The following is a 144179-nucleotide window of genomic DNA, read 5'->3' as shown; positions in this document are numbered from 1 at the left end:
TCATTGATGGTGTCAAGTGCATCAAAACACAATTTACCCCACTCAATTGTGGACAAAATAGTTCATATAGGTATTTAAACCAAGGTAGGTGAAGTCCATATAAGTGTTTGGCTTGTGCTAGTAGAATCACATCACACCTTAATTATATTACTATTTTACCTTGATTACAAGTGCATCATTCTTGTGTCAATGGTGCAGGACCCCATCTCTCAACCTATAAACACCCTTAGTGGGTCTTCCATCAACATAGGACTCACCAAACTTTAAATTGCTTGTTGTGGACACCTTAAACCATGGCCAACAGGGGGATCAATCCACAAAACCTTGAAAACACAGTCGTCAGGACTATTAGTGAGTGCTTAAGTCGTGCCTGGGTAGCACTCCTCAACTTTTGGTACAAATGGGGATTTTTCCGCTGGTAATCGATTACAGGGTCCCTATAATCGATTACTAGTGCATCATTCATGTGTCAATGGTGCAGGACCTAATCTCTCAAACTATAAACACCCTTAGTGGGTCTTCCCTTCACATAGGGGGTGACAGAATTAGACATTTCTTATAACATTCACAAAGGTTGCATCTTAAATAATACTATCAAACAACAAATGGAATGAATATAACAATCACAATTTGAATAACCACTTTCTTTATTAACATTCAAAATAATTGTTGCAATACATATACAGCTATATCTATACTTGAACATCTACCAATACTGCATTATTCACAAATTACATAAATCAGTCATGTTTGGGACTATTCCTACCAATCTTAAGGTTATCATTTAGTTCTAAAAACCATCCAAATTGCGTCTTCGAAATAATGGACTTGTGCTCCTCACTCAAAATTCCATTCAAAGTAGCAACACACTTTGTTTTCAATGAATGACGAACAAACAAATGCAAAAAAAGGTAATATTTCTTGTTACAAATAACCAACAAAGGTCACAACCCAAAAGCAAAAACCAGCAAAATGACCAACAAAGCCCAAAAGCAAAAACCCAACCCCAAAATACAAATACGAAAAAGGGAAAAAGTGCATACCTTGTTCGAAGAACCAATGTCAGCGGACGAACCCATTACACAAAAAAAGCTCAGAACTTCGACACAATCGACACTGAACGAGTTTGATCAGACCAACCATAAGATCGTTGAACGTAAATCGTTGAAATCACGAACTCGAGAGAGAAAGAGAAACTTCGAGGCCAGCGATGACGAAACTTCTTCAACGTCGAGAGAGATTGTTGAACATCCACTTCGAGGCCTTCACCAAATGGAGAGAGAGAAGTTGAAATGAAAACTGAAAACCTAAAATGGAGAGAGGAGAGAGTACTGAACGAAGAAGGGTGGTTTCAGAATTTTCAAATATGGAACTTTGTCCCCTTTTCAAAATCAGATTTCTTTAAAAAGAATTATTTAAAATGACCCAATACAACGGTGACACGCGTCATTGTCAAATTGTTGTCAAAATAGCGTTGTCAACATATCGCGATCCTTGGAGAAATGAGTGGAATAAACATTTATTATTTGGCAGCAGATACAAACACGTGTATTATAAGTCTACATGTATATTGTTTTCCTAAATTAAATTATAAAATACAACCTTATATATGCTTTGTACTTTTGTAGGAAAGTTTGTCTAGATTAGCATGCCATGATCCAGATACATCACTGTCTGTAACTCCATTTAAGAGATTGTGTTCCAATGCTGACAATGATAAGCAATTATCACAAGAATTACAATATGTTCAACTGTCAACTACCAAGATGAAGAAGATTATCACAATGCTTAATGTTATTATGATTTTGTACATCTTGTAGTTCCAGAAAAATATATTTTGTAGAAAAGTATATTATATGTGCTAGTGTCAGAACTCATTAAAAACCCCAACTTAGTGGAGTACATGTGTAAGCTAAAGGGTGTCTGAAATTCAGAAAGTGGAAGACAGGTGTGTGATGCAGATTGGACGATCGGTTTTGATGGTAGAAGTAAAAATCAAACTTTCAAATTTCGTGCCACTTTTCTGCATGCATTCATCTTCTTCAACCTTCTGAACCTGACTTTTCTCCTCCTTCTCTCTAGATCTCCTCCACCTTCTCTCTAAGAAATTCTCATCTTTTCTTCTTCCGATCATCACTTAGGCATCGTTTGAACTCTCCTGGCTTCAAGGTTTTTCATTTAAACCGATCAAGTTGTGGTTCTAAGCCGGTAAGTTACTTTCTCCTTAGAACGTTCGTTTTCTTTCACATGCAAACCCAAATTTCTGGTTGCATGAGTGGATCATCTTATTTTGAGTATTTCTGGTCTTCTATTTGGTTTAGTTTCATAAAGCGTGACCTAGAACTCTAAGATTTCTGATAGTGGTGAGCTATATCTTGCATCATTGAGCGTTCGGCTACATTAGAGGTAAGGGAAGCTTATATAATTTGATTAAGATTCTTATTTTGAATGGTTGCATGTTGATTGATTGTTGAATGAATATGAAGTATGATTGTTACTGCATTGTTGGATGTATGAGTATATGAATCTAAAATATGAGAAACTGGAATGATATTGTGTTTGATGATTTGGTTGATGATGAAATATTGTATGTTGTTTAAAAGTATTGATGATTAATGAAAGTCATGAAATGGGTAGGGATATTGTCTGAGAGTGATTCTGTAATACTCTGCAGAATCATGTAAACTGTAACCGAGAGTCAGTATTGATCGCTCGGTTTCTATAGTGCTCGGTCTCTCGTCTCAGTAATCTATCATTATCGTTTTTAAAATAGGAGCGTTCGGCCAAACTAAATAGCGTTCATTCTTTTCATAGCATCTGGTCAGTTATTAGTATTTGTTGTCAAACAATATCGGTCTCTTTAATGTTAGTCTCATTGAAGCGGATCAATTTGTAAATAGCGCTCGGTCATGTGAGTTTCTAAGGAATGTTATTCCAATCGGACTTGTGCTATGATGAGAAAATGTGGTCTTATTTCAGTTGAATATATTGATGATGAAGTATAAGGGAATTTGAAATGTGATACGAATGAAATAGTTTGGTTATGAAAGAGTATTCCTGGGAGGAATATCTCAGAAAGTTGTTATTGAATGGTAAAGTATGAATGTGGGCAAAGCTTTGCTGGCGTTTATCCTGATATTCCATGATTACTCATTCTCACGTAGAGAGGAGTAAGTCATGTGTGGGAATGGCAGGAGGTCCTAGTCCATAAGGTTAACTTGGACGGAACGGATTAACCTCGGGTGGTAGTTGTTGAGGGTATCCCAGTTACTACATCACCCGGGTGCACGAACGTTGTAGCTACACAGGATTCATACAGTCCAGACAGTCAGAGTCCAGTGGTCGGTCTTTGCATGCCATGATGTATGAATTATGATTTGGTTGTTGTTTGATTTAATCATGAAAATTGTATGTTTTATTGAATTAATTAAATTACATAAGCTTACCATGTTTCCTGTCTTGTCTGTATTGTCGTTTGGTTGTTTGTCCTGTTGCAATGATCATTCGTGTGGATGTGAACAGAATGAGAAGAGTTGTTGGAAGAAGCATTGGAAGAGGTGGAAGTGAAGACTGAACCTTAGGACCGTTCGGTCAGTTGTGGCTTCTTCTTTTGTAGGATCGTTCGGTATAAGTTTATTTTGTAAACCGTTCGGTCCAGTTGTAGCCATTGTACAGTTTTAAATTTCATGCTATTTTGTAAGGTCGTTCGGCCATAATTGTGCTTCCGATCCTTTGTAAGACTGATTATGTAATATTATTAATATGTGATTATTCTCTTATATGGTTTTATACTATATTTTTGGGATGTTACCGTAGAATATTTGTTTCCCATAATATGTTTTCAATATTTGGGTCTATAAGTTTTAATTATATTTACTTTTTAATGATGGATTATATATGTTTTATATATACGGAATGTCTTCATTATAAATTGAAATATTGTGATTATGTATATGACATGATCTAGATATGTATATAAATTTGTATTGTGTACATAAAAACAAAAATAGTACAAACTCTAAGAAACAAAATTTACATAAAAATAATATTAAATATTAAATATTAAATATTAAACTTTACTTATAAAAAAGTTGACTTAGACATCGTTATAAAAGAATTGAGATTTAATTATGATTGTTTTTTTTGCTTTGTTAAAATATGGGATATGTTAGTGTTCTTTATTTTTATGATGTTTACAAAAAGATGAATTTGTAGACAAGGGTTATCTTATAAGTTAAATGTAATACAATTATAACCATCACAAAAATCAATTTTCTAAAAATAAATAAAAATTAAATAACAAAAAAGACAAAACTTAACTAAATAGAAAAAAAAAACGTGGCTCTTTTAATTTTTCAAAATGTAATTTTTTATTTTTTTTCACCACGTGGCTTCATGAAACATAGATACGTGACCAACAAAAATTATAAAAGAGACTTTTATAAATTTTTTATCAAGACTACATTTTCGTCTGTCATCACTTTTATTAACTACAATACACTAATTGTGTAGAAAAAAGTTTTCGCAAGCTCGACAGCTCGCGACCTAGTCAAGGTTTTCACTTTGATCCAAATGTTAATCATAAATACAAACTTAATAGGAGAAACATTGAAACAAGCGTGGTAGGAGTCGAGCAGAAAGTTTGGCAAGAGAAAATCTCGAGAGGAGAAATGTGAAGATAAACTCAATAAGAAACAATCTAAATAAGCTTAGCGAGAAACAAGTGTGGCAAGACAAACATGGAGACAAGCTCAGTTTTCTTTTTTTGCATTTAAGTTTGTTTAAGGTTTACTTATTCTCAAATTTTGACTCTTTCTATGTGAAATTGTAAATGTTTTTCTCATATGTTCATGTCAAATTTTTATTGTTTTCTTTTTTTGTTGACCATGGTATATATCTCTACATGTGATATCTCTTTAGTGCATATATTTACCATTTTTATAACATTTGTGCATGTCAATTGTTATGAAGAAACATTTTGCATTTTTTGCGAAAAATTAATTGAACCTTCTTAATGGGTGCATATTTATGAGCTACATTTCATAAAGTAGTTTTAAAAAAAATCCTTTTTGAAGAAACTACTATGATCGAGACTACATTCTATTATGTGTGCATTGTTTTACAGTTGTATTTTACCATTTTTAGGGATATATATAAAGGTTCAAAAGGGTTTGTATGCATCATTTGCATGTTTGCTTTTGTAATTTTTTTTTTTTGGCAAATTGTTAGGAATTCATAAACCAAATTCAAATTGAAAATCAAAGCACCATGGTTTGTTTGCTGGCTATTATCTATTCTCTTTCCTTATATATACATTTGTGGATATCATTTGTGTTACAAAATTAACGGATTGCATTTACTATTCATTATGTCTATCGTGGAGAAACAATTTCACTCCATAGTCGAACTGAATCTCTTGGAACTAACACAAGTCGACTTCCTTCTACCATTAACACAACCTTACATTCTCCTTTTATCTCCACCATTCTAATTTTTTTACTATTTTATGTAGATATAATTTAAATTTTGACTTATGTTGGAACTGAAAGAGAGATTGATAAGGCTAGTAAGAAGGCAACGATGAATGTCATCTCCACAAAGCTCAATAGAAGAAAATATGGATACAGGCTCAACTCATATACAACATAAAGCCGATGCACCAGAAATTCTACTCTATTTTTTTTTTGTTGACCACAATACCCTCCTAATGGCATTAAAAATTCTAATGGTATAGTTGTCCTCCTAACCAAAATTGAATGAGTTGTACATATTTTTTATTTGTAAATTTTACAAATAGAAGTTAATGATGTGAGGTCAAATGAGGTGACCCTTCTTCATTATATTTCAAATCTTGTAAATTTTAGGGATTTCAGATTAAGGTTTTGAATCAGGGTTGATTTCGTGTTTTGGGGTTCTTTTCTTTGTTTTCGAATTGGGTTTTCTTTTCTTGGGTTAATCTCGCTTTTTGGGTTTTGGTGTTCATGATCTTGCAATTTAGGATTTTTTGTTCTTGCTTTCTCAATTTTTCGAATTTGGGATTTGTGGTTTGCAGGTTGTTGAATTGGAGTTTTAGGGTTCCTACTTTTGAGTTCTTGATTTTTCTGTGTTGGTTTGGTATTGCAATTTGAACTAGGGTTTGAATTAGGATTCTGGATTTTTGATTGGAGGATGATGACTGCGAATTTGGGTTTTGTTTTTTTTTTCTTTTTTATTTCTGTTCTTGGACTAAAGACGTTGATGGTGGTTGTCCGAGTTGCAGCGACGGAGGCACTAGTTAAGGCGGCCATGGGGTGTTGCGGTGACATTGAAAACCCTTTCTTTGGTTGATTTTCCCTTCATTAAAGTTTTACATCTTTGTTGTATTGAGATTTTAGATGGAGATCTTCAACAAACTTTTTAGGCATTGTGAAAGGGGAAAATAATTGAAGAGGCAGAAGGAGAAAATAGGAAGAAGCCAAATTTCCACGTCACTAACTTTTATTTGTAAAATTTACACCTCAATTGATCTCAGCGTGCCACACAATAAAAAAATGCACAGCTCATTCAATTTTGGCCAAAGATAGCTACACAGTTAAAGTTTTTAACGTCGTCTACAAAAAAGACTAACTTGAACCATTTTTACATAATATGAGACAATTTTGAACTTTTTAAAAACGATGAGATGACTTTCAACAAACTTTAAGATTCGAGGAAAAAAAATAGGTATTAAACCTAAAAATAATATTTAACCGTTGAAACTTAATTATAAACTTATAATCCAAGTGTCACCATGGTTAATTGTATTTGATGCAGCAATAATATAAATTACCCATTTATTTTATAATAACTATATTTTGCATACATATGCACAATTACATGTTGTTTACAAATCTAAATTAAATGGAAAACCTTAAAGGTTATTAAGAATTGCATGTTCTCAACTATATAAATAACTATCCATTCAGCTGTGATAAATATATGGATAAAATAAATGACATACAAAGTTAAAATAGCTATTATATAATAAACATCAACATTGTGCTATGTTTAAATTCTATCAAATTATATATATATATATATATATATATATATATATATATATATATATATATATATATATATATATATTACAAAACCCAACTCTTAAATGTATACCCTTTCAATAGACATCTCAAGTTGTAGAAGAGATTCAATTTAATAATTTTTATTACACAATTTTTTCTAATGTTAAAAAAATAAATTAAATTATTCTCGTTTTTAAAACTATTTCAATACAATATCCTTCTTTTATTGTAAAACCATTCCATTACTTATCATTTTTATGTTAGTGTATTTTCATTTTACATAAGGAGTGTATTCTTTTTATTGATAATAAAATTTAAAATGTGTCTTTACCCTGTGGTAACTCATTCATTGAAATCAATAGAAATTTATCAGGAGTTTAATTTTTTTTTTTCTATTGAGTTTTTTTTTTTTGTATTGTCATGTATTGTACCTTCAAAATGCATTAATTTTAATATATTAAAAAGAATTAACATATTTTAAAACATCAAAATCATTATACTTCAAAGTATTTCAAAGACACAACATAACACAAAAGAAATTGAAAAACTAAATTCATTGAAAACTTATTCTCTTTCAGTTCCATAAGTTATCTCTTGAAAGGTGTGAACCTCTTTTTTTTATCTTACCTTGAGTTTCTTATATTAACAATTTCTTTGTACTTATATTAATTCATTCAATTGGCATGTTCTTGTTTTGTTTCCTTAAATGGTCGGGAGTCATAGACAACCCTTCAAATGAGTTTTATATCTATTTATGTGATCTGATCTATTATATTCCTTGATTATGGATTCCTTCATTTTTATGGTTCAACGTTTATCTACATGTGTCAAGATATTGAAACTAAAAACCTATGATATTATTTGACCTGTGAGTTCTTATATAATATTTGATTTCTATGATTCACTTTTTGTATTAAAACATTACTTCAAATATAATTTTTGGTACATTTTATATATAGTTGTTTTCTAATATGATTTATATGATCTAATTGGTTAAAATATTAACTTACATCTTTATAAGTCAACCAATGGAGAGATAGATCAAGTTTACTTGTGTTCAGAATTTGATAAATCCTATACTACTGAAACTCATACCTGGGTATACATTAAATTGACTCACTTTTTTCTTAACCCACGGTAAATCAATTTAGATGAGTTGGTTCAAATAGTAGCGACAATTTTACTAATCAATTCAATAGTAACAATTGTGTCATTTATTTTTCATGTGAAACAACTCAGTCATTTATTCTAAATTGTCTTCCAATCTTACACTAAAGTAACATCTAAATAAGAATATTCTTGAAAATTGACATACTAAGGATAAAGTCGTTTCAGGGTAGATGTGTCTGTGCATTGTTAGTGTAAATGTCTAACCCAATTAAGTAAAATGCGTTTAATCTTGAGTATGTGGTATTGGAATCTCATTTACCAGTAAAGAGCATTTGATAGTAATATCTCATCTACTACTAGTAAAGAATGTCTCATTTACTTTGAAAATCCATCAGGTAAAGAATGCCCATTGTTGTTTTGTGTCTTGTGTTAAGTGTCAAACACATCTTAGACATGATTCACAGAGAGTTGGTTATTTTTGTATTGGATAAATAAACACTTAGGGTAAAACATGATATAAAAACACCTCGGCGAAAGTCCATGACAATTACAAAACGCTACAACTCTTCCATGTGGTCTCTTCCTTCTCTGACAAAATTTGTAAGTTTTACTTACAAATTTTAGTCAAGGGGTATGCAAATTAAACACATTCAGCAAACACTTTGTTTACAAAGCATACGAACACTATAAGCAAGATCGTTCGGTGAAGTTCACACATCTTATTTCTTCGTTGGTTTTTCAAATTTTTATCTTTAATATATGATCTTGTAGGAAATATTCCATTATGAGTAGGTTTCTTCCAGTTTTGACTTCATTAAATTCGAGCAATCAAAGATAAGTATTGCACAAGCAGGTACTCAAATAAGGTATATTATATTTTCTTAACGCGGTGAGAAGTTAACTTACTTTCAGGGGTGCAGGTGCGAGAACTCTAATCACAAAGTCAATCTTCGGAAGAGGATAGAGAAGTACAAAGTAGAGGATATAAGTGCAGCCTGCGTCAACTTATTTATGTAATTCGTCCTTAAGCTATGACAGCGATTCTTAAGAAATGATAGTTGACTCTAGTCATTTCAACTATATACAAGTGTTAAATACCATCCTTCATGACTATATTAGAATTCGTATAGAATCAAAAGATGCTCCATTCCTTAGATGTGTTGAATCTTTAGAACTAACTGTTGAACTTAATAATATAACCTTTTGGTTTTAACCCTCCATAGAGGAGTCCAAAACAAATTCCACACACAAACCCTTTTCCTTATTTGTTTTTAATATTTCGGCCAGAAAAATAAGAAATATGAAACTCACAATAAAGTATGGATAAAATAGACTATACTGGCCATCGATCATTCACCAGCAATAAATAGATTATACAAAATGAAGTAAGGAACTAAATAAATCTATATAGTTATACTAAAGTACGCTCATTTGTTTAATTCTTGTATTTTCTTACGATTATTAGCATCTAATTTTATTGCATTATTTAGTTTTAATGCGTTTAACATACATCTTATCTGAAGAAGAAAATAAAATTGCAAGAGAGAGAAAGAGAGAGGAAAGAGATGGATGGACCTGACAATTAAGTGGAAGTGTTAGAACTGTTGAGTAAAAGCTGAGTGGTCAATTTACACGCCATTAAGCATACAGGGCTTAATCAGCACCCCCAAATATTACCCAATTCCATCCAAGACACATACCTCAAACTTACGATTATACGCAACTGATCAGTGGCTAAAAGAATCAAAAGGGGGCCTCATGAGTTTATGTTCAGTCAAAAAGGCCAATATTCATAATTGTCGACAATATCTCAGCCTCTTCAATCGGTTACAGGCACCAACCACTCCTGCTTTTCCCAAAGGTGCTCCCAGACGTGTCCCAAATCAGAATTGAAAAAGAAAAGAAAAGGGTGGGGCCAGCGTGAAAAAGAAGTGAGGTAAAAAAAAAAGATGCTCTCTAAATCTAGCCAAATTCAATGCCCCCTTTAAGGCAATTGTGGAAAGCAGAGCTCGTAAATAAGCAGCGGCAAGTTTCAATATGTGGAGATGCCATCTAAATCAAGCCAACTTCAATCCCCACATTAGCCAACATTGTCCAAACCGGAACCTGGTAAATAAGCATGGCAAGTTTCGGCATGCAGCAGACTAAGTTCAGTAATAATAACTCAACATTTGCAGCACGTTTAGATGCGTGGAGAAATCTGGCAGCTTGAAATTAAAGATCTTTTGGCCACGTCATTTGGCTTGGTTTGGTTTGGTTTGTTCCAGTATCACCTGCACTCATCGTAATGATGTCTCTATTTTCATTTTGTCATGAAGGGTGACAACCAAGTTATGGGCGTCATCAAGCAGCTTCCAAACATCAAGGTGTCCAGTCATGCCATTGCATTCCTTAATGATCTCGTCCATGCTGCTGTACTTCTCAATGATCAACTTTCTCCTTTGTAGAACTGATGCTGCTATTGCGTAAAGCAATAAATCGTCTGTTGGTGGAGCTCGCTGCCTAATTCTGCTCCATGCAGATTTCCCGATACCTGCTCGGATTGCTGCTTGATCTGCCCACATTACTTCCCAAAGGCAAAGAGTCTGCTCAAATGTCAACTCCCTTCTAAACAATACCACCACCATCCTATACACAAAAAAGCAATCCTCGGCCTGCAGCTTCTGCAAATGCCTAAACAGGTGGCCATCCTTGAACTTAATAATTTTTGCAACTATATCTAGTTGCCTCCTAATACCCACCTCATCAAGCCTGAAATTTTGCCGAGCCTTTCTCATGAATCCAACAAAACACCAGAAAGCCTCGTGATCTTCTGGTATAACACTAACTATAGGAGATAGCAAATCACTCATACCCTGGCAGTAGCCGATTTCAGGGTCGTATAAAGCATATGCTTCAAGAATTGCAACCAGTCGAGCAGCATGAAAGATTCTGCTGGCATCCAGGTGACCATAATCCTTCAATCCAACCGCCTCAGCAGACCGATGTGCCCTACAGTCTGGTACCACAGCTTGAGAAGGGGAGTATGGCATCCATTCCCCATTCGCCCGTACTGCATCAAGTCGGATGATCCGTTGCCAGGTGGCAAAATCTTCATTAGTCCATAGTTTTGAAGGAACTTGCATTACAGAGGGAGAAGAATTATCCTTGGGGGTCTTGGAATTGCTGTCTTCCTGACCATCATCAGAAGGAAATGTCTGAATTATCTCAGGACCTTCTGAGGAGTCTGAATCAGTGGAATCAGTATCCAGTGCAGAGGTATCAGCATTGCTGACGTTTGGAACATCGTCTCCTTCCAACAGGGCACTAGATGGATCATCTGAATATTCAGCATCTGGACTATGTTCCTCACTGGAAAGAGATTCTCTTGCACTTGTTGCATCTTCTGAACTAGGAGAACCATAATCTTGAATAAGACTTCCACCATCCCCTTCATAGCTGATTTCCCCTATTTCATTTAACTTAAAGCTCCCATTATTGTGCTTTAGCAGTTGCCGGCACTGTCTGCGAAATTTCTCATACTCCTTTCTGCATTTAAAGATTTAGAATTAAACTGAAAAGGCAGATGAGGAAAGTACACACAAAATAAAAGTTTCAAATACTGCAAAAACATGGTGGATCCATTATATATACTTTACCTATTTTGAGTTCTTATAGCATCTCTTTCTTCCTTAGTACTGTCCAAGTCATAGCTGTATAACAGAATATGTAATCAGTAACCATAGTAGAGTTCATCTAAATTAATAAATAAGGGAAAAAAACAGGAAAAAAGATGAAAAAGATGTAAATAAAGAAGCCCACAAATATCCTTTCCGATGCATAAGTTGAAGCAAAGAAAAAAGTTTGTACTACTACAGATAAGAGATGATTAAGGTTCTTCACAACCAAGCTGCAACACAGTACTAAATATTTAACCAGGAGCAAGATTTTTCAAATCACATCGTGTAACAGCATGTCCATTTTGTATCTCATGCCAGTGCATAATCCAAATTTCCTAGATCCCAGACACGTAAAAAAGGTAAACAATAAGCATCATTTACAAATTATAAATGAAGCATCAAAGATAGCATGCTTACACTCCGAGTAGGAATGGCCAAACTTCAGCTCTAATACTAGGATCAACACCCTGCATCAGATATATATATACGTAATCAAGTTCAAGGAGAAACAGCCAAACCAAAGAATTTAAAATCTAAACAATCAGATTAGTGAACTCACTCCACTGCGAACTCTTTTCAGGAACTTAATTCCACCATCCCGAATTCTCCCATCTTGGGTAAACAAGCTTTTCCATTGCCGAGGTGAAAGTACATGTTTCCTTTTCCTACGCGACCACGGTGATTTAAGACGACCTCTGAAAATTAAGCCACGAGGACACTCTCATTACAATTGCTTGCATTTGAATTTTAGATTACAGAGAAATAAAGGAAGTCATAAAGTAAGAAATTCAGGTAGTAAAAAGGTACATAAAAATATACTCTTCCAGATTAACAGCAAATCACAGCACTGCAGTATAATAGATAATTTTTTCCAACTCAACTGTGACTTCTTTTCCCAAGGGAAAAAAAAAGTGAGCAGGCGTATACAAGTTTCAGTATTTTAAAATCACAAAACTATGTGCAAGATACATGACGCCAAAACAATAAAATCCATTCAGCATTAAAAGCCGTCAATTTCGAAGTTAACTTTATAATATGTAGCAATAATTTTACACTTGAAAACAAACTTATCAAGTTGGAGAAATCCCGGTCTACTTAAACAAAGGAGTTTCTGTGCAATGTGATGTTCAGTACTGACTTGAATAATATTACATATTTGTCGCTGTGTACAGCTAAATTTACAAAACACAGCCTTGGAAAATTAAAACAGTTGATTCCAAAATCCAATGAGATTACGACATCGAAATTTTCTGTTTAAAATTTTAAATTTAGTAGTGATGAAGTAAGAAAATATGGGCATGCAATTAAGTAAAATGAAGAGTGTCCGGGACATATAAAAGTTGTACTTGAAGACTTTATCACTTCAACATCCCTCTGATATATATCTAGATTAAAACTTCAAAATTGCAAACCTTCTTAGATTTAATTTGGTCATGAAATATACTTTTTCAGTCTCAAATGAACCGCACTCCTTAACATAAAGTAGAACAGATCCTCCTTTATAGCTCAGGAAAAACCATACAAGACAAACGGGGGTTTTGATGTCCGATCAAGATCACCATTTAGTACCGGTTTTTCACCTACAATTGATTTGACACAAGAAAAGGAATAGGAGGATAAACAGTTCGAGGGAAGAAGAAAGAAACTTTATATTAAAGAAATCCAATACACAAACAACAAAAAAGCTCCAGCAAAACCAAAAGAGAGATCTGTCTCCTTCCCACTACCTTGTCCTCCTCAACCCTACTTCCCCTTTCAAAGACAAATCAGGATTTCCTTTTTTAATTATGACAAACATTGTAGCAATTCGAACAAATGAATGATTCAACAAGTAAACACACAATAAGACCGAAATGCGGCTGAACAAAGAGACCCAAAAACAGAAACGCAACACACACAAGCTGATCAGCCTAAGCGGACACTGATAGCAACACTGGGATGCGCAGAAGTGGAGATCTGGCACGAAATAAACACAAAAGTAATAGAAATCTCAGCACTGAATAAAAACAGTTTAAAAAATGAACAGAGAGCAGCACAATGAAGAGAAACTCACCGATCAGAGGACGAACAAGAAGCAGGTGAGGAAGCAGTGACAACGAAAAGAACCGATCGCAAATGGATCCACGACGAGGAGGTCGACGACGATTGCGACGACGACGACGAAGGAGAGGAGTTCGAGGACGACGGTTGCGAATTGAGACTTCGTCTAAGGGGATTCATCTATAAATTCCTTCTATGTACACTTTTTCGTGTTTAGTTTTCCCTAATAGTGCGACTAAATCGGAATCGAAAACAGTATCCTCTAGCTAGGGTTTTTGCGATTGCGACGAGGCTCTATAATTCTTTCATTCGAGTAACCTACTACCACCGCAGAATACGGCGGCGACTAGAGCAAAGCCGGCGAGGGCTGTGAAGAGCACCGCCGGAGTTACCGCCGCCGCGGACATTGACCCCAACCCGGCGGCACCGGTGACGAAGTGAGTGTCGCTGGTGGTGATGAAGTGAGTGGACGTGACCATGGAGAGTGAAAGTACGAGAATACCCTTCCCTTGATGGTTCGCTCCTGAAATTGTTTGAGAATCGAAACTAAAACTAGTTTGAGAGAAAGAAGAGAAGAGAGGAGAGTGTCTCTCACACCACACCAAAGCAAAGGGAGTATCAAGGGAGAGAGAAAGGACTGAAATGGAAATAAATAGAAAAATTGAAAGAAGGAAGACTGGTAGAGTAGGGAAAGAAAAGGAAGCAGAATCTAATCTAATATGCTTTTGGGGGGAGAAGGGTGGAAGTGCCAAAACGCTGCCGTTTCTCTCTATCACATCATTCAAACTTTCGAACTAACTAACTAATCTAATCTCAATCTTCTCCTTTGTTAAAGCTCCCAACTTTCAATTAACTAATTTAATTAATAATTAACAAAACGAGAAATTATGCCAACAACATTATCTCCTTTCCTCCATTTATTAATAAATTAACTTCCAATCTAATCTAATCATGGGTCAATACCTTTATTTCCAGTAAAGCTATTAAATGTTGCAGACCTATACTTCCGTAATATAGGTAATTTCTTTCGCCTTTTCCAAAAGTTGTTATCTCTTTTTTCCTTTGGACTGTTCAATTAAAATTGGTTTCTCAAAATAATGAATTTAATTTTTATCACTGAAAAAAGACTTCATTAAATATAATTGTCAGTGATGTAAACGAAGACAACATATTAGTTATAAAATTTGCCCTCATTTTAATTAGGCGCAAGAAGGAAACGCTTAATTTTCTATCTGAATCCAAGTTTCTGTCTCAAGTCACATGTTCCTGGTTTTTAAAAATTCCACAATATAAAGGATTCTGCTTAAAATATCACCATGGCATGTGCTGTTGAATATTATTTTTGTACAACAGGGTTTTACATAATTGGCAGTTGAAATAAAGTGTTCATATTTGTATTTTAAATTATTGACTTTCAAGAAATTAATGAACAATCTTTTTAATTAAATTTAATTTCTCTAAACTAATAACAATTATTTAAATATGAAATTTATTTAGGAAAAATATTATTAGAAAGTGAATTTAATTCTCGCAGATCAAAATGTAACGTCAAGCTTGAGTTAAGTTTAAGTTTAATGTTTTAATATAATATGCTAACATTCCAAATTTATTCAATTATATATATATAATATCCAATTATTTTAATGAAATTTCAAGATATTTCAAAACAAGTGAATTATAATTAATATAATTATTTAAAATATTAAAATTCTTACTGCCACTCTAATACTTATATAGTGTATATTTTCTATCAAAGTGTCAAATATTAATTTGTTCAAAATCAACTATCATACTTCAATTCAAAAATATTTAAATATTTTAAAGTACTTTCATTCATAATTTTGACGATCTAGACATTATTTTTAGATATTAGTATATTAACTAAATTCACAAGACTTTGCACATGTCATACTTATTACCAAAATCTTCAAACTATAATTATATCTATGAACTTATATTCTCATTAAGTCATGAGATGGTTAACTTTAATCTCTAAGTATCTTTCATATTATATTAGTTGTTTTGTGAAGTGGCTTACAATTTTTACCACCTAGATATCTTCTTTTGTATGAGTTAGATTATAATAGAGTCAATATACTCTCACTCACACACAATCTCTTTCAATAAACTTTGGCTTATGTACACTGATAATAGTTTCTCTTGAAAATAACTACTTGGACTCAAACCTCAAATTATCAAGCAAATTCTAATTCAAAAAAAATTTATATTTCCAAGCCATAATCATTAACACAAAAGCAATAAATCCACTTCCAACACTAAAAATACAAATAGTTATTTGAGTTAATATTGCCCAATATTATATAAGGATTGTCTGACACAACTAAGACAAGGGCTCATTGTCAAAATTTTGCTTAATGTATCCTTGCTACTGCCCAACGCCCATGCCACTACAACTATGGTGCTCAACAACACCTTAGTCACGCCCAAGATAGCAAGTCAATGAATAATTTATTCAATCTAGATTCCAAATGATACACTCTAGTGTCAAATGATATAATCCTGATACTAGATGATATGATTATCTAGGAAAGAGTACGATCGTTCTTAATTTGATTCTTCAAGAGGCACAAACAAAAATGAATCAGAGAAAAATACATAGTAAGACAAAAATGGAATAACACCACAATCTAGCATATTGATAAGTCAATGAAGATTCACCATAAAGATTGTCATCTTTGATAAAGAAAAAAACCAAAGGAGACACCATAATTTATCATATTGATAAGTCAAGAAAGATTTGTCACAAAGAATTCAATCTTTGATAAGAACCATAGTTCTATAACAAGAATCAAAATAATCCTCTTTTAGTGAAAAACCAATTTCATATATTGACCAAGGTGCTTACAAATGTATTTGTTGTATATATACACAAATGTTTAAGCAACATAAGAAAACCCTAAAAGAAAGCCCAAAGATATTGGGTCCAAAATAACTTGAAAATTAATAATATAAACGAATTGTTCGCCAACGAACTTACAAAATTAAAATAAATTACATACACTCTAAATGCTTAAAATTTATTCTATAATTGTGTTCCAAGCCATGACCTTCATGTCTTCATATCCTATGAATTGTAAAGGCTCATCTTCAAGTTCTTTTTGTATTGAATTAGGAAATAGTCATCTATCGTATCTTCCTTCTGTCCTCAAATTCATACTACTTGAAAATTTCTTATCCTTTGTATTGGATCAAGAGATAGTCCTCCAACATATTTTTTTCTTAAATTTCTTTTTATCCTTCCATGAAGTGAATGATTGTTTGTAAGAGGTCCTTGAGTTGTTTCTTTATATTTTATCAATCTTTCATCACTAATCTCATTAAGATTTGCAAAGTGGTGTATAAGGGTCAAACTTTCATGTCCAACCGTGCACATGAAAAATAAGGCAAATTCTCATTCTTTATAAATACAAAAGTCAAATCATAACTCAACCCTCTCAGTACCATTTCCATTGTACTTTGTCACATTACTCAGTAAAAACTAAAATAATAATCATCTCATTCTTTCCACAATCTCACAATTCTAACATTAGTTTTTTTTTTTGTTAAACTCCTTCGGAGGTTCCTATTTACCTGGGGTTTTTCTAGTTAGATCCCCGTCTTTTAAGTTTTGCCAATTTGATCCTTTATATTGAAATATTGACTCAATTGGGCCACTGCCGTTAAATCAACTTAACGGTGTTAAGTTTTTTATGACCTGTGAGGGTGACATAGACATTTTTTGAGACGTGGATTGCACATACTCTTATACGTGGTTTTTATTAATGAAACCCTTCTACGTGGCATTTTCTTAAACAAACATTTTAAAAATTGGAGTTTTTTTTGAAACATTTTAAAATTAGGTTTCATTGAAATTTGAATTGGGATTAAAATTAGGAAGAGAAAATCTGAAGCGGAGTGTATCGCAAGCACACGCGAAGTCCATAGTGGAGAGGAAATTTGCTAAATTAAGGCATTGGAGTGATGGCGGCGAGAGAGAGCCGCGACTACGGCGATCCTAAAATTCCCGGCGGCGGCATAGGAGGTTGAGGAGAAGGAGAAGGTGCTACTCCGCGCCGTGGTCTTTCCGCCGTGAATTTCACTGAACGGTAGTATCTTAATATTTTTTGTGAATACTTAGGGAAAAACTTCTTACTATAAATACTTGTGATTAGTTCTTTGCTGGAAAATGGATGTGTTGGTTGTGTTTTAATGTTTGATATATATTGTTTACTGTGAGCATGTGATGGTGTATGGTGCTGATTGCGTGAATTTGGGGAACCTATATTAAGACCTTGTTTTGAGAAAACAAAAAATGTGGTTGGGGAAAATTTTGCAGGAACCATAGTGCGGAAAATCTGTATGGTTATACAGCAGAGGAAGCTTTAGGGCGGGATAAGATTGAGCTGCTTGTAGACCCTAGGGATTTGGGCATGGCCAATGATAAACCGTGTAATGATGGGAGAGAACTGGACGGGGCAATTTTTGGTCAAGAATAAGATGGGAGAGAAGTTCATAGCTGTAACGACTAATACACCTTTCTATGATGATGATGGAAGCTTAGTTGGGATAATTTGTGTCTCTTGTGATTCACGGCATTTTCTTGAAATGAAAGTTTCGATGTCTAGTGTAAGAAACATTGAGTTAGATTTCGAATCGGGCGGAACTCGGTCTAGAATAGTGATGACACCAATTTTTAAAATGTTTGTTTAAGAAAATGTCATGTACAAGGGTTTCATTAATAAAAAAAAATCACGTATAAGGGTCTATGCAAGCCATGTCTCAAAAAATGTCCATGTCACCCTCACAGGTCATAAAAAACTTAACCTCGTTAAGTTGATTTAACGGCAAGAATCCAATTGAGTCAATTTTTCAATATAAAAGACCAAATTTACAAAACTTAAAAGATGGAGATCTAACTGAGAAAACCCTACATAAATAAGGACCTCCAAAGGGGTTTAACTTTTTTTTTATCAATTCAATCTCCAAATATTTTTACATACTTCAAATCTATCAATTACAATAAATAAATAAATCTTTATCATTTGTTAAATCTATTATGTGATTTGTTATTAGATTATTATTAATTTCTTGTTTCACATATAAATATAAATAAGTTAATATTAAGAAAATTATTGAAAATATCACATATATTAAAGATAAGATTAATATAGTTAATCTAAAAAAATTAAACTTAAATCCATTTTCTATTATATAAATTCAATTAAATTACCTAAGAGATTTTTTATTTAGTCGCGTTTTATATAGGTGTGATTTTCAAATAATGATTTAAAACTATGCTCTTAAATTAATCTGATAGGGTGTTGTTTGTGCTTTAATGAATTATTTAAGCTTAGTTCAGATGAAGTTGATTTTTTCTCCGAAAAAACTCTTTAACAACCATTGAAAATGAAATTCTAAGAAGTTAAAGAGAAAAAAAACTCAGTATAATCAACGCAATATACATTTTGAATACTAATGTCCGTGATCTTCCTTTTTGAACGAGTAACATTTATAATCGAATAATAAACTACATAGACCATCTTGAGAATTGTGAAATTACGTAATTTTCTTAGTGTTTTATTCTCTTAATTATTATTATTATTCACTCATATGCACTACAACATCCTTTATTTGTTTGAAAAATAATACAGTTTATACTTTTTACAAAGGATACTACTGTAAATTTTGACAAAAAATAATATACGTCTAACCTCAAGGAATCTCAAGAATAAACAGTGCCTTTTTTTAACTCGTAGTCTTACATTAAGTTGGAATAAAGAATAGATATTTACATTTTTTTTTCGTATACAATTAAGAGTCTGATCTCTAATTTTCAAAGTTTATGATTATTCAATAATAAAAAATTTCAACTGATAATAATAAATCTATATTTTGTGCTTCAAAATATGATCTTAGTTTGGTGAAGCATTGATTAAGACAACATGTTTATAGTAATTACAGATTAGTAAACTGATATTGACATCTAATATCCGGTCAAAAGCAGGTTGAACTTGTGCGCATAACTCCACCGACTTGTGCGTAACAAAAGCCAAACTTTTGCTCATTTTTCAATCAAAATTTAACTGTTAATATAGTTGATTATCAATTATTAATTTTAAAAAAATTAAAATTTCTAAAGTGAATTACTTATTTTTGAAAAATGGAATTTGTAAGATGGATGTAACTATGAGCAGGCCTGAACTTGTTTGGTAGGGTTCCTTGAACCGAGGATTTTTGTAATTTTTAAATAAATAAATAAATAAAGAGAAAAGTACAAGCATAATTGTCAACTAAGTAACTAACAACTGACGTTGAATATATGGAAAAAAAAATTAGAAATATCAGTCAACAAAATCAGGCGCAGTGATGGCTTATTTTAAAGCATCGAAAAAGAAAAAGGAAAAATAAATAAAGTAATTATATTTAAGTAAATCAATTAGCTTATTTTTTAAACAAAATTCTGATATATTTAATTTAAAATGTCAGACATTAAACACAGATTCTTTTAGAAACCAGAAGTTTTCATTGTTATATAAACCTGAAAATTTTTTCGTGTGATCCTAAATTTTCATTATTAGCATTTGAAATGTGTTGCATTCAACTGCTATAGGCGCATTGCAGACGAGAGACTAAACCTCTGCTAATAGGCATTAATTTCAAAAGGTATATCAATATGACCGGAATTCGAATTTATTTGTTTTTTTTAACAAACATCATATTTGAATAACTTTATATTCTGGAAAATTACTTTTCGTAGAAGCAAATCACTAATTTGAAACGGGAAAAAAATGCATTTGTTGTAATATAAATGTTTAGAAAGCAACAGAAATTCATGTTGAAAATCTCGAGATTTTTTAGTGAGCATTTTCTTTTCTTTTGTTGGAGGCTGAGAGAGTGTGGTACTTGAGATGATATGATACTTGCTATCGATGTGGGCTCCATTGGCTTCCAAGTTTATTGTTTTGCCATCAATTGCTACTTTGAGATCCGACAATGGCCAATATAAAAAGTCTACCAAAATGATATGTGTTGCCTTCCATAATTTATCACACACACTATTTGCAATTCCATTGCTGCTATAGAGGCTTTTGTTTCTTTGGCCACAACAACAGTTCGGCATTGTCATCATGAATAAGCAGCTTTGAAAATAACACGTTTTGCCTTTTAATGCACAGATATTTGGCCGATGTATCCCTTGTTTTCTGCCTTATCAGCACCCAACAGTGTCTGTTAAAAAATGAGAAGTAAAGAAGGGAAGGAAGAAAGAAAGGAACAATCTTCTAAGGCCCATATGTTTTACCTTTTGAATATTTCCTGTTATATAGGTCTTTTTCATCATCTACCACAATGATGAAAGAGATTCCATAAAATAAACAGTGAGTCATATCCAAAGAGAGGTTTGTCTTCTGTGGGATAATGACAACACCAACATGCCAAAGGTGAGTCCTAAGTATTGCACCCTAATTACAACATAGCACTCTCTGTTATCACAAAGTATGGCCTTAATTATGTGAAGTGATTGCAGTCAAAACTGCTAATCATGAAGTGTTTGTATTGGGTTTTAAGCAAGTCTCGTCCTTGATTGTGACTTCTCCGTAGTGGGAAGGTGAAAGGGTATTGATTCTACCCCGAACCATACTACAGAAACAAAAGGTAAAAAAGAAAAGTGGGTTTTCACCTAAGCTTCATTATTGGATGTAAATGGAATATGTGTGACGGAATTAACTTTCACAACCTTCTGGGTACAATTTTACATCATGCTTCTCTTTTATTCACCTTGCTTTTCAACCTGACCAATTTGGCCTGATGTGAAATTAGTAGAACTGTAGATGGTCAAATTGTGTGGCACATGGATAAAGCTGGGATGCATGGTACTCCTATTAACAGAATGTGCTATATATGCAGAGTCTTTTACCAAGCATGCCCTAAAGTGACATTTAATGCAAAAAAGTGTGTGGAGGTTGGGGCCAAAAATGAACTAAAACTGCTACATCAAGCATAAGATTATCTTCTTGAACTAATCATTCAATTTGATAGCAAATTGCAATAAAACTAATATTGTCGTTTTAGAAAATGGATGCAGGATTAGAAACCCAATTATACTTTGCATTGTACGAAAACCAATGCCATATAAAACCACAAAAGAAACATAGAACGTTGTGTGAAAACTTTTAAAGTATGATGGGGGACTGTTTGCATCCCCAAAATTGAATTGCCCATGTGGTTTGAGGACGTTTCTTGCTTATAGTAAGTGCTAAGGCAAATAAGCATAATTCAGTTCCCCCATGGTGGCACGCATTTTAATAGCAGACTTCTTGTAATTGAGATTAATTATAACACAAGAAGATTTTAAATTACTTGTACAAAAATCAAATTTACCTAACTTTAGATCAAATGAACCTTTATTCATCTTACAAGTCTCAAGTTTGAGTAGAATATTCTTGGAGTAACTGTTCATTCTAACAAAGTATGTGTGTGTCCAAGGTTTTCTCCTGATGTCCACGATGACAATTCAAAAATCAAGTATCTACGGTTAAAACGTCCCTTTCAATGGTAAAGTCAAGAGGACAATTTTAGTATTTGTCATGAGTAAATCCTTCCCTTATATAAAACTGAAATAATAAATAAATATTGAAAAATAACACAAATTAAAAAAATAATTATTATTATGAATTGTGAACTGAGTGTATCACTAAAAAGAACCAATAAATTAAATGGGTTGAACTAAAACATAAAAACTAAAGTTCTAAATTCTTGGATAGATTCGAAATCCAAACTAAATAGAGTAGATTCATGGGATTATCATATTTGATGAAATTATCCATTCTCTCTGTTGGGTTACTTAACTCAGCAATCAAACAATATAATGAGGTGTTGATGGGTTTGAGTGGGCCAACACCAAGTGTCCTTTCACCACTGTCTATCTAATGTATGCAAAAGTTGTGGTAGCTGGGCACCTTGTCATGCTTCAGACAACAACTAACGACTAAAAAATAAAAAATGACAAGAGCTAAAAGAACTCAAAGAATCCGATTCAATGGCCCAGACAAGTTCACTCTCTAGAGTGATGGTTGGTGTATTTGCTCACAGGGTAGGGAAGCACCGAGGTTTATTGTGATGCTGACTTCTAGGCTGTCTTATTTTATTTTATGTTTTTTCATCCGGGAAGTTTTGCTTCTGAACATGCGTTTTTCCACATGAAGAAAAGCTTCCGTTAATCAAAGGGCCGTTTGCAGGAATATGCAAATAAAATCGTGTATCAGGTGCTAATTTATCATTAATTAGTTCTTTCTTACCTTCACTTTTCAGCCCAGTAATTCTTTTCATAATTCATATATCCTCACGCCTGTTGCAGCAAGCCGCGTCCTCATAATATGGTAGCTTCTCACATACACAAAATACAACACGCAAGGTAGTAAAAAGCTCCACGTGGAAGCACCAAGAACCGGGTAGGGGTCAACACATGATGGCACTGATTGTGGGAGAGGACAATAATAAAGAGCATTAACGTGAAGTGATTATTTGATTCATTTCAACGACAACGACAGAAAAGTGGCATTTAAATCGAATGAACACGTCCGTTGAGAGGGTGGGGTTGGTGCACATTATTGATTGGAAATTTGTGGAGAAGAAATGAGATATTTTGAAGCAACATAACTTAATATTCCCTTTATTGTCACCAATAACTAACGACCCGTCCAATGCTAACTGTCACTGGGAATAGGAAATCAACACTTCTCTTACACAAACTAAACATTGCAAAGTTCAAAATAACTAGCACAACATATAGATCAACTGGCCTAGCTGCTCCATCTACAGCTTTGAGGCTGCGTCTTTGTCTAAGAACCATTTCAACTCCCCTTCAGGGGAAACCAATGCAACAGGAAGCTTAATAGGATTTTCAGATTTTCCTAACACGGAGTGAATTGCATCTGCTTCCTTCTTGCCAGTCACCACAAGCGCTGCGTAAGCAGAGGCATTAATCACTGGAAATGTGAGAGTTATTCTTTCTGGGGGTGGTTTGGGTGAGTCCTTGATGAAGGTAACCCATCTTTTATTCTCCTGCACAAGAGGATGCCCTGGGAACAAAGAAGCTACGTGGCCATCAGGGCCCATGCCCAGCAGCACCAGATCAAATTTTGGAAATCCACTGCTCGGTGATAAAGTAATCAAATTTTTGTCGACCAATTCTCTGATACGTGTCTCATAGTCATCGGCTGCTTCCTCAGCTGAAAGAGTATCATTGATTGCATACACATTGCCCGGAGGAATTGGTACCTGCCACGAGAACCAAGATGGAAGTACCAACATGTTAGATTGACAAAAAAATTATGCTGATGACGACCATACAATATTCAAAAGTATCAAAGTATGCAGAAAAAATAATTCTCAATCTTGCAAAAATATGAGGAGCAGAAATAATAGAAGATGAACATCAATATTTTTATCGTGGGAAATCCTCTCAATCTGAAAAATAAAAATTCACTGGCAACCGAGTCAATCATGCTCCATTAAGATCAAATGGGTACAAGAGAATCAAACTAAAAGTACAAACAACTGCCTTCAACCACTCATTACATCAAAACAATAATACTCTCAAATATGAATAACAGAAAAAGAAACTTAAAGTAGAACAACCATGCGGAACGATTTCACTAACCAAAGACTTCCAATGAAGGATCCTAACTGTCAAAATAAAAAACCATATGCCACGAATCTTCTGTCAAAATTTCATTATGATCCAAAAGGTAACTATGTGAGAATCATAATTTTTACTGAGATGACTCCGTAAATATGTCAATCATTTTTCTCTCTCCTTTCTCTATTCTAAATACTTTCTCTCGGTCAAGAAGATCCTCTTCACTTAGGTTAAGTGAAACAGAATGACCTTAACTAATTCAAACTTTTTAGATACATAATTAAAAATCCAACCCAACAAAGACTAAGAAGCTAGACAACATAGTCTGGTCACGCAATCATCTTTAAAGAAGACTGGCGAGAACTATTATAGCTCATAACTTGAAACTGAAGGCAGATTTTTTCCCTCTCTTGCGTCATCCCATAGGAATGCGTACGCTCAATAAACGTGTCAAACTAACACCGTACCTAGCAGCATCCAACAAAGGGGATTCATCCACCTGATCATCCACAATTAAGTAATCTCTGTATGAAATGCTTGTAGCCTTGTACTCGTCTACTTAGTTTCACGACTTCGTATATAATTTTAGTTTCCTACGATATTTTCGTAACATTCAGATTTGATATGAATTAGTTTAAAGGACTTGTTTGGTCATAGCTTACACTTATTTAGAAATCAACCTTTGCTGGAAAAAATATATATTTATAAAGACGTATGGAGACTAAAACTTAAGAAATATAATGAAAGAGACCACTTAATGTGTAGCAATATAAGGACAAAAACCTAAGCTTTTCTATCTGACCCATCTGGTTATACATGTTGGGTCTAAACGATTTACACTCTTTTTTGAAAACGCTCTCTTCTTTAAGCTGAAATTGATTCAAAATCCAAAATTTTTGTGACCCATTTCTTACTCAATGAATCTCTCTCATTTTCCCAGATTTCAATATATTTTAAACGATATAGTAAATAGCATGTTAGAAAATGTTTGTTACTAGTTTCCAGCCCTCCTCTTTGGTAGAATAGCAAAATATATGGTTAGGCCTCCTCCTAGTTCTCAATAAATTTTAACCTAGTGTACCGAATATTGCTACATGCTAGCGCTCTACTTTCTTAGAATAGTCAGTGACACGGTTAGGTTCCCCTGTGTCCCAGCCTTCAACAAATTATATAACCAATTGCAAACACTATATAAGAAAGTGCATTACTATTTGCAAGCACTCCCCTTTCTTAGATTAATGAAAGACAATGGATAGACACCCCGACCAAATGGAATCAGACTCCAGGGCATATGGTTGCACCCAAAACTTTGTGTTTGTTTGGGATAGTTTGATTCTTTAGGATTTGTCGGTGGCTTAAGCAAAAATGTGTCCATATTTCATGTTGTGTGCGATTCCAAAATGGGGTTCCTATCCTCAAACATGGACTGTTTTAACAATGGCTCGAATTCAGCTTAAAGAGATACATAACCCTGAACTAACCTCCTTTTTCTTTATCAACATTAACACCACAACACTTATCGAACATAAAACATTTTGATATGATATTGAAGGGTTAATGTAATTTTGAGTTTTTTTTTTTTCGTAATTTTTATTTTTTTCAATTAAATATGAGAAATAATGTTCATATAATAAGAATAAAAAACACTACTAGTAGATATTGTGAATTAATGTGGGCGTTGTGTATAAGAGGATATTACAATACACTTATAATATGATTGATTGAGATATATATGAATTCAAACAAAAACTGACGTGAGAGCAGCTTCTTGGAATTCCGAAGCCAAATTATATGCTTTTCCAAACTGGATATGACAATGGTTCCCCTATTTTGTCATCACAGTCTCCACAATTTGAGAACATGTTCGGCATAAACAAACAGCGCATATTCGAACTAAACAAACCATTTTCCAACATAAACAACACAAGTAAAAATACCTTGCAGAGAAGCCCATCTAAAGCAAGCTTGTAGTTACTATCTTCATGAGTCTTAGGCACGACCCTCTCATCCAGCCAAAACACTTGCCATTTGGACCATTCAATAGAATCAAGATAAGGCGATTCCGGCAATTTCCTGAGACCCAAACACAAAACACATTCGCATCAATCCAATTCAATTCAATCGAAACATTTCGTTCAAAGTGAGAACATTTTTATATGAAAAGTAACCCACCGGAGATACTCGATCATAGAGCCACCAGACAAGCAAACGGTGAAAGCCCCCCTTTCCGAAGTGAATTTATTGGAGAGATCGGCAACGTATTTGGCCAGAGAGACGGCAAGATCCTCTCCTTCGAATACCTCTACGGCAGCCTTGTTGGTTTCTGACATGGACGTGAGATTGACGCTAATTCCTTTGAATGTGAGGAGACGAGAGAAGAAGATGTGCGTTGAAGGTGGATGGAGATTGGTGTTGGGGAAGGAAGAGAATGCGAATCGCAAAGTGTTTGATTAGTATAGAATGGGTACAGAGCATGTCACTCCTCTGTTGGTGGTCTTCTTATAGGCGCGAATCAAATGGAACACACTCCGAGACAAAGCCTCTCTTCCATGCAACGTTTATGTTTTTTGGATAAATAATTACAAAATAAAATAAAAATTCTACCACTTACAATTTAAAATATTAATTATCTTAGAAACCTTAGTTGTTAAATCCATGATGATTTCTATATTATATTTTTAATCATTTTGTTTTTATCCCCTATATTTTAGATAAGACTTTGGTTGATGTTTTCAGTTTTAAAAATATTTAATTGAATCATTTACATTGCATAGGTTTCTCTTGATGTTTAAACGAGATTAAATTAATCTAGATAAAGAATTTATCTCAAATTAAATTATACCTCATTTATATTACGTTATTACATATGTGCTCTTTAAAGAAACTTGTTCTATTAATAAAAAATATTAAAAATATCATGTTTGCATTACATTACATATATTACGTATTTATTTTTAAAAGAAAATCTTTCCAACAGTAAAAGATAAAAAAAATATAAGAGATGAGTATATATTTGTGTGCTTATTTTAGGTTTAATTTTAAAATTTTAATTAATTTTTTTAAAAATATTGATTTAAATAAAATTTGTGATAATTAAACTTATTAAATTGTGGAATAAAATCTCTTAAAAAGATATTTTTAATTATATAAATTATATTTTGAATATTATAATATTTATAATTGAAGTTAAATTTGATTGATTGAAAATGTAAAAATAAATTGTTTCAAGCATCTAATTTTTATATTCTCACCCCTCTACCACTTATAATATCATATCTTTTTTATATTGCCATATGACCATCTTCCACTCATAACAACCCCTAATTTTTTATATTCTCACCCCTCTACCACTCATAAAATTAGATCTTTTTGGATGTTGTCATGTGACAATCTTCCATTTATGAATATGGTCAACAAACTCCATAATTTTTCTATTCCCATCCCTCTCCACTCAAAATCAAATCTTTTAAAATGTTTTTATGTGACAATCTTCTATATTCATAAATCTGATAATCAGAAAGTTCTCATATGATATTTATCCACAACACATAAATTTGACTAAACTAGTCCAACAAGAGGACCTAAAATGTAAATATTAATATTTTTTAGGTTTCTCTACAATTTTGGACTAAATTGAAAATAAAGCAAAATTCAATTATTAATAATTTATTAAATATTTTATAAAAATAATTAATTAAATTATATTTAAAATTATCAATAAAAAATATTTGTCTAATATTTTTTAAAACTTACGGAATATTTGAAATTTAGGTTCTCTTAATCGATTTGAATGGTTTAACCTAATAGGGAATTGTCCAATGAAAGACTCTCACGTGACAATTTCTCTTTCTATCAAAATTAAGGTAGATGAAGATCTAGTGTTGGTTCGTTCCTTGTTCTTATAGTAACTTGTCTGATTTTTCTATAGGTGAGGTTGTGATGTTTGTGTGGTGGCACAAGATGATTGCGTGACAGACACAATTTGGCTTACTTATTAAGTTGTTGGTTTGCGATTTCTAGGTTAGACAACAATGATTGCAATACTATTTTTTTTTTTTGTTTCAGATATGTGATTTGAGGTTTGAGTGGGGAGATCTAGTTGGCTGTGAGTGTTAATTTTCATGGTGGACAAAGGAGTGTTTCTCCCTACACCTCACCTGTTTCGTCCTATACCTCCAACTTTTATTTAATTTTCATCTTTGCTCCTGTTGCAATTCCAACACAGACTGCCGCGTTTTGAACGTTGGTTGAATGTCACTGCATTTCGAATTGCGATTCTGACTATATTGAATTCCTTCCATTTGGCTTGTTGCTTCATGCTTGCAGATGCTTGTTTATGAATTTATGTATAATGCTACATTGAGGGATCACCTTTCTGGTATAAATTATGCTCTTATTTTCTAATATTCTGAATTTATTAAGATTTTGGTTTCATTGCATTATTATGATGAACGAGTAGCCATATATGCTTTGAACATATTACTTGTCTCGAAGCCCAACATACATTGTTGTGTGCCTAATTTCCTTTAAAAGATGTCTCTCTTAAGAGTAAGCCTATGGTTTACAGTTATAGCGAAAGAACCCCTAACTTTTGCCATGAGATTGAAGATTGCACTAGGGATAGCTAAAGAACCGCAATTCGAAAATGCGGTAACATTTAACCGGCATTGAAAATGCAGCAACCGACATTAGAAGTGCGACAAAGACAAAAGTGAAAATTAAATAAAAATTGGAGGTGCAAGACAAAACAGGTGAGGTGCAGAGAGAAACACTCTCGACAAAGATGACATGTTAGTTCGCAACATGTGTGTTTTGAATATTATGGTGCTATACTATCATGATGCGGTGACGATAGTGGTTATGGAGGAACGGTGGTGGTTATGGAAGAACGAAGTTGACATATTGTGGTTGATTGGAGTGTAGTCTAATGGTGGCAGCCAGGAATTTTGTTGGATGGTAAGAGGTTGAAAATGATGGACATGTGGTAGCATCACATTGACTAGATTTATGAGTGAAAGATTGCCCTTTGACAACATATTAAAGGATATGATTTTGAGTGGTAAGAGGGGTGAGAATAGGGAAATAAGAAAGTCTAATAGCAAAAGTTAATTTTGTGACCCAATTTTTATAAAATGGAGTGTATAAGTCAAATAGGAGTGTAGAACAAATTTTTCCAAAATTTGTTAATTTTTTGTCTTATTCATTTCCACATTGATTAGTCCTTTCTTACCTTTAATTTTCAGCCCCGTGATTCTTTCCATAATTTGTATATATGGTAGTGTTTCACATATACAAAATACAACAGGCAAGGTAGCAAAAAGCTCCACGTGAAAGTACCAGTAGAGGTCAACACATGACAGCACTGATTTTGGGAAAGGGTGATAATAAAAACCATTAAGTTCAAGTGATTATTTGATTCATTTCAACTATAAGGATAGAAAAGTGGCCTTTAAATCGAATGAACCCTGTCCAATGCAAAAACTATCACTGACAATAGGAAATTAAGCACTTATCATACGCAAACTCAAAATTGCAAAGGTGAATAACTAGCACAACATATAGATCAACTGGCTTAGCTGCTGCATCTACAGCTTTGAGGCTGCATCTTTGTCTAAGAACCATTTCAACTCCCCTTCAGGGGAAACCAATCCAGCAGGAAGCTTAACAGAATTTTGAGATTTTCCTAACACAGAGTGAACTGCATCTGCTTTACCCTTGCCAGTCACCACAAGCGCTGCGTAAGCAGAGGCATTAATCACTGGAAAGGTGAAAGTTATTCTCTCCGGGGGTGGTTTAGGGGAGTCCTTGATGAAGGTAACCCATCTTTCATTCTCCTGCACAAGAGGATGCCCTGGGAACAAAGAAGCTACGTGGCCATCAGGGCCCATGCCCAGCAGCACCAGATCAAATTTTGGAAATCCACTGCTCGGTGATAAAGTAATCACACTGCTATTGACCAATTCTCTGAGACATGTCTCATAATCATCGGCTGCTCCCTCAGCTGAAAGGGTATCATTGATTGCATGCACATTGCCCGGAGGAATTGGTACCTGCCACGAGAACCAGGATGGAAGTACCAACAGGTTAGATTGACAAAATAGATTGCTGATGGAAGCTAGACAACATAATCTGGTCACGCAGTCATCGTAAAGAACATTACTCAGAAAAAATATAGCTCATAACTTGAAACAGAAGGCCATTTTTTCCCTCTCGTGCATCATTTTATACGAATGAGATATACACTCACTAAGCATTACTATGCAGCATCCAACAAAGGGGATTCATCCACCTGGTCATCCACAATTAAGTAATCTCTCCATGAAATGCTTGTAGCCTTGTACTCACCCATTTACTTTCACAATTTCACATATATTTTTAGCCTCCTTTGATATTTTCATAACATTCAGGTTCCAAATGAATTAGTTTAAAGGAATTGTTTGGTCATAGGTTACACTTATTTAGAAATCAATTGATAAAAAAAAGAAACTTAAGAAATATAATGACAGAGACTAATATGTACTAATATTGTAAGCAATAAAACCTAAGTTTTTTTTCATCTGAGCTATCTGGTGGCACATGTAGGGACTAAATGGTTACTTTAAAACTACTACTTAGAGAGAAATTATAGCCATATACTCCTTTGAAATTGATTCAAAATCCCAACATTTTGTGACCCATTTCTAACTCAGTGAATCTCTCTCGTATTTTCCTAGATTTCAATATATTTTAATCAATTGTAAGTAGTGCGTTAGAGCAAGTTTGTTACTAGTTTCCAGAACCCCTCTTTTGCAGAATAGCAAAATATATGGTTAGGTGTATTCCTAGTTCTCAATAAATTTTAACCAAGTGTACCGAGTATGTTAGAAAAAACGTATGTTGCTACTTGCTAGCACTTTCTTATACATAATTAGGTCCTCCCCCTCCCCTAGTTTCCAAGAAATTTTAAACAATAGTAGACACTGTTGGAAAGTATATTACTACTTGCTAGCACTCCCATTTCTTAGACTAATAAAAGACATGGCTAGACACAGCCAACAAATGGAGTTAAACTCCAGAGCTCCAATCTCAGGCCTCCTCAGGACATAGGTTGCACCCAAAACCTTGTGTCTGTTTGGAAAAGCTTGATTCTTTGGGATTTGTGGGTGGCTTACATGTCATGTTGTATGCGATTCCAAAATGGGGTTCCCATCCACACACATGGACTGTTTTAACATTGGTTTCAATTGAACTCAAGGAGACACATAACCCTGAACTAATCTCCTTTTCCCATTTTTTTTTCCTCAACATTAACCCCAACACTTAAGGAACAAAAAACATTCTCAAAAATTTGAGAAACATGTTCAACCTAAATAAACCATTTTCCAACATAAAAAACACAAGTAAATCTACCTTGCAGAGAAGCCCATCTAAAGCAAGCTTGTAGTTACTATCTTCATGCGTCTTCGGCACGACCCTCTCATCCAGCCAAAACACATGCCATTTGGACCATTCAAGAGAATCATAGTAGGGCGGCTCCAGTAGTTTTCTGAGACCCAAACAGAAAAGACATTCACTTTAATCCAATCCAATTGAATCGAATCACGCTTAGGTTGAAACTGAGAACATTTTCATATGAAAAAGAACCCTCACCCGAGAAACTTGATCAAAGAGCCACCAGACAAGCAAACGGTGAAAGCCCCCCTTTCCGAAGTGAACTTATTGGAGAGATCGGCGACGTATTTGGCCAGAGAGACAGCAAGATCCTCCTGTTCGAAGACCTCGATGACAACGTTGTTGGTCCCCGCCATCGACGCTTTAAGCGGGGCTGGAAAGCTCTTGGGATTGAAGCTAAGCCCTTTGAATGAGAGGGGGCGAGAAAAGAAGATGTGGCTTGAGGGTGGTTGGAGACTGGTGTTGGGGAAGGAAGAGAGTGCGAATCGCAGAGTGTTTGATGAGAGTGTAGAATAGATAGAAGCCATACCTCAGTGGGTAGAGTATTCTTATAAGCTCACTGAAACAAATCAATTGGTACAGTGGCAGTAACAAAGTCTACGTTTCCTTTCTTTTCTTCTCTTCCACCATTTTTCCTTCTTTATTCAGCATGCCATACAATGGTGGGAGTTTATTCCTATGCATTCTTAAGGGTTCTTCGTCATTTTTGTGGGGTTAATAACTTAATTTATATTTTTGTGACTTTTATTGTATTACATTATTTTTTAATATCTCGTGTTAATTTTTTTAGACAATTCTTTTGTATAAAACCCTCACTTTGATAATACTTTTAATACCTCGTCTTTTAAAAGTATTATTTTCGTCATTGATATGTTAGTGAGGTAAATCTAGAATGACATAAAAACATATAATTATATAAATAAATTTTTATTTTTTTAGAAAAAGTATATTATTAAGTAATTGAAATTGTAATTTATTTTTTACTTTTCGATTTAAATTATTATATTAAATTTATTTTTACTATCTTAAATTTTTCATGTAATACCATTTAGTAAAAAAGTTTAATTGCATTAATTTGTAATGTTAAATTTGTTTTTCATAAAGAATTACAAAATAATCTATTAAATATTAAAAAAATACAATAATTTATATAAATATTTAATACATGTAATTAAAATTTAAAAATATATAAAAAGTATATTAAAATGTAAGAGATAATAATAGAAAGAATTAAATAAACTGTACATTATAATTTTAAAAACTAATTGAAATGGTTTATAATTTATGATGCATGTAAGTTAGTCTTCCAACATGTGTTTTTCAATCTTCTTTTTTAGTTTATTGTTAACTAAGGGTGCTAAATGCTTATCTTGATCATAATATTGTGGTTTATAAGTATATCTATAGTAATATGAGATGAGACAGGGGTTGTTTGCGTTTTATAGCGGTTAGAGCTCTCCATCAAGTAAGAGAAGCTAATAATTTCTTTAATTTGTGATAATAAGTATAAATCTGTGTTATAGGTTTGGCATGTTGTGAAATTGAGGTTTGGTTTGATGAATTATTGATGATATGTATTGGTTTGTTGTTGAATGATTTATGAATTTGAACTTTAGTGTTTATATGATGAGATGTTTACTGATGTTAATTTTGATGTTCAATGAAGGATAAATTGTTTTGGAACTTTAGGTAATTGGGTTGATTTAATGGACCGGAGTTACTAATCAAATGAGCCTATTTGTATCAAATATGAAGGATAAACATGTTTTGAAATCAATTATAGTGTCAAAGATACAAATTGAATCATTTGAATAGGTTTTGTGTGCATCTAGATCAAAAATTGAAGTTGCTAAACTTCTGGTTGGTGCTCAGTTGCAGCCAATGATGCTCAAGCGCCAGAAAGTCGAGAGCTTTAGCGCTCAGCGGTACCAAGGTGGTGCTTAGACGCTAGTTTTGCGCAAAAAATGGCGCTCAACGGCAAGGATGTGCCGCTCACACCAAGATTCTTTTCCAATTCTACGTGTTGTCGCAATTCTTCTGATTCTATGGTTTCTTTTAATGTTTTTTTGGTACTTAAGCTTACTAGAAATGATATGAGATACACTTTTAATGTATGTATGTTTAAAATATTATGTAAAGTTAGTGATAAGTTATGCATGTCTTGTGAATGGAAATGATGAAAGTGTATTCAGTTTGAGTATGTGGTGAAAGGAATTCCATGGGAAAGATTTTTATGTTGTGTTATGCTCATGTGTAATGTATTCTTGTAGGAGCTTTGAAATGAGGAGATGTTTCTTACACTCTAATATCCATTTAACCTTAATTAGAGAAGGGTGATTATGTCGTGAAGAGTAACAAGAAATCAGCTTAGGGTCAGTTTAACCATAGGTGTTTGACAAATTAACCTTGTGTGGTAGTTTGGGTGGTATGTTGTTTTACCACACATGCGTAGGTTTCCCAATAGTTCGACTCATGTATCTGGATGGTCAAAGTCTAAAGTCTAGGTATATGTATCTAAATTGGATGATAAAATTGTTATGTTATGAATTTATTGAATTACATATCTTGATTCTTTTATAATTTAGCTTACTTTGTTGCTTGTGTTTTGTTTGTTGGTTTAAATCTTCCTTTTTGACAATAATCACCTAATTGGTGTGAGCAGAGGAAGATATTTCAGTTGAATAGGTGTTGGGTGTTGAGGATGTTGATGTCTAGATAGTTAGAGTAGTATTGGTTTAATTTTAACTATTTTGAATAAACTTTAGTTTATGATTATATAATCTTAGAAAATAGAATGTCTTATATATAAAGTTTGAATTATGGTTATATTTTGGATAAATGTAATCATATTTTATGTTTCCTTCTAGCTTAACTGATCATGTTTATTGAATATGTGATAATTCTATAATAATGTTAAAACTATGAATCTGGGATGTTACAATTCACCTTAAAAGTTTCTATACTTACTTTTAACTTTTAATGTGACTAATTTTTAACAATTTAAAAGTATATTTACTTTTAACAAAGTGGTCCAATCTGAATACTAGGAACGCAATTTTAAATATGAAAGCATAAACAACATCTACTACAATACTTTGTTAAAAAAAAACCAACAATTTTTCACATGTTTCAAAACATCAGCATGTTTAATAAGGAAATTTTTATTTAACACTATGAACATTGGGGTGTCTCATAAAATCTAAAATTATAAGTATCTAATCCATGCATTAAAGAAATGAGATGATGACAAAGTTAAACTAAGGGTTAATTTAAGTAAATGGAGTGGAGCATAAGACTTTAGATGGAGTTAAATACAAAAAAAATTCCAACATTTCTACTTAACTATTATATATATATATATATATATATATATATATATATATATATATATATATATATATATATATATTGGTGGATTTATGTGTATAACAAGGTGTGTAGATACATCGTGTAATTTTATTAAAATTATTACTAAGTATTTAAAAAATATATATTTTGTCTCGCTCACCTTGTTATACACATAAATCCACCAAAATATATATATATATATATATATATATATATATATATATATATATATATATATATATATATATATATATTGTATAAAGTAAGAGGTTTTGTACATGTCATATGACCTCCCATCTCACACTATTGTATCTTAGGAACCAAGTCATCCTTAATGACAAGGTAAATTCCTTCTACCTACAAGACACAATTCCTTTTCACCTCCCAGATTATAGAGGAACCTCCATCAAATCTCATCACTCAATATTTTTCTTTATGTAGGTTTAGTATTAGTAGAATCAGAATAACCTCATTCTTAAAATCCCCATTTAATAAAACTATAGTATTTTTTTCATGAAAATAACTACATCCACATAAATCATATATCAGATTAACAATCCCACAATAGATATAACACTCAAACTCCACTATGTCTGACACATATCAAAAGTAGATATTGGACAACACTCACACCCTACTTGCCCATACACATCCATCGTTGGTTTTGGCTAACACTTTGACTCTGCTTGAGCTCACGCACATATATAGTAAATTTTGGCTAACACATAGACTTTATTTAGCCTCACACATCCACATATTTTTATTTTAAAACGTTAAAATCATTTTTTTAAAATCATTTTTTCGCTTAGTAAGCTACTAGCCTGCCCGATGAGATAAAGCTTTATTTTTCATACTTAGTCTTACCAAACAAACATCCTTGCTCACTCATTGAGACACATTTAAAGGTGTACTCACTCAGTGAACAATTGGCTCACCCGATGACTAATCCCTTTTTAACTCTCTGAAATTTTATATCTCATATTTAACTTAACTTAGTCAACAAGTATTTGAATCTCTCAACTAAATAATGCACATTAGACTATTCTCGCCTAACTATGCAACTACTTAAACTATTTGAATTTTAATAAAATGAATTTCACTCGACGCGCAAAACCTTGAGAGCCTTATTTATAAGGTTTGCCTGGTGAGTAGGGCGACCAAATGATAACGTTAATTCTTACCATTATCTGAGTCTCATTTTCTTGGCAAAATCAACTCTTTTCTAGCGTGAAACTTGTTTAATCCTATTTTTTATCTTGCTTTTATAAATAATTGTATTTTTTGATTGGGGAAGTTAAACCTACCCTTTATATCTTTGCTTTTGATGATGAACAAAAGAATGATTTTGTGGTTTCTTGCACAACAAATGACATAACAATTGTTTTATTTTTATCTTGTTTGTGCTTGATATATGAATTCATTATTGTTAAATGAATCATGCTTAAAACAGATTAATAATCACATTTCTTGTTGAAATAATCGATTAAACATAGTATATAATCTGTTAGATTTCACCAATTCACTTAGTATGCTTAAAAGGGACAAATTGTTCTGTAGTAATCAATTATACATGGTATCTAATCAATTAAAATAGAAAGCATGCCATAATATGCTTCATAAGTGATATAATTTTTTTAAAATGGAAATTGGATAGACAATTTGACTAAGTGTTGTAATAATCGATTACATAAGTTGTGTAATTGATTAAATCAGTTTACTTTGTCTAATCCTTTACATTTATAGCCTGAATTGAATTCATAACTGACTTATGTGATTAAATAATCAATTACATGTTGAAGATAATATGTTAAAACATAAGCAAAAACTTAACAGATTACATAAAAACCTTAATCGATTATATTGCGTCAGGATTAAAAAAATCCTATACATACATATATATATATATATATATATACATATATACATACATATATATATGTATATATATATATATGTATATATATGTATGTATATATGTATATATATATATATATATATACATATATATATGTACATATATATATACATATATATATGTATATATATGTATATATATATATATGTATATATATATATATATATATATATATATATATATATATATATATGCGTCTTGAGACCTGTTTCAAAATAAGAATTTGCTATCAATTTTAAAAACTAACATTTTCATTGAGTTTTGATTACAGGAGCATTCAAGAAGTGATCTTGGAGAATCAAGGCTTCATCGGAAGATTACCCATCAAGATTCTTTCAAGAAAATGTGCTTAAATTGTTATGATTTGATCTACACTAGAGGAGTGTGACTTGGAGATCAAATTCATCATAAACAATATGTGATTGTGTACCTGTGCGGGTTTGCCAGGGGTGAGAGTTGTGATTTTTCTCGGTTGTTGTAAGAGAGTGAGGTTATTCATCTCTTGTATTGCTATATTGATTTTGAGTGTGGAGAGGAGTGCATTGAGATAGGTATCTCTGTATTTCTGTAAACTTAATCAATTATAGTGGATTCCCTTCAACTAAGGTTGTTGAAGGAGGACTGGATGTAGACTTATGATTAGCCGAACCAGTATAGATTATTTGTATTGATCTTTCTTTACTCTTTCTCTTTTGTTGTTGATTCGTCACTTTTTGTTTATTGATTTCAAGAAAGCCAAAGAACTTAAAGATTTTGAAAATATCATTTTAAAAAGGGCTAATCCAATTCACTCCACTTCTTGGCTTGAGATATAAGGCATTTATTTTCTTACAGTATTCATGGCTACACTTATTAAATATCACCATTAATCCCCTTGTTTTGTAGGCTAATTTTTTGCTTTGGAAGAACCTCCACAAAATCAAGACACTAACACCTAGGAAAAGCATAAAGAACATCAAAAGCAAGAACCTAAGAAGTGTAGAGTGGCGCCCAGGTGCCCATCCCTTGGCACTGAGCGGCAAATGCTTTGTAGAGCTCGTGCTTGGGCACACCTCTCTGAGCGCCGAGTGCCAAATGCTTTGCAAGGCTCACGCCTGGGCACCCTTCTCTAGGCGTTGAGCGTCAAATGTTGGGCATCTCTTGTGCTTGGGTGCCTCTCCATGGGCGTTAAGCGCCACTTTTGCTGATGTGGCATACTTGACCTATTTAGCTCTAAAACGCATGGGAAGTTGTATCTTTTGGTGGATGGACACGAAAATACTCTCTCAGAGAGCTTCAAGGCTAGCTTGGGTGTGTGGGAACATTCCTTTCTTCTTCATTGGGTCTCCACCTTCTTCTATTTCTTCCATTTATAAGCTTGAGCTCTCCATGATAATGAAGAGCTAACTTCATTCTTGTTGGGGATAAATGTAGCCACTGAACTCTTATGTAATATGAAGATGTTTTGAATATATTTATTGCCTCTTTCATTAAATGCTAATAGTTTTTTTCCTTCACTTAATGCTTGTTATGGTTTGGCTACTCATAGCTTGATATTTGGTTTGTTTTACATTGGAAAATATCTTGTGAACCTGGACTAGGAATAAGCTACCTAAAGGAAATTGTATATAGGAATAAAACTTGGACCTTTAGTTGCCTTAAATCTTAATTCTTAAAGTGGAGCTGCTTATTATGGTTTTTAAGAGATTGAAGTCTAATAAGGAAGAATAGGCTCTTTCTACCGAGGAATGAGTTTTGAGTAAACGAAGTAGATTGGTGTTAGCATCTTAATGAAGATGACGTGTTTTTACATGTATAAGAGTGAAGTAGGTAAAATCTTACCCAACAATACCAATTCATATAATTTATAATCTAATTTATAATTTATAATCTAATGCCATTTAAAATCTTACTATTTATACATCATATTTATTTTAATTGCACCCAAAAACTCATTTAATGAAATTATTCTTTAGTCTTTATTAGTTAAGCAATTATACGATTGTTTGGTGTTACATGAGTCTCTTGGGAAACAATATCCAGTCTTACAGGTTTATTACTTAAACGATTTGGTACGCTTGCCAAAGAGTTAACACCTAATAAGCTATCTGAGTTTTTAAATCCTTATCCCAAATAATCTCATAAACATAAAACAAACTATATGAACTCAAATAAAAATCATATTACACTATTCTTACAATCAATTTATTCAAACTAAAAATACTAGTAAACCACAAATTAACTTCCCTGACAGATTAAGCCTATTGGTTTTATTTAAGTTCTAAACATCTTCATTTACATTTAATAAACAAATTAGCTTCCCTGACATAAATTAAGCCTATTGGTTTTATTTAGGTTTAATAGCCTATTTTGTCCCTAGTTTTGCTCCATTATGTCAATTAGGTCCCTACTTTAACAAAAAGTGTCTAGTTAGTCCTTACTTAGTAATTTTTGTGTCAACATCGTTCCTTCCGTTAAAAAGAAAATAACGGAGTTAATAGTATGATGATATGGCAGTTCCATATCAAATCTTTTTTTTAATTTTTGGGCCACCTAATCCCTCTTGCCATGTCAGATTTGCCTTCCCCAAATAGTAGAAACCCTAATTCCTCCACTGTGAACCAAACCCTATCCGCCACCTCCACCTTGTCGTGCCGCAACAGTGGAGTCCAAAGCTTATCCAACTAAGTCGTCGCCACCCACACCGTCAATGCCGCAAAGCCGCAACGAACTGTTAGCCGCTGTGATACAACCTTCCGCCATCAACATTGTAAGACTCGTATAAATAAAATGATTTCTTTTTAAATATTTTATTTTATGGTATTAAATAATAAATCGTGATGTGAAACAATGTTGAGAAATATTTAAGGAAGAGAAGAAAATTAAATTAATATTGGTGTTATATTAATTTTCGAAAAAGGTTGAAAGAGTATTTAAGTATAATTGTTTGCACTATTATATTTGTGGATGGAGCCTGGTCTAGTGGTTGTTGTGAGTGTGCTTGAAAGGGGTTTGTGCCTGGTCTCAAGACCAAGCCCTCCTAAGACCAAAAAGGCTCCTAGCTCTTTTTAAGTTCCACCTTAGCATGTGGGTCCCACATTGAGGTAAGAAAGAGGGAATTAAATGTTGTTGGCCATGAATAATTGGCATGCAACAACGTGAATGGCTTTCCAAAGCCTTATTTCTTTTAGTTTTCTTACTTTTACGAGGAAAGAGAAAGTGTATGTGGGGTATTAATATTTTATTACTTTGGAAAGAGAAAAATTGAATTTTTGGGGTTTTAGTTACACGGTAGTATTCCTACCTTCTTGGTTCTTTTGCTTTGCTTTACTTTATTTTATTAGATGTGAATTTGGATGGTTGGAGAGAGAAAAGCTAGGGAAATGGTGATGCCTTTATGTTGTTTACGTGAAAGGTTATAGGGTAGTGTATTTTCTACTTTGCATAGGTGTTAGGCACACTTTCTCTTAACTTTGGAAAGATTATAAGTGACCTTTGAATTCCTTGGGAGGTTACCCATTTAATAAGAGTTGTAGGCTACCTAAATTAATATTATGGAGGCACTTTAACACTACTACTTATCACCATTAATGTGAGGTTATTGGGATAACGAAGAGTTAGGAATGAGAATTTGAAGTTAGTGGTGTAGGGTGTCCTTGAGAGTAACCTTTAGTGGTTAGTGAAGGGAGATTTAGAGTTAGTTTCTACTTAAGTGAGTAAGTCACTAGTAAAAAAAAGGGATTAGAAAGCGCAATATACGCTTCGGTTTAAGCGAAACCGAAGCGTATAAAAGTACGGTGGCAGATTCGTAATAATAGCTTAAGTATATGCTTCGGTTGTCCCATGAATGGTGCCTAAAACGTGCTACTAACTCGGTTCTATGTAAAACCGAGGCATAAACCGATGTCCAAATCTGCTCCACTTTACAGCTAATGGGACTGATAAGAGCTACTAACTCGGTTGCCTAGCAACCGATGCCTAAAGGGCACTACTAACTCGGTTTTGATGAAAACTGAGGCATGTGCTCCTACTAACTCTCCATTTCTCTGATATTTTTCACTTCCACCGCCCAACATCTTCTTCTTCCCTCCCTCGTGCTCTCACTTCTCCCAACATCTTTCGTGCTTTCTCTGCCGTGCTCTCCCACTCTTCCCTCCGTTCTCTCCCATTCTACTATAGCCTCCGCCACTACTGCCTCCGTCGCTGCTGCCTCCGTCGCTGCTGCCTCCGTCGCTGCTGCCTCCGCCGCTCCAGATCGCCAAGCTGCTCCAGATCGGCGAGCGCTCCGCCATTGCTGCCTCCGAAAACGAGATCCCTTCGGCTGTTCGTGAAAACCCTACTGCCGGGAGCCACCACCTGGTCGTGCGACGCTTGCGAAGCTTCCACCTCGTCTGAGTGCGTCGCCTCTAGAAGAGCAAGCAGTGGCCGTTAGGGTTTGATATTGATGGTTGTGGATTCGCGGCGGCGTCAGAGGTCTGATTCGCGGCGGCCATGGAGGTTGAACAGGTTGCGATTGGGGTTTTTTTAATGTTGATGGTGGTGGTGCGAGTTAGGGTTTGATGACGATGGAGGAGGAGGAGAAGCGGCAGAGGCAAATGCGGAGGGCACGGCGGCTCTGCGGCGGATAATGTCTCGGTCTGAGAAGGTGAGATTTGGGTCTGGGATTTTTGTTTGATCTGTGTTTGGATTTCTTTGGGATTTTTGCTTGATCTATGTTTTGGGCGCGGCGGCTCTACAGCGGGGAAGTATGGAAAACTGGACGAACAGCAGGGCATAGGGCAGTACGTGGACAAAGCTGCCGATTATCTGCACCAGTATGAGGACAAGGCTGCTGCACCTTCTCAACCTGCAGATTCCAAACCTGAAGAGGGTGGTGGTTTGGGTGGTCTTGCAAAACTTTAGTGTTGTTGTTCTTCTTCTATGTAATATTGAATAAATATGATATGATCTCGTGTTTGTAGAAGAAAGATCTTTTCTTAGTTCCACAAACATTAAACATTGAATGGATTTGCCTGCAAGGTGCACTATCAGATTTTGTTTTTGTTTGTGTTCAATGCTTTTTGCTTTCAACATTGCATTATCAGATTTTGTTTGTGTTCAATGCTTTTTGCTTTTTGCTTTCAACACAATGCTTCCTGCTTTCACTGTACTGCCTCGGTTCAGGTCCCAACCGAGGCAGGAGAATATGAGATATTGACTCGGCTGACAACCGAGGCAAAAAGAGATAGAGTTTTTACCTCGTGTGGATATGCACCGGTTACAGAACCGGTGTTTATAAATGTAAGCAACCGAGGCCATATCCCTCGAATGTACTAATGAGTTTAAGTTAATAGGGTTGAAAAACAAACACTTGGAGAGTGGAAAAGAGAGAGAGAACCGTGAGTTGGAGAGGCACTTTTGGAGAGCAACTAAGTTGGTGAGAGAGAAGAAAAGAGTCACCCTAGTTTGGAGCTTGGAACGTAACTTGAAGAGAAACCTAGAGAAGAGAAGGGCTTGAAGTCTAGTGAAGGGAGGAAACCTAAGGACTTTGGAAGCTTGCTTGAAACTAGAGGTAAGGGGTTTAACTTGGGATATAATATGGTATATGATGGGTAGAAGGTTATGTTAAAATAATTTGCATGCATTCTTCTTTTGTGCCAAGTTCACGTGTGGTTGGTATGAAGAATGGCTATCCATGTTCATGGTTGGAATATGTCAGTGTTGCATGAGTATATTTTGGGGTATACATGTGTATTTACGAAATTGTGAAAGGGTATACATGCTTTGGGGTACATTGGAATGTGTATATTTATGAATATCTATTATGGGTACACTTAAACCATGTTGTATTGTATGATGTATTGCATTCCTTTTTACTTTGCATGATTGAAAAATATTGGGGAACACTTATCTACACTCTTTGATCAAGAGTGTGGGTAGGAGGGAAGTGAAAGTCCTCTTCCATTGTTGGGAGAGAAAGGTTGGACCTATTGAGTGTTGGTGAGTGGTGTATGTGTGGTTGGGCTTCATTCAAGGAGTGAAGGTTGTTGGTTTGAGTGAGAAAGAAGGAGAAGAGAGGACTTAGAGAGAGTTCTTCAAAGTAGGTTTAGGGCGATGGTTTAGTTTTGTGGTAAAAAGAGAAGGGAAGGAAGGAAGGTGGTAAGGAGGTCACGGTTTTGGATGAAAATAGTGAGGGGAATGGAAGTTTGGGGACTTGGGGGAAGAAGAACATGAAAAGAGAAGAATGGAAGTAGAAGGTGGAGATGGGCACATTACAAATCACCAAGGAGAAGTAGGAGAAGTAACTAGAGTCTTGGGGTGGGAGTTGAGAAAGAAAGGACTGGAGTAGATTCTTGGAGTTGACTTGGAATGTTATAAAAAATTCAGCGTTGCTTATGGATCAGGCACTCGCAGTGGCAGTGGTAGTCAAAACACTGTTCAATCACCACCTACCACCACTGTTGCTCAGGTTCAAACATCGTTGGTGGCCAGGTACTGAACACTTTCTTCGTTCAAACTACAATGCTTTCTAACTCTTTATTTCTTTCTGTTTTTCAAATTTGTTTTCTGGCGTATCAGAGTTCGGGAAAATCGTCGGTGCTTGAAAGCGTGGTCGGAAGAGATTTTCTGCCTCGTGGATCTGGAGATCCAAACCCATGATGCGGTCGTGGGGCTGGAGCAGTGCAGTGTAGGCGGCGAAGTTGGCCGGAGAACCAGAGTGGGGTTGGACGTTGATGCCCCACCAGGAGGGATCGAGATGGAAGGCCTCGAGGGCGCGGGAACGGCACAGGTTCTCAATTTGATTTGCAGCTTTGATTGGTGGCTATGAAGGTGCTCTGTGAGTTTGGGGTTTGGGTGAACGGAGGTGATGAAGTATTTGTATGTGGAGTGATGAATGAGTTTGGAATTTGTGGAGGTGGGGGAGACATACAGAGGGAGAAGGGAGGTTTGGACGTGCGATGAAGACGAACCCCTCCCTGGGTTGCCGATGTCGGAGAGAGCAGACGGGATCGGAGAAGCAGTGGCACGGTGGCTGGAGTTGACGAAGCAGTGGCGCGGTGGCTGGTTTGGCGGAGGGCTTTTCGCGGTAGACAGAAGGAGAGTGTGTCGGCCTCGCGCGTGAAGAAGAGAAGGCAGCGGAATAGGCGCGGTGGCCGGTTTGGCAGAGGACTGGATCTGGATCTGTTCCCAATTAAAAAATCATTTCTGAATAAAATCCTTTCTTCCCTAATTTATTTCTTAATTAACCAACACACGTAAGCACATTTTTTGACACGTAATCAATAAGTACTGCCACATCATCAGTCCACTAACTCCGTTTCCTTCTATTTAACGGAAGGGACTGATTAGAGTCAATTAATTACAAGTAATTAGAAAAAAAAAAATTAGAAAAGAGAGGAAGGAGGTAGTTGACGTAAACAATGAGGAGAAGTAAGGTGTGTTTGAAAAGTCAAAAGAGGGAATGTAGGTGAGTGTGCGTGTTGCTACGTAAATTGTGGATAGAAAAACAAAATGAAAGAATGCATGGGAATGAGGTGTGGGACCGTGACAATTAAAGAAGGAGGGAGAAGAGTGTAGGTGTGAGATGTATTTTACGTAAAGTGAGAAGAAAATGGTAGTCAAGTTGGGAATAAACAAAATAAAAGAGTGAGTAAAGAGAGGTAGGGCCGTGAGCATTGAATGGGAGAGAGAGAATAATGAAATGAAAATTGTAGTATTTAGGTGTGTGAAGAAGGGTCACGTAAAAAGCAAAGAGAAAGGAAGAGAGAAAGATAGAGTTTGGTGAGAAATGAGTGACTTAAAGTGGGACCTACCTTGGAAGTGAGAGAAAATGTAATTTAATGGCCTTGGGGTCCACTTGAAAAGGTAGATATAGAAGAGAGTGTGTTTAGAGTAAAAAGGGGTGTATTGGAATTAGGTGTTTTCTTTGGTGCTGGGAATTTAGTAAAAAGTGGGGTGCACTAGAAATGTTGTTATAGTTTATGGAAGTGTGAAATTAGTAATTTCACGGGGGTGTGTCAGTAGGAAAAATAATTAAATTAAGTTATTTAATTATTTGTGAATTTTTAATTAATTGTTGGTCAATGAACTTGATTGACTTTGTATATGATGGTGATTTATGTATCGTTGTGATGGTGAAGTTGTGAGAACAAGCGTTCTGTCATTTCCTTAGAATTTTTGTCGAATCGATAGTGTTCGTATTGCGATACGATAGTGTGTTGAGTCTCTACGGAGACTGAGATTCGAGTGTCAACCTTTCCTCGTGCGCGAGGACTAGAGAGGGTTGGATGTCTCGCCCAATGACTTCGGCTTGTGTGAGTATAGTGCTCGGTGGGTGCACCTAACCGAAGTTTTTACTCGTAATTCCTTGAGGAGTTGGGAGATAGGTCTGAAGTTGCGATGGAAGACGACTCGAATCGCCCTGTTTTGCGAAATAGGTTTCGTAGGACAAAATTCAAGGAAACAAGAAAAGCTTGTGAGAATGATCTGAGTCATTGTTTTGAATACCGTGATGTATTGTGATTGTCGCAATCGGAATCGCGACAGGACAACGATCCAAAAAAGAAACGGGTTTAGAAAAAGAGATTTGGAGTCGCCACCATAGTTTATTCTGGAAAACTACGGAAAAACCATAAAATGATAAGGCATGGTCTAGGAAAAACCAGATTTTGGGTTCGGGAGTCGGTTACGTGTAGGGAAGGTATTAGCACCCTACAACGCCTGCCCTAAGACAGTACCTTTAATTAAATATGCGAATATGATGTGGTTTTCAAAATGTTTAACTATCCTCTAAAATAAAACTCTAAAGAGACAAAATATATTTTTTAGTTTTTTGGGCCCGACAAGGATTGACCTTGCTCCTACATATTCTCATTCAGAATGAGAAATCAGGGTTACGTAGTTCTTTTAGAAACTGCTTGAAAATTTTGTTTGAGGAATTGTTTGAGAAATTTGTTTGAGAAATTGATTATGGATAAATTTGGATTTTTGGGGAAGTGAACCTGACAAGGACTAGCCTTGCTCCTAAGTATCTCCAGTTTTGATGGAGAATCAAGGATCACGTAGTTCTGGCCGAAAGGTTGATTTTTGTTTGAAGATGTGAATGTTTTATATTTTTATTTTTATGTGAGAAGGAGAAAATGTTTTTTAGCACAAGGACGATGCGTGCGATCACATATGTGCCTAAACCTTAAAAATATATTTTTGTATTTTTTTATAAAAGAAAGAGAAAAGGTTTTTAGCACAAGGACGATGCGTGCGATCACATATGTGCTTGACCTTTAAAAAATATTTTTTGTATTTTTTCATAAAAGAAAGAAAAAAGGTTTCTAGCACAAGGACGATGCGAGTGATCACACATGTGTTTGACCTTTAAAATATATTTTTGTATTTTTTATAAAAGAAGGAGAAAAAGTTTTTAGCACAAGGACGATGCAAGCGATCACACATGTGCTTGATCTTTAAAATATATTTTTGTATATTTTTTTTTATAAAAGAAGGAGAAAATGTTTTTAGCACAAGGACGATGCGAGCGATCACACATGTGCTTGACCTTTAAAATATATTTTTGTATATTTTTTTTTATAAAAGAAGGGGGAAAGGTTTTTAGCACAAGGACGATGTGTGCGATCACACATGTGCTTGACCTTTAAAATATATTTTTTTAATTTTTAAAATATTTGTAATTTTAATATTTTATCCTTTTTTCTTATTTTTTGTAATTTTTATGTAAAACAAAACAAACAAGTCCAATAGATATAAATAAAACAAAGGGGTGACGGGTTATCATACAAGGGGTTACATATAATAAAACCTAATAGTCAAAAAAATGATAAAAGCATAAAAAAAATAAAAAAAATAAAATAAAAGCAAGAGAACATCCTAATAAGAATAGGAGTGCAGAGATAAAAACTAGAGGTGCGGAGTAAAATTGAGGCTCTTTAGTTTGGGTCAAAATCCTTTTTCTTCAACCTTGTATTTGCCAAGGTGTAAAGATGAAATGGGGGGTGCATCCCGAAATGTGTTCCCAGGTCCAATTCTTTTTTATTTTTGTCTATAGAAACAGAGTGGGCTTAAGCCCGAACGGAATGGGAGTATACAAGTGAAAACTGGGGTGTATAAACCACTTTTCTTTCTAATAACGGACCGGGCCAAAGCCCAAGCAGAAAGGAGTGTGAAAAGGAAAGCAGGGGGTGCAAGGAAAAAATATATCTCTTTTTTTGTTTTAGGGTTTGGCCCAATTTTTGCCCAGAAATCCCTAGGGGTTCAGCATCTCCCCCTTCAATCCCAACACTCATACTCAGTTCTCCAGAAGCCCAAGATCTCTTTCCCCTCCCGGAGGTTCGCCGCCGCTCCCAGCCAGAACCGACCTCCACGCCACCGCCTTCCACCAGTTTCGTCATCGCCTGCGACCAACACCGGTGCGCTCGAAACCACCGGCGACCAACACCGTCATCGCCCTCTCTTCTCCCGGCCAGGGAACTTGATGAAGGGGGTCGTCTTCCCTGCGCGAATACGGTTGCCCCCGCCAGACCAGCCACCGCGAAGAGGCCCTCCGCTTGGTCCATGACATCGCCAGCTCTAACGCCCATCGTCGAGACCAACGCCGGCCGCCGCTCCAGCTCTTCCTCTCTTCCTTTCTCGTGTGCGAGGGAGGAACTCGCTTTTCACCCTGCAACGTCGTCGCCGCTGCCTCCAACGAAGTCGGTCGCCGCAGGTCGCGGTGCAAGGTTCTGTCAGCACCGCTGTTCACCACCGGAGGGATCGCCAGCCGCCGCATCGGGTCCTTTCCCTTGCTTCTCCCCTTCGTGCGCAAGGGAGGAAACACTCTCGTTCCTTCGTGATGCATCCTCGCTGCTGCCAGTGAGGGCAGTTGCTGCCGCCAACGAAATCGACCACTGTCGCCGCTGCTCACAAAGCCAAACTCTCCGATCCTACGCCGGGAGGAATCATGCCCATTCACAACTGTTCAAACATTCACCCTCTCCTCCTCTTGCGGATCAAACCCTAAGTTCGAAGACTCACCGCCCTTGCTGCCAAGGTCGCCGTTTACGGTGCTGCAACCCGTCACCACTAATGAAAATTGACTTATGGGTAGAGGTTACTGGGATTTTTCTAACAGAAAGGATTTGGGATAGGAAGATGATGAATTAAGGATGGGTTTCATGCCAGAGTGGATGAGAGACTAATGGTGAAGAAAAAAAAAGGAGTAGAAATGAGGGCAGTGGGGACGATTGCGATGAGAGTGTTACATGCCGAAGATAAAAGAAATCTCAACACTTGGTGTTGAGGTCATGGAACCTGAGAGCATTGAGCTAATCATGGAGTCCAAAATAGTTAATCTGCCATCCTCTTTGAATGCATTGGATACAGCAGAGGATAAGGTGAGTTGTTCCAAAAGGCAAACTTCGAACTATGAGATTTGTTGATTTGGCCTGTTCATGGTGTTTTGTTACAGGTGAAATGCGGCCCCGAGATTAAGTGTAGACTAAGGGTAGCTACGACAAATGTTGCCACCCAGATTGAGGGAGACCTACAGTTTGCCAGGAAGAAAAAAAACTACTTCTGTTTTGTGTTTTATATGAGAACTGCTATGAAAGGAGAAAACATCTGATTCTGCTTCTGTCACTTTCTTAGAGTGTTTTCTGGTGCAAGTAAAGGGGATTAAAGTCTTGATGTTGGGGAAGTGTATACCTATCTTTTATTGTCATTTGTATCTGATGAATCTTGTCGGTATTGAAACTATATTTTGGGTGCAACTTTGATTAATAGAGGATTGTCACAAAGAAAACAAACACAACTATGTACATTGATCAAACATCATTCATTCATTTCCCAGCATGCATAAGAAAAACATATATATGAACATATAGACGAGCATGACCAAAGGGCTAGGGTACACGAAGACTTACCTTCGCAGCTTCAAGACTCTTTTTTTTGGCTCTGGTCTCTCTGGCTCTTTTAGACCGAATCTCCTTTGGATTACCAATATGTTCTTGCAGGCGCGGAAAAGTCAGGTTGAATGGGCACTAACGTTTTCAGATGGCAACCAAGGTGAAGGTGAAGGCAAAATGATTCTCTCCCTCTCTTTTTTAATGACTGTGATGAAACGATTTTCAAAAAACAACCCAAACTTCTGTCTCCTCTGCTTCCTGGGAGCTCTGGGATATCTTCTGGTGTGGGATTTCCTTTTGTTTTTTCTTTCTTTCTTCATGTTTACTGTATCGGTTATCAGTTGGCAGAAGCTTGTTTTTTTTTCAAAAAAAATCTTCCCCCTTTGATGTATACTTGTAATCCTACGTAGGGAATTATAAGAAGATGAGCGGAAGCCTTTTGTCACTGCCATTGTAAATGTACATTTTGAGCATTGCTTTTGTCAATTGTCTCTGCTGCCTTTTGTCTTTCGCCTTAGCACTGTTTCACGTTACAGGAGGGGTTGACTTTGGGATCTTGCTTTCCTATTTCTTTTTCTTTTTTTCTTTTTTTTCTTTTCTTTCTTTTCTCTTATTATTTTTTATTTTTTTATTTTATTTTATTATTTTATTAAAAAAGTAAAATTAAAACATAACTTAAAAATAAAAATTAAAGAAAATAGCATAAAAATAAAATAAGACAAAAATAAAATAAAATAAACCTATTACAGTCAATCCGGAGGAAATTGAGTGTTGACATTGATGTTATGACTATGATAGTCTGGGTGGTGATGATCTGGGTTATGAGTTGAATAATGTGATGTATTGTAAGGTTATGACTAGGATAGTCCCTGTTATGACATTTTGAATATTGAAATTATATGTTATGTTATGTTCTTAGTTACTCACCATTTCCTTTTGTGGTTATGGTTCCACCTGCGATGGTCATACTTGTACGGGCATAGACGGCGTTGCAGATAAGGCAGGGATGGAGTAGCATGACAAGAGATATGAGAATAGATATTGGAAATTTATCGTGTTTAAAGTTATGTTATGTTTTTGAATAAAAGATTTGATATTTGTAAAGTTGGAACTTTATGTTGTAAGACGCTTAACTTTTGAGGTTTTGTTTCCGCGATGTTATTTTTAAATATAAAAAAAAAATTGGCGTAAATTTTGGATTTTGTTATTTTAGTGACACTCAATTAGGGGTGTTACAAACATCATCATAGATCAATGCAGAAATTAGAGGCAGAGAATGTTACCAATGAGGAGCATTGATGTCTTGAAAATAATGATTTTGATGATGTTACAAAGTGAAGAATATGAAGACCCCTGTTGTATGAAGTTTAAAATCATTTTTGTATAACAGAAGATACCAGGACCGAGCAGTTAAGACCGAACGGTTGGACGGTGAAGTGGTGGTAGAAAGAATTGAACCTGGCAACCGAGCAGAGGCATGACTGAGACTGAACGGTCACAAATAGTTGAAGGTTGAACACAAATGCAAACCGAACGACGTATAATAAATGAAGGCCGAACACAAGACAAAATCTGGCCGAACATAGTTCAAGACTAAATGGTCACTAACAAACGATGACAAAGACCAAGCAGTCAGGACTAAGTAGTAGGGACTGAGAAATCAGGGGACACGAGCAATCAGGATTGAGCAGTTCGGACCGTGCGACAGAGGGCATGATTGAGACCACGTGAGGTATGACTGAGACCGAGCAGTTAGCACCGAACGATGGAAGGCAGTGAGGAATCAAACCAAACGCTAGAAAGCTGTAAGAAACCAAGTCGAACAATAAAAAATGATCAGGACTCGAGCCGAATGACAGAAGGTGATCAGGGCTCAAGTCGAACGATACAAGGAGTTGAAGAACTGAAGTCGAATAGTTTGAAGAGTAAATATTCAAATTGTTCCAAGTCTTGCAGATAATCGATTATCACTTACAATAATCGATTATCACTGGCAATTGAAATATGTCATTTCAGTTTCAGACCAGTAGGCTATATATACACTATCTTTCAAATCCTTCAAAAGTAACTTAACGATTTTGAGAATACAATGCAGTATGAAGAGGTTCTCAAGTGCTAGTTCTTGCTCTTGCCAAGTCTTGTGAATAGGAGAAGCTCGCGTTTTGTGTGTCAAAGGTCGGAGTTGTTCTCTTCAAGTTGGCTGACTATTTCTTGCTTTCGGTTCGTCTGTCGAAGGAAATTGCTTCCAGTTCGTTTGTCAAAGGAAGATTATTCTATTCATTTGTCGAACTAAAGGTGTTCTCGTTTCTTAATCTCCATTCACTATCTTGTAATCTGTACAAACTGTGAAACTATTTTTAGTGAAAAAGGTTAATCACTATTCATAGTGATTAACGACTAGACGTAGAATCTTTTGATTCGAACCAAGATAAAAATCATTTGTGTGATTTTTCTAGTCCCTATACTCTTTACATTTTTCGCACATCAATTGTTTGATAAAACGTTGATGCGGCTGTCGCGGCCCATCAAATTTGATGTGCAAATAAGAATGCAGTATAATGCTAGGAAGTGACTCCTAGGTCGTCTCTCAAGGACCAAATGTGGTTGAGACTTAGGTCAAACACGTAATGGGGGGGTTTGAAAATGTTTTTGTGATTAAAAATGGACTAAATTAAAACACGAACATAAACACAGATGCAAACACAAAATTAAAACAGTTGGTCACTTAAGCTAACATTACAACTAAATTAAAGAAAACTTGCATGACTCACTTGAATTGAAATTGCTAAATCAGAAATGCATCTTCCATTAATTAAAGGCAATGCATAGAAGCATAATGCAGCGAGAAAAAATTAAATTACCAATTCCATGAACAACTTGAACACAATGCATAAAAAGAAAATGCATCTTGTTGCGGCTGGAATAAAAGAAGCTACACTTTCAGCTTGCATGGACCAAATTAAATACACCTAAATCTAATGAATCTACCACTCCATCACCGAAACATCACTAAGCAAAATGCTTGAACAATAAACAAAACTATAAGGTGGAAAACCAAATTCATTTCAGCTGAAAAAGAAAAAATGCATCCAATGCTATTAAATGAAACGCTTTAGGCTAAATAAGAAATGCACATTGCTGGAATATAACTTCAAAGCAAAAGTGTATCAACTAATTGAAGATGTAAGTTTTAGCTAAAAATTTAAATGCAAACCGAGAATGAATGGAGGCGGAAAGTGAAAAGGTAAATGCGTGAATAACACTTAAAATTAAATGCTTGAAGAAGTAAAAACTAAAAGCTCTTGGAGCTCGGACGTGGCAGCTGCTGGAATAAAAACCGTGCACACCAACACGGAAGCTACGTTCTCCAATTGAATGCGCTGCTTCCCTTCCATCCTCCACCGAATCACCACTTCTTATTTTTCTTGCAAGTGAGCTCCTCTCCAACTGTGACACCATTTGCTTCTACTGTTGTGACTGAGAACCCCCACCGTCCATGTGCATCCACTTCTTCCATCATGTTTCCCTATGCACCACTTCAGCCGTAGCCCTCCATCCTTGCTCCAACTCCTTCTTGAATCACTAATCCACTCTCTTCTACCGTGAATGTGCTTCCCCTCTAAAATGAAAGATCATTTCCCAGGTGGCGGCTGGACCACGCTAGGCTGAGACATTACTCTCCCTTTTCTTCCGCGCTACATTCCCTAAAAAAATGCTCTCCTTCTGTTGTCACTGTTGCACGACGTGTGTCCCCTTTTTCCTAGTGCCTTACTGATGCTCCAAAATTAATTGCCATGGGTCGTCCGTGTGTTTTCTTTCTTCCCCGTCACACCCCTTCCATTTGAGTCCACGCACACCACTTCTCCCCAGGACGTCATCGTGCAACTTCAATTCTCCCCCTTTTGCTGGATGCGTGCAGGTCGGACGCTCCCTCCAAGCTCATGGGCCTCGTTGGACAGCCGCATCCTTTTCTCAAGCTGCTGGATGCCTTGCTGCCAACGTGGCTTCTTCGTGCACCTTTTAAATTCCAGAAAAATGAGTGCCCCCATTCACGTGCTTTTCTTCTTTTCGTAACCCCTTCCAGCGCTGGATAGCGTGTGTGCAGGCCGTGGTGACAGCAAATTGTTGGACGTCACCACCTTTTCAATAATGAAGCACCCCTTTCTCATAAGCCCAAAGAGTGATAACACTGTAGTGACCTTCTTCTTGCACACTTCTTTTTGTGGAGAGTCTTGAATTATTTTCATTCTTCCCGATGTCCCAAAATGTATCTCCAAAATTTTTCCTACAATCAATGATGCAAATCATTAGCTCAAATAATTCAAATTAATTAAAATAAGAATTTCTGATCAAATTAAGCACAATTAGCAAAAATGGGAAAATACTAGACATTCAAGCACAATTCCCTGATTAAATCCAGCACAATAAGCTAAGTAAAATCGAGAAAATATTGACTCATCAAACGTTTATAAGAAAATTAAAGGAACCATTTTTTCTAAAAGTTGACCGAACACGTTTTCCGCTATTTTATTCTACTGTGCGACTTGACGATACCAATAGAGAAAACCCATAATTCTTGCTCACCATGGTCATTATCTCCTCCATTGACACATCAACCATGGAACTCGCTTCGCACCAAAGCGCCTCTCCCTGCAGGTTCGCGAACCCAAGTGCGACCTCACCACTGCCACTACCTCGTGCCATCGCCACCGTGAAGCATCACCAACGTTGTCGTGCTATAAAGCCCACTTCAGGCCATCGCCGCCGTAAGAATCACGCCACTCAACACGAGAACCTGCAACCACTCACACCGTGAAACCCATCGACCACCAAGAACCATGCCGTGTCATCACCACCATGCCAAAAATCGCACGACCAGGTTCGAACCTACCCTCCATCATCAATCTCGCGTAACCCAAATCACCACCAACAACATCATCTTCTTCCTCGCGATTAAGACCCAAAAAAATTCCCAATTTTTGAACTCCCAATTCGTGTAGATCAGACAACCCTTGCACCATCCCAATTCGCACTGCCACCATTGCGAGACCCGAAAGCTTTTCCTAGCGCCACCATGACCTCACAACACGCCTTCATCAACATCGCGACCTTCGTCCATACTCGTATGAACCACCATTGCGGTGCGACACAAGTGAACCCTAATCACGATCTCCATTCAAACCGTCATCTACCACGAGCACGACGTTGTCGCGACCGCCTTCGTCGCACCTTCAACCTACAAAGGGAAATACAGAGAATGCAAACCCAATCTGCATCCAAAACAGAATCACAAAACCATGTTCATCCCCTTCGTATCTAGAAGCTTTCCTCGCGTAGCCATGGTAATTCTCTTGAACCAACACCATGAATCCTTCATCGCGCCAGATTGCAACCTGTACAAGAAATTAGAAACCCTAAAACAATTCAAGATCCTAATTGCGATCCAATAGCAACGAGCAACTCGCGCCTCCATTCATGGCCAAGAATCGCGAGCAACCTTTCTTCGCGGCAAGAGTAAGTAGTTTCCCCTCTCCATCAAAACCCTAATTTTGGGTGGGAGAAGGGGTTGCCATGTGTAGTATCCACCTCAACCTTTAATTGCTTACCACGTCACCACATATAACATTAAAATGACATGTTACCACTATGTATTGTCATATCATCGTACTATTAACTCTGTTTTCTTTTTAATGGAAGGGACGATGTTGACACAAAAATTACTAAGGACCAACTAGACACTTTTTTTAAACCAGGGACCTAATTGACACAATGGAACAAAACTGAGGACAAAATAGACTATTAAACCTTTTATTTAACTTCTAAACGTCTCCATTTACATTTAATACAATACCTTTATATGAAAAAAACTTATATCAACGGTTTTAATATTCTCTAAAGTTCTTAAAAGAATAAAGATTCACCTTAAATCTTTTTAAAATTTTATGCGATTTTTAAACAAACACATAAAACTTCTAAATATCTCAAACGAATGATAAAAGATGAACTTGATAATTTTTTTTATAGAATATAGTTATTATGCTCTACACCAAAACTTTTATAATAAACTTTAAACTTCAAATAATTTGGTCATATTCTTAAAAAGAATAAAATTAAAATTAAAAAAATAATTTTAGAAAAATAATGATCTTTATAAAATAAGTTTTGACTAAATAATTTTTTATTTATGAATTTATATTTTAATAATTAAATATTCAAACTTTATTTTAAAAAATAATTCTAATTTTAGTTAATTTTTAAATCTTTACAATCAATATATTAACTCAGAAATGAGCATATGGAATATAAAATGTGTTTTTTCCAGGTTTGAACCCTCGAATCGTCCTCATATTTGTATGAGAATCTCAAGTGGGTCCTCATATTTGCAACTGTCTCAATTGAGTCCAAATATTTGAAAAATTGAGCCAATTAAGCCCTGTTCGATAAGTGTTGACAGACGGCGTTAAAATTTGCTGACGTGGTGCACACTTAATCTGTTGATGTAAAACTATTATATTACGTGGGTTTTTCTTACTTAAATTATCAGTGATTGACGTGGCACAAGACAAAACCTTCTACTGCGACAAAGTGCTTGTTTTCGGTTGCTCAACCACTTGCACCATCGTCTCCTTCATCCTCTTCTGGTAACACTCAATCAAGTAAATTGAAATTCTATAGTTTAGACATTTTTAAATAAACAAACATGAAACTAACTCCACCATTAGATAAGATCAATTCCATGCCAAACAAAAAAAATGCAAGTTCTCTAATATAATCTAACAAATTCAAACCATTCAATTGAAACATAACCCTAACCAAAACAAGTCCTTTTACATAACAAAGAGCTTTCACCTTCTTGGTACGCATTTTTATCTTAGATTGACTTGCATCTGGCTTCAGCTTCTTCATCACCTGCATCTATGGTTGAAAAGCACCACCTCATTCTCCTTCTTCTCTACGCCACTTTGCAATTCTCTTCATCTTCACCCTCCGATCACTTTTACAATGTTGGAGAACTTGTCCCATTGTTTGTCAACAAAGTGGGTCCCTTCCACAACCCCATGTTTCATTCTTTCCCTCATTACTTTTTTTTCACGTTTGTGTTCACTGAATTTCTATTTACACAATTCTTTTGTGGCAATGAGACCTATGAATTATATATGATTTGCCATTTTGCGCTCCAGGTTAGTCACTCTTGGTCTTAGGTTAAAGGTTAAATTTTTAATCTCGTGGTGTTGAAAAATGGGATCAAATGATCATTGGATTGGAAATTTGAACAACTTGGATTATAAAAAGGTTGTGTTTTTCACAATCCCAATTGTCAAAAAGAGAGTCCCTAGGGGAAGTTCTCAATGGTGACCGTTTGAGCAATGCTTTGTATGAGTTTAAGTTTAGGGTGTGTTCTTTTGAAAGAATTTGGGGGAGATGATTTGGAGGAGATGATTTGAATGGATTTGAGTGGATTTGAAGGTAATTTTTTTGTGAGTGATTCTCCCTGCACCTGACCCCCTTTGGCCTGCACCCCCAATTTTACTTCTTTACCCTTTATTTAACAAAAAGTGAAAACTTAATTAATTGTTTCCTAACCGCACTTCGAAGTGCGTTCCCTAGTGGTCACACTTCGAAGTGCGTTCCCTAGTGGTCGCACTTCGAAATGCGTTTTATATTTATGTTGTTTCCTAACCGCACTTCGAAGTGCGTTTCCTAGTGGTCACAATATTTATGTGCACATTTTTATGGTACGAATTCCAAAAAAATTACATATATAATAATTAAATTATTACAAATAAATCCAAAATAATATTTAAGATTACATATAATAATTATTATTTAATTCAATAAACAATTTAATAATTATTTCAATTTCATAAAAAATTAAAAAACTTAAATAAAATTAAATACATAATAAATAATATATTACGAAAATAATAATATGTTGAAAAATAACAAATTCAACAAAATTTAACAAACAAATAAAATAATTCAAAATATATTAAAACAAAAAATTTTATTTAGCAACTAACATAAAAAATTAAATTTATTATACTAACCTAATAAAAATAAAACCTCATAAAATAAATATATACTAACCTAATAAAAAAAAAAAAAACTAAACCCTAAAAATCTAACGCACTTCGAAGTGCGGTTTGTCTCAGCCGCAAATCGAAATGCGGTGGGATCTCCGTGCTTTACGCATTTCGAACTGCGGTGCGTGGGTTTGTGCTTTCCGCAGATCGCACTGCGGTTTGTTTTTGCCTTCGAAATGCGGTTTCTCTGTGCACCTGACCGCACTTCCAACTGCGGACGTCTGTGACCGCAACTCCAACGGCGTTTAAGTTCTCCGGCGACGAACACGAACCAACCTCCGGCGCACGAAGCGAACACCCAACCAAGCACATGCATAGAACAACAAACAAAGCAGATGGAAGGTTTTGCAGATGGAAGGTACTAGACGCCAGAAAAACCTCACTATGAAAAACAGACGAACCACGACGAACGCAAGCACGGACGAACGCAAAGCACGAAGGACGAACGCTTGGCACTACACGAACGCAACTTGGCACAGGGAACCCGGAGAAAAAATGGCAGAATACGGGGGAGAGAAAAATGGAAGAATGAGGGAGAGAAAAAGAGGGAGAACTGATTTGGAAAGGGGTGTAGGGTTTGAGTTTGAGATGCGGCAGGCAGTTGACTTTTTAAAAGATTCAAAATATTCTCGTTAAGTGTATGAAAGACGAAGGGTATCATTGGAATTAAAATATGTTTTGGAGGTGCAGGACGAAGGCGGTGAGGTGCAGGGAGAATCACTCTTTTTTTGTTGTTTTTTTGAGTGGATTTGTGGTTAATTGAGAGTGGATTTGGAAGTAAAGTTTGTGAGAATTAGTGTAGGATTTGATTGATGTGATAGATTTAAAAAATTAGTTTAATTGGTATAAATTAAAGATTACCAAAATGCCCCTAGTTATAAAAGTAATATAAAATGTTATTTATTAATGTTTCATTTAATTATAAAAATGTTTATAAAGAGAAAAAAATTATAAATAATTTTTAAAATTAAATTTTTAAAATTATAAAAATTATAATGTAGTAAAATAAATTTATTTTTAAATGTAGTATTTATTTGTAACATATTTTTTTGTTTTGTTTTTATAATAAAATGTTTCTTTTTTTTTCATAAAAATAACTTAACTTCCATATTTATAATAATTTATTTCTGTCCAAATAAATAGAATCAAAAAATATTTCTTAAAGTAACTTTGTAATATAAAGAGTATTTTATTATTTTTATTTGAATTTTTAAAAAATGAAGATTTATCCCCATAAAATTTGAATTAAAAACCTATAATTAAGAAAGAAAATTTATCCCCCCACACATCCCCAACCTCCTGCCGCCCCCCCCCCCCCCCCTTCAACTTCCATCACCACTGCATCTACAGTAATATTCAAGAAAATTTATCCCCCCACAAATCCGCAACCTCCCGCCACCCCCCCAACTTCCATCACCACTGCATCCGCATCTCTGTAATACTCACCATTGCATCCGCATCTCTGTAATACTCATTCACCAGAAAAATATTCCTCAATCGCCGTACCCTCCCACTACCCAGAACTCCCTCCCCTCCCCGCCTACAAACCCCACACACCCAGCCCGAAACCCAGTCCACATGCAGTAAGTAGCTGCCGGGACTCCCTCCAATTCATCCGCCTCCGACGAAGACGACGAATCCGACAGCGGAACCTGTAACAGATCATGCTCGCTCCGGTGAAGATCGTCTCCGGTGATAGGGAATCGGAGGACTGCCGCGTCGGAATCGCGTCCGCCGGCGATGCTGCTCCCTTGCGTACTTGGTATCTTGCGGTTGAAAATGGGGAAAAATGCGTCGTCGAAACAGGCTTCCAGTTTCAACGTAATACCCCTCCAAGTAACCAAAACAACGAAGTTCTGTAATCGGTTACCACGTAGACGTAACCGATTACAGAAATGCTCACATTCCTTCACATCACTGTAACCGATAAACCAAAGGCTGTAATCGGTTACGGCTGAGACTGGCACTGTTCATCATCTTCTCAAACACGCGGTGGTGCTCCTCCCGCCTCCCTGCTGCAAGTGGAGGTCCACCACGGAAACGACGAGATGGCGACTAAGCTCCAGGAGGTCAATTTGTTGGCAAAAATTGTGGCGAGAAACAACAACATCGCGGTGGCAGATTTGGCAGCACCAGGACGAGGAAGAGAGACGTGGACAGAGAATAATGTGCAGACAGTTTAGAGGGCACATATGTAATTTGTGAACAAATCAGCGCAAATCTCCTCTTGATAGCGAGATAAAAAAAAGAGCTTCATCCCGCAAATGATCGCTTTTCTTCGCTCACAAATCAACACAAACGAACAGCTTGTGCCTCGCAAATCATCGCTCTCTTTTCTTCATAAACAGTGTTTCACCTTCAAGCGAACAGAGGCTTAGAGAGGACAAGATTGATGAGACCTTGTGCCCAAAGAAGCTTACAGTTGATGAAATTGGCTTCTTTAAGCGCGCTATAGACCGTGAATCTTACTTCCAATTCTGGGGGTTCATTGGGAAACTAGAAGAAGATACGTGGACTCCTGGTGGAGGAGAACAAAACTATTACCTTTTTACACATGTTCAGTTTGATGTTCTTTACAATGGGAATCAAGTCATACAAGTAAATTCATTTGGCGATCCAAATCGTGTTGTAGATATCACTGAAGATGTTGGTGTTGATTCATTTGGCAATACAAGTAAATTCATTTGGCGAGCTCTCTTCACAGCGGAGTCCACCTTTTTCTTCGGGGCAACCTCGCAAACCACAAACGCGCGTCTTTGCACTGTGCTCAGCGACAAGCAGGTACCTAAAAACAAACCAAATCCAACACAGACCCACAATTGAAAACTCCACAAAAACCAAATCTTTCGCGTCTTCTGATGGAAATAAGGGAAGAAAGAGAAGCATCGTCAAATGGGGTTGTTGGTAAAAGGAAACAATGGTTGCCATATCTCTCTCCGCGAAAACGATGAGGAGGGTGTTGAGGGAGTCCCAGTTGGTCTTGACGGAGGCTGTGCGTATAAGGTGCGTGGCAGCGGACAGGAGTAGGGACAAAGCGAGGAAGAGGATGGTGAGAATGACGATGGGGAAGAGAATGATTATGAGTGGAGGGCTAAGTAAGGGTTGCAATGAGTGCCATGAGCGACAATGAAGCATGGTGGTCGGCGGCTTTCATGAAACTCGTAGTTCATAATCTTAAATCGTTTAAGAATCTGCTCTGCAGAACCCTAATTTGGGTGAAGAAGTGCTTTTTTTATTTTTTTTAATTTTTTTTTATTTTATCAAATTTCACGTCATAATTTAAAATTTATTTCTACGTAATAAGATCACACAGATCAGCATCACCACACATCAGCAAACTTTGACGCTGTTTGTAAGAACTTAACACACATGACAAATTGACTCAATTTTTCAAATATTTGGACTCAACAAGATATAGTTACAAATACGGACCCACTTGAGATTCCCATACAAATATAACGACGATCCTATGATTTTTTTTATTATTATATAGATGAACTAGTGACTAGTGACCTTTCACATATTTATACAAAATAAATTAAATTATAAGGAAATTTAGTCACAAAAATATATTCGTTATTATTTTTGTGCAGTCTAAAAATTTGATGTGCATAGGCATACTTTCACGAAATTTTAACAACTCAAATATGTGACGTTTGGTATATTTAAAAATATTAAAATCCATATACTTTGAAACTATAATAGAAAATCATATCAAATATAATTTTGAGCATATATTTTTAGCCACTAATATCATAAGAAGAATAAGCCTTTGCCAAATGAAAAAGAATAAAGAAATAGGTCTGGAATAACATAATCCGGCTAACCAAACACACCCTTGGTTCTGAAAACCCTACTACTCTTAACGCTTCAATATAAATATTACGTACAACCAAGCGAGAAACCCTAATAGCAGTTTGGGAAGATAAGGAAAGATGCAGATCTTCGTGAAAACCCTAACGGGGAAGACCATCACCCTTGAGGTGGAGTCAAGTGACACCATTGATAATGTCAAAACAAAGATTCAGGACAAAGAAGGTGCAGTTTAATCGAAACGGTACCATTGATTAGTCGTTCTCTCTTATTCGTTCTTGGTTTGACTCGTTCTGTTTCATTCTCTTTCCAGGAATTCCCCCGGACCAGCAGAGGTTGATCTTTGCCGGAAAACAGCTGGAGGATGGCCGTACTCTCGCCGATTACAACATCCAAAAAGGTATGCAAAATCTCAATTTCGAAATTCCGTGTCGTTTGGCCTTGTTAATTGCTCTAATGCTTTGAATGCGGTAATTGTTCGATTTGTTTTTTTAAGATAGATTTTAGGAATTGTAGTTAGCCATATACGTGTGTAGGTGTTTGGGTGGAAATCTGTAGTTTTTAAATTGATAAGAATTAACATAAATTTTTTTATGAATATGACAATCAGATACTTTTTACTTTATTGTGTCCGACTCCAAGCACTTTCGTGCTGCTTGGCTGAGAAAGAGCAGGCCTCAAGTATTGTTAATTATGCTCAAATACTTTAGTGTAAATTGTGAGACTTATCATTGTGTTGGTTTCTCTATTTTTGCAGAGTCAACATTGCATCTTGTTTTAAGGCTTCGTGGTGGTATTATTGAGCCATCTTTGATGGCATTGGCCAGAAAGTATAACCAGGATAAGATGATCTGCCGCAAGTAAGTTTACACATCCTAGTATTGGATCCAGTTGGTTCATCCAGAACTAATTTGAAATATTTTTCTTAATTTGAATTATGCTCTTGTGTGAAGTATAGTCAAAGCTGACAAAAAACTTTTTATATTGTTTAAGAAAGTCACATGAAACTCAATGTTGCAAGCCTAATCTGTCTGCAAGCAGTGTACTGATTTCATATATAAATGCTGAATGCTGAATGAGGTGCTTGTCTACACTGGATGTCTGTATGAAAAATGTATGGCAACATCAGGTTGTTGTTTTCTTTTAGCTACGTGTATCTGGAAATCCCTGTGAGAAGGTATTGTGGCTCTCTACTCAGCCACTGTATCGAAGACCTATGTTTTGTTCCTTATACCATGTTCCCACCCACCACTAGCATGTTGGTTAATTTTAACCCTTTTATTTGTCTACTCTTGTCCCACATCCACCCATTCTTGATCAATCATTGCGATGGATAAGGGGAGGGATGCTAAACTCTTCGTTCAGAATAATTTATTTACTATTCTAATAACATTGTTTCACCCTTGGCAAGGAATTATTAATTAGCTAGAGTGACATCTAAATGATAAATTTTTGTTACAAGGGTAAAATAGCATTTATGTACCAGAGAATACCCACATATTCATAATATTCCTCCCCTTTATCTTCTTTCCTCTTATTTCCCCCATCCAAGCCAAGTTTAAGTCCCTTTTACCTTTGACTTCATTAGATGCATTGAAATCTTGATGCGTATTAGGCTATGAGCAGCTATCTTTTTTATAGCACCAGGCATACGTTGCGAAAATGGATTTTGAATAATTGCTTAACTTGCTTAGGCAATGCTGAATCAAAGGACAATTTCCTTTACAGATTAATTATTTTATGGAACTTGTTTGTAATTTGGATTGAGAAGATACAATTCAATGCATCAAATCATATTTCCCTGTTGGGAATTTCCAAAATGTTCTATATTGGACTTGAACTTCGTTTTTATAAAATGAATTTGATATTAATAGGTTGCGAGCTTCAAATTAAGTGCACTCTAAAAAGCATCAGTGTTTTCTTCTGGGTTACTTCTGTTTTAGTAAGGTGGTGTTGAATTCCCATGTGCTGTAAATCAAATGTAATCTGAAACAATATATTCTTAAAAAGTGTCTTAGTAGTATTCATAGCAAAACTCTGGTTCTTTTGAGAACTAAGGGATGCATGTTGGAATACAAGTATTAGAAAGCCTACGTTATATACATTTGCTTAACTTATTCATGTTCAGTGTCCATGACGATTACTAATGTCCATTCACAGCCATTATGCTCATAAATCAATATGCTTTGCAGGTGTTACGCACGTTTACACCCTCGTGCTGTGAACTGCAGGAAAAAGAAGTGTGGACACAGCAACCAGGTATAATAATTTTTTAGCGCCATATCTCACTAAAATTTTATGGAATGAAATTTCGAGTTATTTGAGGCTTTTATTTTGTATTGCAGTTGAGGCCAAAGAAGAAGATCAAGTAAACTGTTCTCGCTGCAAGATGCAAACATGTTATGGATTACTGGATATGGTGTAAACCTGACAATTCCATTAGCTTCTTAGTATCGTAGTTACTCATTATTCTTGTTTTCAGTTTGAGACTCGTTATGAATTATTCTACAGTTCCTTCTAATGGTGATACAATTTTGTTTTTGACAATAATGCGTTTGAAGTGGATGTTTCTCTGACAATTTTTTTATTACTTAATTCCTTTTATTTCCATTATAAGTTGTGGAAGGTCAGGCCCGTAATTTCGACTCCATAATTTTCTTATGTTTTTCACATAACTCGTGATACACCATTACCGTAATTATGATTTCTTAAATCCTTTTCTTTAATTTAACTCCAATGCCCTTAGAAGCGTAATGAGTTTGTTTTTATTTTGGGCTCGCGGTCGGAGGATTAAAAAGCTTTGACGGAGACGTCGCTGTTTTTCAGAGTGTTCGGATTCTGAGTGTGGTTTCTGGTCTTCGTTGAAAGCCTAGTTTATTATTGTGCATTGAACAATTATTTCTAAGTCGGTATGATTTTTAACAATGAAAATACAAAGCAATGCTATATGAAGTGACTGTGTGGCATCGCGGCTTCTTACTTCTGTATTTTAGTCGCCCATCACAAAAACCTAAAAGTGATAGTATGGCATCCTCAATCAGGTTAATCAGCTGGCAATTATCCTGGACAAGTAAAAATGAAACGCATCCATTAGCTCTACTCCCCTTTCTTGATACCAGATGATAAAGGAATGTGACCTTCAGTGAGTGAAAGTAAGCTTTTTCTCCGTCCGCACCTTGTGCTGAGGTCTCGCTTCATATTTTATCTGTTATGAATACCAAATCACGTAAAACACTTGTATCATTGCAACCTCTTTTGTGTGTTATGTGATTTGCCTTTATAACGTTAAAAGTAAAAGAATATGTGTACCTGGTTTGGAAAATGTTTTGGATCATTCTTCGAGGTGATTCGTTTGCTGCATAATCTAAACGAAGCAACTCGTCTGAGGATAGGCGCCAACCCAGAGCACCTAAATTTTCCTCCGCTTGTTTAATTGATTTGACTCCAGGAATTGGAACTGTACCTTTGCAAATGCACCAATTTATGGCTACCTGACATGATAAATGAAAGAATGAGATTGTGATAAGGTATGCTGTTCGGGCATGGTCAAGTAGGCGGTCAGCATTGTCATTTTCCACGCACCTAAGACAAGGACAATTAAGTGGGTTGGTCGGTGGTTCTGTAAAAGGCTACTACTTTATATATAACCTTTAAAAAAGTAAGCTGCGTAGGGAAGTACGACCTTCAAAAACATGAATGTGATATTAAAAGTTTGCTTCTAGGTAGTTGATCTTGATAATGAAGCAACATTAGTTCTCGTGTTTTATGTGGATAAGATGTATGAGAAGACTTCTACAGTGTACGGTTTTCTAATCATATTTAAAGTTTTACCTTGGTAATATACATCGTACTAAATGTATTACATTTTACTAAGGTGAAACTTTAAATATGATTGAAAAGCAGCACTCAAAGTTATGAAACTATACTAAATTTTCTTTTAAGATGCTGTAGTCCCCTTTCTCAATCCACATATCAATGACATTGATATTACACAAATCCTTCAACGGAATAATATGTGATGTACAAGCTTCCTTGAATAAAAAAGATCTTGGTCTCCTGTTATGCAGAGTTTATTATTGGTTGATCTGGAGCACAGGAACGAGCACAGTGTACAAAAAATATTGATTAAAAACCGAAGAAAGATGCTTACAGCATGAATAATATGACTACAAAGATGGAATAAAAATTGTTATGCAAAAGATTGGCCAGGCTAAGAGGACCCAGCTTTGCAAAAGAGATAAAACTAGTTTAGATTTTGGTAGTTGTTGTGCTCCTTACTCAAACACATGTGAGAAAATGAAGTCTAACTAAAACGAGTGATACACACATCACTATCTTTCTTAAAAGATCCATGATCAAGCATTCAACTTGCTTTTAGTTAGCAATCCTGCAATGCATCTTTTACTACCAAGAGACATTCACAAGATATCTACGAGAAATTGGCAGCATAAAGAGAAAACGAAAATGGGAAACTGATCACCTGTGACATGGTTTTCCGCCGTTTATTTGCAATATCTCTCAGGGAACTCAATAAAGGATCTAATCCCGGAAGTATTTGCTTAAATAGCAACGCCCTGTGAAATGTGGTTAATCACTAAAGTATTCTACAAGATAATAATGCATTGTGATACAAAATTATTCACCGTTTATCCCCCAAAAATATTTCCTTAAATATCAACATACCTTGGCCCACTTGGAAGTTTAGATGGTGAGTATTTCCCAGTAAGCATTCCAAGTCCCAGAGGACTATAAGCAATCATGCGGATACCCAGAGAGTCACATATACTCTTGATCTCTAGTTGATCTTTCCCCGTGCTTAGCAAAGAAAACTGCACCTGAAACATTGAAATCATGAAGAAAATTTTTCCCATTATGTTTGAATTTGATCAGATCATGCCTATTTTCCCATTATGTCTAGCAAATTTTGAATGCTAAATTACATTTACACATAACTTCATACCTGGGCTGAGCATAAGGGGACTCCACGGTCTTTCAGATAATCATGTATCTTTAGAAGCTGCTTTGGTCCGTAATTACTTACTCCAACACCTTTAACCAAACCCTAAACGACAACATATATGAGTACAGAAATTTGGATCATTCAAGAAATTTAAATTAATTTTTCTTGACGATGTAATAACCATTGAAGTCAATGTTTAAATATGAGGATCTAACACTGAAAAAGAATGTATAATCAAAAATCACTCTGAATGACCTTATCCACATTGTGCATTAAAAGGAAGATTATGGTTTCCTTCCTCCCCTTACAGGTTTATGCTACCTACTAGCATTGCAAACATCAGTTATGAAGTTTAGATAGCAGAACGCGTTTACAAGTTACCCTTCAGCCTAGTCCTTAAACAATGTTTCACTCAAGGTCTTAATTATATATACCGATAATATTGCTATTAAACGTGAATTATCGTAACCTTCTCATACATTGCCACTAAACCATCCCAAAGAGCTAATTCCTGCAAAGGAGCATAATTTGCAGTTGACCAATGTAGTTGTCCTATCCCAATTTGCTCAATTTGCATTCTATCTAGTGACGCCCTGAAAGTTTATTTCATCCAAATTTAACACCATACGCAAAAAGAAAAAGACACAAAGCAAATATTTGTCATGGGAGATGGGAAAGTTGACGAAGTATTTGATAGACATACAAATACCTGCAAGCATTCACAAACTGCCCTGGTGTAAGGCGCCATGGATATGCAGCAAACTTTGTAGCAATTACTATGTCACGCTTGCTCCCCTTTTTCTCTAAGGAAGTCTTACATTCAATATGGTCAACAAATGTGAATAAAAGAATCACCATATATATAATACACACTCACAGACACACTTGTAATGTAAAGATTTTATATACTACCGTTCAATTACAAACCATCATGTATACAAAGTATGTTTACTTCGATAAAAAAACACTATTTAAAAAGTTCAATGGTTACAGTGTAAAAAGTTTTACAGATTACATCATGATAATTATGACGCAGAGAATTAACATAAATCAAACAACAAGGCCATTTAGGCAGGGCAAGTAACAATGAATTATTTATTTACACATGCACTCAAACCCACAACAGAATATATAATAAAGTAACTGGAAGTTCGAAAGGAATGTGAGATGAACCTTGAAATTCTCGAATGAACCTCCCCAGAAGCTTCTCACTCTGACCGTTTAACCTTCCAGTGCCATAAGAATCAGCAGTGTCAAAGAGATTGATGTCGTTGTCCAGAGCCATGTTGAAGATTTGTTGGAGCTCATTATCCATGGATTCCTGGTACCCCCAGAGAAACTGATTGCCCCATGCCCAAGTTCCAAACCCCATGGGAGACACACTCAGAGGACCCATCTTCACCTGCCACAATCAACCATTGAAATTTGAAGCTACCTTCCCACTCACACCGTACCATACCACACATGCCGCAAAAGGAAAATTGTTTTTACCTTTTGGGTTGGCCAAAAGGGAGGGAATTTGAGGGACTTGAAGGAGAAAGATGGTGTTGATAATGCTTTGGGGTTAAGATTCCAGGGGCCAACACTGCAAACTGAGAGTGCCATTGATGAAGGGTGAGTGAAAATATGAAACACTGATAGAAGAATCAGACAGAGACCAGTTTCTAACAGTTAATATCAGTTGATGTTTTGTGTATGTGGTAACCATTGAATTTCGATTTCCTCATGGATCAGTTTAGAAAAACAAAAAAATCATTAAAAATATTGACAGCTGTGGGATTTGAACCCACGCCCTTTCGGACCAGAGCCTAAATCTGGCGCCTTAGACCACTCGGCCAAACTATCTTGTTTGTTAAAATACTTACATTTATTTTATTTGATTCATTATCTATCATTCTCTGATAGAACACAATTCAATGACAAATGTGAAAAGAATCACGTGAAGTTGATATTCATGCATACATTTATCAAGGCCCAGTTAATTTTTTTTATAATAAAATAGATTGTTTGAAGAAAATGTTTGCTAAGTGATGTTTGATTGAAGATGGGAACTTATCGTAATGTCTAATTCACACTCATTATTTTCACTTCATATTTGATGTCTGTGCATTTATGATATCGCTAAGATGATGGTTGTTTATATGGGGTAGGATAAGAGATGAGTCTGAGCTGGAGTTCTGATCCATTCAAATGTAGGGACACTCTTCTAATCTTCTAATTTAATAAATATGATAAGTGTAATTCATCCGAATGTAATTATTACTTTTTATATTTCAACTATTTTATGTTTGAAGTACTCAATCAACATTCTGGTATTTTAGCAGAATATATGTTGCTGAACTCACTTTAAGCAAGACAACTAACAAGTGAAAACATAAGAACTGAATTCCCTTTCAGGACCTGTAATTCTACTATTAACAATTTATTATGGGACATAATTCCATATATTGAATATCTAAACAAAGTTGGAGGATCTAATTATATTATTGTAATAAAAAACATGGATTTTGTGTGACGATGTTTATGCAGTCATTCTAACCATTATAATCCATTCCTCTAACAGGTTTTTCTACTGGAATTCTCTTCTGCTCTAAGGGCCGTGAACTTAGTTGAGATAGCATATCACTCTCCTTTTACCATGGAAATAAGTCCATAGGAAAAGCTAAGAAATTGAACCATGGAGCAATTTCTTATTGACACGGTTCATTCGTTTTGTTTCTGTTCCTGTAGAGATCGCACTTGGAATAAGCTAAAGTGATAAAAGAGAGGTCCCCTTAAGAATATTAAGTATTAACCCCTTGTAGTGGGAAAAGGAAAAGGAAGAAAGAACACGCGCACACACACACACGCAAAGGGATGGGAAAGGCATGCAAGCATGAACAAACAGAGACATCATTTCACATTATTTCCTTTTCCAAATCTCTACACAATTGAATTTGGTGAGGCTAGCTTAATTCTCTCCCTATCAAATCAAGCCTACAAAACTTTTTTCCAGTTTCTTGGCCTATTCGACATTCTTCAAGGCTGGAATGTTGAGTTTTGACCAGTTGGCAGCACAAGATCTTCCAGCCAAGTATGAACCGATCTTTGTTCCTTGTTGGAGGAAACAAACATCATACATGGAACGCAGAGTGTTGTTCACTTTTTTAAGTCCAGAAATCTAACCACTGAGAGCTGCTACATGACTGGTCCAAGATGCCATTAGGGTCCACACTACTGTACCATTTTTCAAGTGATGCTAATGGCATCTCAGCGTGATCATTATCATCCATTCTGAGAAGTTGGTGTCCTTTGTCCTCAGATTTCTCACTCCTCATGATGCTATTCTCGTTCTGATCATCTGAATACACACCTAATCTCTCTTCCAAACCCTCATTTGAAAACCTTGGTTTTGCTTCAGGCTTCCAACTGCTGTATCCACTGCCTGAACCACCATCCTCTATGCTGTGTTCTTTGGCACTCTTGTCTTCCCTTCCACCATCATGTGATGACACCACCAAATCACTTAGCTTCTGCAACTGTTTGAGGAACAAATAACTAAGTTAAGGGTCGCATGCTTTGTTGAGAGAATCAACAGTAAGAACTAACAAGTAATCTTGTCAGAACAACAACCAGAAACTTACCTCTACTTGCAAAGACTCCTTCTCTTTCTTTAGGGACTCAAACCTAGATGCTAAATTGTCATATTCATCCTTCAGTTTCCTGTATTCTTGCTCTATGCGTTTTGATTTCCACCTCGCCCTTCTGTTTTGAAACCATATGGCAACTTGGCGAGGCTGCAGGCCAAGATCTCTTGCCAGTTGCATCTTCTTCCTTGGCTCAAGCTTTGACTCTGTCTCGAATATGCATTCTAGTGACCTTATCTGTTCATCACTGAACCTCCTCTTGTTTTCTATCTTCTTGTTTTTCTTCCTTGGTGCCTCCAAGCTGGCGAAGCTTTCATCATTTTTCCCCTTTGATGCTTGAATATTCTCATCTCCCTCCATCATGTGAGTAGTGAGAAAGGAAGTATTTTATGGGTGAATTTGGAATTGGATACACAGGAACAAATAAAAAAGAATTATGTGATTTAAAAGTCCGGTGAGGGGGGATCAGGTGCAGAATATATAGCTAGCCATAAAAGAAAGTATCTAAAAACCATTTCTATCACGTTATTGCAACTTCTAATGGAAGGATCATGGTGTCCTATGGGATAAGATACCGTGTGACTCTTTCTATCTTTTGTTAAGTAGGAAGAAATGATCTTGCTTCCTTCGTTTACTTGTAGACTATCTATCGGCCATATACTATTTTGTTTGTAGAAGGAACTGATTGCTTGTCACTTGTCACCCTCACAAGCACACGTATCTGTTGCTTTTTTATAACCAAACCAGGGAAGAAAATAAAATAGCCAAATTAGCCCTCAAATATATAGCGTGTCATATGATATTAGTCCTTGCAATGTATATTCAGTCGGCCACAATAGTTCTCAAGTTAACAAAACCAATTTCTTGTCTGTATAGAAGAAGGAAAAATTAATGTAGTTTCTGCATAAATTAAATCAGCTCATCATCTCAGCTTTCAGAGAAATTAGATGGAAGAGTTTATGCGAAAGATCAAATGTATGAGTTGATTTTAAATATATGAAATAAATTAAACTTATTTATAAAAGTATCTATTGAAGCAAAGATTATTTACTTGATGAATTATACATGTTAAGGAACTTATATGGTAAATTTCATCTGTAAGAGTTAATGACTCACTCTGTCAGGTAAAAGAAAATCTACAGGTTCTATATGTAAGTGGCTGTTTCAGTAATTGAAATTGAACATTTTAACTGTGGCAATAACACAGTACCTTGCTGATACATTAACCAATATTAGTATCATAATATTACAACTCAGATGCCGCCAGCAGCACGTATAAGAACGCTGATTTGCCTTTGTTTAAGAAGAGAAAGTAATCATCAAGAATAACTAAAGAACATTCATATATTTGAAGAGCTTTGGTTAAATGGTTGTTGATCTCAAGAAATAAAAGTGACAAGAAAAGAAGGTCAACAATAACTTAGAAACAGACACAAAACAAGGTCCATATATGCACATCATTATATATATATATGCTAGAAGTTAACTATTTCTTCGGGACTTGATTGAAGAAAAGGGGGTAAATACAACTCGGATGGCACATCACTGATCATTCAGCTGAGCTACTCTCACGCAGTGGCTGCCAAAAATCAACGGTGGCAAGAATAAGATATTATATTGTTTGATTGTAAGTTCCAGCTAAATTGGAGGTTACTTTGTTATGGAAGGACTAATGTTTCTGTCAAAAGTGGACCTATTCTCTTTTGTTGTTTGGATCTGTTGACAAGAAAATTCTTATCCCGTGTCATTATTCTCAGGTTGCTTTCTAAATTAGGTGGCTAAATATTGAAGATCGATGAACTCATACAAAATATGACCGGATAGTGTGTCTGATTGACACAGTTGATAGCAAAGTTAACAGGGTAAAGGGGCAGTGTCTTTTTTCTGCACACAGTTGATGGCTGAGTCAAATGCTAATACTCTGCACAAGTTATCAAAGGGAAATGAAGGAACTGTGTTCTTAGCATGAGTTGTAAAGTAGAAAAGGATAAATTTAGAAAAAAAAAAGGCTCATCATTCCTAATTGTAATCGTGTATATTGAGTCCTTACCATTTTGCTAAACCCTGTAATAGAAGCAGTGAATAAGCTATATATATATAGATACATATATTCTACAGTGAAAGTTTGTAATCCGTGTCTGTCATTTGGTTAGATAAGAGAAGAGATAAGATGAAGTGGGAATCATTTAATAATGTAGATTTTCCATGGCACAGAAGATAAGGGTCAATAGACGCAGCCTAATACAGACAAAATATTGCCAGATTATGGAGTTAAATCACGGAAAGCGAGTTTTTACATTTATTGCCAATCATACTAGTTGGCCTTAGGAAGCCACTTAATTCCTGGTTTTGTTTTGTAGCAAAACTGTGGACAGGAGTCCTTGTCAAATTAAGCTTTAGCATGGTTTAGGTTTGCTTTATGAATCTCCGTCCATGGTTAAGAGCCTTTGCAGATTGGTTTTTCTATGTTGGTGCAGTCTTGGTTGGTGTTTGGTGATGTGTCTCGTGCATACAAGCAAAACAAAAAACGCTAAGGTCAAGAAGTTCAGATGCCCCAACACCACAAATGTCGCAATTGCACGCCAAGTGAATTACTTCTCGAACATTTTTAAAAATTATTCATCCTCCAAACTCCTCCAAGTTTCTTCCTCAATATTGGTCTGTTCCATTGGAGTTTACATTAGTTCAAAACAAAAACATACTTCATCCTTGGAACAGCTCTAGTGGCTACTTCAAGTTAAAATATGTCATGTTGTTTCTATTTATTCTTAGTTCAGCATTTAAAAGTAAACTATTCACATAATAAAATTAATTAAACTGCACTGATACAGTAGCTTATGGAATGCTAAACTGCACACAAAATTACCCAACAAAATGTGGGACTGGTTGAGGATGAACCTTTTAGAAAACCAGAAACAGACAGTACTATATATGTACTACCACAGAAATCAAACTTTCACATGTTTCTTTTGTTTTCAAACTAAAAGTCTTTTGTGACAAAAATTTGAGACTAAAAATATTTAACCTTGAAAAATTTTATGGTTGAAAAAATAATGCTAGAAAGTGCGTGGGGAGAGAGGCATTGGCTTGGTCCGTGGATGGGAAGTTGATTTGTTCGTGAAAGGGACATGAAATTTGTCTTGAAACGGCCATGATTGGGGTTGCTTTCCGTTTGGGTAAGTATGAATTATCCGAGAAGTTGGTGTTCGTGTAAACGTGAAGGTATTAAGATGGGTCCTTATGCTTTTGAGGAAGGGATAGGTGTCGGGATGCCAATTGTGCCAAATGGGTGGCCCTCATACCAATAGCTTCGCAAAGTTAGGTATTAGGTGCCTCAAAGTCCTAAATGAACTGATTGCTCTTCCAATCATTATTACCCTTAGATAGATTCGTCTAATCATTGTCAAAACTATCAAGGTTAATGGACAAATTTTCCATACCAAGAATCATACGTCCTATGTCACCAACTAAACTTCAAATACTCTTTTTCTTACTTCCTTTCTTTTTAACCCATCTCCTTCGATCGCTAAATCTCACCTTCCAAACTTCATCTGCAACAATTGCCTTCAATGGAGTTCCGCCAACTTCTAAACATAATTTTATCCCTAAAGGGTTAGTCTTTTTGACAAATTCTCTTACAGAAATCTCTCAAAAACCATTGGAGTTAAAGGACAAATTACATCATTTAAGTTATTTCTTCACAGACATGTGATTTAGCTTGACGACATTATCTTTCACAATTCTGTCTTTTGTACGAAAAATTATTTGTACTAGAGTTATTATCACAGGCTAGATATTTTTTTTAGTATTATGTTAAGGTGAAATTTTCATTTTTTTTTGCTGTTTGTTTAATTATATTTGTTAAAAATTATTTGAAGTTAATGATAACGTGGGACAGGTTATCCAGGTCAATTCGTGGTCCATTATAACAAAATAAATAAATATTTAAGTTTGTCAACTTGCATTGCATGGATATGTCTTGTATAATCCGTAGTATGCAGAGAGTCAAAGTGGGGAAGATTTATCTCATTCATAATATTTTTTAATATTTTATTGTTGTGTATAATTTATGGATTGAATATAATTAAACCTGTTTATAAGTATTAATTTAAATTTTATTTTTATTTCAACGTGTTTTTATACCATGTTTTCTTATTTAATAGTAGATAATTAATGTTAAACTTTTTCTTTTAATTTTTTGTATTTGCAGTAAATTTTTGTTATCATAGGATATTTAAATTTGAATTAAAGATTACTAATTCTTTTCTAATTTTTATATTATATGATCGACCGGTAATTATGCGATGCCTGTAAGAAATATTGGCTTTATTGATCCAAATGGATAAAAAAAAAACTTAATATAACTTTTTTATCATTCTTGTTTCAATTGTTTTTTAAAATATATAAATGGAAATTTCAAACATTATAAATTGACCTTTTATTTTAAATGTATTAATTATGTTCCATTTATTATTATTATGACTCTTAAAATGTATAGTTAAAACATAAAAATGCATGGAAATGGAATTCAAATTTAAAAGTTAGCGGAGAAAAAGTGTCATTCAAATAAGCACATCTATATCCAAAGTTAATTCGGGAAAGGCATCCTTCCTTAATATAAACGACAATACTAACGGGGGGTTTTCTTTCTGCATCCTTACAAAACTTGTAAATTCCAAATTATCCTACATTAAAATTATAATAAAAAAATTCTACGGTTTTTTTTTTGTCAAATTCAGAAATGAGATACTTAATTCGAAATATAATTTTTTTTTCCAAATTAAGAGCTAAAAAAGTATTTCTATACCTGGAAATACATTTAGCGGAATGTCTGTTCCAGAACATTTAAAAAGAAAATTTTCCACGAATACTGAATCAGGAACGCATGATTTGGACCCCATTTGACCTCGACATCATGCAAGCTAAAGGGTGAGAGTGAAGAGTTTGAGAGACAATGGCTTCATTGCTCTGTTGTGTGGTTTTGACAGTTTCTCCGAACGAATGGCCCCGATTACGAACTGGCACGAAAGCTCGACACGTGCGGGTGGCGAACCTAGCTCGGCGACTCCACCTACCCCAGCTTCGTACCCTTCTTCACTTTCCCTTCCGTCTGGGACTCCTTCGTTACCTCTTGCACAGACTGAAGGAAAAGATTCTCACTTGGGTAGACAATCTTCAATGGCCAACAAAAATGATGGAGGGAGGTGCAGCTTACTAGCACCACTTCTGGAAAGCCACGAAAGAAGGAAAATATATGAATTAAACCTAGATTTATCATGTTTAATATATTTTAATCAAAGATAAAATACAGATATTACATTTTAGGAGGTGCAGAAAGGAAAACATGGAAATGCAGAAAGAAATTCCATTCTATTGATTACAAGCACACGTCAAAGTCGTGTTTCTTCTTATTTACATTAGAGTGCTTCTTCTTGCAGCCCATTGTTTTTTCCTGCACCCTGTAACACTAGTGAAATGTCTTTAATATCCTTTATTAAAAATATATTAAAAACTCTAATCTCCCTCTTCTCATAGTTGCTCATCATGGCATGTATCTCCTCACCTCACCCGTCAACATTAGCACCGCCGTAAATGCCGTTGACACCTTCCGCAACCACCTCGTTGGCACCCTGCAACTCCTTATGAACAACATTCTCTCCTGTGATGCCGACATTTTGACGTTATGCTTCAGCGCCTTCCAGCAGTGGTTGCCGTCGGGGAGTTTCCGTGACGCGATGAACATTGGTGCCATGGTGATGGACAGATCCAGCTTCCCCATATTGGAGAAGATTTGGATAATAAGGTATTGTGACCTGGTAGGAGAGAATCTTGTGAGGAAGAGGAAGCATTGTCGAGCAAAGGAAGATGAAGAGTTGTCCAGCGAATCTTACAAGAATTCTTACGAAAGAGGGGGAAGGGGAGTCATTGATGCCGTTGTGATGGGTGGTAACTTGATGAGTGGTGAAGGATTGATAGAGAAAGGAGATGTGGTGAGAAGAAGCTCTTTTGGTTATTAAAAAGAAAAAACCTTCTAGAATAAATGTTCTTAAAATTATCCCGAGCACACTTAGTCAAATTCTTTCTACGTTCCAAGTGAATAATCAAACCGATCGAGGGTCACAATAAAGTTTTAAATTCGCAATAAATACAATAACTTACTTTCTTACCTTTGACTTGTATTAATACGTTTCAAGCAGGACTTATGATTAGCAAAGTTGTAATCACAACCCAACTTCTAATAAGTAAGGCTTACCAATAAATTTGAATAGAGGTTGTGTTAAGGCTATGAACCTCCCCACCAGCTGTCCACAGACAAGACGATACGGTCATATGGCTCACAGGCCCCTCAAGCACGAGCCAGGTTTACATGGTGCTGCGGTTTGTTGTATCAGGCTGCTCGTGGTGGGGAACATTGCTTGTGGGAGCTCGTCCACTATGGGATTGTCTAGTTTAGTTGATCGAGTTACTTTTGAATTGTGGTTGAGTGTTTGTTTGGAAGAAAGACCCTTCGCACCATCTCGTGGTTCGCACCTTGAAGAAGTGGCAAAGACGCTTGATCTAGTCTGTTGATCGTGGCTTAATCCAACGGTGAGAAGACGTCGATAATTACACATAATTCCTCAATAAATAGGGGTTACTTATGACTGTTATTTTCACCAATTTCTCTTCTTTATTATTCCTACTGTGTAGTTAATTCTTTGTGTCAGGATAATAAAATGTCTACCGTTCAGTTATTTTCGTCTGAGGAGTCATCGAAAAGGGGCGGCATGGGGCTCGCCGACGATGAAACACGATCTTCGTGTACAAGCTCTATGTCCTCTTCTTTCTTCGAGACAACCGAGCGAGATAACGATAGGTACTTTTCCGGTATAACGATGGTTTATGGAGGGGTGGAAGTTACTGTACGGTCTCCCCATGGACTGAGCACCACCCAGGTCGACCACCGAGGCCGTCCACCAAAGTCATTAATCTTCAAGGATGAACTGCTTTGCGCCGAGTTCCTCTAGGTCGTGCCGAGTATGACCTAACAGTATGGTCAGATTACCAATGGTAATGACTCATTAAGTCCCTAATGTAGATTAAGGGGCGATTGGGTCGGCATTAGGCCAACAAAAGATAAAGGCTCATCACAACCATTATAAATAAAAGACCAAGGTATGACTTAAAAAAGAGAATGCACATAATATGCATTACTTGTTATGTTAACCGATCGGTCATATTATTGACTTGAGCGTCAAAGTGCCTTTGATAGGTACCTATCCGCAAGGCTTAGACTAGAAGGAGGGAGAGAGAACAACATAACTTGGATGATAGAAGACCATTAGGGAGTTTAGGACAACTTGAAGTGCTTTGAGTAAGGGAACTCAAACATATACCCGAAAATTTTTGGTGCCCACCATGAGACCAAACGAGTATCCCCTATTGTAACCATAAAAAACTAATGAATGGTACTTTGGAAGACCTCAATTGCCAAATCGTTCGGCCTCTGTATTTTTGTTCAGCATAAACTTGGTCGAACCACTCGACTACACTTAGTCTCAAATGCTTGGTCTCAAGTGTTCGGCCTAAAGTATTTGGTCTCAACTGCTCGACCGCACTTGGTCTCAAGTGTTCGATCTCAAATGTTTGACCTGAAGTGTTCAACCATACCTTGGCCTCAACTGTTCAGTCACCCATGGCATCACAGGTACTCGACCACACTTGGTCTCAAGTCTTCGGCCTAAAGTGTTCGACCATACCTTGGCCTCAACTACTAGGCCACCCATGACCTCACATGTACTCGCCAACACTTTGTCTAAAGTGTTCAACCTAAAGTGTTTGGCTTCAACTATTCAACCATACTTTGGCCTCAACTGTTCGGCCTCAAGTGTTTGACATACTTTGGCCTCAACTACTCGGCCACCCATGACCTCACATGTACTCGACAACATTTTTTCTCAAGTGTTCAACCTAAAGTCTTCGGCCTCAATTGTTCAACCATAAATCGGCTTCACCTGTTCAGCCACCTATGGCCTCATAGGTACTCAGCCACACTTGATCTGAAGTGTTCGCCCATTCCTTAGCCTCAACTACTCGATCACTCATGGTCTCACAGGTACTCGACCATACTTGGTCTCAAATGTTCAGCCTAAAGTGTTCGGCCATACCTTAGCCTCAATTGTTAGTCACCCATGGCCTCAGAGTACCCAACCAAACTTGGCCTCAGGTGTTCGACCTTACCTTGACCTCAACTACTCGGTGACCCATGGCCTCACAGGTACCCTGTTGACCTACTGAAGGTCGATAACTGTGGATTTTCACCAAAGGAATTATGGCCGGTTCACCGAAGGTTGGTAACCATGGATCTTCACCAAAGGAATCTCAATCGGGGCCTCAACGAAGATCGGTGACCACAAATCTTCAACAACGGAATCCCGGTCGGCCTCACCTGAAGGTCGGTGATCGTGGATCTTCACTAAAGAAATCCCGACTAGCCTCACCGAAATTGAAGACCGTGGATATCTATGGCATGTTGCTTAAGAAGGACGAGTTGTATATCTGGCTCGGCTATCAAAGGTACGACCCGTTTTAGTCTTCCAACCACTCACCTTAATCAACGAACAAAGAAGACACAAAAACAAAAGCCAATTGAAGAACCCATCCTTATCAGGAGTGAGAAGTGCACAACCCCTTCACAAAATAACATCATGCTCAAGTTTGGGGGGCTTATGTACCATACAGTCTCCCTTGGGACCGAGCACCACCCAGGTCGACCATCTAGGGCATCCACCTAGGCTGACCACCCAAGTCATCTCCTTCAAGGATGAGTTGTTTTGCGCTGAGTTCCTCTAGGCCATGCCTAGTATGACCTATATTAAATTAATAACCAACTGTTTACAACAATGCATCCACTCAAAAACAACTAAAATCTCAACTTAGAGATCAAAATTGAAGCCTACCTGTTCTAGCTTATTTTTAAGTAGCTTAGGGACTCTAACAAGTCTAAAATGAGTTACCAATAACATGTAAACTAACCAATGTGACTCATAACCTATAACTCAAATTTCACTACTCCAAACCCCAAAAATGTAGTTAAAACCAATTCAAAACATTAATAAAAATACTTCTAACATTGTCTAGACTAGATTTCAACTAACAAACCACTCTAACAAGTCTCAAATGACCTCATAACAGCCCTGAAACAATTGCTCTCTCACCCCAATACCTATCCCTCCAATTCATCTATCAAACCCTCTATTTTTAACCTCACAACTCAAGTCTTTGATTCCTCTTAACTCCAAACACTTTGACTTCAATTTCAAACTTAAATACACTTCATTAAACACAATCATACAACAACAACAATGAAATCCTACCATATCAAGCATCCAAACATCATATGATCATTTATCATCATCTAAACACAAAGAGTATTAACACGAAGATAACAAATAAAGAGAAAAAAGAGCAAAAATGAACTGAAACTTATTTACTCTATTATAGAAACTGATCGGATAGAAACGTAAACCTCGTTGCCGTGGTCGATTAAACACTTCCTGATAATCAAAGAAATGACTTGTTAGAACTCTTAGAGAGATGGTAGAGAACTCTAAAGAAGTGGTTTCTAGAGAGATGATACATTTTAAAATAATGAAACTCGTTTATAACAATACTATTTATAATAAAACTATTTAATATTAAAATAATCGAGTCTCAATAGTTTTAGAATACCATTATTTCTAAAATACCATTTTTCGGAGTTTTACAGAAAATAATTTTCAATTCAAAAAATATATTTCAAAATATCCATTCTCAAAAATATAGAAAATAAAGAAATTTAGAGATTTTTATTATAATTTTAATAAGGAGTAATGGGGAATTACATCTTTATGGAGTGCAGAAAGGAAAAAAGGGAGATAACGAAGAAAGGCCTCTTAAGTTAGCCCAATACTTTATTTTTGTTTTTCGACTTGTTGAGCCAAGGGTGTTGCTCCCTCCACCACCACACCCTTCTCCCTCCACCTCCCCTTTATTATTTTGCCCCTCAGTAAAATTTTATTTTTAGAATTATTGTTTTTTAATTTTACTCATTTATAACATATTTTACTGATAACCTACGTAGTTCCTTGTATGAGTAAAATATATTTGTGCAAAGCTCAGTGATCGTGAAAAGAATTATCAAGCAATCTTCTTCTTGCTTTCGGTGCAGTACGTGGTGCAGTGCGTTTGTGGTGTAATGTGCTTGTCGTGGTTCCTCTCCAGGTACGTAGTCATAATCCTTCCAATAATCCTAAACCCTAAACCCTAAACCCTAAACCCTTCCAATAATCCTTCCAATAATCTTTCCAATAATCCTTTGACCCTAAAACGTAAAATGAAAACGAAGCCTAAACGGATGACATCCTTCAACGGATGTCAACATCCGTTTAAGGCAAAACGGATGTCGACATCCGTTTCGCCTTAAACGGATACCTTCTGGACTTGTCTTTAAAATGTATAACTTATAATTAATTCTTAATTATTAAGTTTATTATTCTGGAGAAAATATTCCCGAAATATACACAACTACTTGTCCAAAGACAATTATATGTATATCGTGGTTGGCTTTGAAGAGTTGAAAGGTTAATTTATTTGCAATATTCTTTCGTAATTTTAATAGTTTACATTGTTTATGAATTAAGATTAAGAATAATTTAAATATATTTTTTAGTTGTTTAAATTACTTTTTAAAGAAAAAATTATGAAAAAAATTAGATTTAAAAACGAACAATATTTAAGATAAGAAGATTCATTCTAAGAACAATATTTCAACGAACAATCAGAATATTGATACATGAACGTGTTTATACATTCACTTAACTTTACATTATATCATTAAATTAGTAAACCATTGATATATTAAAGAATTAATAAAACTTATATTTTTTCCTTGATCTCATTTGAAAGAACCCAGTGCATGCATGGAAGTTGTTTCACAGCACAACATCTACGCATGCATGCATCTACTGTTCCCGACAATACATGGAATTGGGGTGACCGAACTGTCATATGATTCATGCACATCTAAGCCTCTTCCAACCTCAATCTCTTCACTACTTTTTGCTAAATTAAATCTACATATGCATGTGCTGTAACCTTAATTTTATACATGCAAATTTATTGGAAAACTCGAAGAAACAAATACGTTATGTATGCAAAACATTTTATGTGATTCAATAAATCTCTATTAAAGAAAAGAAAACTTACATTGATAAGCATACATTCTAATTCTTCAAAAAGTAGCGTCTAAAAGTTCAAATGAGAGAAAAAAGTAATGTCTAAAACAGCTTTTTATGGGTTATTTTGGGTGATTGATAAACGATGCTCGTTTATTTATTCACTGATCTGCACAATCTTTATTAATTTATTAGCATTAATGTTGCGACTGCAATATTGTTTTTATTGTAATCAACTAAAGATGCTAAAACTTAGGTATGAAAAATCTGTAGTACACGTCACTTTCTTTTAGCGTAATATGAGTAAAGTTATCAACTTGTTATGGAATATTTCGAGCTTCAAAATTAATCCAATTTATGGTATCAAAGTGGACCACCTAATATATACTTAATTAAATCAATTTTATTCTTATACCTTTTTACTTTCGTAAGTACGACCATGATAATTTAGATGTATGACAAATTTTTTTTATTAGTTCGACTAAAAGAAACACAAAAAAAAAAAAACTATATTTACATTCAATGACATGGGAACCGTATTCGTTTGATATTGTCTAAAAATTTGGTGATCCTTTGCATTTCGATATATACATACATTCATACCCAAAGCATAATTAAAGTGAGTTTTTTAAGAAAATATATTAATTGGGAAATTTGTTTTACTGCTTTATATTATAAAAAAAATGCGTCTAACTTAAACAATATATAAAACTGATGTGTGTCTATAGTGTACAATTATTTACAACTACTCTCACGTGAATACGATCTAAGGCCAATTTGGAATCTTTTATTATTATTTTTAGTTTAAATAACGGACTTATTGTTGGATACTTCTTTTACCTATACGAGGATCTTTTTATTCTACAGAAACAATATCAAATAATTTTTTCTTAAAGTTTGAGCTTTAGTAATTCTTATCTTTTAATCGGTCTGCAATTAACAATGTCGATGCAAAAGTTTATCAAAACTACACGCATATAAACACTTTTTAATGTAAAAAGATAATCTCTGCTAATAATGTAAGAAGTTTTATTTATTACAATTTCTTATCGATTAATATATTTATAAAGTTTTGTTCTTTTATTTTGTTTCTTTATTGTTGGATAATTGAATCTGTCTTTCCATTTTTTCTTTCAAAATCATTAAACTAATCTTCATTAAACTAATCTTATTACTTCGAAATATTAGGGGAAGAATTGAAGTTCTTCCTTCGAATACTTTATAATTCTTTTTACATTTATTACTTTATCTACTTTGTTTCTTTTTGTTTTGGACAATCTACTATTAAGATGGTGATTATTTTCCCCCAAGACAATAAAAGACAAGTAGAGTTAGAGTGAATGAAAGAGTTATAATGGCAGAAACAAGAAATAATAAACTCCATTCATTACCTTAGTGCTTCCATAGCATAGAGAGAGAGAGAGAGAGAGAGAGAGAGAGAGAGAGAGAGAGAGAATGGTCACCTTTAAACCCTCTCATCCAACAACTACAGCTGTGTTCCAGAAATGACCATCACCAACAGACCCCATCCATTCACATCCTCCACTCTCTCTCTGTCTCTGCGCGTTACTTTTACTTTCTTTTGAAACCAAATCATTTTTTTTTTTCATTTCATTCCTTCAAATATGGTGCCTTCTTCCATATCAGAACCAAACACAACCGAAAGCACCTTCTTTGTGTCAAAGGGTTAGTCATATATACAGCTATAATGAACAAGATCCGGAAGCTATCATCTTTTGAGGGGAATGCTGCGTGGTCCAAGGAAATCGATAATATATAACTCCACCTTCACATCAGATCATTCAGATGCAATAATTCTATATTACATCTGCAGATTATGTTTTGTCTCCTCGGACCAGGCTTCATTCCCCTCAATTACAGCTTCCATCATCAAAATCACGATCCTCTCAAGGTCAGTTATAATAATAATTATGTTTTCTTTGAATTTTCAGCTTTATACACACTCATCTGTTATACCCTTTTGCGTTGATTATATTGTGTTCCCTTTTTTATCTGTGGAGATTCATGGTGAGTGAGATTCAGTGGTGGATCCGTGTAATGATGAAAAAATTTGACTGCACATGTGCCCTTCTTGTCTTCAACACGATAGAAAAAGGGCAGCCATCATTTGCTTTTTGAATTCTGGTTCTACTCATTTTCAGATCTTTCTGTCATGCTTACTTCAGTTTCAGTGTCCTATATATCATTCTCTTGTTCACTGTTTTCAATCATTGGATCCAAATTTCTCATCATGAGTCTCAAGATCTCATCTGTCTGTCTATGTATAGGATCTGTTTTAGGGTTTTCATAGACAGCATGTTACACTTTTAACTAAGTAAAATAGTGTGAGCATATGCACCTATATCATAATAGCTTTTCCATTCATATCTGTTTACAAATAACAAGAAAAATGACTAACTGAAAGGGATTTTTTTTTAAAAAAATGTCAATAACAAGCAAATTATTTACTGTAATATCATCTCCATTGATTTTCAAAACGTTGTTCTATGTATTTTCGGGTGGATTCGTGTTACAGAACTGCATGTCGTGTGGATCTCCACCGCCTGATCAGCTTTACCAATTATTCAATTATTGTTGTTTTTCGTCCCTTTAATTTCTCTTTTCATCATTTTCAGCAATTAATTCTTTGTGAGTGGAAGACATTGATGTAGAAGGATAGTAAGTTGAAGCATATTGTGTGACAAAATATTCTGTAGAATAGATTCTATTTTATTGCTATCTTTTCTTTCTTTATAAAAAGGAGACGTCTTTCTGCTGTCTTTTGAAAATCTTTCGAATCTCTCTTTTACTCTTTCTTTATTTTATCTTCTACAAAATATATCCCCTCATGTGATCAAATTAATTCTAATTAAGTTTAACTTAATCACAAACGATTCTCAGTTACCCATTTGGGCTAATCAAATCTTATTATATTAATTATCTTCCAGGATATATCTTTCTTATTTTCTAATCATTCTATTTATATGCATTATTGTGTATGGTAAATTATTGACTTTCATAATTATTATTTAAAAATCACGTTATTTATAATTCGTTGCAAGTTTTACAATTTTTTGTATATTAACTATGTATTTAACTTAAATGTATATTATAACTTAAAGAAAGTGAAAAACAAAAGGTACCTTTAATATTAGGTGGTGTCATCATTTCACAAAACAAAGAAACCCTTCTGCGAGGAAAGGTTAGCAAGATAACAAAGAAACTTTAGGCATAGCTTATCCAAATAAGTAAGGTTTTCTCTGATCATCAATTAAGTAATCGATTGGAGATAACAGTGTCGTAAATTAGGTTCTTTAAGTAAATTTATTATAATATATTATTAGCATTAACAATTGATCTGCAAAATGTAACATTAATTTATCCATGGATAATGGAAACACAAGTTTTCATCTTCTAACGAATTGTTTTGTTGATTGATGCAATGGAAAAAGGAAGAAAATGAACGTGTGGTTTCTGACAAGACCTTTTTGCACAGTTCTATCTCCATTTTATTGCATTCTTCCTTTTGTTTGGTACATAGTCTCAACTTCCTTAAAATTATCGTGCTACTTCTGTTATGGTACACTGTATCGAAACCAGAACAAAGGGAGTGATGTTTATTAAGACAAAGCCCCATCAGACCTTTTCTTTTGTTTTTGTTGTCTGAAGGATAAAAGATAGTGCATCTCTTACAATGATGTAAATTTGTTATACATGGCGTTGTTTTGTTACGCATGATGACTAAACAAGAAACATTAATTATTAAAATGAAGGTTTCTTTATTTCTTTAGTGGGATGCAGGTGCTCAACACCGGGACAAAAGGAAAAGAACAAAAATTTAATATATAGGTGGAACAGAAAGTGATAACTGGAAATGTAGGTTTTATGTGTATTGCCTCATAAGTTGTTGGCAGAATCATATCCCAATTTTACTTTCCCCACTTTTCTCCCACTCAGATGAACACACCAATTAATAATCTCAGCCTAACTCTGATAGTGCACGAGCATTTGGTAGCAACAAGGTTACAGGCATTTTGTTTTTTGTTGCATTTACTTTATTTTTTCCTCTTTTGGCGCTTGCCAGAGGGTCCGGATGGTCAGAGAAAGAACTAACGGATCTCATCTCATAAAAATGATTAAATTATACATAGGGTATTATTTGTTAGGATATATTTTGATTACATATATTTTTTTTTTCTAAATTGATACAATAATTTGACTAATAGAAGAAATCTCTTGAAAATAAGATTTATTAAATATATTTTAGAATTTTAATTAGTGACGTAATTATTATTCAATAATTGAGATTAAATTAAATTTTTTATTATTAATGAAAAGATTCATTAATAATAGATCTGTTAGTAAATTTATAATTTTTATTATTGACGAATATTTTTATTGACAAATTTCATTAACAAATTAAGTGCCAAAATTTTACTATGACTAAAGCGCAATGGTGGTAAATAGGGATGACAAAAAAATTCGTGCCTGCGAATACCATCGGATAAAACCTGCGATCGATAGTTATTATCCGCGGATATTTATTACCCGCAGGTAACGAGTAGCGGGTATTTCAATACCCGCTTCTAAACGAGCCGGATGTGAGTATTATACTATCTAACGGATACTCGTTACCCGAAAAAAAAATAATAAAAATTTAATTAATATTTTCTAAAATTAAATGTTTTTATTACTCTAAAGAGAAATTTTAATAACAATGACTTAGGATTCCTTTCAATTACCTTTTTTTTAAAGAAAAAAAGAAAAAAGGGGTTACATTAACTTTTGACCTAACCCTAATAGAGATATCAGACATATACATAGAATCCCATTAGAAAATTCTCTCTTAAGGGAGGACTCTTTTCTTCTTCCTTCTGGTTTAGCTCGCGTAGGGAGTAGGCTTCATTCCCTCTTCCTCTCTCTCTTGGTTCTTATTGGGGTTTTATTCCGATTTGGGATTTAAAATTAGGGTTTTATTTGTTCTCTGATTTTGGGGATTTCTTTTGTACATTTTGATTTGCGTTTTGGGAGTTCGTTTCTTGATTTCTTCCCTGTTGATTGGTGACGCGATTTTGGGGTTATGATTGGAATGAGTGTTTTGAGTTTTTTTGGATTTTAATTCATTGATGCAGATTGGACTTTTTAAGACCATGATGGTTATCGCGGTTTGAAGATTTCTGTGATTGCGTTCGTTTTCGGAATTAAGATTTAGGGTTCCTGTTTGCGTTCTCTTGAAAATTGTTTATCTCTCTATTTCGTACATTGATAGGTATTTGTGGGTTAATCCTGTGACTAAATTGAGACTTCAGTTACGACATGTTTCTTGTTCATATCTTTTTTTTTCAAAAGTTGTTCATATTTTTTTTCTTTTAACTTATTTAAAAATTACATTGTGTCTTTTTAATATGTAGCAAATATATTAAATTATTCTCTTTAACTTGTAATTTAATTTAAACCTTATTTAATAATTCACAAAATATATTTTTTAAATATTTGTGGGTTGAAAACGAGTATCCAATGGGTATCTGCGAGTTGAAAAAAGTCCGCGAATATTTTTTATGCGGATATCCAACGGGTAGCGGGTCGCGTTGCGGGTATGGTTTTTTGCATGCGGGTCAGGTTGCGGGTAGGCACTATCCATGCCAGACCCAACCCGTTGCCATCCCTAGTGGCAAAGCAATCGGAATGACTATCATGATAAGAAGGATGTGGAAATAAGATAAAAAAGAAAATGAAAAAAGAGAGAGAAAAACCAAATTAACAATTAGATAATTACCATTCTTCATAAATAATTATCAACAAATTTTGATAGTTAATAATTATTCATAATTTTTCCTATTTGTTGATAAAATTATTAATGAGTAGTTTATCGACAAACTTTTAACCGTCAAGGATCTGTAGTAATTTTAGTTTACTAAGAATTTATTTCAATTGTCGATGAATTTTGTGTATATATATGTCTAAATAATATCCTAAACGATAAAGAGAACAAAATATCCTAAACGCAATACATTATCTTAAACGATAAAGAGAACAAACATTATAGTACAAGGACTATGCTAAACGCTATAATAAACGTTTAACATTTTAAATCCAATCTACAAATACTTTTTGTTTGTTGTATGTTTCTCTTTATCTATGCAAACCCTTCAAGAATAAATACTTTATTCAAAAGTTCTATGCTGATTCAAAAGGATGTTAAGAAATACAAAGATATTCTAGGAATATTTCTTCAATGTTTTCTGTCTGACCAATCCGTACAACAACTCAATTTTTCTATACAAGCAAAGTAGCATTTGACAACATACAAAAGGCTACAACAATACCAAAGTCAATGCTCTAGAGTAACAAATCTTTTTCGAAGTTTCCTATAAATAGGAGACTGCATGAAGAAGAGAAATAACAAGATATAAGAAACAAATTAATTGCACATATTCCTACACTGCCAAAATTCTCTATCTATGATAATGCATCGTCTAACTTTGAGAAAATATCTTTGTAACAATATTTTCACATATACTTTGTATTGATCTATATCACCTCTAAGAGAGGTTTTCATTTGTACGTGTTTTAAAAACACTTTGTTATTTTTGGATAATCATGAGTGATTTAAAACACTTGGTTTGTTTAACTTTGGAGGAATTAAACGGTTTTAGCCAATTGGGCAATTGTAAAACAAAGAGTGGTGAAACTCATTATAACTTATTAAAGTTAGTGAAACCCTTTAAAAGTGTTTAAAGGAGAAATGGACGTAGCTCAAGTTCGGTATAAAAACGAGTTTTCATCTTTGCTATCTTTTGCTGTGTTTTTAAACGCTTTCAGAAATCCTTAAATGTTCAACACTGTGTGTAGACTGTCTAACCCCTGCAAATAATGTCTAGTACTAATAGTGAAAAGTTTTCAAAATCTATTTAACAAGCATCAAACTATAGAGAAAATTCTAGACCTGTCATACTTCACTACAAGAAAAATGTGATTTACATACAGATTATTATATGCAAATAATTTTACATACAGATTTTGAAAATTGAGTTACATACAAAATTTTCGTATGTAAAATCCGTATGTAATGTTGACACCTTAGCATGGGAATTTTACTAGGGGTATATCCAAATTTTGAATTAATTAATAATTAAAAATAAAAGTAATTTTTTTACTTAGCTCATGAACATTTCAAGCACTGCACTTCCTTATGTTCTCACTGTACTCATTGATTCTTCCCTCTCTTGCATTGTCGTAGTCTCCCACTCTCGCGTTCAGGTTGCCTCGTTCATCGTCACTCAATCTCTGATGAGTCTTTAATCTTGTTCGTGGAAACCCTAACCTTCTTTGTTCACCCTGTAATGAATTCATCTCGTGTTGACTCACAAAGAATCATAAGTTCGTTGTTGTGGTCAATCACTGTTCATTGTTATATGGACTTGGTTCGTTGTTTATGCATTTGGTAAGTAATGCTGGTTCCTTTGTAAATACCAAAATTCGTAAATTCTGAAAACCCTAATCTTTCTGTTGTTTTCTCATATTGGCACATATCAATGTATGGTGTGGTTGACGTTATATATGGAAGACTTTTGTGTATTGGTAGGATATTTTGAGGGAACTAATGGTGTTAGGTTTTTGGAAGATTCATATTCATATTAAGGTCTGTTTTGTTGATTGTGTTTTGTCTTTCAAAGTGTAATTTTAATTGTTAGATGGTTCGTTTCTTTGTAATATGAAGTCAATTCCATTAAGAAAAAGTTTTCGCACCTGATTTTTGTTCGCCTTTGAAAAGCACACCTAAATCACTTTTGGTACTACACATGACCATCATACACATTAAAAGTACTAAATCACTATATTTTCAATTTATAAAAATTGTATATGACACCTTATCTTAAGTAAAAAATTTGATTTCAAACTAAAATTCATACTTTTAATAGCCTTTTCATTTTAATTCTTTGCATTTTGTGTTATGATCCAATATGGTAGATTTCCATCCATTTCACGACTTTAATCCCCCCTGCATATGTAAAATTCTAGTTTTATTGCATGTTACCCAGTCCCCAATTGGTCGTTTTTTATTTCTTTCACTTTTTGTTTATATTAGATGATGTTTTGTTGATTGCAAATAACATAAGTTATGATTACTTGATAAAAAAAGATTAGGTGAGTAGTTATTACTTATGAATTTAGGGCTTTAGGTCTAACATTGGCTATTTTTATTAGTTGGAGGAAGAGAACTGCCTGTAGGTATCAGCGAGTCGCGCAGCGAAATATAAAGCAATTATAAGAGTGGAAAGCGTGTAGCGGTCAATAAACAAGATATAATGGTCATTTTAAAAATTTGATTTTCTTAGAGAACTTTTATCAAACAGTTGATATGCTAAAACTGCAGAGAGTGTAAGGTTCAAGAAAATCAACATAGAAATTTTATCTTGGTTCGAATCAAAAGATTTTACGTCCACTTGTTAATTACTATGAATAATGATTAACCTTTTTCACTAAAAATATTGTTGTATAGATTACAAGATAATGAAATGAGCAAAGAATAGAAAACACCTTCCTTCGACCAACGAATGGAAGAACCTTTCCTCGACAAATGAATGGAAGAACCTGCTCAGCCAACTTGAAGAGAATCGCTCCGACCTTAGACACACTAAGTGCGAGCTTTTCCTATTCACAAGACTTGACAAGAGCAACACTATCACTTGAGAACTTCCTCAGATAAACTGTATTCTCAAATGACATAGATTCCTTTTCACTCTCAAAGAGTTCCCTTAGGAACAAAGCTCTAATAGTCTCAAAATGAAAAGTTACTTCCTAAGAGCTATGGAAAACACTATTTATAACCCAAGGTTCAGAAAATGAAAAGACAACTCCCAACTGCCAAATATAATCTATTATCATAAGTGATAATCGATTATTTGTTTCCTTTATGGGGTTTTCAAAAAGTGATAATCAATTATCCTGAGTAATAATCGATTATTTGCGCAACTTGGGCAATATTAAATTAGACAGTGATAATTGATTATTCTAAGAAATAATCGATTATTTGCGCGAGCAACTCTTTTTCAAATACGCTCGTGATAATCGATTATTATACCAAATAATCGATTATCTGCGCAAAGACTCTCTAAACAGGAAAACTTCCAAGAGTTCTTACATCAACAAAGTAATTCCTATACAATTAATTCTACAAAATGCTTCTAAATAAATACAACAAAAGTCTTCACGTTCTTCATCTTGTAGCATCATCAAAACCATAATATCTTCAAGACATTAATGCCCCTCATTGGTACCACTGCCAACTCGTATTGGTAATACTACTATTACAGTACCATAGTTGGTTTATTTGTTATTAGAACATATTAAGGTATGTATTTTGAACTTGATGGTGTAGCTGACGTAGAAAAAAACTTGAGCAATACTTGAACACAAAAAATGAAAGAAAAGGGAAAGGGTTTACCGAGTTATGTTTGGAGAATTTTGAGAGTGATTGAAAATGGAGAAGAGATAAGCTTATGAAAAGTTGTATTTCCCTATGAAAAGAGAAGTAACAAGTGAAGATGAAGACAATGAAGCATCTCAAGAAGAAGGAAGAATGAAGAATGAAAAGTTTTGAGGGTTTTTATTTCTTTGGTGATGGAGAAGAAGGAAGAATGAAAGACTTTTAGGGTTTATATTTCTTTGGGTGATGGAGCGTGAGAAAAAAAGTTTTCAAGTCAATATCTATATTTCATTTTTACTTTTATTTTTTAATAATTAATTTTGAAAATCCATATATAAGATTGGTAGGTAATTTTTTTTAGATTACATACGTATTTTAAATGCTTACATACTTATTATATTCTTAGGTAAAGTTCACGCCTAAACGTGCCAACATTACATATGGATTTTGCATACAGAAATACCGGTAGATAAAATTCGTATGTAAAATCTGTATGTAATACCTGTGTTACATACGAATTAAAATCCATATGTAAATATCAATAAATAATTTTCATTTTTCTTGTAATGATAGATTTTTACACCAATGTTATGCTTAAAGGGGAGTGAGTTTTTGAATATTATAATTTTGTAATTTGTAAGTTGTTTTAGTGCTTTAGTGCCACATAAGTTTAAGGTAGTGGGTATTGTAATTTTGTAACATTGTTATGCTTGAGCTATTTCAATTTAAAATTTTGTTGCACAAAAATTAATGTATACAACCACCCTTTAAGTTGATTTAGTTTGTTTTACTATGTTGACATTTAGTTATATTTTTGTTATGACTTAAGAACTACTTTAAAGTTAAAGCTAAAATAAGAGCTTTGAAATAATATAGATGGTTGGAAAAAATCAATTTAAATTTAAAGGTTACAACACGACTTTAGACAATGATGATATGATAGAAAAACATAGTAAGATAGAGAAAAGAGGACCTACATTATTTTAGGTTTTTGTTTAGAAAAGACTTTTCATACAATAATTGTCGTAATATACAACCGTCTAGTAACTTTTATTTAATTGGTATATGTATTGAACATGGATCATGCTCCATCAAATCGTGCATGGATGTATGATAAGTGTCATAGAGGAAGATGTGCTTTGAAAGAGTATTTCATATTGGGAGTTGAAGAACTTATAACCAAAGCTAGTGAACAAGATTATTCTCACAATGATGAGGAGTTCGATATCCATGTATTAAGTGTGATTGTATAAAGATTTTGGAGGAGAGAGTTATGAAGGTTCACCTCTACAAACATGATTTCAAGCCTAATTATTTGATTTGGACGGACCATGATGAAAGAATGGTAGAAGATGATTTAGATAATGATGTAACTTGGAGGGGTGTGGAGACGAAAGGTGAACCAAATGACCAAATTATGTCGATACAAGACATGGTGCATGATGCTCTTATGCAACATGAGCCGTGCTAAGTATTAAATTCAGATAACATGGAAAAGGCTTTAAATGACGAAACTAAAAGATTTTATAACCTATTGTTCGGTGAAAATACACTGTTGTATGAAGGAGCATCAGACTCCAAATTATCAATGTGTGGCAGGTTATTAGCTTGCAAGTACAATTGGAATGTTCCTAACCAATGCTTAGATTTTATTGCAAAAATGCTTGTGGATGTAACACGCATCAACTTGAGTTTGCCTAAAACTTACTATGATGCAAAAAGGTTAATGTCAAAGTTAGGATTATAGTCCTAGAGGATTGATTGGTGTGTGGATGGTTTCATGCTCTTCTATGATAATGAATATGGTAAGAATGATGAAACGTTGTTTGAATGCAAATTTTTTCGAAAACCAAGATATCAATACGTAATACGAGAATAAGTACTAAAAAACAAGTTCCTGTAAAATTGATGTTCTATTTGCCAATAATTCTAAGACTACAAAGAATGTATGTCTCAACACAAATTGCAAGAGAAATGACATGGCAATATGAGAATAGGTCGACAAATGGTGTTTTATGTCATCCATGTAATGAAAGGCTTGAAAGCACTTTGAAGAGTATATCATGATTTTTCCATCGAGCCACACAATGTATGACTCAATTTATGTTCTGATGGTTTTAACCCATATGTGTAAGCATCAAATATATCATATTCATGTTGGCCAATAATTATGATCCTATATAATCTTCCTCCCGAAATCTGCATGTCTAAACCTTACATGTTTATGACTTGAAAAGTGTATGACTTTGAAAAAGTTGTATGACTTGAAAAAGTTGTAGACTAGTGTCCTAACATATGATATTTCATGGGGACAAAAAGTTTATAATGAGGGTCATGCTGATGTGGACAATTAATGATTTTCCTACTTATGATATGTTGTTTGGTTGGAGTACTATCCAAAATTAAATGTTTTTACAAATAACATTTAATGACATAAGTCATGATGATGTGGACAATTAATGATTTTCCTACTTATGATATGTTGTTTGGTTGGAGTACTCATTATAAACTAGCATGCCCATACTACATGGAGCAAATAACTTATTACAAATAACATAAGTCATGCTGATGTGGACAATTAATGATTTTCCTACTTATGATATGTTGTTTGGTTGGAGTACTCATTATAAACTAGCATGCCCATACTACATGGAGCAAATAACTTATTACAAATAACATAAGTCATGCTGATGTGGACAATTAAAGATTTTCCTACTTATGATATGTTGTTTGGTTGGAGTACTCATTATAAACTAGCATGCCCATACTACATGGAGCATATATACAAAGGCTTTTAGATTATATTATGGGAAAAATCCGTGCTTTGACTTCCACCGGAGGATTTTACCAAATGACCATATGTTTAGGAGGAATAGGAATGTTTTCAAAAAGGGGAAGTGGACATAGATAGGGTGCCACCTAACCTGACACCAATAGAAGTTTGCAATAGAGTGAAAGGTTATCCTAAAGTAACTGAAAATAGTGTACAAAGAATAAATGAATATGGTGAGTGACAATTAGACGAAAATAATCATCTTTTGGAATATATCCTATTGGAAGGATAATTTGTTAAGACATAATATTGATTTCATGCATATTGAAAAAAAATTTCTTTTTAACAATATTTTTAATACCGTGATGAATTTTAGTGGAAAAACAAAAGATAATGAAAATGCTCAAATAAATTTAGATTTGTATTGTAGATGAAAAGACTTGAAACTAAAATGTTATAGTAATGGAAAGATGTATAAGTCAAAAGCAAATAATACACTTTAACTAAACCAAACAAAATAGGTGTGTTATTAGTTAAAAGATGTTAAGATGTCTAAAGGAGATTCTTTTAACTTGTCAAAGTGTTGATATAAAAAAAGAAAAATTCATTAGGATGAAAATTCATGAAAATCTACCTATTCTAGTTGTTTCTTTTTCTATTTTTGTCTATTGATTAAAAAAAAAACAGTTTTATTTATAAATTTACCATAACAATTTTTTTACAACAGTGACTTGGGACCCGTTATTAATTTAAGTCATTAATGTATTTTTTTTACGAGTGATTTTACATGTCAGTTCCATAACCAATTTTTTTACGTTGCTTCTATGTCTATCTAAAATATCTCAACGTAAGTTATTAAAATATAAGCGCTTCACATAAACAGTTTGGCAAGTAAAATAGAATGATGATAAATTGTGATAAAGAATATGTAATAAAAGAAGAAGCTTTGTTCTCAATAAGCAAACTAATAAGCTTACAAATAGTTATTTAAAATATTATAAATATTATGCGACACTGTTTATAAAATAGTTTTATTATAAATAAATATGTACTATCATATGAATTGAGTTTTTATTTTTTTTCATAAATTGTTGATACATATCTTAAAACAGTAATATTAGCAACCTAAATTTTATAAGAATATCAATAATGGAAAAATATCTTTATATGACGAAACATAATTAAATAAAAAGCATAGCTTGCATTGTCCATACATCAAAGAAATGTTTAAGAAGAAAATTCCCTTTATGATCTCTAATGCATCTAGTAGGGAAATATATAATGGAATAAAAAAATTATCTACACCAAAAACTTTGTTCTCCTAATTGACCTGCAAAGTGTTTTGCCTCAACCTTAAAAAATGAGTTATAGGATCATTTTTAGATGCATCATCTATATTGCCTCCTATTAATAGTTACAATCTATTTTTCTCATGACGCACAACATCCTAAACAGTAAACAAAAGTCAAAACAATATTATTAAAGTTAATTCAATAAAAAATAAATAAACATTCTTAATACCTTCGTCCATGCTGAAGTTGTGTTTGACAAAATGTTTTGGCCATACAAAGAAATGTATTCAATGTCTCACACACTAGATGAACTTCTATATTGGATGCAAGAAATAGAGAAACAACATTTTAAGCTTCCTCAAGCACCACTCGTGTTCAGTGTTACAAAAGGATACCATGGATGGTTAGTTCTCTCTTAACTTAATCGTACAATTGCCTTTAGATATAGGGAACATATTTGACATAACTTAGACTGATTTGGTACATCATTGTGATTATGCTCCATTGAAGAATCTAAATGTACAACTCTTTTAGTGTTGACTCAAACAACATCAAGTACATATAAGGTGTTTCGGGTGTTGATTAGACAAGTTGTGTCATGGATCGAACGAGTTGTGTCAGGTCCGTGATTGCTTGTTGTGTTTAGCTTCTCTTTCTTGTTCTTTTAGTCTTCTGTTCGTTAAGACCCGCTTGGATGATACATGTAGAAGGTACGTCGATACTAAAGTCAATAAATAACCAATCGATTAATCATTAATGGAGTTATGCATGTTATTTGCATGTATGTGAACATCATACCTTAGACATTTTTATATAATAGTTGTTATGGGCTTTTATCCTTTTGTCGACTTAATCATGGTTCAATCATACCTTAACCAACAATTAACAAGTTAATTCATGATCACCATTATTATTAATGACCTTCTGTAACTGATCGGTCAAATCATTCAGGATAGTTGGCTAAGGTTTTCCGACCACTGGTGATACTTTCAGGAGGTCAGTTAAAAGATGAGCGACCAATGGTTGATCCAGAGTGGTCACTTAAGGGTGGTAGATCAGAAAAACTTAACTCGAAGTGGTTGATCCAAAAGAGCTTGACATAGAGTGATCAGTCAAAAAAAATTTGTCCAAAAGAGCTTGATATAGAAAAACTCGACATAAAAGATTATTGATCTTAGAATTAGATCAATTGATGATTGACCATTCGAAATTGACCATACGAACATATGATCCATAAGGTATTGCTCAAGTTTGTTGTAGAAGATAAGTTAGAGATTCAAATTCTCATATGCTTTAAAGACTATCATATTTGGTTTAAATTTTCTTCAAATTGTATGTTCATCTTCTACACGTCATTCGACTCAAATGTTGTTCCTTTTCTATTTTTTAAAACTAACTACCACTAGCATCGCACATATATTATGAGTGCTCTGGTTTTTTAATGTTCGTCATCACATTAGAGGAAAATAAGCCAATTGTATGACATTTTGAAATTTTTGCTTAACTTTCTTGTATTGAACGTCATAAGTCTAACACAAAACATCATCCGGTAGACAAATTCCAACATAAATATGAAATCTTGTTTCATCCGTAACATGACATTTGTAATTTGTAAATATCAACTCCTAACTTTATGTTTTTTAAATTCTAAGCATTTATATAATGCGTAATTGAGTACAAGAAAATGTTGAAATTCGTTATATATGCAGACATAATCTTATTTGTTAAAAAATATAATACTTTTACAATTTTATAAAAATAAAACAATTACTTGCAAACCATATTATAATATCTTGAAAATAATATAGTATAACAATATAAATAAACTAAACTATGATGGATCACTAAATAAGATTAATAAAATTATATATCTATTTATAACAATGCTCTTATTTTGTTTTAACCGATTTGGATAACAAGCATGTAAAAATTATTTTGATGATAACTTTTTTCGTGCATATTTAATTTTCTTAAAAGTGTTACATGTGATGTGATAAGCAAATGCTAAACTCATTTTCAATGATCCAAATTAATATTATTAATTGTGAAAAAGGTTTTGAAAATTTGAAAATAGAGTGTGGAGAGTGTTTAGGTAAAAAAGAGGCAGAAGATAAAATAGATGATAATGAGCATGATAGATAGTATGATAGCAATGAGGAGATGAAAAGGTGTAAAAATCTATAAAAGGAGATATATTTGTGAATGTGAGAACCAAAAAAAGAGGGTGGTGGTGGTGTTCATAAATGACAACCAACCATGGAAACCGAAATTAAAGGATCCTTTTCATTACAGCAAAAAACCAGCCTCTCCTCCTTGTACCCAAAAAAGAAAAAAAAGGTTAGCTCTTCCTCTGTCTATCTGCAACCTTCCTCCTGTTTCAAAACCTTAATCTTTTGTAGTTGTTCTCTACCTCCCCAGGGTTGGAAGAGAGGGGAGAGAGAGAGAGAGAGACAGAGAGAGAGAGAGAGAGAGAGAGAGAGATAGAGAACAACACCCATACTCATATATACATCTCCCTTCCAACCAAAACCAACATACCTACATGCCTTTTTACCCTAAACCATCCATCTCCAAACTCCCATGCTTAACCTCACCCTCTCTCCTCCTCCAGTGCCGCCGCCGCCACCAGAGCCAGCGTCACCCAAATCTCATCACCATCTCCTCTCACACCCATTTTTCCACCTGAAACAACATTATTTCGTGGGGTGATATACACACTATATCAATCTGGAAGAAACAACAAACACACATATATACATCAACCAACCACCATCTATGGAAAAGTAGATACTTATGTAGGTATATATGTATATATATGTAAGCACAAATACATATATCATACATACAAGAAAATAAACAAAAATAAAAAACAAAGCGATCCATGTTGCTCTCGCATGCACTGCCACTCCTCAACTCAATTTTCGACCTTGTGACCGTAACATTCATCTCTGGGCTTATAATCCTCTCGGTGTTATCCATAAGCTTCATCTTCCACCTTCGTTTAAAATCAAAATCCCTCACGCATTTACAGAACTTCAACTCCCTTTGGACCGTTCGCTTCCTCCTTGTCTTGTTCATATTCCTGTGGTCCATCACTGAACTTCTCCGCTTACCTTTTTTTCGCCGAAAATACATCTACACTTTTCTACCCACTTTTACTATATCCCAACAAGCCAACCTCTGCAAAGTCCACATCGTACTTTCCCTAGGATTCTTCGAACCCGCCTTCCTCGTCACCCTCTTGTTCCTCCTCAATGCCTCTATAAAAAAGAAAACCCCGAACGATGCTTGGGCCATCACCTTCGTGCTCCTCATTTGTCTCCCCATCGCCACGCTCCAAGCTTTGCTCATTTCCTTCTCTCCCTTGGAGAACCGTGTCCCTGTGGAAACCTCGGTGATTTTCAATGACGGATACGGCTTCGACACCGTGCTTTGCACCCACCCCTTCCTTACCAGTGTGGCCTTTGCAGTTTTTGGTATAACCTACTGCACATGGTTCTTATTCTCTTGTTGGAGGGTTTTGTCTCTCGTCATCAACAAAGGCCTGAGGGTGAGGATTTACGTGTTGGCATCGATAATACTAGTGGCTGTACCATTGCAGATCATATCGTTGGGGTTCAGCGTGTTGTGGAGCCCCCACCAGGAAGTGTATGGCATCGTTTCCCTTGTGGCCTTTCTTAGCGCCTTTTGTTGCGCCACCATCGGTGAGGGCATTCTTGTCATTAAGCCAATTTCCGATGCCTTGGACGCCGGAGGAGATTGTTGCATTTGGAGCCCACGACAACTACCACAACTCCAAGGAAGTGTCGTTCTTCGTTTAGAGGGACCACCCACGTGATGATGTGAGACCAAAAATATTGTTTCATCATCTCTCAAATGCACCATCTTTATGCTCTTCGTTTTTCCACTGCATTGCCCACCACACAAGCTACACGTAAAGTTTATTTCGAACGGAAAATTGTGTTTTTTCTTCTCATTCTCTAATTCTATTGGATTTATTTTTTTTGGTTAAATGTTCTTGCTTCTTCTTCATTTCTTTACTTAGTATATGGACTCGTGTACCATAGTTTTATTGTGCTGTTATTTTTTCATTCATTCTTTTCATGCTTCCACGTTAACTCGACAAATACATTGAATTATTTGAGCTGTTTTATTTAGAAATAGTTTTCCGAATTAAACTCAATAATGTATATTTAGAAAGAAAATAAATAAATTGATAAATCTTCCCACCAAACGGTTTTTTCCTTGTACCCTGTATGGAATTTAATAACAACTTTTATTTGAACATATTATCTGTTGATTAAATATATAAAATAGTGTGAGCATATACATTAGAGCATCCTTTCTTGGTTGTAAAAGTGTGTCCTCATTGTAACTTTTTTCTAGTGGTGACAAAGCTAGAGGTGGGAGCAGAGGTGAAGCTTTGTGGTGGTGGATATATCTACAAGAAGGGAGGTTTGAGAAGGTGGCATTGAGATGGGCAGTAAGAGCAGTTAGGGAGGAAAAGCAATGAGTAAGGGTGGAGGAAGGAAAGGCAACTGATACGTGAAAGGGTGGCAGAGAGGTTGATGGCACAAGTGGGAATGGAAGGGAAAGAGGAGAAAATATTTGATTTTGGAGAAGATTCACCATTACCATTGTAAAGGCTGCCTCCACCACCACTAAAAAAAGAGTTCTACTGAGAATACTAATGTCAAGGACATTTTACATTATTTTATAAAGAAAAAAATTTGTCACAATTTTTTTTAATAATATTTTGATACAGTGTTCTTGAGTTATTATTTATTTATTATTTTTTATTCTAAATCCAATAAAAAAATGACACATGTGTTTATGTGTCAATAAAAAAATTTGTACTAATATATTATTATTTAATTAGTACATCTTTTAAAGTAGAAACGAAATACAAATTTAATCTTATCATATTTTAAAAAGTACAATTTTAATGAATAGTTTGAATACAGAAAACAAATTTAATCCCATCTTTTTATTTTGATGATTTTTCTATAAAAAAAATTAAATATGGAATAAATTTGAAAAATAAATAGCTTATGCATCAAATAAGCTTGTTTCATAAGTTTTTCTTGCACAAAATATTATTATCAAAGAAGAAAATTTAAAAGAAAAATTTATGTTCCTAAAATAATTTATAGAAACTCTATTAATTAACTTTTGTAAAAAAGAAAATTCAACTTAAATATAAATAAATATTAAATTGTGTGGAGAGATTCTTTCACTTTCTCTCTCTCTAAATACTTCGAAATTTTTTTATCTAAATTACATTAATTAAAGCTAAATTAATGTAAAACTCAAATTAGTTTACATTTATATTATTTCCATTGTATGTAAGTACTTACAAAAATTTTAAAAATTTAAAAAAGGTCATTTTTAACATCTTAATAAAAATATAGCAGAAATAAATACAAGAATGTGTGAAGACCGAGAAAACATGCAGAGAGTGGAAGCCAAGTATAAGCAAGAGAATGACTGAACGGTTTTTGACAGCAGTATTTAAACTAGGGTTTTGAAAAATCGTATCACTTCCCTGCTGCAACCTTCTTCTCCACTAAGCTTATGCACATTTTCTCCTCTTCTCTCTACTTTCTTCCTTATATTTCTCCACCTTCTCTCTAAATTTTCTTCTTCTTTCTTCTTCCGATCAACAATCAATTGGTGCCTGAGCACTCCTGGTGTCAAGGGCTTCACTTTGCACCGATCAAAATCCTCTCTTGAAGCTGGTAAGGTCCGAACCTTCTTCCTGTGAATTCTCTGCGTTTTCTGTGCATGCAAGCATTGATCGACTTGCATGTGTTCTTGCATTTGTTCCTGAGTCTTTTATCTTTTGGTTTCTTTGGTTGGTTTCGCTGCACCGACCAGAAATTGTAGTTGTTGTAGAAGTTCTTGGGTTGAAACGTGTAAAAGTGGTCTCTTTGATTCTAGGTGAGGGAAGCAAGTAATTTAATTATGTTTTCTGTATTGGAATTAGTTTTTTGAATGTATGCATGTATGATTGAATGATTGTGTTGCTGATTTGTGTGTATGACCGAGACCTGTGAACTGTTTGGTTTCTGTTGAAATAGTGTTCGGTTTGTTCTTTGGTTGGAGAAAATGAATGAGTGAAATTGAGAAGTTGAGGCTAGATTTGTGTTTTTGAAGTTTAAGTATATCTGATTAGGTGTGAATTGATATATGATTCAAGTTTTGAGGATTAGAAGTTAGCCAAAGTGTTTAGAAATGGTCATGTTGGGTGTTGTTCATAATTCTGCAAAAGTTCTACAGAATTATGCCAAACGCTAAAATGGTTAGTAATTGATCATTCGGCCTTGTTCTGCTCTCAGTCATAACTAGGCCAGTCTCTTTAGAGACTCTCTAGTTCATGATCGTTCGGTTTCTTAAAGAGTGCTCAATTTGTACTGACACTCGGACTTCTGAAGAGAACTCAATCTTGTGCGTAGCGTTCGGTATAAATTGTAAGGGTTCGGTTTAAGGTGACAGTGTTCGGTCTTAGCCAGTAGCGTTTGGTGTAAGCCAATAGTGTTCGATGTAAGTTAAAAAGGGTTCAGGGGTTTAACGTTTGGTTATGTTCATAGGTTAAAGCAGTATATATGTTAGGTATCCAACATTCACAGGGTCGTTTAGTCTTATGAGTGAAAATATAATATGTGTATGAAAATGCTTTAAAGTAATGTGGAAGAGAATTCCAAAGCGGAATGCTCAGGAATGGTTTGGAATGGTAAAGTATGAATGTGGTCATGCTAAGTGTCGTTTATCCTGATGTTCTATGATTACTCATTCTCAAGTAGAGAGGAGTAACTCATGTGTGAGAATGGCAGGAGGTCCTAGTCCATAGGTGACATGGGCGACAACATAACGGACTTACCTCGGGTGACAACTGTTGAGGGCATCCCAGCTACTACACCACCTGGGTGCAAAAACGTCTAGCTACAAAATTCATACAATCCGGATGGTCAAGTTTACGTGGTTGGTCTTTGCTTGTTGTGTGCTCGGTTATTGCCTGAAACATGTACATGATGGTTGTATGGTTGATATGTTGTTTTCTTTGCTGGTTTTTATCTTTGTTAAATAATGGATTAATTAAATTACTCTAGCTTACCCTACTTTTCTGTCTTGTCCTTCCCTGTCCGTTCGGTTGTTCTCTTCACTACAATGATCATCCTTTGGATGTGAGCAGAAGGCGATGAAGACTCCCTGGAGCAAGTGCTGAGCGAGGAGCCCCCATCTTCTTAGTTTAAGGTCGTTCGGTTTGTACATAGTACTGTATGACCGTTCAGTTTGTGTATATATCTTTTTGTACACCGTTCGGTTGTAGTTAGCTTGAATAACCGTTCGGTTTAGTCTTTCGTTTTGTAAAGTTTAAATTTTGTAGTATTTTTGTAAGACCGTTCGACCATAAACATATTCTTTTTTCTCAGAACTAAACTGTAATATTGTTAATTGTGAGTATTCTATGATATGGTTTTACGCTATATTTTTGGGATATTACAGAATGCATAAAATATTTAATACAAAATCACAGTACAAATGCATACATGTATTGTTAATCTTTAACAATAGATATTCTTTTAAATGTTGCATACCAAACTCATTATTATTTTAAATACTGTAAGTCATTATTAAATATGGTAGCTAAAAAGTTATAAAAAACGAAATTCTTAAAATATACTGTTGAGAGACTTAATTGTTATTTTGTAATTTCGAAACTTTATCTTTGTATTTTTTTTTTGGGTGAACTCCTTTGTTTTCTTAAATCTTAATTTTTTTTTTATAGTTCTACTCTCAAATTAAATTATTTCAAATTCACCTTTCAACAAAAAAAAAAAAGGTGGCTTCAGTACATTATGGGCTTTTCTCTTTTAAAAAAGATGATGTGCCGAACCACATCACCGGGCTATACTGCTGAAGTAATTATGAATTAGTGTTAAAATTGATAAAGGACATATTTTTGCATTTCCATATTTTTCTTCTGTATTTTTATAAATACAAAAATTATCATTTTATCTTTAAATATGCTTTTTAAAATGTTTAATTTGAAAATATTTTTTAAAAATATTTTTTTTGAGTTATAATCTGAAACTTATTTTTAACTTCAGTATATCTGAAAGTCACTTTTTATGTGATTTTTTAATTATACTATTTATAAGTTATTTTTTATATTTTATATCTTTTAACTATGTAATTTGAAACTTTTTTTTATTTTTGAATTCTATATCTAAAAGTTACTTTTTTATATAGAAAAAAAAATTGAATTACACTGCTCAAAAGTCAGTTTTTAACTTTTGAAATATATAATCTAAAATTCTATTTTTTCTTTCATGAAATAATGATGTTCAGACTGTATAATTGAAAACACACTATTTTTTCAATCTATCCATGTTAACACGGTGACGGAGATGTCAATGAGGTAAAGCACAGGGATAATTTGGTCATTTAACCACCTTCCCGTAAAGAATGAGGGTGCCAAACAGAAAGAAATGGCCATTGCTAAATTAGGTCAGGCCTAATTGATCCTTTTAATTTTTTTTAGCATAATTTTGATATTCTTTAAGTGTTTTAGCATGCTTTTGATATTCTTTAAGTATAAAGATTTTAAATGTATACACTAATTAAAAATTAAGTTTAACCATATCTTTAGTGCCTGAAATTTAGAATAAATCTGATTTTCCCCCTGAGAATTTAAGAAAGATAGCTTCTCATATTAAATAAAATTAGTCCCTAAATAATAGATTTAGAGAACTAAAATAAAATTTATTTTAATTCTTTAGTGTTTAGAGATTAAAATTATTTTCTTAAATTTGATAAATGATGATGGTTTTTAAAAGGTAAAATCCCAGAAAATGAGATTTTTAGAAATCATGGTAGTCTAAAAATAACGAGATTCGATTATTTTAATATTAAACGGTTTTATTATAAATAGTTTTGTTATAAATGAGTTTCATTATTTTAAAACGTATCATCTCTCTAGAAACCACCTTTCTAGAGTTTTCTACCTTCTCTCTAAGAGTTCTAACTCTTGATTCATCTATTTGACGAGCAGGACGTACCTAATCGACCACGGCAACGAGGTCTACGTTTCTACCCGATCAATTTCTTCAATAGACCAAGTAAGTTTCGATTCCTTTTTCCCCCTTTCGTTCCTAAATCTGATTTAGAGTAATATTGTTCTGTTGCATGTGTAATCATGCATTTCCTACATGTTTTTGATTCATCTAGAGTTCTAAGAATTCTGTCTATTTCCAATTTGGTCTTTCGTAGGTTCGTATAAGTATTCCTTGTGATTCAAGTAATCGGTGGAGCATTTTGAAGTTTGATAGTTGGTTTAGAGGTAAGGGAAGCTAGATAATTACTTTAATTTGAAGTATGTGGTGTAAGTTTGATAGTATATGAGTATTAAATTGTTTGAAAGAAAATGTTGTTTGATGTTACTGAGAATTGAGCTAATTGGGTATAATATTGAGGATTTGTGTGATTATGTATGTTGTACAACTGTTTAAATCTGTGTGTATGCGTGTTTGATATGTGGAAATTATGTTGAGGAAGTGTTTGATATGGATTGTATTGTTGGAAGAAAAAGGGTAATCTAGTTTGTAGGTTAATTAGTTCAAATTTGAGATTTTGATAGGAAAATGGTGAGAAATGGTTGGTGTATTATTTTGCTATTGTTGGTCTTGGTTAGGAGCTATTTTGGATCATAATTAAGTGTCAAAATGGGAGGAAATATGTTATAAAAGGGTATGATGTTGTATAAACATAGTTTACATTAGTCTAGGACTTGTTTTTAGGAAGTGAAGTAGTGAAAAATTGAATTGAGGGTTTTGTGAGTAATTGGTCATTATGGTTGATGTTATTGAGTCTTTTGGGACTTTTTAGAGTCCCTAACTTGTTTAAAAACCAGCTAAAACTAGTAGAATCCAAGTTGGCTCTATAAAGTGAGATTTTGGTAAGTTATGGAGTAGAACCTTGTAGCAGTCACTAAAAAATGAGTTGAGGATGGTTTGTATGAAGTTGTCTAAGTTTAATTGATGGTATAATACAATCTAGGAGTGTTAGAAGTTGGGAAAGGTGCATAAAAGTGGTCAGGAGTGGTTGAGATGCGCAAATTCTGCAGTTTTTGTGCTGCAGAATTATGCAGTATCGCTGAGTGAACAGACTTGGTGCGCTGAGCGAATGGGCTTTAGCTGAGAGAACCGATTTGGTGCGTTGAGCGAGTTGGGTCGCTAAGCGAGAGGTTGGGGTCTGGAACCACTGTAAGTTTTATTCGCACAACGAATTGGGTCGCTTAGTGAGTGGTTGGGGGTCTGGGGCACTGTTTATGTGGTCGCCCAACGAGTGTAGTCGTTGAGCGACTAATTCAAGTTTTGGTTTACTCATTCTTTCTTTATTCTAGATTGATATGTGTGATGTTTTGGATTCATTTGGGAATGATGCATGATTATGTATGAGTTTATATGTGTATCAAAGTCATGTGTTGAGATTCAAAGTGGAAGTATGGTTTCAAAGTATGGTTTCAAATGGTGTGGAAGAGAATTCCAAGGAGGAATTTCTCAATGGTTGTTTCAAAGGTTGTAAGTATGACTATGGGAAGCTCAGTCTTGGAGTTCATCCTGACATTCTAATGATCACTTATTCTCAAATAGAGAGGGATAAGGCATGTCGTAAGAATAGCAGGAGGTCCTTGCCTAGGGGCTTTTCCTTGGCCTAAGGTGAGTGATAATGGACTAACCTTGTGTGGTAGCTTGGGGTAGGCTAGTTGTTTCACCACAACAAGTGCACAAACTATCATAGATACATATTCATACTGATCTGGATAGTCAAGTCTAAGGTCTTTATAGGTTAAGATGTTTGGAATATGTATGTGATATAAATGATTTATGTATGTTATGTTATAAATGTTATATGATTTCTTTGGTATCTAGCTTACCCTTGCTTTTCTGTTGCCTATCTTTGTATGTTGTTTCTCTTTTGCAATGATCACCTAATGGTCTGAGCTTAGAGATTCACCTTTTCAGTTGCTCCAGCTAGAGGTGAGGTAGAAGCAGATGAGTTGTAGATAGATCTACAAAAGTAGATCTTTTCTTTGAAGAAGGTTTTTTTTACCTAGTTGTTCTTTTAGCATCTATGTAACGTTCATTTTGGTAGTTTATACTATTAAAATGGGATGTCACATTAATGGTATCAGAGCAGTTCGTCCTTAGAATGACCTGTGAGTTGTGGGTTTCTCGTGTCTTCCTTGTGAAGAGTTGAGCCTAAATGGTATGGTTTACCATTTCCTCCAAATTTAGATGGTAAGATTATGTTGCTAACTAGAAGTTTTGAGAACAAAAAACGTCTTGATAGGAGTAATGAGGGTGCACACTCATGACTTTTACCATAGATAATTTTCCTTTCCTAATTCTGAAGGTTTGGGGAAAGATAGAGTTGTGGTTCCAATGTTGTCATCTTTAGTAATCTTTGTCTTGTTCTTGCCTTTGTGGTAGTGTATTGTGCTCTATAGTGGTAGAGAAATGCAAATTCAAGGACAATTGACATGTATACCTTCATTAGAATTGGTTTAAGCCTTTGAGACAAATTCTTGCCTCGAAGATAAGGAGTTAGAAGACCAGAGTTTAGGTTTTAAGGGATGGGTGGAGATATTGGAGTTTAAAAGTAATGTTTTTGGGTGAAAAAGTTTTCAAGAACAAAGTTAAGAAAATCATATATCATATGTTTCACAAGAAGAGTTGAGTTCAAAGGCTAGAATAAGAGGAGGATTGGGTAAGTATTGGTGTAGCAAGGTTTAAGAAATCAGTTTTGTTTAGTGTATCATTAACGTTGGAGGTCAGAAGAAAGGAAAGTGTTGGTGAGCAACGAAGTAGCATTGAGTGAGATTGACAACATGGATTGGTGTATTAATGATGTCTGAGATATGAATAAGAAAGGTGGTGGATGGTTTGACACTTGAGTTAAGAAAGGAATAAGAATTCTGAAGTGGACCAAGGGGAATCAATATCTAGAAAGGAAGGAGAAGAAGAAGAGTATGAGAAGTAGTTGTGTAGGACATTGAGCAGATTTAAGGAGAGTTTAGTAGAAAGCGAAATTTCCAAGTTGAGAGAACAGGAAGTCTTTGAGGAGAAACGAAGTATTGTAAAGATCTTAAGTTAAGTGAATAATTGGAAGAGATGGTCAAGTTTTCTCCGTAAGTGGATGATTCAGAGTGAAGTTTAGAATGATAATTCAAGATTAATAGTTCGCATAGAAGAAAGGTTTGACCATGGGATGAGATAAAAGGTTTCAACTGTTGAAGGAAAAAGTACATTAGAATGTCAGTTTGGTAGGACAAGGTAAGGTTAGATAATTAAGAGCATGATGATTGAGGAAATGGGAAGAAAGGTCTCGAAACAGATAAAAAGGGAGTGTTTACAGTATGAGTTGTTGAAGTGATTATCTAGATGATCTAAGAGTTAGGATTGTTGAGAGGTTCAGGGATATGAGGATGTAGATGGATTTGAAGTCAATTTTCATCAGGTATGGTTTTGTAGTGGTGATGAGTGACTGACTGAGTTTGATCAAGAGAGAAACAGTTGTTGGATGTTGGGTTACAGAAGACAGTAAATAATAAGTTGTTGTACCTTTCTACTCAAGAGAATTTTTTAAGAATAATAAAAAAAGTGAGAAGTTGAAAATATCGATGGTGACAAAATGTAGATTAATGAATTCAGAAAGTGATAGTTTTTAGGAGTTTCACTCTACACCTCGGCGGGTTTCAACCTACACCTCCAAGTTCCATATTTATCCTTTGATTAATGAGATTTGGTGAAAATTAAATGAAGTGGTTGACAAATTTATTGAATAACCTAACCAAGTTTTATAATTACTTGTCCTTGCACCCCTTCACCTCTTGGTTTTCCATTCTCATTGTATTGAAAAATTTAAGAGAAATTTGAGAGAGATTTTTCGTTGAAGAAGTGTGGTGGAGGTGTTGTTGTGGTGTTGTTGTTTTCGTGGTTGACATTGGAGTTGGAAAAGGGATTTTGTTTGAAGTTTCTCGCATCAATCAGGTCCTTGGACCTATTTGAAAGCTCCAGGTCTTAATTGGATTTGGTAATCTGATGCATACCCTCTCAGATATCGAAATTCGATCGGATATCAAAATCCGAAAACATGTACATCGGATGTCGAAATCTGATGAAGGCCGTATAGATTTTCAAAATTCGATTTGTGTCGTCTCACGTTTTCAAATCTGATTCACTGTTTTCATAATTTGTATATACAAATCCCTCTCCTTTCTCTCGTACCAACCGTCTACATTCAAATCTTAATAAAGGAACGAAGATCAACGAAGAAGAAGATGAACAGATGCAACAACACCTAACAACCAGAAGGTGATCTCCAATAAGAAGAAGAAGTTGATCTCAAACAAGCACAACATGATATGTGGATCTATGGAGAAAGATGGAGAAAACGAAAAAGATAAGAGAAGGCAAAAAATTCTTCTGCATTTATTAAAAATTAATTACATTTTAATGGAGTACATTATAGGTATTTCAGAATATGTTGGAGGGACAGAATAATGAAATTCTTGAAGATGTAGGGTGAAACTCCCTAATTTTTATGAGTAATGACTTAACGTAAAGGTAAAACCCTTTCTTTAGTCTTAAAATAAAATGATAAAAAAAATTTAATATTAATTGTTTCATACCTTCAAAGAAAAAAAACTTCAAATAATTTTTTATTATTAATTACATTAAATCTCCAAATAAAAAGTAAAACAAAAACTTTAAAAGTACGAAATTAGTGAGGGCATTGCAGCTTCTCGAATACTTTAGTTTGTTCTATTCAAACTTTAGTTGTTTTCCACTTGTTAAAAAAAATCAAAATATTATTCGAAATTGAATTTAAAATTATGGGAATCTCCAAGTTTTAATTGAGTGTTGTGTTTATTCCGTCCAATAAATATATTAAAAATCAGTATTTAATAAAATTTATTAAATTTATTCATTTTAAAATAATTTAAACTTACATGTATTTTAGAACAATATTCACTTATTATAAGTAGTATTAATAGTTTGATTTATGATTATTATTTATGATGACGTATTATTATATTATTATTAACTATATTGTTATTATGTAGGTAAGTATTATTTCATACTTATTTCATAATTATTTATATTTAGTATATTTATAAGATCTTAAATTTTCTTTTTTCTAAATAATAAAAAATTTCATTTCAACTTGCAAATATTTTCAAAGTTACCGACTAAGATTTTGTTAACTGTACTCAAGATTGTAGATTATGGTAAGATAACATGTAATACTATTTTTCTTAAAAAGAAAAAAAATTCACACCTTGAAATAATATTCTCTTAAAGTAAGGTTGTGCGTGCACCTTATCAGAATGATCTAGAAAAATACATTAAAAGAAATATTATGGTGCTTTATTCACATATTGACCAACATAAACGTCTTTATTTTGGTTGGTTGTTGTAGATGTTTACATGAGCTTTTCCACTTTACTCGTTTAAACAGATGAAGGATTGTGTAAAATTATAGGAAATAGAGCAACCCACGCGTTGATTTAATGTACTCGGTCAGACACTAAATTTCCATATTACACATCACCTAAAATTAACGCATTTTACTTCTATGATTCTTTATTACAACAGAAAATATTTATCTGAAAACTTCCTGAGTTAGTCATTAAATGTAATATCAAGTATTGAAATTTTTTTCAAGTAAAGATATCATAAAAATTCGACACCAATTAACTATGAATAAAATCATATAAAATATCATGAATCTAAAATTTTAAAATAAGTTTATATTTGTTTTCTCTTTGTATATTACTCTTTCTTACTTAATTTCACTGTAAATTTTACACTTTTCTCCAACATTAATTAATTAATAAAATACATAATAATTTACTATTCATGTCCTTCTTTTAAATGCTCTCCATTAAAATTTATTAAAAATACTTTTGACTCCAATGAAGATAAAAGTAAATAATATTGAGAATATATGTCTAGAAGTTGCATTGAATTATCAATTAAATACATATTTGATTATATGTCATACTTTTAATTTATATTTTACATATAAATAATGAGTTTAAAACTTTAGATATCAAACCATTCATATACTATTTCTTATTAGCAAAATATGATATATTCATTTGACGGTAATTTGATTATGTATGCATGCTTTTGGTTTCAATCTTAATATAATATAATAAAAATGTAGAATATAAATCAATCTTTAAAATAATTTTAAGCGTTTTTTATTTAAAATTTATTTTATTTTTATTTTTTTTAACATAATAACTAATTATATTGAATTTATAAGACTTGAATTTTCTTAATTATGAATAAAAGAAATTGATGACATTGTTATGACGATAACGGTCTCGATGGGAGCAGTATGAATCGAAGGAATAATTTCGATTTTGGAATTATTGTTTGACATCTCATAGAGAAACATTAATTGCCCATTATAGAAACCCTTATGATAATCATGTCTTATTTTCTTTTCCTTCTTATTCTTGTCCTTATTTCGTTGTTCTAATTTGGACGAGGAAACCACCTTCAGGGGTGAAACATTAAAGGTGGAAGGACCAGTCCCCTTCAAGTCAACAACTTTTTCAATCGTTCAGACAACGGTAGCAGGGTTAGTCCGGGCGACGTCTTGTGAAGATTATGTCATCGCAAAGCCACTAGGTTGTGCGATATGCTTATCTAGCATCTTCACATAAAAGTTTGTTGTCTTTGAGTTATTGGCCCCTATGACATCTAAAACACTATAAATTTTAGAAAAGTTAAACATCAGATTGAAGGAGAGTTGAATGAAGAAAATTTACTTACCAAAATCATCATCACATATATTGTGAGAATTATAACAATAGAGGACATTTTTGTTCAAGAAATCTACTTACCAAAATCATCATCACTTCTAACGTCGACACCTCCACAACCATCATCAAAGACGTGCACCATGAGGTCAATCGAGCGGGAGACTTCCAAAAGAGAGGGAACTTCGATCAATCATCGCCATTGAAAGAGTATCACCAACCGACCCCCTTTATGGCAACCTTGAAGAATTTTGTAAGAAGCAGAAAACAACTGGAAGAGCCACTTATCTGACTCACATATCAAGGACAACCAATCTTTTTTCTCACGAGGACAAGTACAAAAATGGTGAAGGAACAAGGCAGGCGTTGGGGTTAGGTCTAACGCCTTACACAAAATCAGGAAGGCCTGAATAGCGACCTAGGTGTTTGGGTGAAGTTGGGTCAATGCAACCTTCAATTCTTACAGTACCCACGTATGGAAGTTGTCAAAGGGAATCCTGATGAATAGGCCGGTGAAGAAGCAAGCATACACAAAACAGTAAAAAGCTTTGAACTTTGTTAACTATTTGGCAAGCATACCAAATTGTTCAAGTAATATATATTATAAGTCCAAGTATCGTTTCTCAAGGGATTTGTGTTTGTTTAGATAATTATGATGACATACTAATTTAGGCAATGACTATAAACATTGATTGATTCAAATAAGTTGCAATCATATAACGTTACTGAATATAAAAGTTATAAAATGATACGAGTAAAGACTCATCGGGGTTGGACTTCATGACCCAAACTTTATGAACTCATCCACACAATATATCTCTAATATATTCAAGCATTCACATCACAAGTATACAAGCTTTATGAGTAAAGACTCATCAGGGTTGGACTTCATGACCCAAACTTTATGAACTCATCCACACAATATATCTCTAATATATTCAAGCATTCACATCACAAGTATACAAGCCCTAATCCCTTAGAGACAAGTTCTAAACCTCTATGTGAAAATACTAATCCCTTATGTATTCAAATACAAAATTTGCATTAAGAAAATATGTTAAGAATGACCAAAAGCCTTGGTCTATATGTTTAGAACCTAGCCTCTTAGTTGTTTTATCCATGTTTAGGTTTCAAAGATATCTAGAATGACCAAAAGCCTTGGTTTATGTCTAGAACCAAGTATCTTGGCTTCTTGGCTGGGCTAGTGCTGCCAAGATTTCACTACGCGAGTGTTGGTATTTCACTGGGCGAGTTGCTTATGGCATCATCTCTTTAATCTTCTTCAATCCTCCATTTTCCTATAAAATAAACCAAAAGAAGATAATTATCTCTATATGTGAAAACTATATACAAGTCTTGCATCTATTCCTAAAATTCAACATAAAATAAATGACAAAAAGACAAATAAGGGATTCTAATAAATATGACTAATAAGTAATTATCACACTTATCAACTCCCTCGATCATGGCACACATGTTCATTTCATTTGCACACCTGAAGGTTCATGATGTAATCATCCATGTTATCGCCTAACACTTCCGTCCACTTAGCCAAATCAGGCAGATCGTCATCCCTCGAAATTGAGTGACATATTATTCACGAATCTTGTGGGGAACCTACTCATATCCCATAATCACCGACAGATTCAATTCATTCCCTAGACACATCGACCTCACTCTTTACAATCACACCTTGGGAGCTTTGCCTTTATTGTTGACACTATTATTTACATTCGTGGCATTCTTGTTGATCGATAGCACACTCCGTTCTGTTGATCCGTGACTGCTAGATGAAGACCCAAACGAAAATAATGATAAGGTAGCACCATCAACATACCCTCAGCCCTCCCAATTTGAAGACTCCTCAAACAAAGAAATGTGAACTATTGAAACTATTACCTTTAGAAAGAATGATCGACAAATGCAGAACAACGAGAGAAAAAAGATGAGGTTAATTGTCCAACCCCACCTCTATTTATAGAAATGAAAGGTCAAAAATTAGATGACCTGAATCATTAGATCTAAACACATCAAATAGTTAAAAAGATCTGATGCTTTACATCCGACGTCAGGGCTAACAACATGCTTCCCAAGGCGTCCCAACTTTACGAGCTTCAATAGTCACTTTTCAAATGACTCAAAAACATAGATGACATGGACGAACGGTCACAATAAGCAATAATTGAGCTATACCCAAGAATATGAACCCTTTTGCATTTAGACTTCGATAATACTTGGGCTTGGTGGGTAGTGTACAGTTTGGACTTATTGGTCAAGACATCCAAGAACATTGGACCAGCTTAGACGTCAATCGGTTAGAATGATCATCATGATTGATCAAGAACTATTAGTAGAGGAAAGGAACTAGAGAATACCAACTGTATAAAAACCACTTTCCAACTTATCGAAAATGCTTTCTAAATAATGAATGTCGATTAGTCATGACGATTATCGATCTCGAATGTGGTCGATCAATTGACATATGATGCGATTAACCAATCTAAGAGAAGCTTAACACAAATTAGCTAAATAATCGTATTAAGATATGATTGGGCCATAATTAGATTGATGGTAAGCAATATCTCATTGCAAGTATTATAAATAGGAGGTATAAGCAATGCGATTTTTTACATCGATTAGTGCATTTAATACCCTTTCAATAAGACACCTACTGACTTAAGTATCAAAGTACCTTCTATAGGTACCTTCTCAACAATGTAGGATGAACAAAACACACTAGACAACGGACAAGTTGGAGACAATAATGATTGAAAGACCTAGAAATCAAGGAGTAAAGAGTGTCCAACCAGTTCTTTTGAAATAATAATATTACAAATTTGTTCTTCTAAGTTTGAATATGCTCTTAAGCCCACTACACTTTTGAGTTCTCAAATCATGGTCTGATGATCCACCTGTTCTCCTACTTCCCCAAACCTACTTCATTGCTCGTCATATTCCCTATGGTCACCATGAGATTAAACGTCAACCAAGTTCCACGATGGACACCAAAATGTTCTTGTAAAGCCGAATATGCATTTAATTCCATAACTCTTCTAGTCTTTATGTCTTCATCGATTGTTCTAATAGGCATTGTCTGATCAGATATATGTAAAAGACATTTCGATGCTTAAGTAAGTATTTGGTCTCAATTAATGTAATAAATACAAATAGTTTTAAAGTTTTAAATGTTTTACTTACATGCCTTATTTATAGTGTTTTTATTGGACTTTAATATTTTGAAAGACCTACCTGTGATTTAATGATACTTTAATCTTATTTAGTGTAGTAATCCAAAGTCATCCTCATAATCCTATTTTTGTTATATTTGTTCTGTCTGGAAGGACAAATCCAACAACAAAATTTTTTCTTGAGTTAATCAATCAAATATAGTTTACTCGATTAATTAAAGTAACCTTCTCAATTAGGATGTACAAAATTTAAACAACAATAAAAATAAATTCCTAAAATCTCAATTATCTTTATAAAAACCTTGTTTTTAAAAATATATTATAATATTAAAACAAAAACCAAAATCAACTACATAGAAACACAACACAACATTCTTTTGTAAAACTAAGTAAATTTTTAGAATTACGTCACCCTAATTATAAAATCAAACTATTAAATGATCCTAATTAAATATAAAGACTTAATTACAATATAAAATCTTTAAAAAACATTATTATAAATTCAATTGAAAATACATAAATATATCATAAACATAAAATTTAATTATATAAATTTTTGTCCTACGACCTACGTTAAATCAATTAAAATCACGACAAAATCAAATAATAAATATTTAATTAAAATATAGAAAAAAATAAATACTCAAATTTTTAATAAAAACTTACTTAAAAATTAAAATCTTTGATTGAAAGTAGCTTATGTTGGAGATGACATGAGGGAAGAAAAGAATTGTGAATGTTTGCTGAGACAATAATTATGCAAGAAAACGAGGCATCACTTGCGCTTATGAGTTGGACTTTGGGTTTACAAGAAGCTTTAAGGGGTCCCATCATCATCATCATCATCATTCTTCTCTCCGAAATTCAAGGACCTCTCTTCTTTTGCTTCATCGTGTTTTCGGGGGTGCCACATTTTTCGACATGACACTTCACAACCCATCTTATTTCTTCAAACATATCAAAAACTTCTTTTCTAACCAACTTTTTCCACCAAAAAAGTGTTCATAGCTCATGATTTATGTTTCAACTGTTATTGTCCTTTCAAAACCATCATTTATCTTTATATTTCTTTTTTAATTCTTTTGACTGTTAATTATTATTCTATGCAACTCTATCTCCTATTAATATTTTTATATTATTTTAATAATTGTTATATCTACAATTAGATGATAAAAGAGATTACTATCTAAGAGTATTTATAAATAATTCCAACAAATAGACAAGATAAATAATACTTACTTATTGATATGAGTATTAGATATATATTTATCTATAATATTTTAATATTATTAGAGTCAATTATCTTTTATATTCGTTTTGAAACTTTATTCAATCATGATTTTGTTTTTAAAAGACATTTTAATGGGTGGAAAGAAAAAGAAATATATTGACTTATCTTTGGTCTCAATTCATAAGTAATAAAAGATTATTGTGAGTGATAAGAACATAAGTTCTCCAGTCATATGTACATACTAGACCCAACAAATACGCTAAGTGATGTGGTTAATAAGGCATATTCAACTTTATTGTTTGAAAGATATTATGAGATATATGTTTTTATGCAAGTATTCATATATTATCTATATATGACCAAATTTTGATAATTTAATTACATCATGATATTTCTTAATATCATTTATTTGTAGAATGTTTGGTCTATTTGATAAGGTTTCACATTATTATTATTTTTTCGCTAATTATTACCTATGTGATAAGTTGTTATATTTGTTAATATTATCATTTTTTATAACAAACCTCGTAGAATCCAAAAACCATATAAATACACATGGTATTGTATAAGAAAACATACAATTCTCTTATATTCATATAAATACTAAAACTTTCTTATTGACTTGGATATTAGGATATTTCATTCCAATTATCTAAAGCATTCTAATTATTATTAGAATCTTACCAAGTTCCCTATAAAAACACTACTTTGTTTATAGTATTGGATCTCACTTTACACTTATATATACAAATATATAATTCTAGTTCAAATCAATAAGTAATATTATATATAATAGTTTAAGAGAATTTAGTTTTCATATTTTCTCATGTTCATACTTTTATTCATTTTTTATATAAAACATTATTGTCATCTAAAACATATTGGATCTCAATTTAGTTTTCCTTATTGTTATCTAAAACATTTTTTTTTCATTTTGTATATTATAGAGGAATAATTTTCCAAATCCATCCAACTTTAATTTTGTCTTTGTGTATCTAGAAGGTATTATCATTTAAGTTAGTTGTGTTAAAGGATAACTATGTTTACAATTTCGTTTAGTTATATTTTATAAGTGAAAGATGTTCAAGGGTTATATTTTATTGTTTTTATGTTATGCTATTTTTTTATTATTAAGTACATGTACATAAAGTATGTATATAAAGTGTGAGTAGTGAATTAAGGTATGAGTATTTAGTACCAACAAAATGAAAATTAAACTTCGTATATACCTAAGTTTTTTTTTTTAAATGATACGGCTTAAGGATCTAAAATAGATTTAGTACTCACGAGAAAAATTGCAGATGAAGATGCTGCACACTTTCAGACATTATGACAAAAGAGAAAGTAAACTCACAAATTGAGATAGAGAAAGAACAAAGAAAGTGCCTTGAGAAGAGAAACGAAAATATATTTCCAATGTATGTAAGAAATTATTTCAAAATGATATGAGATAATGCCTATATATACAGAGAAAAAGATAATAACAGAAAACAATAAGTAGTTAGACAAAGAAGAGAAGGTAGTTAGGATGGAGAACAGATAGTCGAGCAGTGGAATGAGGAACCGAGTAGTGGAAGGCGGAACCGAGCGGTGGAGTACGAAACCGAGTGGTGGAAGGCTGGAACCGATCGGTGGAAGGAAGAACCGAGTGGAGGCATGATCGAGACCGAGCGATGGTAGGCATGACCGAAACTGAGGGGTGGTAGTTAGGGTTTTGGATTCTGACAACCCCCCTCAAGCTCGGCATAAATGTCTATGGTGCCAAGCTTGGAATTAAAGTGGTGGAATGGAGAAGGAGGAAGCGACTTTGTGAGAATATCAGCAAGTTGGAGAGTGGAATAAACAGGAAGCAGTTTAACGATTCCTTGCTGGACTTTCTCGCGGATTAGGTGGCTGTCGATCTCAATATGTTTTGTCCATTCGTGAAAAACTTGATTAATAGCAATCTTGACGGCCGATTGGTTATCGCAGAAGATGGTGGCAGGGTGGGAGAAAGCAAGGTGAAGGTCGTTCATGAGGTTGTTAAGCCATTGAATTTCGCAAACGGTTTGTGCAAGGGCACGATATTCGACTTTAGGGGAACTACGAGAGATAGTGGATTGCTTCTTAGACTTCCAAGAAATTGGTGAGTCGCCGAGGTAAACAATATTGCCAGTGGTGGATTTTCGTGAGTCAGAACATCCGGCCCAATCAAAATCACTATAAGCCTTTAAGGTAACGGTGCTGGTAGCTTTGAGAAATATGCCTTGACTAGGTGTACTTTTGATGTACCGAAGAATGCGGAAGGTAGCTTGGTAGTGAGCTTGAGTTGGTGGGGCAACATACTGGCTAAGACGGTGAACGTCATAGGTGATGTCCGGACGGGTGTTGGTGAGGCAAATAAGGCGCCCGATCAGGCGGCGAAAGACAATAGGGTCGTCAAGTGACTATCCTTCAGAGGATATTTTTGTGGAGAAATTCATGGGCTTGCTAACAGGGGCAGCAACAAGCATCCCAGTTTCGTTGAGAAGATCGAGAGCATACTTGCGTTGTGATAGATGAATTCCTGCAGAGTTACGAGCAACCTCGAAACCTAAGAAGTAAGACAAGTTACCCATATTTTGATTTTTAAATTCTCATTTAGTAGAGTAGTAATATTATCAATTACATGCATGTTATATCCAGTAAGGACAATATCATCAACATAGATTAATAAGATTGTGTCACCATTGTGATGAGTACATAAAGAGTGGTCACCAGATGTTTGAATAAATTTATGAGAAAGAAGAAAATAGGACATCTTGTCATACCATTGTATGTTGGCTTGTTTCAAGCCATAAAGAGATTTGTGTAGGAGACACACTTGATTTGGAGCGGAAAGAGTGATACTTGGTGGTGGTTGCATGTAGACTTCTTCATTTAAATCGTCGTGCAAAAAGGCATTGTTGACATCTAGTTGTCTTAGATGTTAATTCTTTGCAGCAGCCAATGATAGGATTAACCGGACGGTAGTAAGTTTAACAACTAGTGAGAAGGTATCAAAGTAATCAATACTTTTTAATTGTGTATACCCTTTGGCAACGAGATGAGCCTTGAATCTTTCAATTGCGTCGTCGGCTTTGTGCTTGGTTTTATAGACCCACTTACAGCAGATGGCTTTCTTGTGAGGAGGGAGAGTGGTGAGAGTCCAAGTCTTGTTCTGAGCGAGGGCAGTGAGTTCTTCCTGCATAGCTTGTCGCTAATGAGCGTGTTGCATGGCTTCTATGTAATCCTAGGGATCAACAAGACTATCTAGGGAAAAAATGAAAGATTTATAGGTAGGAGATAATTTGTCAAAAGTCAAAACACTATCAATAGGGTATTTAGTTTTAGTGGTGCTGTAGGAAGATATTTGGAAATCTTTTAGGTAAACAGGAGCTTTTCTAATTCTATTCGTGGTCCGTCTAGGGGTGTGTGATTCATTTTCTGGATTATTCCTATCATGCTTATCAATTATGGGCATATTAGGAGCTGGAATAATAGGGTTAATGTTATCATCCTCATAAACAGGTTGGGTATAGTGTAAAGGTAGAGAAAAAGGAATATCAGTAGCACCATCATGAATAATATCAGGAAATTCATATTCAACAAAAATAACATTTCAAGAAATTTTAATATCATGTGTGGCGAGATCATAAGTAATGTAACCTTTTGTAGTAGGATGCATACCAAGAAAAAGACTAGGTTGGGAACGTGGATCAAGTTTCTTCCTATTGGCTTGAAGGGTGCTAACATAACAGACAACCAAAAACCTTTAATCTAGAAAAATCAAAATTTGTTTGATATAACATGTCATGTGGTGAGCTATTATTGAGAAAAGGGGTAGGCATAATGTTAATGAGGAGAGTTGCATAGTTAAGAGCATAAGACCAGAAGTTACGAGGAATTTTAGAATGAAAAAGTAAAGCTCTGGTAACATTTAAAAGATGTTGATGTTTCTGCTCAACTATACCATTTTGTTGAGGGGTTTCGATGCAAGATGTTTGATGTATAATGCCTTTAGAGTGGAACAAATCTGTCATAGCAAACTCGCGGCCATTATCAGACCAAACGGTCTTGATGCTAACATTGAATTGATTTTTAACATATGCAATGAAATGAACAATATATTGGCGAGTTTCAGATTTATTTTTCATTAAATGAATCCATGTGTATCTAGTATGATCATCCACTATGGTTAGAAAATATCTATGAGAGTGCAGTGAAGGATCAGAATAAAGTCCCCAAATATCAATATGAATAAGATCAAAAGCATTTAAAGTATGAGATGTACTATTAGGAAAGGGAAGCCTTTTCTGTTTAGCAGTATGACAAGCACTACAATTATCAGTTCTTTTGTCTATGTAGCTATGTTTTTGCCTTAAAATTTCTAATCTACTATCAGATAAATGTCCTAGACGATTGTGCCAAATATTGTTACAAGTCGATCGGGGTATATAATGTCGTTCAGTCAAGTGAGAAAATCTTTGGATAAGGCCACGAAAGATGTATAGTCCTCCATGTATCTCAACTGAACCAATCTTGTTGTTGGTGGTCGGATCTTGAATGAAACAAGTTGAGTTAGTGAATACAATGCATAGATGATTATGGGCAACCAATTTGGATATAGAAATGAGGTTATAACAGAAATTTGGAATAAAAGAACATCTTGTAGAAAAATTTGGTCACTGATTTTAACAATTCCTTTATGAGTGGCAGTAGTTTTCATGTCGTTCGGTAGGTTAATTGTGACAGGAGTAATCTTTTTATAAGAATATAAGTTGGTAGGAGAGGAGACAACATGATCTGTTGCGCGAAAATCCAAAATCCAGGAGATAATACCTTAGCCTTCGCATAAATTAAGAATAAAAGTGGTTTTACCTGAGTTAGAGATCATGGAACTATTTTGGCTCACTGATGCAGCTTTTGTACTGTTCGGTTGTTTGATAAGAGCCATGAGGGCTTTGTATTGGTGTTGTGTCAAACGAACTTCTTAATTAACATCCTCCCCTGGATCATCAGTCTTGGTGTGTTGATTGTCGGACCGCTCAGTCATAAGAGTTTTTGGATTTTGAAAAAATTTATGGCCAGGAGGAAAGCCATGTTTCCTGTAGCAGACGTCGATAGTGTGACCGGTCTTTCCACAATGGGAGCAAATCTTTCTTCCAATTGAATTCTTGTTGATCAGAAACCATGTTTCTTGAAGCAAACAGAGTCTGTGTGGTCATTCTTGCCACAATAGGAGCAAACAGAGGTACTAACAACAACGTTTTTTTATTTCTAAGTTACTGAGAAAAGTATTATTCATGACTTGCCTTTCCTACTACACAACATGAAAAAAATTTCAAAATAGGAGGCATAGGGTCCATTAACAGAACGTGGGATTGGATATTACCGTACTGTTCGCTTAAACCACAGAGAAATTGTAAAACTCGATCCTCATGTTTTCTTTGTACAATGATAGGAACCAATTTGCAGGAGCATCTAACCATACATGAGCAGATTGGTTCAGGACGAAAATTTTCAAGCTCATCCCATATGACGCGAAGCTTTGTGAAAATCTCAATCACGGTGTTGTTTCCTTGTTTTAAAGACGCTGCTTGATTTTGTAATTCTGAAATACAGAGGAGGTCCCCTTGGAAGAATCTTGACTTCAGATATTCCCAAATGGCTTAGGCACTGTCCATCCAAAGAATGCTATGGCGAATGTCTGAGAAACAAAATGAACCAACCAAGATACCACCATATCATTGCATCTCTTCCATGCATCGTAAGTGTTGGCTTCCGTTGGCGGTTGTATAGCGGTTCCATCAACAAACTATACCTTGTTCTTGGCGCTTAGGGCAGTGAACATGGATTTGCTTCAAGCATGATAGTTGGTATATTGAAGGAGAGGGGAAACGAGAGAGACAACAGGGTTTTCACTAGGATGCAGGTAGAGGAAATTGGAGTATTGGTCATGAACATTTGTCATTGTGCAGGAAGCCTGTGAAAGAATGAACAAAGAAGGCAACAAGAAGACCAAAAAAGAAATAAAGAAGAAAGAGAAAAAGAAGAAGAGAAAAAAAAACAGAAAGGGTCAGAGTGGCGCAACAGAGCTCTCCAATCGAAGAGCTCTTATACCATCACGAGAAAAATTGTAGATGAAGATGTTGCACTCTTCCATACATTATGACAAAAAGAAAGTAAACTCACAAATTGAGATCGAGAGAGAACAAAGAAAGCGCCTTGAGAAGAGAAACGAAAATATATTTTCAATGTGTGTAAGAAATTAATTCAAAATGATATGAGCTAATGCCTATATATACAGAGAAAAAGAGAATAACAGAAAACAATAAGCAGTTAGACAAAGAAGTGATGATAGTTAGGATAGAGAACAAATAGTCGAGCGGTGGAATGAGGAACCGAGTAGTGGAAGGCGGAACCGAGTGGAGGCATGACCGAAACCGAGCGATGGTAGTTAGAGTTTTGAATTCTTGACAAGTACTTTTTTTAACATAATTTTATTTAAAATTTATTTTTCGAATTTTTTGAGATTTTTCTTTATGTCTAAAATAATTAATACTAAAAATAATTTTTTGAGGTTTTTTTCTTTCAGGATTAAAGTAGTTAATACTAAAACCAATTTTTTTTAGGACAATGTTTACTTTGAAGGATAAAGAGTGTTTACCTTCATGGATATTGAGTTAACCCTATACCAGATGAATTTTATTTATATTTTTATAATTTTATTTAATAATTTAAGTTAAATCATTCCATTGGTTTACATTTTTTAAGAAAATCTAAAATCGGTCTTTTTTTTATGCATATCAATTTGTTCATATTTTGAAAATATTTATACAATCAGATCCTTTTTGTTAGTACTACACTAACACCATTAATATTAATTTGCTACTATGATTGATTAATTTATGATTAATTAATTTGCTACCATTAATCTTTATAAAATTTAACATAACTTTTGAATTGTATCCTTTAGATTGCATTTTATATCTATAAATAAAAATATCCTCTTACTAAAAATACATAGAAAATTAATCTCAATTCTCTCTTATTCTTTTTTCTTACTTTTTCTTCTCCTTTCATGAGCTTTATTTTATCAACAGAAATCTACCTATCTGATGTAACTTATGTAATTATTCATTGCTATTAACGTTATATTATTTTATTTAAATTTTTGTCTTAGAAAAAGTGTCTCCTAATATTAGAGTAACTTCTTTCAAAGCATTTGAGTGTCCCCTCCCCTCTTTCTGGCCCTTGTATATTCAACCGTATTTTAAAAGGATAAATGCTCCAAATAATTGGTCTCTTAAATATGATTATTTAAATTAAAATTATTTTGTAAAGATTGATTTGAATATGCCCAATCCTATTTTCACCGACTTAGGACTGGAAGGTACAGATTTTTCTTTTCAGTTTTAATTGAAAATATATAGAAAAAAAAAGTCATCCAGTTAAATAAAAATAAGTGTATGAGAATTCCTTCGAGACATATGTATAGCAATTATCAAGAAACTTTTTAAAGTTTGATTGGATTCAGAAAAATAAAATGAAAAGGTAAAAAATTAATGAGAAATATTTTATTTTGATTAAGGAAAAATAATAGAAAATAATGATTTTTTTTTTCACTTTCATTTAAATGTTTTTTTCTTTCAGTTTTTCACATAAAATATAAAACTAATGTGAAAATTGTATTTTTTTTTCACGGAAACGAAGAATTCCGTTAAACGTTTTCATGCCAAACATTTTGGAGCTCATTTCGCTGTTTTATATGATTGACGCGTAGTTAAACGTCGGTTGCCTCGTATTATGGCGATTGTGTTCCGTCACAACTCAAATCCCAATGTAATTTTTTTTATACTTCATTACAAATACAAAGGAAGTATTTAACTTTAAAAGGTGTGCAGTTGTTATCTTAATAAAAATTTATTGGCGTGAAAATTTCTATTTCTATATTAAAAAATAAGAATGAAAAATTTAATATTTGATAACTTAGTAAAAAAATATTACATAAATAACATTATATTCATTTAAACCCATACACCATAAACTGTATTACTAAAGCCATAAATACTAACCATGCACTTTAATAATTTTAAATACACTCTTAATAGTTAATTAATATTTATTTGAAATAGTAAATTTTGACAAATTTCACTTTTTTATTTAATAGTTTCTATCTTAATTTCTAATTTTTAACGAATTTTAGTCAAATAAGATGTTAGCGTAATATATGTTCTAAATCTTTTAAACACCTTCTAACATCGACTTAAATTTATTAAAAACCATTATCGAGCTGGTCTTACTTCTTTTTTTAAGTCTCTTTTCGAAGTGTTTTTGTATTTAATAAATGTTTTATCCAATAATAAAGTGTGTTCAAAGGTATTCTCTTATTGAATATTCCTTTTATAGTTATAAAAGTTAATAAAATTAGCATAAATGATTTTAATGAGTGGATGTTAGTATAAAATTATTCACTTAACATTATGGTAAACCGATATTTGAATTTTCACTAAAAAATTATTTCAAATAATTATGATGAATTTTGACATCCACTAAAAGAAAAAAGAAGAACTCATATACAATTGTTTTGTTTCTTGAAAAGGGTTGTCTTCAAAAGAATGGAATTATCGTTTCCACTTTCATTCTTGTATAATTAATCTTAGTCTTTCAAAAGGAAAGTTATAAAAGAAATAAAATAAATTATATAGTTATTTTAATGTATGCTGGTTTAAATAAAGTAAAAGGATTTTGTTTTTCTAACAAAAAGTAGACATTCTGATTTTGGGGTAGATGCATACTAACAAATCTATATATAATATGGCTCTTTTCTGCAATTTATAGCAATTACCCAACGTGTAAGCTACTTTATTTTATTTTGTAAACGCTGGCATCAAATTACTCACTATTTTGAACTCAATATTAGTTAATCTAATCATATACCTAAGTCCTTTTTCTTTCTCATCAAACGACTGAAATTGTTCCTTTCAAAGTAAATCAGTTTAAGAGTCAAATTTCAGTTTGTTATATTAATTATTGCTTAAAAATATGGACAGAAAGTATATACGTAACATATACTCCACTACTACTATTATTATTACTATTATTATTATTATTATTATTATTATTATTATTATTATTATTATTATTATTATTATTATTATTATTATTATTATTATTATTATGTGTATTAAATGCAAATATTCTCATCATATTAACTTATTTAAAAACATTATTTTTAAAACGTTAAGCATATAACTAATACATGAATCGATGACAAGTAATTGTTAATCAACAATCTCCAAATAGATGCGTATATAATTACATTACATTCACAAAAAGATGGTTTTATTATTCATAATCATCCCACTTAACTAGTACTTTTTTCTATATATTGGAGTGAAAATAGGTCAAATTGTTCCATACAGAGTTATATGGTTGAGGTTCAAGCTAGAATAAAAAATAGAAGAAGAAACTTAAATCAAGGTTTTCATTAAAACTTCTGTAGTATTAAAAAGAGATTCTATGCTATTTAAAAGTCTTTTAGATGCAATATATCCATTTAAATAAACATGTGTTTCTATTAAAATATTTTAACCATCCTTTTTAATGTTAGTTTACATAAAAAGTCTAATATAAAGTTAGTGTTTAATATTTTAAGTTATTGAAAGATAAATTGATGTTAATTAAATAAGCCTTTATATATAACATATTAAATTAAGCTCTAAAATGTGATTATACAATGTAAAACAGGTAACATTTTGTTTCTTATAGAGTTTAATATACATATTTTTATATTTATTTTAGCGTTAAATTATCATACAAAAAACAAAAAAATCATACTTGTAAGCCGGACCAAATTTTTATGTACGTCAACCTTAAAAAAAATTGAACAAGTAAACAAATCTATCTTTAGTAATTTTTTATATAATGTATATATATCATAAAAATAGAAAAAATTTAACGTAAATTTAATTTTATATTAAAAATAAAAAATATGTAATTTTAAAAAGTCGGATTTAGCTGTTTCCATTCAATCAATTAGACCTTTTCAATATTCTATTCTATATCCTTTTGGGGTCACCACAATATTCCTTCTTTTCCCCTTTGGAGATTCATATACACTATTTTACCTCTTAAAATCAGTAAAACAAAATATGCATGAAGTATATCACACTCTATCATCCTTTTTATCTTTCCCCGTAAGCATAATCTTCTCTCTTTTATTCCATTTCTGAATTTGATTTCAATTACTTAAAAAAGAAATACTTAAAAAAATAATATTATATATACGCATTCACCATATTTTAACCGTTTAGCTTCAATTTAAAATATAAGGGATGTGGATAACCACTTTACAGAATTGTTTATTTCTTGAAAAGTAACAAAGAGTATATAATATATTGGAAATTTAGAGAGAGAGAGAGAGAGAGAGAGAGAGAGAGAGTTTGATTAATTAAAAAAAGAAAAAGTCAAGAAAGATTGGGGGGAGATAAAAAAATAGAAAACGGAAAAGAACCGAACGGAAACGGGATTAAGAAGAAGACGTTGGAAGGGTCTCTTGCATCGCGAATAAGGGTGACGTGTGCCTCACTCTGCTTTCTTCATTCCTTCTTCATTCCTTCATTCTTCATTCTTCATTCTATGCAATGCAAAGTCTTCGCTATAAACCAAGTCAATCGGATCATATTACTATTATCATAATCACAGTAACAACGACAACGCTAACAACAACAATTGAAATTACAAATCTTGTGCGTGTTTCTTTTCAGCCACGCATATGACAACATTCAGCATGCCAGCCCTTGGAATTTCCAGCTGTGACTCAAATCAAATTTAAAAAAGAAACAAGCAATTTTCTTTAACTTTAATCACACAGAATATATCCTTACCTTGCCCTAACTAGCCACATGAGCATCCAATCAAATTTAGTCACCTTCACTGTCCCTATCATCCAAACCAGAAAAAGATATATTACTCTCCTAAGCTTTGGGCTCTCTCTCTAGATTTATACTACAAAACAAATCTTTGTGTACACAGTAAGCAAACCCTACAATCATTTGCCCCACCACAACACACATTCACATTCACATTCAAATCCTCAAACCCTCACACATATATATACACCTCTTCCTCTTCTTTTCCAAATCCTCTTCATTCTCATTTTTTTTTTGTTATGTGGGTATTCTTATCATGAGCAACATCCCAAGATCTCTCACCGACTCTTCCCTCACCCTCTTCAACCTCGCCATATCCTCTTCTGATCCCTGGCCTTTCTCACTCGTTTTCTTATAACCTCATCAACTTCTAGCTAAAGACTCCAGCTTTTCTGGTTTTGGTTTTGGTTTTGGTTTTGGTCTTGATCTTTGTCTTTTAGCTTCGTTCTTTTCTTTCTCCATATGGGGATTCTCAGCGATCATCATCACAACTCTCCAAAACACCACCACCACCATCATTACCACATGAGCTTTCACTTGCACATTCCTCACCTCCACTTTCCCCACCACCAACAGGAGAAGAAGGACCTGAAGGACGTTCCAAAAGGGTGTTTGGCGGTGTTGGTAGGGCAAGGGGAGGAGCAACAGAGGTTTGTTATCCCTGTCATGTACATGAACCACCCACTGTTCATGAAGTTGCTGAAGGAAGCCGAAGACGAATACGGGTTCCAGCAGAAAGGCCCCATCACCATCCCGTGCCACGTCGAGCACTTCCGCACCGTCCAAGGCATCATCGACAGGGAGAAATGCCTCCACCACCACCACCACCACCACCACCCTGCTTGGTGCTTCAAAGTTTGATTCTGTCAATCGATTAATATTACTCTACCAACGTTAATTAAAATCATCATGTACATGTCTTGTTTATTTTTGCTTTTGTTATTGTTTTCTGATTCTCCGCAACACCAGAATGTGGTGTTGGTTTAATGATGTGACAACGACGAACAATTTGGATCTCAATTTGCATGATTTTTTTTGTTTTTGGTACATTTGTTTAATATCTGTGTAAAATTAAATGACAATCACATATACATACGCTGATTTGATATATATGATGTGATCGATGAGTGTATTTCATTCTCTCTTTTTCTTCTCTCAATCTTACTTGGAATGTGAACGAAGTAAATTGACGCAGATATACATACAGATGCCCTTAATCATCATTTTTTTTTCATTTAGAAAAAAAAGAGATAAAAGAAAGCACATAGCTGTTCGTTTGTTGGACGTGGGAAGCGTGAAAGACACGGTGGGAATATGGAACAAAGATGAGTTTGCGAAGACTTTTTCTTTTTTTCATATTCCTTCCTTAACTCTTTTTATTAACTAAGAAAATCTGAGATCTGGTTTATTTATGTGATAATTGTGGCTGAAAGAGGACATGGGTGAGAGGGCCCCATGAACAGAAAAAATTGAGGTCTTGCTTTTAAAGATATAATAATTGAGGTTTCTTTTTTTCTGTGTAGTAATCGAGTATATTGTGGGGTTTTAATATGTATGGTTTGTGATTAGGAACTGTAAACTAAGTTTGGTGAGCGGTTTTAGTTTAAAGAGATTTGGCGTGCACACTTGCCATTACTTGATGAGAAAATTTGAAGAGAACAAGGATTTTGGTAGCTCTGCATGAGAGTTTTGTCAGAGAACATAATTATATAAAGTCTTGTTGTTGTGCCATCACAAAGCAAAGTGCTGTGTACCTGCAAATTCTATTCTTAAGCATGGGGTCAACAATCGCAATGATCATATTTATTTTCCTATGAATGAGGGCGATCTTGACTTTGAACAATCGATTCATCTTCTAAATTCATCATCACGTTTTTAAAATAATAATCGGGTTTTGAGGTTGTGGGTATTCACCGATTGCTTTCAAAAGTCATCACACTTGGTTGGCTAATTTTTTAAATTAAATGTCTTTATTTCAAAGAGCGTAAGCCAGCCAGATTTGTGTTTCGTGGAAATTTTCTCCTCTTTTGCCTCGTTCATACTTGCAAATAAAATGTTTACACTTGTTACATGAATACTTTTTTAATCGGTTCGGATTAAGTTACTTATATCTTGTCGTCAATTCTATTTTTCCAAATGTTCATACATGAACAATTAACTCACGCGTTAAATATGTGTTGCAAAATTTTGTGTCATTCTTGAATTGGAGAATTTGATGACAATGAGATATGGAATAAAGGAATATTTGATCAAAGTTCCGTCTTTGTAAACAAAAGGAGCGTTTTAAAATGTAGATTAGGTTTTTCTGATATACACGAAATGATTGAAATTTGAAAATAAATCTAGCAGTTAAAATTTTAGTAACTTTGTAATTTTAGCGCAGACTTTGGATTAGTCATCTCGTTAAAATACACAACTATGTCAAGTGGTTTGTATTAAACTAACGATGAAGGATTTGGATAAAGTACGTGAGGTCATACATCATCCGAAACTCCTTAGAGGTAATGTTCCTGAACAACGCTATTTTTACGATTTTATAATTTCCCTGTATTTATATATTCTATTATAAAAGGAATATATTATTTTCATTTATGATTGGCACCATATAGACCTACCCAAATTAGTTGCTGTCTGGCATGTCTCGTGAACATTTATTCAAGCAGTCTGCGTCCATCTTTGTTGGCCAATTCCAATCTGGGTTAGTGCCTTTCTGCAATTAACAGCTTTTTACTTGTTCAGACTGGGTAATCCATGGGAAACCCAACTTTCTCACTCATCAACTTGGCATCTTCTGCATCCTATTTCTATTTTATATTATTCTTTCTTAATCAATTATGACGTAACATTATTGTTAGTTATCACAAACCAGACCCAGTCACACTTTGCAATCTGGATAAACTTTAGTTCGGTAGGCGTTAACTTCCAATTCGTCTCTATCTTTAGGGGGTTTCCAAATTCTAACTCATTTTTTGTTTTTATGTTCATATTCTCTGTTCCTCACCCTATGTGTGAAACAAGTCCCAAAATCCTAATAGCTGCACAATTATTTTCTAATCCATTTACGTCGTGATTTTAGCAATACTAAAACCAGATATGTACATCGTTTGAAACCAAATACTGTTTTCACAATACATGTAAGAAATTGACCCAAGTTCACCGTCGTATTTCTCTACCTCAATCTTCAAAAACAAAGTGCGACATTACTACCATACGAGGAAGTTCATCCAAATAGATCCGTCTTTAATATTCACACGATATCTTACAAGAAAGCAAGTGTGGCCTTTTGGCTCACAAGTAAAATAGGAGATTTTTGCTTTGCACCGCAAATCACATGACAAACTAAACAATGTTAGCTCTGTTTTTTCCATTATCCACTCCCCAAAATCCCCCAAAAAATTGCTTAGACCCTTCGTACCATTTTCCTTTCGATTCAAATTATAGAAAGAAAAAAGACACAAACTAATTTCAACAAATATTACCATAATAATAATAATAATAATAACAATAATAATAATATAATAACAATAATAATAATCGAATCTCCCTTTTCGTTATACTAGCTGTCGGTGTCTTGTATTTGAACTACGCATTGTGACACCATGCAAAAACTTTGTATATCCGACCAAGCTGAGTTTTCCATCAGATTTTCTGATCCAATCACCCATTAAAGAATAAGCTGAAGGACCCAAGTTCATCTCCTGAAAACATTATCAAAAGGTTAGTGGGTTATTAAACAGGTTAAAAGACAGAAAAAAACACAAGAATTTACGAACCTGAGCCAACTCCTCAACAGAAATGACTCGGTTTCCTGTCTCCTCAAAGTATTCAAAAGCCGTTGTGGCAATTCTATCCCATTCTGGATGAACTTCCAGCTGGTATACACTGATAGCAGCAGCGCAAAACTCTTCGAAATCCATTTTTTTATAGGAGAGTGCCTCCATCTTGTTTCAAGAAATAAGCATTTCAGATTTTGCATTGAACGCAAATAAAACAGTGCACTTTCGTGATAAATAAAATAGATATTATTATGAATAATGGTGGCACTGATCAGACGATACGCTTGATTTTGCTCTGTAAAAGTTATTCAATTATACATTCCTTCCTGTCCCTATTTTCTTTAATGATCAGTACATGATAGACTGCGATCAAAGCGGCTACTAAAATGTCAGAAGGAAGCGAGCAGGAAGATACTTCTGAATTGCAAATCAAAGAATACTCACCAGATTTAAAATGTCAGGGGCCCTTGATTCTTTCATGGCATCAGTTGCATTTTTCATGAGAGCCTGTATTTTTTTTATACTTCAGTTAAGATATTTGGAAACAACAGCAAACGAAACCAACAACAAAGTTTAAACTATAACAGACTAACCTAAGGCTGATTAATTTAATGTAGCAAACACTAGAGTATAACATATTTACACTATATACAGTTAACAGATATAATAGCACTGTATATCATTCATTATTTAATATGCTAACATACCTTAAAGTAAAAAAAAAAAAGGAATAAAAGTGCAAAAACCCATGAACTTACAACTCTAAAATTCTCAAGCGAAACGCAGCCATCTTTAGGCTCCAAGAGGTTGAACTGTGCTCTGAGGTAGAATAGCTCATCTTCCGTCAATGCTCTCGCGAGGGCCTGTATTAATATAAGTAGAAGTAAAACAGACAACATTATTCTTGTCCTATTGGCCTCTACCCGCACCAAAGGAGGGGAGGACATAATATGCATTTGTTTTAATGGCAGCATAACAGGTGACTACCTTCAATGCTGCACGTCTCAAAGGTGAGGCACGCACATATGACTTTACTAACTTGTAAATCGAGATATCTAAAGGAATGGGATTCTTTTCATTTCTCAACCATGGGTGAGCTGCAAAATATATAGGAAACTCTCTATTAGCAAGATTCAAAGAATAACATTTAGAAAAATTTCAACACAAGCAACATCTTATTTAGTAAAACAAGGTCTGGCAAAAAATTCAAATGAAGCATACCTAAAGCTTGAGCAGCAGTCATCCTTTTTCTGTGGTCTTTGTTCAGAAGTCTCTTCACAAAGTCTTTAGCTTCTGGTGATATTGATGGCCAAGGTGAATCATCAAAGTTAGGATTCGCCCGTAGCACAGACCGGAAAATTCCTGATTCAGTGCGTGCCCAAAATGGTCTACTTCCACATAACAATATGTACGATATAACCCCAATACTCCACAAGTCTCCTTCAACACTGTAAGATCTATGGAGCACTTCAGGTGCAACATAGTAAGCACTGCCAACAATATCGTTGAGGCGTTGCTCTGCATATTTATTAAAAGTCAGTGAATGTAGTCAAAAAATCCATTAGAGGATACTACTACGATTCTAAGGCAATATGATAACTGTTTAATTTGAACACTGGAGGTAATTTTAAACCAAGAATTAAAGCATGTTCTGAGATTCGTTTAGACCAGGAAATTAGTGAAAAACATTAGGCAGACAAACTTGTACAATTATAGCAGAGTTTGAACAAGGAAATTTCTGTGCAGACCACAGGTTGGAAAGAATCATTCTATTCTTAATATGTTTCCATGACTAATCTATTGCCCTTGCCTCTTTCCCAAACTAGAATCACTAAAATCTGCGATAATATAAAATGGAAGGGAAAAAACAATAATGATTTTAAATGGAGTTAAGAATGTGCTTTGTAAGAGAAACAAATGGGAAGGTCGAAAATGTGACTGAATATGGGACCATAATAAATATTGGGAGTGAAAATTGACAATGCAATTTGAGATGATATAAGTTTAAAGACATCCCACATTTTCATCCTTCTGTTTTTAAAGACATGTTTTCATTCCTGAAAAGCTCTGATATCTATGCTACACATTAAAGTAAAAAACAGAATGCACATACTCAATGCCCGGGTCAGAGCAGTTCATAGGTTTTTTACGTGCATGCACCAAGTAGGAGCTCCCAAAGCAGCAGAGTAATATGAAATTATGAAAGACTATATCCAATTACATATTCAAAGTAGAGGTTTGTTTAATAGCTGCCTTTCTTCAACCACGACCAAAAATTTGATCATCCCAATGTGTATAACAAGATATTGCTTACTTACAAATTCAGTGATCAAAATATTAAGTTCCTTGCTCTCCATTTAAATAAGAGGCTAAGGAGAGGAGTTCAACCTATGCAGCCACATAATAATACAAAAATCAGAAGTTCTAAAGCCCTAAACACATGTACATGCTTACCACATGAAGAAATGGCCTTTTGTGGGAGTTTGCACGGTTTAACAAAATCGAAAAGTGTTTGGTTTCTCCTATAATTGTTCATAAATTACCCAACATAAGATAAATAATTATTTTGGAAGGACCAAACTAACAGTTAGTTGTTACAATAAACAGCTCCAAAAAGAAGATCAAGAGGGTATAGTTACTGAACTTAACTCATATCTACGTGTCTTTAAAAACTATAATAATACTGTGCATTTGGTAATTTGATTTTATATGTAAAAGTAATTTTACTCTTACACCACTCAACAATCAGCTCTGTTTAAGCTAGTTCTGAAATATCAGTCTCAAACACAAATTAATTATTCAACATCAATTTTCCCGATGAATTATATCAAAACCAGTAACAGTTTTAAGGTAATGAAAAACAGTTGTGGTCAGTCATCAAAATTGCTGAACTTGAGAGAAAAACTAGCTTTGTAAAGAATACGATCACAAATTTGGAGAACAAATCCAATTAAAGACCTCAGAGGAACAGAAATGGTGATGAATAAAGATCCTCCTTGCTCAATACTACTAATACCTCTGATTAGATGATCTAAATTTTATTTCCTCAATAAAACTTACAGAGAGAAAGCTATATATTGTACAAAATTTCTACATCAAGAAAATGTCATTTAAAATCATTACTCTCAAGGAACTACAAACTGAAATTGTATCAAGCACGTCAAATGTTACTAAAAAATATCAGGCCTGCTGAGTTCTTCATTACAAGTGCTGAAATTTAATTTAGATGTTTATTCCAAATCAATGACAAATGGATTTTGGTATTTTAAAATCTCGCTATTCCTTCATTGTAGTGTCAATATCTCACAAAGTGCTGACCATATATTGAACAGAACCATTTGATACTTGACTACATGGTTATCCGCCGGCAAATTAAATCAGTTAATTTGACCATGCCAGCTATATACAAAACCAAGATTGGGATGAAACTGCATACGAGAAATTGAGCAACTTGAATACTACTTGAGACTGACTATAGTAGGTTGATTTAGTCATGTTACCTGGCCTGACAAAATCAGAGAGCCCAAAATCAATAACTTTCATCACAGCATCCTCGTCTTTTGAGACAAATAGAAAATTCTGCAAAGCAAAAAAAATTAGAGAGGTGGCTATAAAAACATAAAATAGCTATTGAAAGCACAATCAAATAACTATGGGTAGTTCAAGCTTCATAATGTCATACCTCTGGTTTTAGATCACGGTGAACAACTCCCTGAAGATGACAAAATGCAACTACATCTAGAATTTGTACAAGAATAGCTTTGGCATCATCCTCTGGGTATCTCCCACCTCTATAACAAATAATTAATAGAAAAACAATCCAATTATAATCATGTTTTTCAAAAACCAAACTGCTGTAAGGAAAGTTTGGACAGAAAAAAAATATATCAACAAATGGTAAAAATGGTAAAAATGGCAAACAGCCTTTCAATTTTACCTATCTAGAATTCTGTCAAGTAATTCTCCACCCTCACACAACCTGACAACAACAACAACAACAAAAGAAAAAAAACTCATTGCGTCAGAATAAATGTCTAATTCAACAGTTTAAGGTATATACCTGTAGAAACCAGCCATAAAATCTGCTCATATTATGAGCAATGAGATTAATTCTTTTATAACCAATAACTTAAAAAATGTATGCACATAAATCAAGCAGTGAACGGAATAGGAATAAAGTCCTAGTAGGACAGAGAGGAATGTTAACAATTTTTTTCTGCACGTACTCCATAACAATGTAGACGTTGTTGACATCCTCAAATGCGTCATAAAACTTGACCAAGTTCTTATGTCCTGATAAGGCCTTCAACATTTTCACCTCCCTCCGCACATCTTCAATTGCTATCGCTGAAGTCATCTGCTATGTAAAAATCAGTTAATTACAGTAACCAACGTCATCAAGCATAAATGATAAGGAAAGATTAGAAAAAGCTTGGAAATTGAGTCTTAATTCGTGTTGATGGATGGCATAAAACAAACTATGGAATCTATGACCATAACATCACAATACATGATTCTCCCACACCAATTAATATTTCTCTCAAACTCCAATTTGATTGTTTGGAAGGATAATTAAAAGGTGCAGAACAAAGGAGACAGCTTTTTCCGGTCCTTTTCCTACAAAAATCAGCTACAAGAGGCCCCAAGCAACTCAAAGAAAACTTTTAAATCAACTGATTCTCATAGGGCTTGGACTAAAGGAAAAATTCTTATAACATCCATCCCTAGTTAATAAGCTTCTGTTTGTGCCCTTTGTCGAGGATCTTGATTTTCTTCTTCACCTTCCTTTCCTTTTAAGCATATTTGCTACCGTCCAATTTGGCTCATAATGGAGGAAGAAAAAGTAAATAACCAGGCTCACTATAAGGATCCTTTAATCTACAATTAAGCACCGATATATTTACAGATGATCTAACTGGGGAGAATAAAATAGTTTTCAACAATCACGTAAGTAACTTTGGCAACAAGGTCTTGTGCATATCAGCTGCCCTATCCGTGTGATTTCAAAACCTCTACCGTTTGGACCACAGCCTAACGGCCACCGATAGAACAAATGTAAAACATCTATAGATGAGTCAAAGTCCACACATACAGAAAAACTTAACAACTTGTCCACACTACAGAGGTGCAAATTCATCTTTCGCTTACTTGTCTCATAACGTACAACCATTTATGCCACTTTTCCACAAGAGTCTGAGTAATGCTCCCAAGAAAGCGACAAGAAATACAGAGGTGAATTCCCAGTTACAACCAACATCATTTGCAATCCCTTTTCACCACAATTTACCTATGTTTGTTTCGGCATCAGATATTCACTTTAAATGTTAAAATCACATCAATTGGATGAAATACTGTAGAAGTTTGGAGCCGTAGCTTCGCTCTGCCTCAGGTCCAAGTAATTGAAACACGTGCTTGAGCGCAACCAATCACTCGCTTAAGAGACGAATTTCCATTCCCTATTTTAAAATCTCATAAATTCTCCCAAAAGTCTCCATGGCATTTTCCTTTATGATCCCAGCAATAGCTTAGAAAATAACAATAACAAAAGTTATTTCAATACCACACACCAGAAATCAGCAACCTTGATCACCATCAACAAAACCATTGTGAATTCCTGTGCCCATCAACCACCACCTCAGTAGGCTCCAATTCCATAACACTATCAGTAAATTCACACAAAATATATTTTACAAGAGGGTGGAAAATTCAAACTAATGATGCAAAATCAGTCCCGTGTCACTACTTTCCAAGAAGTAGACCTGACTCCCAAATTGAGTTTCCAAAACCAAAAAAAATAAGTGCAAACAGTCAATACTAATCACACACTACATGAAACTCCAGTTCCAAAACAGTGATGCAAAGAGTCAGAAACTGATCCTGAATTGACCAAGGGTCAACGTACACCATCTCCAACTCCAAGTAAACAAAGACAAGCATCATACGATCTTCACAATCATTAAAAAGAAAAATCACAAAAAACACAACAAACCCCCTCACCTTAGCTTTGGATATGATTTTTACAGCAACGGATTGTCCCTTAAGCTCTCCCTTCTTCCCTTTGGCCCAACAAGTGTGACCGAAATGCCCTCGACCCACTTCCTTCCCCAACTCGAACTTCGCCCCAAAATTCTTTCCATAACCGAAACTCTTATCCAGCGACCTCTCTCCCTCACCGCCACCCTCCCCTTGCTCCTCCGGTATAGGTCCTTCCTTAGGCCTCGCCTTTCCCTGCCGCCGCAGCAGCGCCGCCATGATCGGCTTCGCCGGAGATGGCGGCGGAAGCGGCCACCGGAACTTCCTCCCCGGAGTCTTTGCTGGCGACGGCGCCACCCCGGGTGGGAGAGGACTCGGGAAGGGGCTGGTGGAAAACGAGTGCGCCGGTGTGTTCCTCCCCGGCGTCGCGGCGGATAGCGAGCTCCCTGAAGCCGGTGGAGGAGACGGCGGAGCATAATGCGGAGTCTTGGGGCGGTGATCGGGGGGCACCGTCTCGTTGTTGACGGCGATGTTTTTGCTGCAACAATGCCCCATGGCCGCGTAGCGACGGTGATCGGCGAAGTCAACAAGAGAGAGAGTGAAACAAAGTTGCCGGAGAAAATTGACACTGTATAGAGAGAGAAGGTGAAGGAGTAAAAGTAGAAGAAGGAGGAAAGAAAGAAAGAAAGGGAAAGGGAAAGTGTTAAATTTGTAAGGTGAGAGAGAGAGAAAGGATTAATTTAAGATTAATACGACACAGTCCAACTGTATTCATTTATGTACGAAAGTAAATTGCTTCCTTCGTTAGTTGGATCTTTCCGACACCTTCGTCTCATCTTTTCTTTTCCCACTCTCAACACTTTCTCTTAATAACACATGTCCGAAGATTATCTTTTATTCTTACTTTTTTAATCTTTTTTAAATTAATTTTTTCATTTTACATGGACTTTAACTTCAAAACTTTAATCGAGGTTTTCTTCAACAGTAACAAAATTCATTTCTTTTAAATGCATTTTACTTTACTTTCCTTTTATTTATTCTCATTCTTAATTTGAAACGATAAAAGTTTGAACAATTTACGGTCTATTATTAGTTAACACTATCAATTTCAAATTACTTAATGTTTTAGCTTTTAAAAGAACGTATTCATTGATGTTTTCGGTTTTTTCTACTACAATTTTGCTTTCAATCAATACTTTTTTACTTCAAATAATAATAGAAAGTAGAATAAAAATAAGAATTTTAAAAAAGTCAACCTATATTATAAGTTATTATTTGAAAAATTATATGTTTTAAATAAGTGAATTTTTTTCCTAAAAACGTTTTGTTAATTTATTGAAAAAAAAAAGAATACTTTTAAAGGGGAGTTGATTTAAAAGGAGAAAAGTGACCGTGGGTAAAAGAAAATGTACAGACGCAACAGTTTAAACCGTTTTGAATGTTTGTATTTTGTTGTGTGCAATGTCCACATACCTGTGTAAGCTGGCAAACAATAACTATGGTTTTTTTTTTTTGTCAAATAAACCGAACCGAACGAGACAGTGTCAATAGCCTTGGAGAACGGGCGAATATACGAGGACTTTTCAATGAGATAAAACATGTTCTGTTTATTATTCGTGTTGAAACATGCAAACATTTTCTTATAGCAACACCAAAACATTGACGCTATGTGCTTAGGATGAAAACATTTTTGTTCAATTATTGCTTTGTTTTGGTCACTATTTTTTATTAGGACAAATAAATGATTATAGAGGAACATTCAAATCGGGGTTTGTTGTTGTTGAACTACATTTATTGTAATATTGAAGTGGGAGAAGACACTTGGATTGTATGCAATGATCTCTTTTTGATCGTCAAATCCAAATTTGCTAAGTGTTTTAGGAAACATATCTACCGTTTTGGAGAAATTGTCAACTGAAGTTTTTTATAAATGTTTCTAGTAACGTACCAGTACCAAGTACCATTAACGGTAATGCTACAAATTCAAGTTTTCAAAATTAGTTTTAATGCTATAGAATTTCTATAAAAAAAAAATCTGCTTTTTTTTGTTTAATTTTAAGAATATGTTGTAATTTTAAAAGTATGAACATGTTGTGTGCATGCACGTAATTCTATTTTGCAAATGGTTTCCGTGTGCTTACTTATTCTATATCTAATTTCTATGGTCTGCATGTTTGACCGAAAGTTTTTTTTTTTTTTCTGAAACACAAAATATTCTCCATGTTTGGAGTTGACTAAAATGTCTCTGGAAATTACGCTAGCCTATAATTGGACCTTTTCTAAATTGTTTTACAAGTAAACCAAATATTTATTTATTTTAATAGAAAAAGATTTTGTTTAACGATGTATTTTGTTTTCTTCTCGTGTACCTCAAGTTCTTATATTATACACCTTGATTTATTATGTCAGATTAAAACTTAGTGATTTTTCTTTTAGTTTCTCTTCCAAAATTATAACAAACAAATTTATCGAAACATAAACTTAATTGTTTCATTAATGAAAAGTATCGTACAAGATGAAGTAAAAGTGGTACAAGCACTGTTATCGTATCCCCTCTGTTGAAATAAAAAATAATTAAAATAATAAAACAGAATTGAATTTTTGTTAACCTTTTTTAAGAACTTATTTTTAAAATTAATTTTAGACAATAAAATAATTTTAGACGATAAAATGAATTTTAGACTAGTTATTTTTTGTCATTTGCTATATTAAATTTTTTTTGTTCACTTATTTAAAAGATTGAACCAGTTAACTTTAAGTACTATAAGTTCAGGCATATATAACGAGCAATTGTCGATATATAAAAAAAGTCTCACTACAAAATGATATAAATTTTAAATAGATTATTGTATTCATTTTGGACCACTTTTGAAACAATTTAATCACAGTTTAACTTCAATCTGTAATATTTTGAGAGAGCATAACTTAGTCATAAAAGTTGCGTTTAACTGGCTTATTAAAAAAATAAGAACCTGTGAAAACAGTTTATAACTTATCGTAAATACTTAGGTATTATTTAAATATTTCATCATAGATATTAATAAAATAAAAAAGTAAAATAAGTGTGTTTTCTCTAGGCAAATTTAATTTAGTTAACTTGTCACCTTCTTTTAGTACACGTACATTAAAAAAAAGTAACCTACCTCATAAATCTTACCATAACTTATTTTCATCCTAGTTCTTAAGAGTTATTGTATTCTCACCAACCCCGTAAACTTCTATATTAAATTTATACTTTTAAATGTTCTTTAATTCTCCTAAATGTTATTTCTTAAATTTAGTTATTCACATTTTTCAATTAAACTTTTAAATTCAGCATATTAATAATAACATCGTCACTGTGTGTTTTCCTTTTTTGTCATAATCTCCTCGTCCATAAAATATCTAACATTTTAAATTTATTCTCATTCGATAATATTTTATCAACGAAAAGAAAAAGAGATTATTTCTATTGTATTGTACTTTACTTTTTCATGCTTTTGATTATCGTTGATAAAAACAATTTATTAATGTTTCATTGTTTCGTTCTAATTAATCACTTAAAATTGAAAGTCTTACTCTCTCTTTTTTTTTTTTCCGCTGGAAATAGTCTGTGTTGGTGTGCAAAATATAAACATGATGAAGAATGAGGCTGAAGAAGAGTATACTCTTGCATACGTTATATGTTTTGCATTGACAAAAAATTAACGAAATAAAGAATCAATTAATACAAATTTTAATTTTAGTAGATGGAGTGGTTGTTAGTCAGCAATGTGGTCTGTGACACAGTACTACTAGTACTAGAAAAAACTCAGAAAACTTAGGCATATCATTATAACTTAGGGTTAGAGCCTCACAATTATTTATTTTTTTAGTATAAATATATTAATTTATTTATTTTTTCTGATAAAAGAAATTGATCAAACACTGTGCATAACCTAGTTACGCTAATGAATTAATTAATTAATTAATTATGTATAGGGACTGAAGGGAAAACGCGTTTGAACAAACAAACGCGGTTTTGGTATCTGTGGAATAAAGCAACATGGAAACGTAAGCATGACGTACTACAAATGAAATCAAAATACACAGAATATGCTTATCATGAAAATGTGTAATCACTAAATTTAACATAAACTCCGTTTTATTTTTTAAATACAATATTTTCTATTATAAAAATCATTTTATTTTTTATTTTTCAATTAATTAATCCAACGGGAAGGCAGAAAATAATAATAACTTATATAAGTATCGTCCAGAATTTAAATTGAAATATTGAAATGAATATTTTTTTAAAAATAAATACTGGTTAAAAATTGATAAGCAATGATACATGTTTGTAATCCCTCCTATTTAATTGATGCACGTGAAAGTCAAAATTTATTTTAACGAGATTAATATTTTAATAAGTTCAACTCTTTTTACTTCGTTTTAACAAGTCTAACTTGATATCTTGTCAAATATATATTTTCTAATGACTATATCATCACAACAAAATCTATTTTCAGATATTTAATTACTGGTCTTCTCAATATTTAAATAGAGGTCCAAAATTTTAGACTGGACTAATTAATTCATTTACGTGACTAATAAAATATTATGATGAATCTAAATATAATTTTATAAAATATTATTAATTATTATGAAAAATTATAATAAAATAAAATAAAAATTTATTACAAGGACGTGGACTAATAAAAGAAATTAAAATTTTGTTCTTAGTCATAAGTTCTTTCATATATAGTCATTAAAAAAATGTGAAAAGAGAAAGATGAAAAGATAAATCGAAAAAAAAAAGTTAGAGAATAAAAGAATAAAAGAATAAGTTCTCATTGGGATTTTCAAGAGTAGTCTCTTACCATAATTTATGTTAATATGTGAAAATTGTAAATCTTAATATCTTATGTAATAATTTTTTGAAATTAAATTAAGAAAATATAAAACCTGTGGCATCCCAATAATTATAGTTTTAATATTATTAGTAAAAATTACATCTTTAATAAATAATAAAATAGTTAACTAAAAAATATATATAATATGATTATAATTATCCAAAAATATAATCATAATTCAAATTTTATATACAAGATTTTTTATACTACTAATAATGATGTAAAACATCAACAATAAATCCAAATACTTTATTTAAGCATAAACTCTTTCATCACCAAGCACATGCTCCACTATGATATCTTTCTCTACTCAGAACAATCAGGTGATCATTACTAAAAAGAAAGAATTGACAAATAAACAAACACAAGCAAAAAGGTAAGATAATTTTAAAAGAATCAAACATGTCATTCAATCAAATTAGAAACATAAAAATTTCAATATCAAGTCCATAAAAAATCAAGTACAAATTTATATACATACATCTAGACTCTAGACTTGACCGTTCAGATACATATATTGGTATCGAATAATTGTGGGACTTGCACATGTGTAGTAAAACAACATATCACCCAAATTACCACACAAGGTTAACCCGTCAAACACTGTAGTCAAACTAACCCTAAGCTAAGGATCTTCTCTTACTTCTCACGACATAATCACCCCTCTTTACTTAAGGTTGGATGGATATTGGAGTGTCAGAAACATTCGCCATTTCAAAGCTCCTATAACAATACATTACACAAACACAACATAAGGATCTTCCCCATGGAATTCCTTTCACCATATATTTAAATTGAATACAGTTTCATCCTTTTCATTCACAATACATGCATAAATTATCATAAACTTTACATAGCATTTTAAACAAACATACATTGAAAGTATATTTAGATCCTTTATAGTAAGCTTAAGTGTCAAAACAAACATTAAAAGAAACTAAAGAAGTAAAAGAATTGCAAGGCATGTAGAATGAAAAAAAAAACATGGCGCTAAGCAGCACATCCTTATCATTGAGCGTTATTCTTCATGCAAAACTGATGCCTGATCATCACCTTGGTATCGTTGAGCACCAAAGCTCGCGACTTTCTAGCACTTAAGCATTATTGGCTATCGCTGAGCATCACACTAAAAGTATAGTAACTTCAAAATTTGATTGTATGCCCACAAGACCTATTCAATTGATCCAACTTGTATCTTTGACACTGTAATTGAATTGAAAACATGTTTACCCTTTAGATTTGATACAAATTGGCTCATTTGGTTAGTTTCTTGATCCATTAAATTAACCCAACTACCCAAAAACACATACATCAGATTTGACATACTATCAACCAGATTTTAGTAAACTAATTAGTTAAACAAGTCTTAAATAGTCCAAAAATAGACCCTAAGCATCAAGTTTTCCCATCCCACCATTCCTTCAAAAATTCGCCTATCACAACCCTTTTTTTTAACTTTAACTAGCCTACAACACTCCCTTTTCACTACTTTAAATTTTATAATAGTTTTATACCTAATTAAACTTCAAAACAACGACATTAAAGGTTCAAGCAAGTAATAATTCACAATCATACATAGAAATATTCATCAATAGACAATATTCACTCATCAAGACACAAACATCACTCAACAATCATATCAATTGATAACATATTTAACAAAACATTAATCTCAACACTTATGAAACAAACATTCATACTCCTTAACACAAAATTAAAGCAATTATTAGCTTCCCTTACTTGGTTGGAAAACTCAAACAGCTCTCAAAAACAAACTACCCCCCTCTCAGCTCAGATAACTCTATCTATACCTACAGACCATAGAATTTTGATCAAAGTAGACCATTAGGACCATTACTCAACAAGGAACACCCAAGAACTCTAGGAATATACATGCAATAGAGAATATTCTTGCATGCATGAAACAAACTCAACTTAACAACAAGAGTAGAAACTAAGTTACTCATTATAGAATATTGATCGGATGAAGTTGAAGATATCACTACTATGATCACCTAGGTGAAGTAACTAAAAAAAAACTAGAGTGGGGGGGGGGGGGGGGTTGAGTAATGTTAATGGAAAAATTCTTTTCGCAACCCTTCTGATATAGCACGTAGTCAAGCTATGAATGTGTATTATAAAATCTTAGATGTATGACTTACTATAAGTTGTAAACAATAGCTGCTTTTAACGTGCTATTCAAAATTCACATTATAGAGTTTTATTAGAACTTCCTTAGTTAAAGAGTAATCGTTTAGCTTGAAGAGTTCATGTATTTGGAAATAAAACACAAGTGTAGGTTTTTATAAGAGAAACGTTTAGGTAAGAAAAGAGATAAATGCACAGTTATTTTTATACTGGTTCATTCTAACTAAGCTACGTCTAGTCTCCTCTGTAGAGGGTTGCACTATAATCTTCACAAGATTAAAACTGAGTATTCTCACCACTCCTAGTTTGAGTATTCGCACCACTCCTAGTACTAGACTACCGTGCCTAGATTTCCTTTAAGTATTTGCTTCACTCATGATACTAGACTATCGCGCCTAGATTTCCTATGATAATTGTTAAAATAGAATGACTTAGTTTCTCACACCAAAAGGGGGGTGAATTGGTGAAGTGTAAAAATATAAGCTTTCAAAATCTATTTCACAAAATAAGATGCTTTTACACTTTTATTGAATCGTAAGTTAAAAGATATGCAATGCAGTAGTAAACTTAATCAAATATACTGACAGCTTAATCGAATTATTAAAAGAGTGTAGGGATAAGAGAATTCAAACGCTGATTTTTATACTAGTTCGGCCAACTTGTCTACATCTAGTGTCCTTCCAACAACGGGAAGCAAATGCACTATAAAGATCAAAGTTTTTACAAAGACCTCACGTTAAAAGTGTAAAACACCTCTCTAACCCTCTAATCTAAATATAGGCAACAAACAAACAAGACCAGCAACAAGAACACCTTCTTCTGTTGTCTATCTCTTTGAGGCACCCTTAAAGTCAAGAACATCGTTCTTCTTCCTGCAAACACCGTAGGGAATCCAAGCAAATCTTCAAAGATTGCAAATCCTGATCGCGCAGAATACACCCAGTTGTGTAGATTGATCAGACGTTCAAATCAACAAGCCTTGATTCTCAAGAAACCTCAAGTCTTTGATCACCACGGTCAATCTTGGTTCTTGGAGCTTTTCCTTTCTCTATAAGATCATATAACGTTCTGTAAAAGATATGAAAGTGTCAAATGCACAAAAGTTCTTACAAAATTCAAATCAGCATCAATTTATAGTAATACAATCATCAGACGCACTTTAATCGATTTAGCTACTAATGTAGTCGAATACATCTTGCAGTTATAACAGACTAACATCAGTCAAGCTCATTAATTGAATGCACATTTAATACAATCGACTCACAACAAATGCTTGGTCAATATATTTAAAAATATGACCGTTAAAACAATTATGTCAAGCATTCAACCAATTTTCAAAATAACAACCAACTTAGTCGAATACAAATTGCATGCAGTCGATTAATAAAAATCACTTAGCACATTTTTTAAAACTTTTCTCTTCAAAATAACTCACAGCACACTTGATAAAATTTTGTTCAAACACACGAGTTTTAATCGATTCATCCAATAATGTAATCGGCTTAAAACTGTTGTTTTGCTACACATTAAAGTTCAACCAAAGTGCTTGTGGTTTTCCATTTCCAAAGACTTATGAGATGCATACACATATAAAATCACATATTAAACATAGTGATATGCAATGAACAACACAATTATGTTCACAAATATGCTTATACAGATTTATCACAGTAAGCAAAAGCATATAACATGTAAGCACAAAACATGTAACATAGAATACTCATGTGTTATTAATTATGTGTTGTCATCATCAAAAACACATATATCTTTGAGATTGTGGGTTCAGCTAAACTAGTGCTCCCCCTATCAACAATTTCAACAATAATTCGTACCACTCCTGGTGCTAGACTACCGCGTTTAGATTTTCTTTGCGTATTCACACCACTCCTGGTACTAGACTACCACACCTAGATTTCCTCAACTCAAAATGAGTTTAGTTGCAAGTGTTTTAATTCTCTCCAGAACTGCATTCAAAGATTGCTTACAAGTCGTTTAAACTATTACTAT

At 34.1% G+C, this 144179-nt stretch overlaps 9 protein-coding genes, 1 long non-coding RNA gene and 1 other non-coding gene across 15 annotated transcripts; 4 read left to right on the top strand and 7 right to left on the bottom strand.

The window, feature by feature from the left end:
* Positions 1-9723: 9723 nt before the first annotated feature.
* Positions 9724-14581, bottom strand: LOC124824044 (rab GTPase-activating protein 22-like). Of its 3 annotated transcripts, XM_088106670.1 has the most exons (6): positions 14171-14581; positions 13866-14018; positions 12372-12507; positions 12230-12279; positions 11792-11845; positions 9724-11681 (listed from the first exon to the last, which is right to left on the bottom strand). In XM_088106670.1, the coding sequence occupies exons 1-6, from the start codon at positions 14329-14331 to the stop codon at positions 10433-10435; spliced, it is 1803 nt and encodes a 600-aa protein (XP_087962796.1). In that variant the 5' UTR covers positions 14332-14581; the 3' UTR covers positions 9724-10432. The 3 variants fall into 3 exon arrangements, with proteins under 3 accessions (XP_087962796.1, XP_047152360.2, XP_047152363.2); XM_047296404.2 differs by lacking the exon at positions 14171-14581 and having other exon boundaries at positions 13866-14166; XM_047296407.2 differs by lacking the exons at positions 13866-14018; positions 14171-14581 and adding an exon at positions 13225-13723.
* Positions 14582-23491: 8910 nt separating this feature from the next.
* Positions 23492-26960, bottom strand: EMB2024 (NagB/RpiA/CoA transferase-like superfamily protein). Its single transcript, XM_088106669.1, has 3 exons — positions 26664-26960; positions 26429-26564; positions 23492-24130 (listed from the first exon to the last, which is right to left on the bottom strand). Exons 1-3 carry the CDS (start codon positions 26819-26821, stop codon positions 23666-23668), a joined length of 759 nt encoding a protein of 252 aa, XP_087962795.1. The 5' UTR covers positions 26822-26960; the 3' UTR covers positions 23492-23665.
* Positions 26961-29885: 2925 nt separating this feature from the next.
* On the bottom strand, positions 29886-32591 carry LOC124824040 (putative 6-phosphogluconolactonase 4, chloroplastic). Its single transcript, XM_047296399.2, has 3 exons — positions 32121-32591; positions 31881-32016; positions 29886-30541 (listed from the first exon to the last, which is right to left on the bottom strand). The coding sequence occupies exons 1-3, from the start codon at positions 32447-32449 to the stop codon at positions 30077-30079; spliced, it is 930 nt and encodes a 309-aa protein (XP_047152355.2). The 5' UTR covers positions 32450-32591; the 3' UTR covers positions 29886-30076.
* Positions 32592-60990: 28399 nt separating this feature from the next.
* LOC124843751 (ubiquitin-ribosomal protein eL40 fusion protein-like) lies at positions 60991-63513 on the top strand. Its single transcript, XM_047320602.2, has 5 exons — positions 60991-61159; positions 61248-61334; positions 61692-61794; positions 63127-63193; positions 63280-63513. The coding sequence occupies exons 1-5, from the start codon at positions 61057-61059 to the stop codon at positions 63304-63306; spliced, it is 387 nt and encodes a 128-aa protein (XP_047176558.1). The 5' UTR covers positions 60991-61056; the 3' UTR covers positions 63307-63513.
* Positions 63514-63791: 278 nt separating this feature from the next.
* PLR1 (NAD(P)-linked oxidoreductase superfamily protein) lies at positions 63792-67658 on the bottom strand. 3 transcript variants are annotated; one of them, XR_015784284.1, is made up of 10 exons: positions 67386-67645; positions 67068-67296; positions 66604-66697; positions 66364-66487; positions 65895-65996; positions 65618-65769; positions 65415-65508; positions 64244-64425; positions 64072-64139; positions 63792-63996 (listed from the first exon to the last, which is right to left on the bottom strand). XR_015784284.1 is itself a non-coding variant. In XM_088106667.1 (10 exons), the coding sequence occupies exons 1-9, from the start codon at positions 67497-67499 to the stop codon at positions 64136-64138; spliced, it is 1095 nt and encodes a 364-aa protein (XP_087962793.1). In that variant the 5' UTR covers positions 67500-67658; the 3' UTR covers positions 63792-63996; positions 64110-64135. The 3 variants fall into 3 exon arrangements, 2 of the variants coding, with proteins under 2 accessions (XP_087962793.1, XP_047176380.1); XM_088106667.1 differs by having other exon boundaries at positions 64110-64139; positions 67386-67658; XM_047320424.2 differs by having other exon boundaries at positions 63792-64139; positions 67386-67641.
* Position 67659: 1 nt separating this feature from the next.
* Positions 67660-67739, bottom strand: TRNAL-UAG (transfer RNA leucine (anticodon UAG)). The gene has a single exon. It is a non-coding gene; the product is annotated as a tRNA-Leu (tRNA).
* A 1031-nt stretch (positions 67740-68770) lies between these two features.
* LOC124843512 (uncharacterized) lies at positions 68771-70154 on the bottom strand. The gene is made up of 2 exons (XM_088106668.1): positions 69518-70154; positions 68771-69412 (listed from the first exon to the last, which is right to left on the bottom strand). The coding sequence occupies exons 1-2, from the start codon at positions 69881-69883 to the stop codon at positions 69041-69043; spliced, it is 738 nt and encodes a 245-aa protein (XP_087962794.1). The 5' UTR covers positions 69884-70154; the 3' UTR covers positions 68771-69040.
* Positions 70155-82078: 11924 nt separating this feature from the next.
* Positions 82079-84426, top strand: LOC124843452 (uncharacterized). Its single transcript, XR_007029284.2, has 2 exons — positions 82079-82627; positions 83352-84426. It is a non-coding gene; the product is annotated as an uncharacterized LOC124843452 (long non-coding RNA).
* Positions 84427-96629: 12203 nt separating this feature from the next.
* LOC124843362 (uncharacterized) lies at positions 96630-98881 on the top strand. Its single transcript, XM_047320131.2, has 2 exons — positions 96630-98052; positions 98597-98881. Exon 1 carries the CDS (start codon positions 97092-97094, stop codon positions 98046-98048), a length of 957 nt encoding a protein of 318 aa, XP_047176087.1. The 5' UTR covers positions 96630-97091; the 3' UTR covers positions 98049-98052; positions 98597-98881.
* A 26509-nt stretch (positions 98882-125390) lies between these two features.
* LOC124835826 (SAUR-like auxin-responsive protein family) lies at positions 125391-126536 on the top strand. Its single transcript, XM_047310829.2, has one exon. The coding sequence runs from the start codon at positions 125867-125869 to the stop codon at positions 126263-126265; it is 399 nt and encodes a 132-aa protein (XP_047166785.2). The 5' UTR covers positions 125391-125866; the 3' UTR covers positions 126266-126536.
* Positions 126537-128584: 2048 nt separating this feature from the next.
* LOC124835827 (CDPK-related kinase 6-like) lies at positions 128585-135902 on the bottom strand. Its single transcript, XM_047310830.2, has 11 exons — positions 135178-135902; positions 133407-133537; positions 133118-133159; positions 132863-132971; positions 132681-132759; positions 130402-130698; positions 130168-130277; positions 129939-130043; positions 129625-129687; positions 129178-129345; positions 128585-129102 (listed from the first exon to the last, which is right to left on the bottom strand). Exons 1-11 carry the CDS (start codon positions 135706-135708, stop codon positions 128956-128958), a joined length of 1782 nt encoding a protein of 593 aa, XP_047166786.1. The 5' UTR covers positions 135709-135902; the 3' UTR covers positions 128585-128955.
* Positions 135903-144179: the final 8277 nt, after the last annotated feature.

The sequence above is a fragment of the Vigna umbellata genome, chromosome 2, assembly GCF_029865625.1.
Source record: "Vigna umbellata cultivar VRB3 chromosome 2, Vumbellata_1.0, whole genome shotgun sequence".
In the NCBI taxonomy this organism is placed as follows: domain Eukaryota; kingdom Viridiplantae; phylum Streptophyta; class Magnoliopsida; order Fabales; family Fabaceae; genus Vigna; species Vigna umbellata.
Note: the sequence above shows the minus strand (reverse complement) of the source record. Positions and strands in the feature narration are given on the sequence as shown.

Excerpts from the sequence above, each read along its gene's own strand:
- LOC124824040 (XM_047296399.2), bottom strand. The coding sequence starts at position 32,449 with ATGGCTTCTATCTATTCTACACTCTCATCAAACACTCTGCGATTCGCA. Across the intron at positions 32,017-32,120 it reads TCTTTGATCAAGTTTCTCGG|AAAACTACTGGAGCCGCCCT; the intron begins GTGAGGGTTCTT and ends TTTGGGTCTCAG. Across the intron at positions 30,542-31,880 it reads TAGATGGGCTTCTCTGCAAG|GTACCAATTCCTCCGGGCAA; the intron begins GTAGATTTACTT and ends TTCTCGTGGCAG.
- PLR1 (XM_088106667.1), bottom strand. The coding sequence starts at position 67,499 with ATGGCACTCTCAGTTTGCAGTGTTGGCCCCTGGAATCTTAACCCCAAA. Across the intron at positions 66,488-66,603 it reads CAGTTTGTGAATGCTTGCAG|GGCGTCACTAGATAGAATGC; the intron begins GTATTTGTATGT and ends ATAAACTTTCAG. Across the intron at positions 65,770-65,894 it reads TCCCCTTATGCTCAGCCCAG|GTGCAGTTTTCTTTGCTAAG; the intron begins GTATGAAGTTAT and ends TCAATGTTTCAG.
- LOC124843362 (XM_047320131.2), top strand. The coding sequence starts at position 97,092 with ATGTTGCTCTCGCATGCACTGCCACTCCTCAACTCAATTTTCGACCTT.
- LOC124835826 (XM_047310829.2), top strand. The coding sequence starts at position 125,867 with ATGGGGATTCTCAGCGATCATCATCACAACTCTCCAAAACACCACCAC.
- LOC124824044 (XM_088106670.1), bottom strand. The coding sequence starts at position 14,331 with ATGGTCACGTCCACTCACTTCATCACCACCAGCGACACTCACTTCGTC. Across the intron at positions 12,508-13,865 it reads TCTTGTTCGTCCTCTGATCG|AGGTCGTCTTAAATCACCGT; the intron begins GTGAGTTTCTCT and ends CTTAATTTTCAG. Across the intron at positions 12,280-12,371 it reads TGAAAAGAGTTCGCAGTGGA|GGTGTTGATCCTAGTATTAG; the intron begins GTGAGTTCACTA and ends TATCTGATGCAG.
- LOC124843512 (XM_088106668.1), bottom strand. The coding sequence starts at position 69,883 with ATGATGGAGGGAGATGAGAATATTCAAGCATCAAAGGGGAAAAATGAT. Across the intron at positions 69,413-69,517 it reads AGGAGTCTTTGCAAGTAGAG|TTGCAGAAGCTAAGTGATTT; the intron begins GTAAGTTTCTGG and ends TTCCTCAAACAG.
- EMB2024 (XM_088106669.1), bottom strand. The coding sequence starts at position 26,821 with ATGTCAGAAACCAACAAGGCTGCCGTAGAGGTATTCGAAGGAGAGGAT. Across the intron at positions 26,565-26,663 it reads TCTATGATCGAGTATCTCCG|GAAATTGCCGGAATCGCCTT; the intron begins GTGGGTTACTTT and ends TTTGGGTCTCAG. Across the intron at positions 24,131-26,428 it reads TAGATGGGCTTCTCTGCAAG|GTACCAATTCCTCCGGGCAA; the intron begins GTATTTTTACTT and ends TTCTCGTGGCAG.
- LOC124843751 (XM_047320602.2), top strand. The coding sequence starts at position 61,057 with ATGCAGATCTTCGTGAAAACCCTAACGGGGAAGACCATCACCCTTGAG. Across the intron at positions 61,160-61,247 it reads AAAGATTCAGGACAAAGAAG|GAATTCCCCCGGACCAGCAG; the intron begins GTGCAGTTTAAT and ends TTCTCTTTCCAG. Across the intron at positions 63,194-63,279 it reads AGTGTGGACACAGCAACCAG|TTGAGGCCAAAGAAGAAGAT; the intron begins GTATAATAATTT and ends TTTGTATTGCAG.
- LOC124835827 (XM_047310830.2), bottom strand. The coding sequence starts at position 135,708 with ATGGGGCATTGTTGCAGCAAAAACATCGCCGTCAACAACGAGACGGTG. Across the intron at positions 132,972-133,117 it reads CTTGACAGAATTCTAGATAG|AGGTGGGAGATACCCAGAGG; the intron begins GTAAAATTGAAA and ends TATTTGTTATAG. Across the intron at positions 130,699-132,680 it reads CTCTGATTTTGTCAGGCCAG|AGCAACGCCTCAACGATATT; the intron begins GTAACATGACTA and ends ATAAATATGCAG.